Source organism: Chamaea fasciata, unplaced genomic scaffold (assembly GCF_029207755.1).
Source record: "Chamaea fasciata isolate MVZ Bird 193981 ecotype frontalis unplaced genomic scaffold, bChaFas1.0.hap1 SCAF_1, whole genome shotgun sequence".
Lineage (NCBI taxonomy): Eukaryota > Metazoa > Chordata > Aves > Passeriformes > Sylviidae > Chamaea > Chamaea fasciata.
Window position 1 is genome coordinate 100,795,009 of NW_027094086.1, and position 144,179 is coordinate 100,939,187.

The following is a 144,179-nucleotide window of genomic DNA, read 5'->3' on the forward strand; positions in this document are numbered from 1 at the left end:
AAATCCTGTAATACATTATGAAAGCCATAGTCCCTGCAGGTTGAGGAAGCACACTTGGCTTCTCCTGGAGTGTGCCAAAAGAAAACTACTTGGAATGCTTTTTTATTTTATTAAAATTTATGAGGTTGTCCTTTTTTTGATTTGGGGTTTTGTCTGTTTGGGGTCTTTAGTTGTTGCTGGTGTTAGTTTTTTACATCTCCCTTTCCATTCTTATAGAAAAGTAATTCTGGAACAAGCTTACCTCAGTTTGTTGTCCATTTTCAGGTAGTCTTTTAGCAACTAAGCAAATTTGCTATAGACAGAAGGTAACACATACATAATCTCAGCTTTTAAAAAGTGTCTTTTTATCAGACTAATCTGGTTTAATGTACAATTTTCTTCATGCACACAAACCAGTCTTCTAGATTACTTAGGTTTAACTGCTTGACAATTAGCATTGGCTATAGCGGTGTTTATGAATAACACAATTATCAATTAACACTGCACAAGCATTTTAGAAAAACGGAAGTTTATTCATCTTTCAATGGCTCAAATAGCAAATAAAAGGACAGGATAAGGCATCAGCCAAGACAAATTTTCTGTGTCCAGTGGCTTCATAACACCTCAGTTCTCAGTATATAGGTTCCAAAGCAAAGTCACAATGGTAGTGGTTACACTCCCTGGCTAAATAGACCCAAATGAGTACACAGTAAGATGAAGACTGGCTTATATTTGCCAGTTACATGAGTAACTTTTATTCTGCACTTGGCAGTCTACTAAATGCACATACAAAATTCCTACTGATAAATATTGAACATGACAAATGTAACTCTTAAGACTTGAGTCCCTAAAACATCTGTTAGCATGGAAGTTAAATATTTGTTACCTAGTTTGCTTGAGCACATTTTAAACTGTCAGTTATAGGCTTATACATGTATAAAAAGTATAACAGTTTGTGGAACTGATCTAGCCTGTCTCACCCCAGAAGAGTCCAAAACCCTCAAACATTCTGGTATATTTTCAGTTAAGAAGTTAAGATGTAGCACACTAACCATGTGCTAGTATTCTCGTTGTTCTGAAGCAACTGAGGCAGTATGTTTTGTTTGGGGATTTTGGATGTGCATGTTAAAGGTTTCTGTATTGCAAAGCACGTTTGATTGTTTGATATAAACATTAACTAGAAAAAGTAGCTACACTGTTCCCCGTTTGAAAATCAACATAGACTAAACAGTACAAAACCTGCAAAGAGCTTCAGCATAACACACCGTGTTCCAATAGCTAAGTATTAGGAACACAAAAGAAATGAACCAGAATTTCCCAGACAACATCTTAACTCAAAACACGTGCTACTAGATCAGCCTCACTCCACCCAATTCCAGGGAGTTGAAACCCAAGGAATATCTAGACAAAACTCTATGTGCAAAAGGGAAGTTCCAAGGTACTAGCACATTAAATTTTAGACAACCATTCCAGGCTTAGATGTGCCATAGCCTAATGACACCAGTCTTACGTGTATTCTGATCTTTTAGTTTTAAGATACCCTATTGTCTAACAAGCTACAGATGATGGAATATGCTCTGTATTATTCACATTACCAGAGTGTGGCACACATTTAAAGAACAGACACTACTAGCAGACAGTCAGTGAGTGAAATCATCCACGTAACTGCACTCCATAGAGAGGGCAGTCTCGCACTGATGCACAGGGACAGTCTCCATGCAACAGAGTTGAAAATACACCCTTGATTAAGCAACCTGCTATGTTTGGGTTTTAAAATTAAGGCATATTCAAATGTTTCAATGTAAAAGATTACATTGTTCTTCTAAGTTAATCAGGTAATGCAGAACCACATATAGTTTTCGTCAACATAGCTGTTCACATATACATTATTCTTTTCTAATTTGCATAACTCCATGGCAAAACAGCTGCATACTGCTTTGTTAGGTATCATGTTCACAATTGTAATTTTCAAGGCAACAAGACTAGATGAATTGACAAATACCAGTGATAAAAAAGTATGCTTTATAAGAACCCACAAAGTAATACTTTGCCCCTCTGTTCACTATTAAAGACTACCTATGAAACACTACATTCAGAAGAAATGTGAGAATTTCAATTATGAAATGGACTGAACTTTGTTTCTCTTGAAGCCACATAATTTGTTTACAGTGAATTTGACTTTCAGTGCAGCTCCAAATCATGCTTTTAGTGGTACATTACAGTTTCCAACATGTCAGGGTAATTTCAGTCACTTCAGCCTTCAATGGCATGCTTATAAATTATGTTTTTTATTAGTATGATCAGGGTAGGAAAGGAATCCAAGCTTTTGATTATAAAATGCAACATCTTTCTCTGATCCTCTTAGCTAGGCTTTTTCTTTTCTTCTTCCCATTCTTTTCTTTGCTGTCTTCCATTTTTCTGGCTCTAATTTCTCTCATTAAATCAAAAAACACCTGAAAAAGATATAAGAAAAAAAAGCAAAAACAAGTCACAGACATGAGTTAATTTAAGCTATCACTGACATCCACTTCAGTTGTTTCAAACAGAATCAATTACATGCAACCAGTTTAAGCAAACAAATATTAATCCAACAAATCCGTCACTGGTTTTGAAGGCCAAGTTGAAATGATGCAATCCTGCTTGTTTCACGGCTCCATAATGTTCCCCTGTCTTCTGATATTTGCTTATGAATCCTGTTAGGCAATTTTAAACAAGAATTGAAACAAGGGTCTCATCACCAGCCAAGTTTTTCAGATGTTGTATGTACATACTACTGAGGAAACTTAAGAAATCAGTTTATCTTTCAAGTATTTTAAGTGATGAGCTGCAAAGGTTAAAAAAGTGCAATATCCGATTTTAGAAACATATTAATGGAGCAGTAGCATAGACTGAAATGTATGTGAGGTATGTTCCATGATGCAAGTCTAAGCACAAAGTGACTAGGGAAAAAACAAACCCAGCATTTCCTTTAAAGCAAAGTTTTCAATCATACAACTACATAAACAATTTCTTACATCAGGTAATTTTGGCTGCAGCTGCCATATTACAATTTTAAAGTACACAAGAAGTTCACTTTCATCAAATGGTTTAGGACAAAGTTGGAGATACACCACTGACTTAGATAAAAAGAGATCCTACTGACAGACAGTTAAGGCTTTATGACTGGACTCCTTAAAGCTACTTTACTAATCTGAACAGCAGATTTTGACTTGACTTACAGAAGGTTACAGCAAATAATATGTATATACCTTTATAATTTTAATGTAGGAAATCAGCTGAGCAATCAGGAGAGAGCCTCTAGATACCCCATCACCCTGAGAATGCCGAATCTCATCTGATCTTGGAAGCTATGCAGGATCAGGCCTGGTTAGTACTTGAATAGGAGACTACCTGAGAATACCAGTGCTCTAGGCTTCTTTTTTCAGTCCTGAGATGAGCTTAGTTGGTCAGAGCATGATGCTAATAACATGAAGGTCATGGGTTTGATCCCTATATGGGCCATTCACCTAAGAGTCGGACTCAATGGACCCTGTGGGTCCCTTCCAACTCAGAATATTCTGTGATACTTTGAAATTTGAACTAAGCAATACATCTATGTCAAGGGACTTTATCCATTTCTGTGAAACATGGACAGTGCAGTGACTGAAAAGCTCCTCTACAGAGCTTTAGAAACAGCAGGGTTTTATGACACTAATTGCATATTGACTGCAGGAAAAGTATCAACCTTCATCACATGAAATCCAAAGAAAATCAATCAAACTAAACATTTCCATCAAGAAATGAGATTGCCTTTAGATTTTTAAATGAGCACTAAGTTGCTTTTATTTAAATCTGTGCTACTGGCAAGATGCAACTGTCAGCTTGCTTAAGTACTGATACTGTAAAACAGTATTTAGCTGTCTGGGATACATAACGTTCTGAGAAAATGTTTAGTGGGTCACCTTTGCCAAAATGAGTGGAAGCTGGCTGTGTTTTCTTAAGAGAGTAAAATCACTATTCTGGAATTCACAGAGGCCAGATTTCTTATACAATAGTAACCCAAGTTTGTGTAGCAAACACCAAAACTTCATATGCTTCAAACAACTAAGAACACCCAGTATTCACTTGTGCCAACAAGGCCTCATTTATGGCCTGTCAAACCTTCAATCTATATGACACATGCTAATCTGGATCCATTATGCCATCAGCTCCAAAAACAAACCTGGAGCTCTCTGGTAGCTTACCATGTACATGCAAAGGCTATTGATCCAAGAGGTATTGAAAAAATATATTACATGCACCTTTTTCCCCAGCTGCTAAACAACAATGAAGTGGATGTGAAGAGCTAGATTTTTACAACTATAATACGTGGCTTTTAACTGCAATTATACACCAAAGCTAAAAGATGTGTTAGTTTCTACAACAAAAACAAAACAAAACAAAGGAAATCAGAGCTCTATTCAACAATGAGGATGAATTCTGCTGTACTTGATTAAGAATTCTGCTGTTTTGTAGGGTACATCACTATAGTACTGAACAATCAGTTTCTTCAGTAAGATAACTGACAGAACTCAACCAACAGTTGAGTTTAAGTTATTGCAAAAGAGAATTTGCATTACAGCTCTCATGCTGTAATTGACAGCTCATAAATATGTATTTACATTAGAGAATTTTTATCCAAGTGCAAGGTGAAGCATCTGGATCAGGACAACCCCAGACATGAGTACAGACTGGGAGATGAACTTGTTGACAGCAGCCCTGTAGACAAGGACTTGGGGGCTTTCATGAATGAAAAGCTGGTCCTGATCTGGCAATGTGTACTCACAGCCCAGAAGGCCAATGGTATCCTGGGCTGCAGCAAAAGAGGATTGGCCAACAAGTCCAGGTAAGTGATTGTCCCCTTCTACTCTCTTATGACAGCCAACCTGCTGTGCTGTGCCCAGGTCTGGGGTCCTCAGCACAAGGAAAAACATGGACCTGTTGGAGTGGGTCCAGAAGAGGCCACAAAGATGCTTAGTGGGCTGGAGCAGCTCTGCTATGAAGGCAGGCTGAGAGAGTTGGGGTTGTTCATACTGAAGAAGAGAATGCTCCAGGGAGGCCTTACTGCAGCCTTTCAGTTCTTAAAGAAGGATTATAAATAGAAAGACCATCTTTTTACATGGGCAGCTTGTGATAAGACCCTTGTGGGAAAAATTTTGAACCAAAATGGGAGAGATTTAAATGATTAATTGTAAAAAAATTCTTGACTGTGAGGGTAGTGAGGCACTGGAAAGAGTTGCCCAGAGAAGTTGTGGATGCCCTTACTCTGGAAGTGTTCAAGGCCTGGCTGGATGGGGCTCTGAGCAACCTGATTGAGTGGTTGGTATCCCTGCCCATGGCAGGGCAGTTGGAACTAGATGATCTTTAAGGTTCCTTCCAACACAGACCTGTGATTCAATGTGGGATCAACTTTGTCAACAGCTCTGAAAGGTTGGCACATTGCACTAAACCTACTTTTTTCTTTTACCACACAACTGTGACTCTTACAGTCTACAAGGCTGACAGTTATTCTGAATTGCAAGACCTCACATTCCTGCTGAAGCACTAACAGCTAAGCAGCATTTTCTTTTCTTGGAGGCAAATATTTTCTTTATCTTATGAGCTTCTGAACCAGGTTTTATCTCTGAAAACTCAGGAGGCACTTCTGGGCTTTTCATAGCTTTTTGGGTTCATCCATTCTTTATCAAGACAACATACAAAGAGGCAGATGGTTAAATGAGGGTAGGGAAGGCTCAAATCCCTCCCTTATTTCCTTTTATAACGTGTTTCATTCTGACTGAGGGTCAGAAAGTATTCTTCACTGTTCAGAAGCAGACTCTCCTCTAGTTACAGAAAATGCAGTATGAAGTCTAGGCCAAAAGAGCCAATCCAAGAAAATTTAATAAGGTCTTGTATCATGTCTTGGATAATAATGATGCCTTGCAGTTAAGAATGGGATAAACGTGTTATGCCTAACATTTTCACTGTTCCACCAGGAGTCACCTAGTGATGCAATCCTGGAAAGCCAAGGAAGAAAAGTATTTGATTAAAATTCCACAAAATTATTGCTAAAATTAAGAACATAAGGAGTATGATGCATGAAAAAGACAGGTAAAGTGAAAACTGACAGACAGATTGTTTAAGAGGCTAGTTATTACCTTGTCAACATTAGCTCGTGTTTTTGCAGAAGTTTCCACATAATTAACATTCCACTGATCAGCTCTGGTTTTTGCTTCCTCTACAGAAACTTGCCTTTTATCTTCCAAATCTGATTTATTACCAACTAGCAAAAATGGAACATTCTCATCTTCTTTTACTCTTAAGATTTGCTCCCTGCAGAAAAAAAAAAAAAAAAAAAAAAGGAAAAGAAAATGAAGCTTTGCATAGAGTACCATTCTTAGAACACAAAAAGAAGAACTCAGACTAAATACTTTTACATCTTACAGTGAAAAGCCACTTATTCCTTTTATGTAGTTTATATAACAGGAAAGTCTTAAACCTCATTATGGCATTTTACAGAATGAAGACAGAGACAGACAACTAGTCCTCAAGGAAGGAAGGAGTTGAGTCAGTAAGAAATGAAAAAATAGAACAGGATTAGTTTAGGTGAGAATTTATATTAATAAGTCAATCCCTTTAACAATGTTATTTGAGAGCATCTACCATTGTCTTTACATTACTATGTTTGATGATCATTTTTAAGCTCTCCAAGCTTCAGTTTTACAGCTGATTCTTTCCTAACAAAATGTGCCAATTTAAAGCTGACAAAATGGTTCATAGCATATCAAGGGAAAATATCTTCCTTTCAGGAATCTTTCTCAAGACAATTATATTCAGTTTCTCCAAAGATCTTAATTACAAATCTGTGTACAGACACAAGCTGTATATGCATCAGATTTTTAAGGACAGACCGTTCTATTGTTTTAACTGCTAGGACAAAAGGTTTAAAACTATAAATAAAACTCAATACTACAAAGAGTTTGGTATGCAAGTCTTCAACATTTTAAAAAATAATGGAAGTTTTCTTCTAACTGAAAATGCATTAATACTACCAAGAAGAAGAGTTGTCTCTGAATAAGAATATTCTGTATTTTATGTATAAAAAAAGGAGTATAAAGTTAGTTGTGAAATGTAGCCCTTTATGATGAAGCAATTCTGAAAGACTGACAAAAAGCACAGAAAAATAAATTTTTTGGATGGCTGAGGTGAAACCAAAATTTAAAGGGAGAGAAGCTGAACACAGTTAAGTAACTTATAGTCTAAAGGGCCTTGATTTGGTATATGGCAGGATGCCCACGTTACAAAAACCTCTGAATAGTATGCAGTCTTGAGGAGGAAACCTTCTCACAGAGCTGAGAAACTGCAGATAGTCCATAGTTTTTTGTTTTTTTTTTTAACTGTGCATTTGAGGCAGACTGTGGCACCACATTTATGTATGGGGTATAATTAAAAAGTAACATTCCTCCTCTTCCATACAAATACTAGTGCAAATGTTTTAACAGAGTCTGCCGCTATCTAAAAGTAGTTTGAATAGCCAGGGGATCAGGAAGGTGGCCAGAAGAAAACTCAGTGCATCATGGCAGAACCCGTGTAAATAAGACTTCTGGTAAAAACTAGTAACTTTCAACACTAGTTATCCAGGCAATGCTATACTGGGTTGGCGTGACAAGGTTTTGTTAGTGGTGGGTCTATAGAGGTGGCTTCTGTGAGAACCTGCCAGAAGCTTTCCCAATGTCCATTATTGGCAGAGCCAATGTCAGCTGGCTCAGGGACAGACCCCTGCTGGCCAAGGCCAAGCCAATGGTAGTAGCACCTCTGTGATAACTTATTTAAAAGTAATACTGCACTGGTACAATTGCACTCAGAGAGGAAAGGAATGAGAATACATGAGAGGAACAACTATATAGATACTAAGGTCAGTGAAGAAGTGGGAGGAAGTGCTTCAGGCACCAGAGCTGGGATTCCCGTGCAGTCCACGGAGGTCACCCATGCTGGGGTATGCTCCTGGTAGGGATCTGTGGGCCCCTGGAAAGAGAGATCAATGCTAAAGTAGGTTTACTGGCAGGAATTGTGACCCTGTGGGGGACCTACACTGGAGCAGTCTGTTCTTAAAGGACTGCAGCCCATGGAAAGGGACCCATGCTGGAGCAGTTAGTGAACTGCAGCTTGTGGGAAGGACTCACACTGGAAAAATTCACAGAGAACTGTCTCCCATGGGAGGGACTTCCTGCTGGAGCAGGGGAAGGACTCCTCTCCCTGAGGAAGATGCAACAGCAGGAACAATGTGTGATGAACTGACCATAACCCCCAATTCCTGTCTCCCTGAGCCACCTGCCTCCCTGGGAGGGAGAACGTAGAGCCCAGGAAAGAGGGAGGGGTGGAGTGGAAGGCATTTTTAAGGCTAGTTTTGCTTCTTATTATTCTGCTCTGATTTTCATTGGCAGTAAATTCAATTCCTTTCCCCAAGTGGTGTCTGTTTTGCCTGTGATGGTAATCAGTAAGTGATCTCTTCCAGTCCAAAACTCTTCCATGTTCAGCTGAGTGATCTCCTCCCTGTCTAGTTGAGGATGGAAGAGATAGAGGGGCTTTGGTGGGTACCCGGGATAAATGCCAGGTCAAGCTACCACAGATGCCAAACAATTTCACCATGTAAAATCTCAACCTAACAGCAATTCAGATTATCATATTCATATTCTCCTTTGAGCCCCTTCTGAAGACTAAACAAGAAACATCTAATTAATGATGTGCCAGCTCGAAATCTAGAACTTAAAAAAAACTCCCACACTATGAGAGCCAGACCAATTCTACTCAAAGCAAGGCCAAATTTTAACAAACAACCTTTCAAGTATTTAAAAGTATAGTCATTGCAGGTCTGTATTCCATTGACAAAATTACTTGGAGCAATGGCATTTCAGAGCATACCAAGAACCCCACTGAATTCCAGTAAAAAGCTCTCTTGTTGAAGGTCTGCCATTCCAGCTGAACAAAATTCCATGAAAACAAACATCCAAGTTCTTTTTGTCACTTTGTTTAATATTTGGCTCTTAAGTAGTTGTCTTAGGTTACAATGTAAGATGTAACCCGAAGTATGCATTCGACCACCATTTTCATAAGCTGTTAAAACCAGGGGGGTAGTGTTCTCATCCATGACTCATTCCTGGTAACTCTCTCCAGGGGCTATCTTCTGCTAATGGGCCATCAAGTCTCACTGCATAACTCGTAAAATTGCATCATCGCTTGGTGAGATGCCCCACCCAGGGGGAGCATTGCTACCTGGATATAATCTGAGGTTTGGAACACCATTAGCAGCCCTACCTACTGAATTCCCAAAGGACAAGAGCTCCATAACCACCACTGGACCTTTAGAGGAAGATTTCGACAGGATCACCACTTCAACAGAACCATATGTATCACTCCAACAGGACTGCAGCCACCATTTAGTTGGACTGTTACTATCACCCTGACCAACAGGGCCTCAGGTTGTATCCTGACTCTGTCAGTTTAAGCCACTGTTTTCTGCCTTTATTTTAATCTTTCCATTAAATTTTAGTTCTGACTTGGAATCTCTCACTGGTTTGCTTTCAAACTAGTAGAGTAGTATGCCCTCAGACTACTCAACAGTGCCAAAGGTACTTTAACTGTACCTTCAAGAAATACAGATTACTTTTACACAGAGCAAAAAAATATATTTTTCTGAGTTACATTTTAGCATTTACTCCCCTATGGTTCACTTGCATATTTGGACTGGGGAGAATTTCAATATCTTTACTTGAAGGGACTTTTTTCTTTAATTTTTCCTGTATCAACATGTATACTGTTAACTCTCACCTTTACTGGAGAGTAGGACTTTTTCTAAGGTCAAAGATAATGTACTTTGAAGCACTGGCATGATTTTAAACAGATTTGAATAGCCCATCTTGCACTCTAGGGGAGCTGAACTATACTAAACTGTCCTCCATGATTGACAGTACCCAGCAAAAGCCTGCAAACAAAGAAGGCCTGCTCCTCCCTTCCTCAAAATATTTAAACACTGACATATGGAAACACAAATTTTTAAAAAACCCCAGAAAATGAAAAATTTGCTTTCTCCCCTCTCCATACCTGCTTAGAGATATTAAACATATGTTGCTACTTAATGCTAATTAAGTTGAACTGTGACAGCATCGCCAAGAAGACTAATTTCAGTGGGATGCAGATAACTCCTTTTTATATTTGTTTCCTTAATTTTCATTCAAATATTATGGCCCTTCCTATTTCACTACACTTTGAACTGGTAAAACTGTTTCCTGATACCTTTTGTCTTTTTTTTAAATAAAGTAATGAGTTGTTTAAATGTTTTGTCTCTCAATTGAAATTAAACATCTATAATATACTCCTACCTGTATAATATTCTATCACTATCATAAGAGTTTTACTATGATGCAGTCTGTGGTTGAGACTGTGGTGAGGCAGCTGTCTTCTGAATGTTGCTGTGTATCTGCTCTGTGGCAATAGCCTTTCAGGTATTCAGAAACACAGCAGCTAAGACATCTGAAGTGGTAGAGATAGCAAAGGCCTGGCTAGGAATCTGTTCAAAATACTATGTGACAACAGTAAGAGCTGCCATCCCGTCTGGACCATCAAATGGATAGCACAAAACACACACACAAAAAAACCCACTTTCAATCCTCTCAGTATAATTAGAAATATTATATTGCCTTGTAAATTACCTGAAGTCTGCAGTCGCTGCAAAGGATTCCAGCTCTGTAATAGAGAAGACACAAAGAAAACCTTCTCCACTTCGGAAGTAGTTGTCTCTAATTGCAGCATAGTCCTCCTGCCCTGCTGTATCCAATATATCAATTTGGACTTCTTCCCCATCCAGAACCACCTTTTTCCTGTAGCTATCTGCTTTGGTGGGCTCATAGTCTTCAACAAACTAGAAAAAAAACCCCTTCATTATGTAAAATCAAGCCTGTACAAGGCAATTGCTTCTGTTTGCACATAAGGACAAAACAAACATATTAAATGGGTACTGTAACCAATAACTAAGCATTGTGCATTTAGGCCCTGTGAAGTACTCAAACAACTCCTAGTTAAAGGAGACTCTTCATCAGCCTAAACAGTTTTTAGGTTTTTTGCTTTCCTCAGCCATTTAAAAGGGTTATATAAGCCACATTATAAGGAAATGTAGAGGTAATTTCAAAACATCAATGTCTGTGCACTATTCAAACCTCTTCTGGTTCAAGCACAACATCTGTCTTTGTTCCATTATGGAATCAGGTAGTCCTGAGTTTGGATATATTTAGTATCAACTTTTAAAGTCCACTGAATGCTTAACTTCTGACTTTTTTAATAAAGGGATGACTTCAACTGGAAAAAAAAAGGAAAAGAAAAACTGATTTTCTTTCCTCTCTTCAACAGCAGCACAAAAAACATGGAATAAATTAGTTGTTTCAGGTTATCATGCAACTCAACTAAATGAAGAAGCTTTGAGCTATAATAACCAAGCTCTAATGGGTCTAGTGAACAATGCAAAAATATTCCAGTAATACGACAGAGTATCTACAGCCGAGTAGTCTGAAAAAGGCCAAACTTTATCTTCTCAGGTACCTCTAAAGAGCAAATCAGTAATGTCAAAACATGTTTTTGTTCTACTTAACTGCCAAATTTCATATCACATCACATACATTTAGACCCTTTCAGAAAATAATTATACAAATGTAACTTAAACAACACTATGTAGCATGCACCTCCTGAGATCATTTCTACTATAGACTCTTACCTCATCATACATAAACTGTAGTGTTAAAGCAGATTTTCCTACACCACCACTTCCCACCATGATGACCTTGTGTAAAGCCAATGAATTCTGTCCTTTAGGTTTATTTGCTGCCATCTTTGGATTGCAGAAAATTCACAGGTATCAAATGAGAAAATCTAGAAGAAAAATATTTCTTCATTAGTTTTCTTTTCCTCCTCCCACATGAAATGATAAAATAACAATCTAGTTTATACAGAGTAAAAAGATTCAATTTGCCTACAAATGTAATTATTTGGTATATTTGGAGTAGTTGTCTCAGTTCCGTGACTGCTTGTTCAAACACAAATCTCTGCATCTCACCAACACCAAAGGGCTCTATGACAGCTAATTCACATAGTTTAATGTACATGTGCCCAAGCACAGAAAGTAGCAATTCTATTAACTTTAAAAAAAAAAAAAAATCACTCATGCTATATTTTTAGTGCATCTTTATTTCCCCACACTTTTGTTTCATTCTCTACCTATCCCAGTAGTAATAAAACTGTATTTGTGAATGCTTGCACCGTTCTTAAAACACAGGAAAGTCCCTGTACAGTGACAGAATGTGCTCTCCTCCAGGGACTTAAGGACAAAACAAGGTCTGAACTCCAAAAGAGAAAATGACATCTACATTACATATATAAATACAAGAACGATTTATGGTAGCAATTAAAAACCAAATCTAACTTATATTTTTTTAATTAAAAAACTCAAAAGGAGCACATTCACATGGCAGCACAGCTCAGTTATATAACTACCAGATAAAGAAACAGCATACTAACTTGGCATGATTACCTTGTTACCTTTAGCCGCCATGATTATTTGACAATGTCAAACTAAAATTACATCCTATTGCATAATAAATTACCCTTCTGTGCAGTTTAAACAATCAGACTGTGAAGCACAACTTTCTTAAAACTTGCATCTAAAGCCCTAGTTGAGGCTATGCACTAAGGCTTTGTTAGCAGTGATGCACAGGTAGTATACATGCATAATGACTAAAGCTTCATTGGAGATTAAACCAATCCTTCCTGGAAGTAAAATAAATACATGTCATCAAGGTTCTCACACTGCCAAGCCAGTAAGCAGGCTGGGGATGAGCAAGCAGCTAGGAGAGATACAGCTGGACCAGCTGACCAAAGGGATATCACCATGCCGTAGTTTAGCAATAAAAGTTGGCAGAGAGGTTTGAACTTTGTCAGCACTGCCATTGCTCAGGAACTGCTGGGCACTGGTCAGCTAGCAGTGAGCAAATTTTCTTTTAATAACTTTTCTTTGGTTTGTTTTCCTTTTTAAAAAATACTTACAAAGTTATCTTTATCTCAACCCACAAGTTTTCTTACTTTTACCCTTCCAATTCTCTCCCCCATCCCACTGGTGGCAGGGGGAGCAAGCAAGCAGTGGGACTTTTCTGCCTATCAAGCTAAACCCACAACCTATGTAAAAAACTCTTGAGATCACATCAGCACCACTACCCATTCCTTCATCAAAGAATTCTGAAAATGCAACTGAAAATTCAGTTCAAATTATTTTCCCTGGAAAGATTATCTAAGCAAAACTAGCATAAATAAGATACTATACTCATTACAGAGATATAGCAGAGAAATGCAACTAATATCATGGTACAAGTTCCTTTAAAAAGGAGATGGAAAAGAGCAAACACCCACTTCTGTTATGGCTTAAAAAGCCATTGCTTCCATTTTACTCAAGAGGGAGTACAAGAACATGAAAATAGTTCCAAGCCATGTGCATGCTTTCAACCTACTACATTGTCTTTGAGCACTTTTCTTTTAAAAGGAAAAACATATCCTGAAAGTCATGCTTCTTAGTATGTATGTTAGACAAGCAAGAAAGAAAATTCATCTGAATTCTTCTATCAACTGATAACAGTTCAGTTTGCAAAGCTTAGATTACAATATCTACCTGCATATGGCCTACTCTAAGCTTACTGAGCAAGACGACAGACTATTCTTCTGTAAGTACTCCAATACTGGAACAAGCCCAAATGAACTCAGCAGGACCTCACTCAGGTGAGTTTGGGCTAACAATACTACAGTCTGAAAAAGATTCAAATGCACAGTGGCAATATTTCACTCTAATATTTGTTGTAAATGAATCTCTAGTCTTCAAGTAGATTAAGCAATGTGAAAATTGGTATTTTACTTCAACTTAAAATTCAACAAGTAGTGTCTCAGTGTGACAAAGAAGTTGCTGGTTTTTGTACTCTCTGCAGCAGCTGACCCATAAAAAACCCAACACATTTCCACTTCCAATTTGATCCAGACAAATAATTGTCAGTAAACAACATTCCATTAAGATACTGAAAATAGCAAAACTTCACACTACCACAGACTTCAAATCTTCAAGATAAGCTCGTCATAAACACTAAGCCACATTTTGTAGTAGGAGGGTGGCTCAGGGATGTCAGTTTGCTCCCAAGTTCTCCACAATAAAGATATAATGCTGGCAAAACTCGGGTCTGCTGAGTAGTAGACAATGAGGAAAGAGAGAGAAATAAGTTACAAACAATGCAAGGACAATATAATATGATACACTGCAAACAACACTTAATCCAAAAAGACTCCTTCAGAGCAAATACTGTGCCAGAGAGAAGAAAGACCTTGAAAGTGATAAGTTCTAAGCTATTGGCATGATTCTACCTGTTTCAGTGTGCTTTGAAAAACAAAGAGGAACCTAGATTCCAATTTTTGCAGTAAAGCAACTTAGATAAAGTTTCATACAAAGACCTTCTGCCTGTAATTTATGTAGCCTGACTTATTTTCATAAGAAGTATTAATTTGGGTCATATCTAGTTACTGAACTGTCCTACTTTATAATTAAGATAAAACAGACAGATTATGGCAAGAACTCTGTTGTATGAAACTCAAAAAAGCATACTTGCTTTTTACGCATACCATGGAGTTTATTATTATTTTAATCTTCACAGTGCAAAATTATTTGCAGGTTGGAACATAAACACAGGATTATCCTACAGTCAAATCCTACATCACCTATAGCAGACAGATGTTCAAAAGAGCCAAGTATGGTGTTGTCATTAGGCTATATCATCCATTTATACAGGTCAGCTTTCTACCACAACCACTGGAAATCCCATCACATCAATTCAGATGGTAACATATACAAAGGTTTATTCTTGAACAGTTCTTCACGTAGTTCAGCAACTTGGAAGGGAAGCAAAAGCTTAACTGGCTCAGCAATGTACTGCAATGTTTTCACTCAGAAGGGCAAGAACATTGTTTAACCACTGTGCTATAGAGCAGTCCTCCACTGCAGGTAAACTCCTAGGAATCAGCCCTTTTCCAACATATTTGAGCAGATAAAGACACAAACAAATTAATCTCTGACCACTCAGACAGAATAAGCAGTTCTCAAAGCTCCTACAGCTGTTTTATTGCCTGCTTGCAGATAAACACACCCATGATTCTGTGCTCCATTTAATGGCGGGCTTCCAGTTGGAACTAGGATATTTTTTTTTTTTTTTTGTTCTCCCAGCCAGGCTAAGGAGCAATTAGATTAACTAAGAACGGCAGGGGTAGAAATCATAATTCATGTTAGCATCAGTGATAGTATTTTGTCCAACAGAGTAGAAATCTGATAAAACAGTAGGTACAAAATAACTTTTAAATTATTTTTACACTATTAAGATCATCAAGGAACTTCTGTCTGGAGTTGTAAAGCTGTTGCTTGTCTTGAGTGACTGGCTTCTATCTGCATCAATAGTTCTCCTAAATTTTATAAATTACAGCCTGCACAGGTCCTCTGCACAAAAATACAATGTTACCTTTAGCCCCCCACGGATTTACAGCAACATGCAGCTCCACCCACTAGAGGAATGAGCTGGATAGTGTAACCCAACTTGGACACAGTAAGTATCATGTTAACTTCCGCATAAGTCTTGAAACACAGAATGGTTACCTCCAGATCCAGGAGAGTAGGAGAGATAATCAGGTGCCAGCGCAAAAAGTAGTTTTAATCTTCAGGGACATTTTCAGGAAGAAATTTTTGCAAACACAAGTTAGGAAGAGAAAAAAAAAAAAACAAAAAAACAACAAAAATCAGGAATCCTTGATCTCTTTTTATTAATCTTTATTTTGTCCTCCTATTTACTATTTCAGCCAAATAAACCAAGATAAAAATATGCTTATGGGTGAAAAAACCTTATGGGTTTTATCCTTCACTCATCTTGCTCATCTGATTAAACTGAGCTGACTCTTCTAAAGCTGTCCTGTTCCTCAGTTAGCTTTTTCTTACAGAATAACTTGCTCCTAAGTAATCAAAGCATGTTTCCTTACATATCCATTCTATTTGTCTTTGCATCCCTCCCCAATGCAATAATCCCAAGGTTCATACACTAAGGGAGAGCAAAAAAGTGGCCAACAGAACAGCTGTGTACTATCCAAAGACAGCAATAGACAGCCAATTAAGATTGCTTCCTTTCCTTCACAGGGAACACTGTGGATCACAGGGTACAGAATTCCCCGTATTTAGCCAGCACCAAATATTGAAGAAATGTATAGAAACAACCATATCCAAGACACCTACATCTGTGTCAAAATGTACCCACAACTGGCCAAGAGGTCAACAACTAACAAAGAACAGAGCATATGATCAGTCTCATTTTCTTAGAGGTGACCAAAAGAAGCCAAGAAGCTATTCTGCCCACTTTAATTCCTTGGAGTCTCATAAATACAATGTAAATGAGAACAGACCAGGAAAAGAAAAGCATTACACCAAAGTCACATCATTACAGGCACAAATTCAGCTGGCATCTTCTGTGCTACTATACATAAAGCAGAATGCAGGCCTTGTGAATATGCAGTTGTCCTTAACAGGAGGACTTTGATTTGCTGCAAGTTTGTTTGAAGGGGACTAGTTAAACCTAGCTTTGTATTTACAGATGGCTGGTACAGTTAGCATAGTTGGTTCTAGTTAATAAGTAGAGATAGTGGTGCCTTTCTTCAATTGCAAAATAATTTTTTATTGTCAGTTTTATAGCCTACATAAAACTAATACATCAGAACTGAATCCTAGTTAGTTTCTTATTCTTTAAGATTACATAAAGATTTCAAAGTCTGTCATATTAACCTCATTACCCACTCACTTTTATGATGAGTAACTTTCATCCCTGAAGACTGTTTTATATAATAAGCATCAATTACAACTGCTAGCTGATACATTATAGCAGCTGCCTTTACTCTGTTCAACAGAGCTAGAACTTTATACATTCGAAGGAATAGGAATATTGAACTGCAGTATGTGAGCTGCCTGCATAATATTAAGAAGTTAGTTAATATGCTTTGACCAAAATACTTCCAGAGAGCCAAAATTATCAATTGCTTACTGAAAAATTAAAGAAATTTTAGCAATGGAAACTCATATTGCTTTAAACAAATGACTTTTTTTAACTTGAAGAAATTAATGCCTGCACTACTCTGCACTTTACACTCAGCATAATCTATCACCTCTAGAAACACAATCCACAACTTATTTCATGCTGAAGTGAAAATTTATGGTAATTATTTGACAGTATTTTCTAAAGTGAGTTTAAAAACTCTCCAAAGTTTTGTAATTCCCTGAAGTGAATCAAAACTCTGTTGCCTCACATAACCTACAAATTACAAGTTCAATTTTGTAAGAAAAAGCACAGGAACAAGAATTTTGAAAAGTGGCAACACATTTCACATCCAAGGACCTCGAAGCAATATAATCTTATCTGTTATGAAAATATCACAAATTCAACCAGTTACTTCATTGTTTACTGAGTCACATAGTTTCAGTTTGGTTAACACGAACAAAAGTATACTTGAGAATGTATTGTTTGAAAATAGCACTAGCATACTAAGTGCCAAATATCTGGAAGACACCTAACAAAGGATTCAGATATTTCTGCAACAAAAGCATTCCTGGAAAAGGAGGGAAGCAACTCCAGGCAAGCAGCATCTAACCCTCCCAACATCTGGTTCCAATTCAAACCAGATCAGCAGAAACACCCCATGACCCAGAAACTGATAGGATCCATGAGGACACATGATACTAGCTGTTTAAGAACTAGAGAATAAGGAAGTCTTAAAAGTTAGATCAGCATTATTGTTGTGTCATCGAGTTTGACTGGTGTTTTATTACAGTTTAAATACACAACATCCATCAAACTCTGCATGAAGTATTGACAGTATTTTATTAAGGCAGAACAAGTATTTTAAATGTTAAATAATCACTACAAATTTTAAGTAGCAGACTAGAGAAAGAGAAGACTGAACCCAAATGTTCAAAGCTATCTTAGAAATTACTAATCTCATCAGGTAATAAAACAGGCCTCCTGAAACTCAGCTTCATAACAAGTCATAAACTTTCACATCAAGTATTTCCCTATGTCCTGAAAATAATCCTTTGATATAAACACATTTAACTAGGAATTAGGATTTGAATCTTCCCATGAGTTTAAGAAGCAGTTAAATCCCATTCAAGGTTTCATAAGAATCCTTCTTTCCAAAGCTTTCTAGGTGCTTAGAAGGTGCTTGTGCCTCCCATACCCACAGAACACATTTACTATGGTGACTGATTACACGCATGCTAACAAAAGGGTAGAAGATTGACTTCAGTTCTATCCCTCAGCAGAAGCAAATCTCCTCAGGCAAAAGGCCTAAATTTCCTATTTCTTTGAAACAACTACTTCAAATCATAACCACGTCCAGGCACTTAAACTGGAAAAGTCAAGCAGTGAACTCTTCACCCAGTAACAGAGGCCCATCCATCGCATAAAATACACGTGCTGTTATAAAGAACAGTGGTTCCCCAAGTCCACAGCTTTATACTCTTAAGACACCATCAGAAGAATTGAGGTATCTCCAATAAGAAGTCACTAAAATACGAGAAAAGTTCGCAGACTTCCAGCAGTCTCCCAGAGGCTCCACAGAGCCTTAGTGCCAACTTCTGGGCATGGCCATGAACTAGAACAAAACTCACTTCTGAAGTGAGAACAAATATGTATTTCATATGCTGTAAGTCATCATTTCAGCATTTTCTTACCAAAAGGCCTCTTTGGCTTCCTGCAAGACGACTTCTGGGGAAATACTTCCATAAGGAAATTTCTTGAAACCCACATGGAACGACACATGAAAACCCTGACAAACTGAACAACAGGAACAATCTAGAAACAAAATCAAGGCCGTAAGATTTCAAACCCTGTGGTGTACTGAAAAGAAAACAAAGCAGCTACATCACTGTCCACATATGCAGCTGGCAAAACATACAGCCCTTGAGCCCAACTATGTGTGTCTGCAAGGCTGATATAAACTGAACCTGCAACAATCTGCCTGATATTCCCACATCCTTTCTCTCAATAGCACTGGTGCAACTATCAGGTGGCAAAGCATTTAAGAAATTGCTCTAGATAAGAAATAACCTATACTGTTTTTGAACAGATACGTGACCTAAACAAGTCTGCTGATACCAAAGACAGCCCAGAACAACACATAGCTGAGCACAGGGAAAGCAAAATTACAGCACTTCCAGCTTATAAACACTGTGGCAAAACAGTGCAAGCATTACCAAGGTCTCTGTCTCTTCACAAAGACAGGCAAGTGTTCTCTCTCCCCACAGGCAGACTGCATCAATACACCAGCCAAATGGAACCTAATGAAATACGAACATGTTGGATTTTGCATTTCAAAAATTTCCTTTTATTCCTTTAAAGAGTCATGCAGCTGCAGCAAATTTTTTTAGTGAAATCTGACTTGGCAAAGTAAGTTACTTCATTCATTTTATGACTTTGCCATCTGTTTTACACCTAATTAGAAATGCACAAGTATTTTTTTTGTAGTATTATTGCAAGAGCAATACTTTTGTAGCCATATTTTGTTCAGGTAATGTCTCCTGTTTATATTCTACGCAGTGCAAATTTCTTCTCCTAAGATCATAATTTTTCTGTTTTGTTCAGAAAAAAAATATTTATGCACAACTCATTGAATGAGACTGGTTTGCAAACACACAAAAACTTTTTGAATAGGTGACTCAAGAACACAAGTAGTTATAGACCTGTTGTTGCACAGTAATACAGCACTCAAAACTGAAACACTCTTAGGTGGATCCCTCCCCATTTTTAGATGCCATTTATCCTAAAACTGTTAGATATGATTTGAAAAATTGATAGAATTAATCTAATAGACCTAAAAAGAGCCAATCAGGCAATGATTTGTCTTTTAGTTCAATATATGCTTGCCAATCATATGATACATGACAGACTTCCATGGCTATTTCACATATTATGGGCATTAAATTTGCAATGGCTAGAAATAGAGGGCATTCCATTCATTAAATTAATATGAAATTATAAATATTCATGTCAATTCAACAATTTTCCCATCAAGTGCCAGTGCAAGGTTTCCATTATTTCCTGCTTAAAATACTGATCACACTATTCTTGCAATACCACAGAAGGTATTTTCAAATCAGATGTTCCCAAACTTAAAAATTGCTTTTTGCTCCTGTTTCAATTCTTACAGCTTTTAAAATGCACAAAGTAACTCGGAACTGTTAAATTACTTTACAAGAATATAAGTGTGTAAACTCCAAGTTTTAAGAGAACAGGCTATCTAAAAAAAATTCTTTACAAAGCAATGTATGTTAAAATCATAGATCAATTTCAGAACACAGGAGCAAGCATAACATTCATTTCTGACTATCTGGGGAACCAAGTGAAGCAGCTATCAAAAACTTCTGATACACAACCTAAAAATTAGTTTTTAAATCACACTCCAAAGGCAAAGACTCTTGGAAAAGGCACTGTTAAGGATGGTGTACTATTGCACATCACTAGATGGGTCTGAAGTGTGTCTCCCTTCCTACGACCTGACACAAAATGCAAAAGCTAAAGGCATTCCAGCAGTGGTCACAGACTAAAGCCCCTTCATTTTAAAGGCCAGTCTCCCCAAGGAAAAACTACTATAGAAGTCTGTCTACAGTGAAATCCAATACATTTATCAACATTTAACTAATTTAATTCTACACATGTTGCAATACTAAACAGTACCAAGTGTGAGCTGCTTTCCTCTCTATACACACAACCTTTTAAATTCCTGTGAGAAGTATGTGACCTAATACCTTTTCAGTGTTGCATGGTTTTCTCCAGCCTAAGAAACCTTCACAGCCTCTGACTTATAAAAACATTTTCTTTTCAGCCGGTCACTTGTAAGCTTTCAGTTCAGTGGCAGTACTTCTATTAGCATGTTTAACACAGTAAGAAGTGAACTTTACTGCTTTTGTCCTTGAGGGGTTTATTTCTTTTACCTTATTGCACATGCAGTCAGAGTCCTGCATAAAGTCTGAAAAAGTGTTATTAAAACCCACTCCTGTTGTTCATAGATGACAGCATGACCAGTCTTAGTTAGTTGTCAAACAGGAATTACATTCCTGAAGATATCTCCTGCAAATCCCATACCATCTAACTATGCCATTCTGACTGCATTAGGTTTCAGTATTTTATCACATTGTACTTCATTGTTCATATTATCTTAAAAGAAATCCTAGTACTTGGCTACAAGATTGTTTCTGTTTCAGTTTTCCCTCAGAGAAACATATTTTCCCCCACATTTGTAAAAAGTTTTCTCTCCTAAAATGGTCGTAAAACTTATTAGAAGGATTACAATATAAAACTTCACTCCTCAAACAGACAGAAAATTTCCTCAAATTTTCCAAACTACTCTTAAGATCACTAGATCTTCAGACTGTTTTTACAATGCTCTTCAAAATACTCCAGTCTGAAGAAAATCACAAGCTCTGCATGTTACAAACATGGTCACAGTTCTAAACTCATGCATTTTGCAGAGAATATTTTTGTTAGTTTACTTCATTCATCTACCTGCTTTGACTGAAAGAGATATAAAATTCAAGTTTTGCAAGACAGCAAATACAACACACACAGCTTAACTTTCACTTAATTTTTAGAAAAAGATGCTCTTCTACTAAAGTTCAACATGTACCAAACAAAGTTACCTAAAAAGAAACAACTATCTGGCTGAGATCCACTGAGAAACAGTAAAGAGGCAGGACAGTGAAGAACTTTCTCACAAATCAGGACCTCCGAAGGTTTCAGAATTATTCCAAATCGAAACATTTCATATCTCACTCTGGTTCTTGGGCAAAGAAGAGCTGAGAAATTCCAGCATTTTTGTGAGTGGCTGCACTATGCAATTTTTAAGTGTAACTGTAACTCTAAGCCCATCAGTAAACTAATAACTACATGCCCAAAATTAGTGACCAACAGGGAGACAGTTGCACGGGTGTACGCATACAGGCTTTCCTAAAATATTTTGTGGATCAGCTACTGGCCTCTTCAACACCATCAATGTATAAATTATAACCTCCCACGCTCTCAACACAAGAAAAACCAGTTGGCAATGCCTGCAACCGAATTTCTTAACAAAGCACAGAGGCATTTAAGATGTGGAATATATATAGGTCAAAAGTGAGTATTTTCCCCTAAAAGCATAAAAAGTTGAAATCATGACTTAAGATCCAAGTTATTATCAAAACAATATGTGAGAAATAGGACGGAGACATATCTTGAATTAAATAGGACGGAGACATATCTTGAATTAAGATTTAGAATTTAACTCCTCTAAGTCCAAATGGCAGCAACAGCTCCTGCTTAATTGTTATCATAAAACCACGCCTGAAACAAGTTCTTTGCAGAAGGAATGCTGCACCTGGAAGAACAATTGGTTACCTCTCTTAAATATTTCCAAAACAAATGCATCTATATTTCTTTAGTTATTTTTTCTAAAGCAGTCCTTTATGTTTCATTATACATTAAAACAAAATGAGTACTGATGCAAACAAAATGAATAATTCGGATGAGCAGCCTTCTTATTCTTTATCAGTACCTTAAGTTTTCATTATTTTTCTTATCACGGTCTTCATTAAACAGGGAAAAACAATCAAGTTTTCCCCTGAAATGTGTGCATTTCACACATCTCAAATCAGTGGGTCTCTTCCTACAGGGTACTCTGAGATGTTGCAGAATACCTGGAATTAATTATGAATGTTACCTGTAGCTATATTTTCTTCCTTACAATACTAACCATTTAATAACATTTTAGCTGGCAAACTTGCTGAACTGAAAGCAGTTTCTGATATTTAGTCTAATGCGTCTGCTCCTTAAATTCTGGGTGACAACACTGGACTGTATAGAGAAGGAGTCCAGAATGCAGTGTCTTCTTTCTAGGTTTAACTTTTCCTAGTTTATTATATACTTTACTTCCACTGAATATAAAGCCTCATAGACATCAGGTCTAATCAGCAGCAGACAAAAAATCTGGACTAGTAAAGAAAGATGCTTTAATAAATCACACTCATACAGACCTATGCTGTATCATTGACTTTAATATGTAAACTACTTCAATGTAAAATAAATTTCATATTAATTTTTAAATCCGTGACAACTTTAAAAATGTAAACTTATTAAAAATCAGAGAATTCAAATTGTAATAAAGTGTATTGAGCTACCAGTCATGACTCTACTGGACCAGTCACTGAAGCATTGCAATGAACTCTTAATTTGGACAATATAAATTTTGACCTTACAAAAATTAGTTCTTACAAGTGTGCAGTGTTATTTCTTAAAAAACAAGCATTCAAAGGATTGGAATGAAACTTATTCGCATGTTATACTACATAGGTGAAATTTACTCAGGTGTTTAAGTGTGCAAGAACTTTATGATTTAGTGGTGTCATCCCAAAACAGCTCTTCCACACAACAGTCACTTGGATTCAGTGACTGGATTCACTGATTTTGCTTACTTTGATCTCCAAGGGTAACAGTGACAGATGGTTAATGATGAGCTGCTACCAGCCTTGCTTTGAGCAGGGCCTTTGGGTCCATCTACTCAAACATCTCCCATTGCTGTGACCTCACCCATCAAGTGTGGGTTTTGTGACTGACACAGCATTCCTCCAGACATCTGTCACATTAACACTGTTTTCCTGTCTGTATAATTTCTTTTATTTTGAGGTCTGAAATAAATCCCACTGGGCAAAGTGTTGCTGGTAATAACTACTTCTGTGTTAAATGCCTTGTCAGGAGACAACACAGCTACACCAACAGGACTACACTGCTACATCTTGAAATGACAGAGTTCCTTTACACCATCTGACAGGCTTAAATGGGAGTACTAGTGAAGAGAAGGACTTTACCACACATAGTTGGCTTTTTATTTTCTTCACAGATGTTTCATTTTTGCAAGACTTCCATGTTTACTGCAATCTCTTTCATGTTGACAGAAACATTTCTGCCTGTCTGTATGTGGGTGCTATAGGTAGAGCCTTCTCAGACTCTCAGAAACAAGGATCAGAGTTAAAGATCAAGTCTTACAGTAGTACAGAAGGCTATTAAATTAGTATTTCAGAGAGTAAAATGAAACGGGTACCAAGGCCTGAATGCATGGCTAATCCCTGCTGCCCAGCTACTAAGCACAGGTGTAAAGTGCCTTCCTAAATAGCATTTTCCATAATTTGCAGAAATACTTGCTTGGTCATACAGTATATTTACATGCCAATTTTTAATGAAACCTTGTGGGCCACTGCACCAGACATTCCCACACTCTTGCATCAAATGATGTAGTAAACATACTTTTACAGAGAAAAATACAATGCATTAGACATATATACAATGCATGAACTTTACTGGTAGGAATTCAATGTACATTATAATTACTTCAACTAATGACCTAATATCACAAAATAAGCATCATCAATTCCACTAAAGTAACAACTGCAGAGTTACTATGCAACCAACCCTACATCTCTTGTTTGTACCACCTTTTCTTTGCATTCTTGGCTCCTCTCAGTTATAAACTGATTACAGCGCAGCTTACTTTGAATTCTCTATAGTAACTGTCTATGTCATCTAACATCTTCAACACCCCTTTCTCCATTATTCCCCCTCTGTGCAAAGCCTGGACACTTCAGTGTTGGCAATCTATTGTCCCAAAGGTATTGGGAATTTTTAAAATTCAAACAAAAAATGACCAGTAAAGACTAAGCCCCCCTGTGGGCAAAGGCAATGAATTCTCTCATTGGTTCATTCTAAGGCAGCATTACTTAGTCTATAAAACATTTCTTTCCAACTTGTTCCTACTTCTCAATCCAAAACTGTTTTTTTTTCCTGTGGTAATTTCAGAACTTTTTTCCTGCTGTAAAGAGTCCCTAAGGCTCCAGACTATATGCCTAACCTGATGGTTATCGGTTGCACAACTACCAAAGAGATTCAACAAGCATCTGTAACCATAAAAAAGAAATCCTTGGGCTTTAGGTGCTGACTCTGATTCGCAGTATTTAAGAAAACAGGATAAATAGCAAAACAGGATTTAATAATCCCCTGGTCTGCAAGGTACATTTGCTATAAAGTGACTCTAAGTTATTTATATCCACAAGGACTATAACCAATTTCAGATTCTGCAAACAGTAAGCCTTAAAAATAACTTTTTATAACTACCCTGAGAGCTGATTTGAAGTACTGCAATGGACTGATAAAATATAACAATTTCTTCCCTACTTAGCAATTTATAAAATGTAAAATATTTTGCAGAACACTTAGTGACATACATAATATTAATTGCTCTATTTACTTGGTTCCTCACATAAATTCTTTTAAGGGTAGAAAGGCAGCTTAACACAATTGTCCTGTAATTGTGTGTTTGAGGCAGGCAGGCTACAGTATGTTCAAAAGAATGCTGTCACTAGCCTACCAAACTACCTTCTTCACATAAAAAAGATTTCAATTTAGATGCAAAGTAATTTCAATAGCTTGGAGCCGTTAGAAGTTTACTGGGAGCTGGCTACAAGCACTTTCAAGCATGTCTAAAAGACATGTTATCAGCCACTGATTCCCAGGACCACTTTATTCTACAGCACTCACTAGCGTGGCAAAGCAAACAAATCTAATCACAAAGTTAAAAGATTTTTCTCATGCAACTATTTCTTCTTCAGTTGTAGAACTGCAGCAAAAATAATGCTGTTGTCAGTTGGCTGAAATGCAGTGCCTAAACAACTTTTTACATAAGACATTGTATCTACAGCATCCTTTGATATCGGAGACTGCCATATATCAGTTTCTAAGACAGCAGCATCTTTTGCCTCAGCAATTATCTTCTTCCAAGTCAGATGCATTTGAAATTTAACAGGAGCAAAAACACTTCTTAGATGGAACACCTCTGTTTCACGGTAATCCCTCAGAAAAAGGAGATACAGGGATGTCAGTGTGTGACTTGGTAACTGAGGTTAAGAACACAACTGCTCTTACGGAAACTGGAAGTCAATCTGAATACATGGATCACTTCAAGTCTCCAACTACACTTATTTAACAGTCTTGTGCTCCTCCTTGGTTGCCTTTATCCAGCACTGCCTTATCCTCACAGCCACATCTCTCCCTGCCCCACTTCCCCATACCTATCCCTTCCCCTCAAGAGCCTCCTGTTTCTATGGGTTATTTATCTAAAGAGTATGTGACCACAGGTGACAGAGATTCTAAAGAATGCACAGTTAGGACACATTCCAGTTTTCACTTTCATGGCTAAAGATTCTCCCCTTAAGGTAAAAAAAAAAAAAAAAAAAAAAAGTAAAAAAAAAAAATAAAAAGAAGACAACATTATTACAACACACTACAGAAAATTCTTCACCTTAATTCAAAAGAGCACTAAAAAGCAAAGACTGATACCAAGGAATTTGCAATAGTGAAGGAGTACATTCACTGTCTAGCATCACAGCTTATTTAACCTCACAGCTGAACTCTCGTGCAGTGGACTGGATGTTTTTTTTGATCTTTTTGTGCAACACTACGTCATAGTCTCCTATTTCTACAGAAAAGACTAGGACTATCTATCCCTAAAATTTCTCCCATTTGGAGGCTCCCACAAAAATTGTTTGACAAACTGTCACACAAGCACAGACTGAAGGATTAAAATCTACATCAGAGACTGACCTATCAAACAGTTGGTCTTCATTCTATTAAGAATGCTCACAGTTTCCCAGGACTTAAATGTTGAGGTACATGCTATTAGTTTAATAAGTCAGCTGAAAATAAGGGGATTTTTAATTAAGAATCCAGTTATAATCACTATTAACTATCCTGAAAACTAACAGAAGAGCAGTATCTTCTTCCAGTCCACACCTCTCAGGAGCTCCTCTCTTTACAGTTTAACTTTCAGTGGAAAAGACAAAGGACAGCTGATAGGCTATGGACACATCTGAACATAAAACTATCTCCAGACACTGAAATGCCAGCAGAGGCACATATCGCTTCCACCTGTGGAAGTGCAATGCTTTGCAGTGCAGAATGCAAGTCGCTTTCCAATAAGAACTGAAAATATAAGAGTGAAACAAAACATTAAGGTCATTTTTAATCTGAGAAAAAAAAAAAAAAAAAGGCAATCTTTCTGCCAGGATGGTTTACAGATGCTACAAAACAAACACGCAGATCGCTCTCCAGGTGACTCTTGGGATAGGTATGGCCCACTTAACATTTTCATTTTCAAGACTCAATTAAGGGGAAGGAGCTGAAGCTATTAATTTCCATTTAAAAGAAACCCAAAAGCAAACATCAAATCGCTTACCTAACCAAATAGGTGAGCATCGAAGGTTCTTTTATTTGGGGAACTTAATAGCATACCTCATATTTCTTCTTTGTGTTAAAAGCAAACACAAGCTCTAGTTACCAGCAACTACAGAAAAGCCCAGCACATGAAAGCGGGCAGCAATTAAATGTTACAGAAACCCTGCTCTTACTCAGCCTAGAACCGCAGCGCCCACGTACACGCACAGGGTCTCCGGCACCCGGCGGGGCAGGAATCGCCGTCGCTTGGTCCCCCCGGGCCGGTGGGTGAGCGCCCCGAACACCTTCCACGCCGGCCCCGGGGCGCGGCCCCTTTGTTCGGGGTGCAGCCGCGGCCGCGCCCTCCGCAGGTACGGGAGGTGCCTGCCACCGCCCCGCGGCCCTGGGACCCGCACCCGACCCTGGCCGCAACAGGCGGCCAGACCCCGCCGCGGCCCCACGGCCCCTCCCCGCTGCTCCCCGCGCCCGGGAGGGCTGCGGCCGGAGGTCGCCAAGGTCGACACTCGTAACCTTCAGGGAGCGGCCACCGAGTCCCCGCAGGAGGTTCGGGGCGCCTCCCGCCCGTCCCCCACACCCCGGGGTGGGGCCGGCGGGCGCACATCGCCGGCCGGCGGTGGCGGGGCGGCAGCCGCACCACGACACCGATCCCCGGGCGGCGCAGACGAGGGGGCGCGGAGCCGCCGTAAGCCCCCGCCCGCACGGCAGCCTTCCCCCACGCTGGAGAGCTCCTCCGGCGCGAGCGGAGCCGGTTCCCTGCGTTCCCTCCGGCCACAGCCCCGGCGGCCGCGGTGGCAGCGACTTCCCCCCGGCCCGGCCCGACCCGGCCCGGCCCGGCCCGCGCGCCCCCGGCTCACCTGCGGCGGTGGTGCCGGCGGCGCGCGCTCCGCTGCCCGCCCGAGGAGCGCGCGAGGAGGGGCGGGGCGCGCGAGGTGAGGCCCTGGCACCGCCCCAGCGCGCACGGCCGGCAGCGCGCGCGGCCCGGGGCGAAGGGCGGGCCCGGCCGGGGCGGGGCCGGGCCGGGGCGGGGCGCGCTGCCGCAGGGGCCGCAGCGTCGTCACCGGGCGCGGCCCCGCCACCCCCGCTCCGCGGGCGGGGCGCGGTGCGGTGTCAGGCGCCGAGGCGCGCAGGCGCAGTGCCGGCCAAGGCTGAGCGGAGCGGGGCGGCGCGGCCGGGCCCGGGTCGCTGGTGCGCGCGGGCGGGCCCAGTCCCGGAAGGGGACGGCTGCTTCCGTCTGAGGCGCGTACGGGGCCGGGCCGGGCGGGGCGCGGCGGGGGCGGGTAACGGGCGAGGCGGGGCCGGCGCCTACCCCGGGCGGCTCATTCCGTTGTGGGGCCGTGTCCCGCTTGTCCCACGGCAGCGTAACTCCGAGCCTCAAATGGCACCTGCTTGCGTTTCCTGCATTTCCTCCTTTGTTGTAGCCGAAACTCCTAAGGGAGATAGTGAGAAAACATTTTAGCTTGATGTCTGTCCCTCCTTCCCCGCAGCTAATCCCCCATCTGGAGAATAGAGGAGGCGTGTCCTGCCATGGTAAGGAGATGAATTCTCGACATCTGTCACTAGGTTTATAAACAATTATTTTTAGTGGAGCTTTCGTCAGAGCACAAGTGTAAGCTGAAAATCATGTAATGCTGAGTTTAAGGAAAATGATCACTTGCAGAAGAGAACGGGAAGCAGTGAGCCTCTTAAGAGTTTTGGGATTTTGGTTTTTCTTTATAATAATGGACTACTCCATGCATGGAGGATTTTATAGATGCCAAACAGAACAGGGAGATAGGAGAGTAGGACAGTTTCCATGTGAATTACAATCATTCAAATACTAATAACAAGAGTACCTTAATAACGGTATCTTTTACTGTTAAATTGTGAACATAAAGGGAAGCTTTGTGCAAACACAACATGATTTAAACTCATTATGTAAGTGATGTAATGTAACCTATATATCAAAACTGACTGCTCAGTGTGCGTCTTTGTTTTTCACACTGCAACCATTCACAGACAATACAAATTGTTTTGAAGCATCCCCTCCTCCACATAATTGTTTGGCTGAAAGTAGTTTCCAAGTCTAGAAATTCTAGATTTTATCACCTCAAATGGAAAACTTTGACCTCGGTGTTCACCTCATGGAGCCATTGCACTTTGCTTGCAAAGCAGGTGCACTATAAAACTTTCATTGTTGTTCTCTCTGCTCTGTTTTCTGAAATTTTTGACATATTGACATTGTTTAACCAGTGTTTAGTACTTCTATTCCTCTAGAGTTTGGTTTTGTTTGCCTCACATTTCAGTATTAGCTAATTTTTGCAAATTCTGTAGAGCTTGAGAAACTGATAGCCATCCAGATGCAATTCATTCTGATTAAAACAACAAAATATGTCCATTTACACAAAGAAATGTTGGATTCTGTTAAATGGAGAGGGCGGGGGAAAAAAGGTGAGAGGAAAGGAAAACTAATTAACACTGAGTCAACCAAATGTCCAAAATAAAACACAAAGCATTTTTGATATTTCAAACAGGGAAAAGTTTTCATGATATCTATGATTAGACTTTCCATGAGACCATGAAAAGGTTGGAAGAGAGTTTGTGTGATTCTGTACAAATAATGATTCAGGAGTCCTCAAGAAATCCTGGTGCAGCTTCTGCAGCCCTTTGAGTATCTCTGTGCTGTGTTACTTTTTAATACTTATTCCAGAGCCCTTCTGTGGCCAAAGTGGGTGAGTCGTAGTTAAGGTCTCATTAATACTGATGTCTGCAGCCATTTAGGGTCATGGCTGTAGCTGGTCTGTAGCTGCAAAGATAAATTTGGCCATAACAGATCCCCAGACTTGGCCAGCCTAGAAGTAAACAAATCCCCATGTGAGGCAAGAATAGGTAGGATTCAAACTCAAACAGGAGACCCCAGCCAATCCCATTCAATCCTGAATGTAGATGTATCATTGGTCAGGGAGCTGGGCAGTGTTGAAACCTTGACCAATCAGTTGTTCAAGCCCAGGAACCCCTATAAAAGAGGGGGTCAATAAATCTTTGCTGTTTGTGGCATGATCTGGGTGAGTCCTGTCATGTGCCTGTTTCCAACCTACGACCATAACATAATAATTTAGTACTTCCTTATTCCTTCAGTACTAGAGCTAGTCCAAAATAATTTTTGCCCTGTAAGACATACAGTGTACTTACCCCGATGCTGGTAGCAGCTGTTTTACTCTCTGGATGTGCCTCTTTGCATTGAATGGTTTGAGTTGGAAGAGACCCTAAAGACCATCTAGTTCCAAACCCCCTGTCAAAGGCAAGGATGACACCCACTGGACCACGTTGCTCAGAGCCCCATTCATCCTGACCTTTAACATTTCCAGGGATAGGGCGTCCACGAGATCTCTGGGCAGCCTGTTGCAGTGCCTCACCACCCTCAAAATAAAGAATTTCTTCCTAAAATCTAATCTAAATCTAATTTCTTAGTTTATAACCATTTCCCCCTTGTCCTATCACTAATATGCCCACGTAAGAAATTGCTCTTTCTACCCGTTAGGTACTGGAAGGCCTCAGTGAGCTCTTGCCAGAACCTTCTCTTCTCCGGGCTGAACAACCTCAAACAGTTCTCAGCCTGTCTTTGTAGGAGAGATGCTTCAGTCTCTGACCATTTTCATGGCCTCTTCTGGACTCTCTCTAACAGGTCTACATCTTTCTTATGTTAAGGACTCCATACCTGGACCCAGCACTCCAGTTGGGGTCCCATGAGGGCAGAGTAGAAAGGGACAATCACCTACCTTGATTTGCTGGCCACCCCTCTTTTGATACAGCCAAGGATACCATTTGCCTTCTGGGCTGCAAGTGGACTCTCTAAGTCCTTCTCAGCACGGTTGCTCTCAACAAGTTCTTCTTCCAGTCTGGACTCATGTCTGGCATTGCCTTGACCCAGGTGCAGTGCTTTGCACCTAAATTTGTTGAGCTTGAGGTTCCTATGGGCCCACTTCTCAAGTCTGCCCACCTGGATAGGATCTCTTCCTTCTGTTGTGCCAACTGCACCACTCAGCTTCATGGGTCTTCAGGCTTGTTGGGGTGCACTCAATCCCACTGACAGTGTCATTGATAAAGGTATTAAAGAGCCCTGGTACCAAGACGGGCCCCTGAGAGACACAACTCATCAGCAGTGTCCTGGAGATAACAGCACTGACCACAACTCTGGCTCCATCCGTCTAGCCAATTCCTTATCCACCGAATATTCCACCCATCAAATTCACGTCTTCAATTTGGAGATAAGGATGTCATGTGCGACCACCTAACGAGAGGACTTACAGAAGTCTAGGTAGCTGACATCTGTCAGCCTTCCCTTGTCAACTGTTGCTGTCACTCCATCGTGGAAGGCCACCAGATTGGTCAGGCATGATTTACCCTTAGTGAAGCCATGCTGGCTGTCTTGTATCATCTCCTTGTCTAGTATGTGCTTAACACATACACTTACACACTTCATGAATATCTGCTCCACAGTCTTCCCATGAAAGGGAAGGTCTCTGGTATGTAGTTCCCTGGATCTCCAGTATGTACTTCCCTTGGGTCTTCCTTTCTCCCCTTTTTTAAAAATAGGAACGATGTTTCTCTTTTTCCAGTCACTGAGGATTTTACCTGGCTGCCATGATTTTCCAAATGTGGTATAGAGTAGCTTGGCAGCAACATCAGACAGTTCCCTCAGGATGCTGGGATGCATCTCATCAGGCCCCTCAGACTTGGGGCTATTCAGTTTCATCAGGTGGTCTTTACAGTGGGAAGGACTTCATCCCCATTTTGCTCCATGCTGCTTGTTAATGAATGTGGTCTTTGTCCTTTTAATCTCTCTTAACAGCTATCTTAAGACAAAAATAATTATTTTGAAATTTTGTTTTGTGGCCCAAACTGCATTCTGTAATGCGATAAGAACCAGTTTATAGTATACCCTTCAGTTTTTGCCTGACTGTGTCCCCTGGCACCTTACCTAAACTAAGTGGAAAAAACCAAGATCTTTAACCCAAAACTAAAAGAAGTATTTCCATGAAAGTGCACTACATTAATAATTCCTATTCAATTGCTAACAAGTGACCACAGCAAAAGCATCTCTGGAGCACCTGGAATATTTTACAGCATGACTCTGGCTCCTCAGTGTAGGAGAGCAACTGGTCAGAGGAGGTATTGCAACTACTTCACTCCATTGACTGTATAAGAACTTAGGGTTCGCAGCCCAAGGCAGCAAGAGGTTTGATTTGCTCTCTTGTGTTTAAATGCTACAGCAGGTACCTAAAACCATACAGGCAGTGTAGCAGACATTTGCAATGTGGCTATAAAGGGTGTAGGTAATGAATGTCCTTTGTTAAGTATTAGCATATGTGCCAGTACAGCTCTGCACATAAAATTCTAGAAAGGAAAAATTATGAAGAATAGTTAGGTAGAGATGTAATTAATTGTGTGCTAGTAGTACTTGCATAATGTACCATAATACAGCTAAGAAATCAACTGCCAAAGATTTAATTTGTTTTAAAAAGCTAAAGATACAGTGGACATGTCAGACAAAACACGTCCAAATCTTTGGGAAACACATTGGTGTTTAACTTTCATTCTCACAGAGCAAAAAAAAAAAAAGTTCCCTTTACTTTAGCGCACATTTAGTACCACAGAATTTATATTTAAAGTATGCATAATTTAACACTGTAATTTTATCTTAGATTTCTCTTGACATGAATAAATGAACCACATTTTTTGGAAAACCATCTTATCATGCGTAAAACATCCATTCTTCCTTCAAGTGCTCAATAAATCTTCCAGGATGAGAGAGACTTAATTTTTCAAAGGGAAAAAAGACAAAACGAACAAAACCACTTACTGGTTCTTGAGGGCACCCTCCTATTTCCGCCCAGAACTGATTATGCTGGCATCTGGGTCTGTGGGTGTGTGGGCCTTTGCGTTGTCAAGTATTGCTGAACCGAAATCAATACATGGAGGTAGGGTTTCTTGGCATTATGGTTAATTTCTTCTCTTTTAGGCTTGTGGCACAACTGTATTAAAATTTATTAGACAACATTTTATTACCAATGTGAAAGTATGCATAAAATGTATTTGTGAATTAATAGAGTTTCTAAGTAGCAGGCCAGTTGAAAAGAAATCACCCAGCCCAAATCCACATGTATTCTGAGGAGAATCACCCTCCCAATAAAAGGAAAGTGTTTTTATCCACCTTCAGTTTGTACTGCTTGTGAGAAAACATAAGTAACAATGAGTGAAGAATATGCTAAACAATATATGCCTAACAATTATTGGTTAATTATTAGCATACTCATACTTCCCAAGTTTGTAACTTTGTGTGCTTTTATGTGCTTTCATGTAAGGGATAGTCAGGTTTTAAGGACATACCATGCTTGAGGTATATAACTGGCATGCCCAAGGGCAGATTTGGGATGTAGCTCCTGCTTCACACAAGAAGAGAGAGTGATGGCTGCCTTGAGGCAGTGAGGCATCTACTGGGGGGGGGGGGGGGGTGTCATCAGATCTCCCTCTGAGTGTGCTTGTTTCTCTCCAAAAACTAGCAGGAAAATCTCATGTGACAAAGCTTATTTTGGTGCCTGCTCTTAGGCAGTACAACTACAGGTCTTAAGTGACAGACTACTGGATTGGAATTCATATAATCTTAGTTCTACTCTGTGCTGGTTTTGGCTGGAGTAGAGTTGATTTTCTTTGCAGTAGATAGTGCGGGGCTATGCTTGGGATTTATGCTGGAAACACTGTAGATAACACAGGGATGTTTTAGTTACTGCTTAGCAGTGCTTGTACAGCCTCAAGGCCTTTTTTCTTCTCACACTGTCTCACCAGGGGGGAGACTGCGGGTGCACGAGAAGCTGGGAGGGGACACAGCTGGGAGGGCTGGCCACAACTGACTGAAGTGATGAGCTATATGACCCATACCGTATGGTGTCGTGCTCAGCGATAAAAAGTGGGAGAAGAAGAAGGAAGAGTGGGGACATTTGGAGTGATGGCGTTTCTCTTCCCAAGTAACACATGGTGGAGCTCTGCTGTTCTGGAGGTGGCTGAACATGTGCCTGCCCATGGGAAGTGGTGAATTAATTCCTTGTTTTCCTTTGCTTGCAGTGTGTGGCTCTTGCTTTCCCTATTAAACTGTCTTTATCTCAACCCTTCAGCCTTCTCACCTCCTGGTTTCCCCCACTGTCCCCCCACCCTGCTTCAGGGGAGTGAGCGAGGGGCTGCAAGGTACTTAGTTGCCAACTGGGGTTAACCTACAGCATATCCTCACACTAATGCACTAATTTGCTCTAATCTTGGCCAGTCCCTCCATTTCCCATCCCAGCTTTTATCTGCCGTTTACAATTAGAGGTTAAGCTCTGTAGGCACAGTCTTTATGCTTTTTTCAGCACATACAACCTGGGGAATGTTCTTGTGATGTGCACAGACAAATAAATATGCAATACAGAACAGATTCTGAGTGCTACAAATCAACACACACACAGAGGTTGTGTGGACAGTTCCTCCTATTCTTGCTCAGTGCAAGGACATCTTGATCTGTCAGCTTCCCAGAAGCTTCACATCATCTGTGGCTGCCTGCAAACCTGTCACATGTATATCCCTACACTTGCAAACAAAACAAAAACATACAGTCCAAAAACCCATACTGAGATGACTGTAATGAGATTTTGAGTAATGAGGTACTTGCATTTCATTAGCTTTATTAGCTGTCCAAATGATGATATTCTCCATCTGAGCTAGTCATGGTTCTTAACTTACAGCTTTCTTACCAGTTTGAAAAGGTTTATCCCCAAATGCATCATCCCTATAGAGAAAGTGAGGTTAAGTGACTTGAATAACAAGGAATTTATGAGTAATGATGAGTTTGCAGTAATTCATCTTGTCATTCAACAGAGCTAGGACAAATGATATCATTCTAGTAGATGACTAGGAATCTGGAAATCTGAGAGCTGAGGGTTACAGCAAAGTTGGTTCATAACATATAAGAATGGACAAAAACATTTTTAAAGACATAATTAAGGGATTACCAAGTGCCTAAAAATATAAAAGCATTAAAATGTACAATTGAATGTGTATTGCATGTATTTATAAGAAGTCTTCATAGTTTTATTAGCTTCAGTTTTAAAACATAAGATATGAAAAGCTGTGTCAAATTGTTTAACCAACATAGAGTGATGTAAAATGTGTACTTTATATGGAGTTCCTGTCTGCATGCCACCACTGTAAAATCTTCAATTGGTATTTGTTGGGATTGAGCTCCTTTATCGTATTGCCTTTCCTGAAAAATGTAGCCTTCCCACATGCTATTTTATTGAAGTCAGTATTTGCCACTGAGTGCTGTTTCTTTTTTTTAGTCTTCATGTTATATAATCTATATCCTTATATATATTCAGTCAAAACCCTTAAGCTGAACAATTGTCTCCAAGCCAATATTGGTTTAAAATAGCTCCAAGTAGACTTAAACTCATCTCACTTCTCTGTTATTAAAATAACACAAAATTCTGTATAATTTTCAAATTTTATTGCTGTCTATATAGTTATTTAATCTTTTCCTTTTTATGTATTTTCTGTTTTTCATATCTTTTCTATTAATTCTGTTTTTCATACTTTATTTGGTTTCATACTTATATCACATTTTTTTCCATGTCGTTTTCTTGTGATTTTCTAGTCCCCTTCTGCACCTCTTTCTTTCATTGCTGGTTTCATTCTTTATTCTACTGGGGATGTGCTAGAGTTGAGTCAGGTAAATTGCAGTCTGATTTCTAGTTCTGTGGCCAGCGTTTCAGGAGTCACTTCCTCTTCCCATCTCTCTGCATCCCAGTCTGGATAAACAAGGTAATAAGCTGGCTCCTGTGTGGTTAGCTTTGAGACATACTGGTGGAAAGCTCCTTTAAGCACAATTATTATCTTTCTATATTACACCTCTTTTCTACCTCAGTGATCTCCTCAGTGCTCATCATTATTTTCAGGTCCTCTACTAATTCTTAGCTCCTGCTTCTCCTTCCCACCTCCTCCACCCTCATTTTCTACCAGTAACATTTTCAATGTAGACTTTCAGTATAGTATGAGTATTACTAATTTTGCCATTGTGCAGATTATGTGGCAGCTACATTCAATTTATGTGTCTCTTCAAGGAGAGATGTGGCAGCTCTCAAGTGATGGGTTCCATTGATTTCATGCTGACTGATGTCAGTAAAGAACATGAATGATCATGCAACACTGATTTTAGTTATAAAAATGATTAAAAGACTCTTAGGAAGATAAGAGATGTAGAAAAAGCAACAAGTGTTCAGTTATGAACAGCAGTCATGGTGTCCTATGAAACCCTGCAAAGAGCAAATGCACACACATGAAGGCAGCCCTCACATGTTTGTTCATGAGGTTATTTAAGTCGTGGTCACATGGATCTAGGGCCTTTGAGAAAAGATTTAGACAAGAACTACTTGGAGATTATAATGCTAATGTCAGGCAGAAATCAAATGTTAGCCGTATCTTGACTATGCAGAAAAGATATGCCCTGTCTGTGTCAATGTGTTTCTACATCTATGATCATTTGCTATGAACCTATTTTTCTGGTGTTTGTCTACTACAGCTTTTGGCTTTGAAGAATCATAATCACTTTCAGTGAAGGATCAGGAAACAGTCAAGGCCTGCCAGTGTTAAATGTCTCAGACTAAGTGCCAGAAGTGCTGTTTAGTAAGTCATGGAGTAAAACTGGCTCAGTCTATATGGCTGTCTGAAATAAAATGCAGCCACCAACATTCTGATGTTACTCTCAGGAGCTAAATATTCACAGTCCGTAACTGTGGAGGTGATGGAGAGACTGAAGGAGAGATGACAAAGCATACTGTAGTTTTTATGGGTTGTAAAGCCATAAACTATAGACTGTATCAGACTAAGCTATAGATCATAAAAGTTAAGCAGCACTTGCATCCTGCCTTAGATGGAAGAGTATGTAGGATAGATAAAGGAATTGGTTGAATGCTCATCCTGTTTTTGTAAACACTGATTCATGTTCCAATTACATGCCCATTTTATAGCTCTGTTACTGCTGATCACTCTAAAATCCCATGGCACTTTGTGAAAGAACAGTTTTAGCTCTGACTTCATAATTACAGCAACATCCCTTACACATCCTGCAGTTTTATCTGGAACCATTGGTTTTCACAGACTGCCCCAGGCCCTAGTTCTGTATTAAGACGTACTGTGGGCTGTTACGCAGCTGCCGTTTTCTCTGGTCAGCAGTTCAGGTGAGGGCTTCTGGAAAGATGCAATTCCAATAAAGTGCTGGATGCAGGCCAGTGAAGATATATTGCTGGCGATTTATTTTGATTTTATTCTTTAGATGAAAAATAATTTAGACTAGATACAGGATTAATAGAAAAAAAGCAACCCCAGTGTGCCAAAAGAAACGAGAAACAAACCCACCAATATTGCACTGATTATGGAATACTTGGAATATTTTCTGAAATGATGTTACTAAAATGTATCAACAGTAAGCCAAGGTTTCTTATGTTCTATAATAAATCTAGAGTATCTTCACTGGAAAAAAAAATTGAATTAAAGCAAGAATATGAATGAGAAATATGTTGATTCTTTCTCAGAAAAACAAATGACCATTCAATGAAATGGAAAAATCGTCAGAAATGTTTGAACTATGAAATTACAAAATGCTATTTTCATATGAAACACTATGTGCCCAGGTCATGCATTGTGAAGCATATTACAGAGTCAGGAATTTAGCAAGATGCAGACAACCATGACAAAAATCAACCAAGTAGTAATAATAATTAATTTCTTAAAAGATGCCTGAAGAAACATACCTATTTTACTCTTTAAAAAGTAAGAAAATAACCTGCAATTATTTGAGAGCAAAAGAGGATGTAATCTGGGGACAATTTATTAAGTAGCTGTACACATGAAAGATTCTTTCAGCAGCAGTTTTTGATTAACAGTGAAAGAGAAAGTAATCCAGAGCAGGTGGGCATGCAGGATTCATGCAGCAATTCCAATTACCTTCTGTGCTCATGATAATGCATGTCCAGTTGGTTTTTTTATTCCACGAACTGACCCAGTTAAATGTTTGTGTATTTAATATGCCTGAGAAGCTATAATTAGAACATTTTTAATTATTCATCACTCTTAACTCTTCTCTCGAGTGCAGTAATTCAGTATGACAGTTCTGAATACTGGAACCACACTTTGTTCTGAGGAACTTTCTGACAATGCTTAAGTTTCTGTTTCTCATGGGATTTTTTCCAATCCCACAATTTTATGTGAAGGCTAATAATTGTCTTGGAATATATGTGTTGTTATGAAAATCTGGCGCTATTTCTATCCTGGAAAAATGCAAATTCATTTACCTAAAGACATACATTTGAACGCAATGGAAAAGGGTTTTTTTGTTTTAAAGTGTATTTTAGGCTTATCAGTCATACTGTACTGTGAGTGATTAAACTTGAAGTCCTCTGTTTATTTGCAGAACAGCTATTATGCAGACCAGGTAAGCTGTGGCATATTTTCTTCCATTCATTTGGAAGTGTTTTCTTCAAGATAGTCAGCAAATAATTTACTTTTCTGCTTATTCAGGACGTGATGAAGCCACTGGAGTTATTATCAAGATCACGGAGACTCTAAAGATCTCTGGACAAACATATATAAAAAATGCCACAAAAATATTGAGCACTAGCAAGCTGTGGTGTGTCGTATTTGCACATACCCATTCCTATGATTTGGGCCAAGGCAACCGACATTAAATGGGCCATAGTACATGTTCTTGCTCAGCAGAAAACGTTTCAATATATTGTTCAAAGAAACCTAAGATACAATGACTCCCTAGAAATGCTGAAAACATGTTTTTAAATTCATGGACCAATTAACAGGTAAAGCTCATGATTATAGCTATGACTATACTATGGTCACTGCTAATGTCAGGTTAAAAAGTAAATTAATATTGAATACCATACACCAAATGAATAAGTTTACAGAAATGTGATTTACCACAAGTTTGGAATTACATCATCAATTTACTTGATCACATTTCACCTCCTTTGTAAAAGCTGAAGTGCAAATATATTTAACTCACTCAACTGCATTGATTTTCTCTAACTAGCATGCTTGACACCTGTCTGGAGACAAATACCACTTTTTGACATATACTTCTCCTGGGATTCCTAGGCCCATGCTTAGGTTTTGTTTTTTTTTTTTTTTCTGTAATCTTAGTGAAGGCAATGAACTATTTAGTTTCTACTCAGCTTTCTACATACAAGTCAATAATACTCTATTTTATGTGGTGTGAGATGATTTCAGGCACTGCAGCATGACAGTTAACAGCTGAAAGCAGGTGGTTGGCTGTAAGGTACCCTGAAACAGTGTCACCCAGGGTTTATGATGGAGATATGCTCTTCTTACTGTAGACCTTGACATTCCCCAGCAACCACATTTTGAGCCTGTACAAAGTTCCAGGATTAACCCTTGAACCTCACACTGCCACTGTACACTGATTCCTATGTACAAGCAGACTGCAACCTGAGGTGGCCACAAAATATACAAAGTTTTGTATAAATACAATGCAAACACTATTGATACCTTTTTTTAACTCCCTCCACTAAAAAGCAAGATTAAAACCCCCCTTTTGGAGTGCTTTCGTGTTTTGCTGAGTGATTGTTACTATCATATACTAACAAATCACTGTTACTAAATCCCTTGCCTTTGTCCCCCAGTTAAATTCAGTCTCTGAGAATATTACACCTTCTGAAAAGATGGGGATAGACACAATGCCTTAGATGTGGAAGAACATGACTAACAGGGTACCTCTTGTAAAAAGTAGCAGAGGTCATGTTGCTGTGCTTATCAAGCCTCAAGTTCAAACACTGACCCCTGGGGAACAGCTTTTTGAACGAGCAAGAATTTTGCCTTGCACAGCACCTATGGATGCTGCATTGCAGCTGCTATGAATAGGAGTCTTGGTTTCTTGCAGTGTGAATGGAGATACAGGGTGGGTTGCAGAACTTCTATCAGCATGAAGGCCTGGGTGAGTTGGAGGCATGTTCCCAGTGAGTATGCTTGCAAGAGCTGGTTGGGGTCCACTGCTTCCCCTTCCTCCAACTGGCTGAAGTGGCCTGATTTATAGAGGGACTCTGGTTGCTGCTCTGTTATCCTCCCTGCAGGAGGAATAAGCTGCCAGACCCTTCTCACTTCTCACTATCCCTCCTTGGTGCAAAAGGTATAGACATCCCTCTCCTAGTCCGCCTCTCTTTCCCCATGCTCAAAGGGGCCAGATCTCAGCAGCCGTTGTGCCCACTAAGTCAAAGAAGCCCTTTGTAATATTTCTTCTGGTTCTGGGGCAAAGCAAAGTGGGTGCCACATTGCAGGACTCAGTTTCTTCTTATTAATAACTTTGGAGTCTTCCTACCTGTCTCAGACTGATGTATTAGGAAATTCACTCCTGTTTTTCTACTGATGGAAGTAATGGTCATGGAAGTATCACATTTCAGCCAAAAACTTTCTTTGTACATCCAGATCTGGATTCTGTGTAAGGCCAGAAAGAATATTTATAAGGAGACAGATGATGGACTGAATATATTCCTTCTCCCAGCCCCATTCTCATTCCTTGCCATGTCAAAAAAAAAAAAAAAAAAAAAAATTGCACCCCTTAAAGACAATCTATTCCAACCCTCCTGCAATAAGCAGGGACATCTTCAACTTAAACAGGTTGTTCAGAGCCCTGTCCCACCTGACCTGGAATGTTTGCGGGGGGCGGGGTCATGTACCACTTCTTTGAGCAACTTGTTCCAATGTCTTAACACCCTCATCATAAAATATGCTCTCTAATTTTTTATCTCTAATTAAAGTGAGCTTTAATGAGCTCAAGGTGGGTGTATTTGGATATCTCAAGTCCATGGCAAAGCCTTGGTATTTATTAAGAATACATATATGAAATTGTGCATGGGTGAAGAAAGCCTAACTGTTTAACAAACTCAAGATTGGGCTGCATATCTGTATTTAATATTGAGAATACTTGCCTATACAAATCTGCCCCTACTCTTTTTCTGTCAAAGTCTTACAAAAATTAGATATTTGTATGTGCAAAATTCCAGTAAAATATTTCTTTATTACTTCCTTCTTTGAAGCATAGCATCTATGACCTTAGCAAGGTTTTACATTTGTCCTCCTCCAGCATTTTTGGTTGCAAATGTAAATACATGCCATTATCTTTAGAACATTTTGACATGTTTTTCAGGTGTTGTGACAGCTATTCCTACAAATGCTTTAATGGAACAGCTGCGTTTAAAATACCAACAAAGGCCATGGACTGAAACTCTGAAACTCATTTTTTTTTGCATGGTAAGAATCACAGGTTAGGTGAGAGAAGGGTATGTGGTATAAGAGTATGATCCCAAGGTAGTTAAAAAATTGCTTGACTTTCAAAAACGACAAGCAAAACCAACCAACCAAAAAACCACATGCAATCCAAAACCAACCAAAAGATAATCCCCAGAAAAACCTGGTGCCTAGTATAGCTTGGCTCCCCATTTTTCTTAGGACAATGGATTATAAAGTTTCCTGCCTAATTTTAACACTTTAGGGGTTGTTTCTTGCATTGTTTTAACTATTCAGGAGTTGGTACTGATTGGTTACCAGTTGGGGTTGCTTTCCATTCATTATTATTATCATATTCATGGTATATAAAGACAATTTATTGTCTATAGGACTAGGAGAAAATATCGTATTTTAGAAACTGGTCTGAAATCTGCTATCTAGACTTTCTGCTGCTGTGATATACTTTAACCATTCCATGCTTCCTGCCCTTCCAGTAGCTAATTTAGGAATCATCTCTGTAAAGAGCAGATTAACACAACTGCTGTGAACTCAGTATAAAAATTCCCGTTTGTTTCCATGCTTCTTTTTATTAATGCTTAACTCAGTCCTTACTCTGGAAACAATGTCCTGAATTTGAACAAAGTGAAAACTCTTCAGCAGTGAGTGTGCTTTGTTAATTGATGTGCTAAGTATGAAAAGTTTTCAGACAAGCTTGAAGAGAAACTGGAACAGTTTGCTTGCTACTGAAGTTAATAGCGTCAGCTGAAATTTATATCCTAATCTAATCAAGTACTCCTGTGGCACTTGCTGATCTTTTCTATTCACTCAGGCAGATTTTTTCAAAAATAAAAACACAAGTATTTTCTTAGTTTAGCTTTGCAGTGAAATTAGCTGACACATCTAGTGATCAGCTGAAAAGACAGGGGAATGGAAAGCCACTCCTTGCTCCAAAGGCATCTGGTATGTATTTCCTGCACAATAATGTCTTCATAAATCCATTCAGTGCTGCCATTTCAGAGATAACTCCAGTTGCAGGTAACCTCTGTGTTTGACAAAAACAAATAACCAGAGGTTTGTTGTATGGGGCATCTGTGTGCTGTGTCTCTTAGCTAGTAATTTAAGGAATCTGTCTCTTGTTTTCATAAATGTGCTAGGATAACCTCTGTCGAAAGCCTGGCAGTAATGCTCCAGATGGTCTATTGCTTTCTTTCATGGAGAAGATAGAGAGGACATTAAATGGTAAGGAGCTATTGGATAACTCAAAGTATATTTTTTTTAATATTGTGTGGAATCTACCAATCCTTCTGTATTGATGTTCTTCACAAAGAGTTGAAATGTACAAACACAGAGGTCAATAAGAGACAAGAGATTTGCCACTTGTCTTTGGGCTAAGCCTTCAGGCTATAGCTATTCTTAAAGCCTGAGAATATTTTCAACCCAGCACAGCACTTATTAATCATAATAGTTGTCATTAATAAATAATTCAAGAGATACTAATTTCTCATTACCTAAATCATATTCTTTAAAGCAGAAAATACTGGTTCTACTTCTTGATCATTATAGTTTGATTAAATTGCATTTCTGGCTTTTGCAGCTAAATCCATGTTTTCTGTGATGAACACGTTGGAACTTTTATCCAGACAAAAAGGGTAAGTTTGTTTTGAATAAAGGCAAATAAGCAAGCATGGGCTCAAGTCCAGGGAGGAATACCATCTGGGTGGCTTGTCAACAATGTTATTTCTTAGCTCAGTGTTCTAACGGAGTGTATTTGCCTATTTTGATTAGTCCTTTGTGGAGGAGGTTATTGGGTAAAGAGAGGGCATAAATGCCTACATCCCAAAGCTGCAGACTGAGATTAATAGAGAAGACCAACATGATAATGCAAATAGCAGAGCACAAATACATGCCTGGTTGGATAGTTTTCAGAAGCTGAGCCAAGGAAGTGTTATTTTTGAAGCATCCCTGGTGTCTCTTCCCACGACCAAGTGAACTATACTCATTTCCTTTTTTAAGTTACAGAATTTTTATATATACAAACTTTTTTTTCCTTTTCTTTTCTCATCCTTCTCAGACTTACTGCTCATGTTAGCCCCAGTGGGACTGCCTGCTACATAACATCAATGATGTTTTATGTAGAAATTCAGCTGGAGAAGGATGGAGATGTGATGGATGTAAAGTTGGCTCACTTTGAAGAAGCTCCTGTGGTAAAATTAATATTCTCTGTCTCTTACAATCCTGTAGTTTCCCACTTGGCTTCCCGCTGTCATGTCAGACAGGTGTTGACTTCCTTTTGGTCTTGTCACACTTGCAAGCTTGTGCATGACACTAGTTATCTCTTCAGGCATCTGAACCTCTCACCTAAACTTAAAACTCAGTTACAGATACTAAATACTCTAGTGCTAAGTATTAAAATAAAAGTTAGCTGACAGGCCCATCTTCCAGGAATTCTGTGCTATCACACATAATATTTTTATTTTCATGCTTCAATGTTACCAGCATACAGTAAATAATAGGGGCTTAAAATGTTTTCCACCAAAGTACAGTGCAATATATATTCTCAATGGATGTCTTGGAGCTATTCTGGTTTTTATTCTGCCTTCTTTAGCATAATATATATTTCTGCTAGTGGGGATGTTTTTCTTGCAAAATTTCTATTAAATTATTCACAGAATGTCACCCTGAAGTTCACATATGTTCTGCAGTAGTTACAGAATTACAGACAATACTTGAGATCAAAGATATACCCACAAGCTGTTGTGGGGGGTTAGGGAACATAAACTCTGGTTTTTGTCAATAAGTATCCAAATTATTACATTGCCTTGGAGTTAATTTTGTCCATTATTTTTTGTTGAAGTCAGCCCTGGAATTTCAAATTGTTCATTTAACCAGCGCAGGCCTGTTGGTCAGTGAGTGCTGGACAACATCATTAGAATGAAAATGCATATTCAGAGAATTCTAGCACAATCTATAAAAGAAAAACTGGCCAAGATGCAATTTTTTTTCTGAAAGAGTTTATCAAAAAACTATTTCTGTTAATTTTATCCTCTTTCACAGAGCCTTTGTTCTTCCAATTATTATAGTAATTTTTAACTATTGCATTGTTAGTCTTGCTTTTGAGTGTTAGGAGTTCTTTTTATGCTAGCCATGCAGCTACTTAAAAGTAATAGGGATCAAGCTTATCATTACTAATGAAATGCTTGTAAGAGATGTGTCACAAATGGCAAGAAAGATGAAACTCCTGTCTCTTATTCCTGTAGGTTTGTGATGACTTGGTCCAGCTTCTAAGGTAAAAAATCATGGATAGGGTTTCATGTTGAATGGAATGGAGTTCCTGATGGTAGAACCATTCCAGTATAAAAACTGAAGAGGGAAAAAAAAAAAAAAGGAAAGAGAATCAGGGGACAATATTATGAATCCAGAAAACAACAGAAGAACTGACACCATTTTGGATTCCATTTTTTGTGGGGAGTTGGTTCCAATCCCCCATATTGGAAATTGGTTGTCATTGTAACTATTATTACCTGCTTCAAATTTGTAAATTCAAGGCTAAAACTGCAGCAGATATAATTTTGAAAAGATACTCCAGGCAATATTTGTTTCTCAAGTCATTCCACCAAATGCATCTGCTTCAATGGAGCAATGGTAAACAGTAATCCCCAACACATCGGCTCTAGTTGTCTGTCAAACACAGCCTTGGAATACCAGCCCTTGTCTTGCTTGCAAGAATTATAGAACTACTTGGAAGCATAGTTTTGGTAATGGTCTGATGATGACAATTCAGAACAGGCAGATTTACAAACTAGGTATTACTTTTCCTCTCCTCCTTCCATCAAATACTAGTCTTCATATTGTCCTTGTGCAAATACTTTTAACTGAATGTCCTTCAGGCTTCTCTTACAGCAATGAAGGCAAGGTGGTATCACATGGCCTGAGTTTCTTTGCAAATACATAGGAGGAGATGTGACCCTAATTTTCTCATGTAGCAGTAGGGCACTATATATATTTATTATTACTAAGTTTTGTTTTGTCTGAATAGGTGCTGTTCCAGGTCAGGCCACCACTTAAAAAGTCTATTTGTAAGTTCTTTAGTGAATATGATCAAGGTTCCAGATTTTAATAATAATGAGTATATTTAGGAAATTGGATTCTTATTTAAATTCTGTGGCCAAGTAGTAGAAAGGGAAGATAAAAAGAGAAAGAATAATCACTGACCTTGAGTGTTTCATCTCTCTTTTATATTATTCATCATCAGTTTTTCCAGCACTCTTTTCCCTCAGAAATGAAGTTATATTAGCTATATGGGTGTTAACAGCTATGACTTAAAGCTTGAACTTGCATTTTCATGTATTTTTGACTTCCAGTAATGTTAATACCAGCAGTTTGGCTCTGAGCACTGACATATAGATGCCATTGGTACTGTGGGTGCTACTTCTCTGCCTTCCTCATTTTGTTAAGATTTGTCACAATGCACAGGTATCCCTTCTCACCTCGTGGTGTAGGTTGTAAGGCAGTTTGTTATATGTGTAATGTTTCCCATGAGTCTCAAACTGACTATAAAATTAAGATTAACTAGCTAGCTAATGATAGGCTGGTGCTGTGTCTGTTCCTGTACTACGCCTGCCTCCTTCCCTCCTTTTCCCCTGCTTCCCCACTAGTCTATCTGGAAAGAGACAGAGGAGAGCTGAGTTACTTGTTTAGGTTCCAGGTTTGAAAGATTTTGTCCCAATATCAGAGTTAAGGCAGGCTTATTTTTTCTCTGCTGACCCACATTGCAGCCACATCTGTATGGGAAGAGAAGGAAAGTCTTGAGCTGTCTGTGTGACTGCAGCACCAGAGTCTAGTAAGACTTGTAAAACTCATGTAAAATCTACTTAAGCAAGTGAGTAAATACCTGGTGGGTTAGTCTGAACACAGCTCCAGGTTGTCACACCAAGTCAAAATCTGCAGGAATTCTGGGGTTTGAGCAATCTGAACCATTCCTTTACAAACCAAGCCACTTGTCCCTTTTTTGTTTTTAAGTGTTTTTGTTAGTTGGTTTTTTTTTTTTGGGGGGGGGGGGTGTTTTGGTTTTGGTTTTATTTGTTTGGTTTTTTGTGTGGTTTTTTTTTTTGTTTTTTTGGGGTTTTTTGGGGGGGGTTGTGTTTTTTTAGATTGATGTATTTATCAGTCATATTTAAGGTCTGTATCGTGGTGCTGTGAAGTGCAGCATTAATACAATTCTGATATTTTAATGAAAAGAGCAATGTACACATGCATGGTCTTAGGGAAGTTATACTACATGACTAGCTTTATTGCAAGATCAGGGAAAGTGTTTTGCAGTTCAAATATGAACTCTCATATTTGTATTTCATGTACATTTATTGCTTTTAGTACTGCCTACTTCAGTGCCAGTTTCAGCTATAATTACAGTGCTTCTTGCAACAAAACCAAAGGTACATACTTTCCGGTATCTTCAAGAAAATTTAAAATCAGTACTGCTACTGGATCTGATAAGGAGGGGGCTACTGTCACTCTGAAATGGTGCCTTTTCTAGCAAGTTATGTGTAAAATGAGTTATTTTCCATCTCACTTACTAGTGTGATAGTCATTATTTCTTTTTGTTAGGATGAAGAACTATGATGCCTTTGGCAAGATTCTAGAAGACCTGTCAAATATGTATGGAATTCCAGGGAAAAGGTTGCAGTTATTTTTTACTCAAAAACTTTTGAAATCCACAGCCTAACTTTCATTTACTTTACGTTTATTACCAAAATAATAAATTGTCTTTTTTCTCTCCCAGTGAAATGAAAGCTAAGGGATATCTTGCCTTGCAGGCCCTTGAAAAAGACCTTTATTCAATGTCTCTTCTAAACAGGTAACTTACAGTCTATGTCTTTGTCCCTTTACCTCTACTCACGCCCCTTCATTTCACTAAAAAACAAGTTAACTGGTCTAATTAGAGAGCAGGATGTCGAAGGCTAATGAGTTTTCTCCCATGGGGAAGCTTGAAGCCATTGTCAACCCCAGACAAGCCAAACAAGACTATCTACTGAACTCCTGTGCTTTATCTAAGGAGCTTCCTGAGAAACTGGTTACAGAGCTTGTGAGTGTGTGCACAAATGTCAGCAGTCATGTTTAGATCTCCCTGTGGCAGAAGTAAAATAGACCTTTTGGGGTTCTGCTGTTTGGGTATCTCATTTTGTCCTCACGTTTTAGATCAGGAGTAGTGGATGCCAGTTTTTCTCATTCCTTCTCTAATTTCTCCTTTCAAAGAGTAGGATTACAGATAAATGGGGAACAGTTTCCTAAACCATCTGGTACAAGGATTTTCATTATTTTCAGAAAATCAGAATTGAGGGCAGTGCTTTTCTTCTGGATTTTTGAAATATCTTCTCTGATATCTTGCCTATTAAGTTACATACACACATACCTTGGCAGGTATGGCCTCCTGTAACTTGAAATACCCTTTTGGATTATTTTTGCAGTTTTCCCTTACGAAGCATAATAAGACTATGAACTAATGTGCTGTATCCTTGCTGGTTACGGATATCTCAGTAAATATTATTTATAAGTTAAACAGATTATTTGTCCCATCTATGCTGTAAGTTAATGCACTGCAGAGTTAGTACACAGCTATGTAAATGTATGGCTGTACGTATTCAGCATGTACGTATTCATTCATATGAACACACTTGAAGTCAGAGACTGGTTCTGTTCAAGTTTAGTTTATCCAGGTTATTTCTTCATTCTTTGCTCAACCTGTTGCCATTGTAATGTTTTTAACCCCCTAATTTCTGGTAAATAGCACACCAAACTGCAACATGAAACAGCTCAGATAGAAGGAAAGTGGAAGCCCAAGTTCCAGGAGTATTGCATGTGTGGTGGTATGGTGTTTTGAAAGCTGGACATACAATCTACTTCCAAGAAAGCATTGTCTTCTTTTGATAAATGGTACAAATTAGAAATTACATTAGCCTAGCTAGCACTGCAATGCAAGAAACACTAATTAAGATGTGTTTTGAAATAGAACACGGGATCTAAACAGAGTTACCGAAGTACTTAATGGAAAAGTAGGACACCTGGTGCCAAGACTTGGAGGTGATTCTTTTTCTTTTTCTCCCTATTTTTTTTTCCCTTTTCTGCACTCAAAGAATTGTAATCAAAAAACACTACTGAGTTGATCTTTGAGTACAGGAAAGATCCTCTACTATAAATAAAACCTGCTGTAGGGACTTACCGTACCTGTATTCTCAGATAACGTATAGACATACAGAACATATATTGAACATATATTGTAAGTAGAGATGTTCTCTCACAAGGAATCCCCTCTGCCCATCTACAGTGTTGGATTTTTCACCTTTGTGTCAAGGTACCCAACATATTTCCTGTATTGACCTGTGTAGTAACCATTATTTTTTTGTTCCTCAGGGACCCCAATGAACATTGAATTTTACATTTCTCCCTATCAAGTCTTGGAAGCAGAACTAAGTCATGGTAAAGATATATCAGCTATTCTGCTGTTTCAGCAGAAATAGCTAACAGGAAAAGCTTTTCAGTACTACTCGTTTCATTAAACAAAGTTAAATAATGAAAGCTCAGAAATAAAATTTAAAATTCTAATTTAGTAGAACAGTTTAGGTGATGCACTTTAACACAGTTTTAATGTCCATCAGGAAACTACTTTCCATTTCTTGGTTGTTGATTCAGCTATTGCTGCTATCCTCTTTGGGCAACTTTGGCCTTTTGGGTGTGGTCAGTGCAGGCTTCTCTGCCCACACTACTGTGGCTGTCAGTTGGACCTGACCTTCCGAGTCCTTACCATTGCACATTTTGCATGCGTAAGATTAATATACACTAAAATAAGGAAAATAATGCCATTCTCTTTCTCCCTCAGGTTCCCAGGTATGTGGAACAAAAACAGTTGTAACTGTTGAAGGCACAGATACACTCCACAAACTGCCTCTTTGTCCATTAATTGTAGATCCTCAAGCTGGAGAGGACAGGTGAGGCTCTGGACACTTGCAAATACAAAAATGGATTTAGAGACACTGACACTGACTTCAGCATAACTTACATTTAGCCTCTGCTGAAATAGGAAGTTCTGTTTTATTTATGGCTTTATGCTCCATAGCAACACCCTCTGTAATCTGTGGCTTTTACCGTTTTCCCAAATGGACTTCAAAAGTATTGTGTTCATATTTAACTATGTCAGTTGCATTGAACTATGAATTTATTCATGGATTTGAAGCCAGAAAGAGCCACTGGAACAATATTACTGAATTTCAACAAGCAAGTCCTTCACAGATTCACAGTAAAGAAGGCATATACTGAAGATATTACACCTAAAATACACAAATTAGTTTGTCATCCCACTATGGGTACTGATACCTCATCTCTCTCTACCTCAGTGCTGACTGGAGGGAAAGTCTGAAGTAACTTTCTGAATTAAAATACTTAAAAATTATTTGTAAAAAATATCACTCAGTTCTGTCTCACTTCTCGTTTTTGTCAGTTTTCACATTAACCATGTTTTAAACTATTAAAGTTGCATTTATAAAGCAAAACATTTCTCAAGTCAGAAAATGTATGGAACATAGTAAACTGCTAGGGACCTGACAGTGGCCTTGCACTAAGAGTCCTTGTTATGGCAATTTCTGTAAAAAATCTTCCATTCTGACAATTTTTTTTCCTAGCAACCCTGTTTTTTCGCAACTGACTGATGAACTCAGCATGGATTTGCCAGCTCTCTTTGTTCTGAAATTTCATCAGCCTGTTCCAATGTCTTCATCAAGTATTGAAGAGATACAGCAGCTCACAGGCATGTAATAATTGTTTTTTAAGAGTAAGTGCTTCTGTGACTATGCATTGCTTATTTGCTTTTTAGTTCCCCATGGTAATGTTGCAAGAAAAAGTTGCTTCTGGGGCAGAACATACTCTGTTCTATCAGTCCAAGTGTAACATTTAACAACCAGTGCAAAACACAGAAGTTCTAAGAAAGATATGACAATTACACACAAATTTAAACACTCTACCTCAAATTCCCAATAGCAAAAAAGGGGAATAAGAAAGAAAATCAGTATTTTTGTCTTTTCAAAACATTGGGTTTCATAGTAGCTTTCATATCCTACTGTCATAGCCTAATTACTAATAAAAATAATGATCTGGTTTCAGGAATTCAGATTTCTGTCTTGAAACTAGCTCCACTATATGAGCTAATTGTTCAGTCTACTCTTAAAGAAAAATGCAGTGAAGACTTGTCTGCAAATAAATCTTGTTTCTTTGTGGTAAGTATAGTGTGTATTTGACACACACTGTGCTGTTGTGCAAGATATATATACTGAATTACCATTTCCCTATAAGCAAGCAATGTAGGTTTCCCAGAATCCCAACAGAAGTGCTGTTTAGGAAATAGTTCAGTTCACAAAGTAGTATTAGATACTTTCATGTAACTGAGCTTCTCATCCTCAATAATGAAACACTGCATGCTTGCTTGTTGAAGTCATACTAATTTGTCTGTGTGTAACCCAAATATTTACTCTTCTAAAAATTGCTCAGAGCTTTATCATTAATGCCTTAAAAAGAAGGAAACTTATTGACTGGTGAGAGGAACAAGTCCCAAGAAGGTACTTACCTAGATTTTTGAAGATCTTTATCATGCTGCATGTCACACTGTTTTAACAAAAGGGATTTCTTAATTAGATAACACTGAGACTATTCATTCCTTTTAAAGGGACTGGCAGGAAGAAAAATATAAAGTGTTACAACAGTGATGCCAACTACTATCTAGAGACAAGGCTGTTTAACTGAAGAAGGCTTTCCTTTTAATAACTGCATTATTGAAATACAGTTGCTTAGGCTGCATTAAATGTAAAGTTTTAGTGCAGAAAGTTGTGGCTAAGATGCTTTCCCCCAGACTTATGTACAGGGTAACTACAAGACAGGCTTCAAAGATCTACCTTTTTTTTTTTGCTAGGAAACATTAATTTTGCAATTCATGGCAGCAAAAGAAGAGGGTATTTTTTTCTGTTCTACTAGCAGTGTTCATAGAGCCCATTGCCATTAGTTCTTGGAACTTGAGGTGGTGGTACAGAAGGTAGTAGTAAATTCATACCATGCTAAAATGATGTTTGGCAAAGCTCATCTTTTGTAAGATGGAATTAATCTTTCAGTGCTATTGGATGAACATGAAAGGCTCTGAAACTTTTCAAAAATTCCTTAAGGTATTTGTACTTGGTGAGAGAAGGTTTTACTTCTGAGTTTAAAGATTTTATTTCTGGAATTACTACATTGCATTCTAACCTTGAAATCAGTATATGGGAAATCATTTCGATCCATGAATACACAAGGAAAAGCTCTTCAGCTTTTGTTAACATAGACCCTCCTAATTAACTGCCCTGCCCTGTTCTAAGGGGATAGTTCCCATTTGGCATCCTGAAGTAGATAAGACAATAGTGCACTTCTAATTTTGTCAAAGAATCACTGTTAACATGGGCAGGTGGTAAGTTTTTCTTACTATTTCCTCCTTATCTTCAAGTGAATCACCAGGAGATATTCCAGCCAAACATACATCTCCAAAGAAAAAGTAGTAGTGATGGAGGTTGGAACATCTGCTGTCCAGAAGAGATTTCCGGGAAAATTGCTATCGTGTTTGTGCAACTATCAAGCAGCATTACTATGATATTATTATCTTGGTCACTAACATTTTTATAGCCTATAGGGCTCTGAAAAGTATTTGGAAAAATTGGTGACACTTGAACTCCTGACCACTTGGCTCTGGGTATATTTGCCTAATTTGGATGTATTTGGGAGGGAGAGTGGATCTCATTTAGTTTCCTCTAAGGATTCTCCTAGAAATGCAGAGGGGTATGATGGACATGCTAGAAATGTATCTTTCAAAAATATTTTTGTTGCAGATTGTACAGTTGCCTGGTAACATCAAGCTTTACTTTCCTGTTTACAGTCCTTGAAATATCACCATATTTGTTGCTTAGTCTCTTCCAGATTGCCCAAAGCACTGTTACTTCATAAACAAGGGCTCAGAAAAATCAGATTTAGCAGGAGCCTTGGTCAGTAAAATCCCATTTAGCCATCCAAAGTGTGTGCCTGGCGTAATAGAGATTCTTCGACATCAGGTGGCACATAACACTCTTATTAGCAGCTGTGTCTCTGAGAAGCACATAAATGAAGGTAAATTGTGTGGCTGGAACTGATGGCACAGTATTAGAGACAAACTAGTTTCTAAGTTGGATGTCAACAGATTTTACTGCTCCCTTGCCAAAACTGTCATTACTTCTGGAGTACTGTAAATGATAAAAAGTTCTTAACACTGTATTGGATTTTTAATTCTATGCTCATTCTATGCATATAAACAAAGTTGTCAAAGTGTAGAATAATTAGACTATTGTATCAGTATTTTTTAAATTCTGGCATGTAGTTCAGCCAAAAATAGTCCAACTTCAATGGTGGATATCACTAAACAGTAATTTTATTTCTAGATGATTCAGAACTGCTTTACTTTGAAGTGGTACCACACAAGAACACCAGCTTTTGTGTCTTTTTCCTTCATCCCATGAAAGAGAATTTAGCCTGCGGTATGTGTGGAATAATTGCTACTGTCCTCTTTACTGAACTGACAAAGGACTTGGTTCTATCTAGGCTCTTGCATTATGCTTTTCAGTTAGAAACATTCTAAAGGCCACTCAACAGTGTGCAGCCCATGAAAAACACAAAGTGTATACACTTGTGTATAAACTGCTTACTAGAAGGTGTTCTGTACTCAGAATAATACATGAAGTAAATGCAAATATTCAAGTCCTGTTTTGTCTTGGTCTGCATTTAATTAATAAATTGTAACTTCCACTATTTCTGAATTAAGTATATTAAGGAAAAGCAAGTCATGCAAATATATTGCTGCAAACCTCTTTCCACTGACTTCAGTCTTGTATCTCTTCAAGCAGCAAAATGAAAGGATGGTTTTCAATGTTTGTTTCAAAACCAACATTTTTCTGTTCTGTTCCTTCTTAGTGGTAATTGATCTTATAAGTTCTAGAGAAGTCCAATGTCACCTTCATTTAAATCCTCAAGATCCAACTCTCAATTCTAGTGATGACTTCATAGCAAGAGCTGTGAAACGGTAAGTACTTTTATACCGGTTGGAATGAACTTCAGATGTCCATTTAATGGAAATATCATGTGCATTCATAATGCCATAAACACAGCAACTGGAAAACTTCACTCTACTAAAATGCTGTAATACAACAGTGGGAATAAGCTACTTCAGTGTCCAAAGTATCTCTTTCAAAAATTTTAAACATTAACAGTGATGAAGTGTTGCTAGTAGAAAGCTTGTGGAAGCAGGGAGAGACTGAGTGAAGAGTTTTACCTTTTATAAAGATGCTGTTTTGAAGACTCTAGCTGATGAGTCTCATGTGCAGCATAGCTCAGAATAGCATGGAAAGGTCTTTTTACACATCTACCTAATAGCAATCAGTGCTTCTCTTCAGAAATTGAGTTATATATGACATGTCTACAACACTGTCTCTGGCTTGTTTTCTGAACAAATTCCAAGAGAGCAAGTTGTTATACACTAACATAGGCTAGACAAACTGATTCAGAACATAGTCTGAGAGCACTAATTGATTTGGCATAAGCTAGTATACAATTATTATGTTTGATGACAACAAAATCAATGCAAGTTGGATTTTGAAGCTGACTTTAAACTAGGTACTGTTTTTGGAACCAGGTTAAGAGTGGGAAAAAAACCTCCTCCAATGTAGATAGTGTTTTAGAAAAGATACGTTCTGTACCTGTGTTATACAAAACATGAAGGTTGCAATTATAAAACTCAACAAGAATGAATATATTTCAATATTCTTAGTTTTCACTAGACGCACCCTTACGACTTTTTTTTTTTTTTTTTTTTTTTTTTACCAGACCCTCCCACTCTTTCAGTCAAAGCTTCTTTGCACACTTAACTTCAAAGATTCAGCACTAGATTTCAGTGTCAACATATATTTCTGGTACAGCACATTTAGTTTATATTATGGTTACAGTGTAACACCAGGTTGTACAAGACAAACACAGAAAGTATGTAATGCTGGTTTTCATTCTGGTGTCAGCCACAGTGTAACAAACAGAAGTACTTTAAAGAATGGATGAAATATGTAGTAGTGACAAATGTGTCATTTTCTTCTTCAGCTGCATGTCAGTCCCAGTTGTCATGAGAGCTGTTTTCAGGAATGCTGCCAAGGTGAAAGCTGACAACGAAACACAAGACATGGACACAGAACAACAACCTCAACCACAATCGGAGCAAACTACAGATTCTAACAGTCTCAAAGAAAGCCTTTCTGGGGCTCGTTAGCAAGACTGGGTAGTGACTGATAAGCCAAATAATACAAACAGCACAGAAGAAAATCTCTCTACAGCCAAACTGGAAACTCATGGTGATAACATGGAAAAGAAGTAACCCCTCACCATGCACTAAAACTTTGTGGATGAAAGTAATTCTATAGCTAGTATAGAAGCTGATGTGATAGACAAAAAACTTGATGGTTTTATAAGCAAAAATAAAGTCTACTTTGTGTAATTTGTGAATGGTATCTCCTCTTTGCAAACTTTGAAATACAGGAAACTAATTCCCTTGAATCTGCATTTTTAAACATCCAAATCTTTAAAGTCTAACACTGTTCTATTAACCTTTATTTTGTCTTGTTACTCAAAACCTCAGAAATTGTCATGGTAAGTAAGATTCCCTCTTAACACTGTCTTTTTTTATTGTTAGAAGGTAAAGCATTACTTTATTCTTGGTCAAGAGATGTGTGTGGCTGACAAAGTTGCATCCTCAATGATCACCTCGACAAAAAATTTCTTCACTTATTTATGCATTTTTAGCCAACAAAGATATTAATGTTCATTGGTTTAATTTACATAATTCTCTTCATTAATTAGTATTCTGTCCCCAATTAGTTATTGCTTTCTCTTCATGCTAATCTGGTCCACATCCTTTATTCTTTCTTTTATCTTTTTTCTCAGACAGAGAATCTCCAACTTTCCAGGCCTTAATCTCCTCTCTGTCTTCTGGTTACTCTAATGTCCTTGAATGGCCATAAATTTAAGATCCCAGATGCCCAATCTTCTAATTCCTTTGGCTTTGTTTATTGAAGATTGTCAGGCTTAGTTTTAACAAACTTAAGGTTTCAGTGACTGAATGATCAAAGCAGGTCTGTGAAGAAACTCAACTGGTGTTGACTAAAAGTGGGCACTGCTTACAGCTAGTTAAAACAACTAATTAAAAGTTAGGAAAGTCATCTAACTTTCAACACTATCTGCACCATACTCTACCAGAATATGGAAGAAATCCATGTCTAACATACATGATATAGTCTATAACACAACACAGGCATTTGAAGAAAAGTAATGTTTATCCATGTCAACATTATGCTAAATAAATTGAGCAAAAGTTACTTGAACAATTTTTGTTCATACACAATTAATGCAGACACATCTTTGTCCACTATTTCATAAATTCATTCAATGTGAGACTCTGAACTGCAGTTCTGCTTACTTAAAGCAGAAGTGGTACTGAAAGGAAACCAAACACTCTGTCAACTCTGACAGGATAACAGAGTCTTTAGTAAGAATGTTGTAAATTCAGGCTCTGAAAAACAAGGAAGTTTTGCCTCAAAGTAGGAAATGGTTTTGTAATTTTTTTTTTTAAATTATAGTTTACTGTTCAAAATCTTACTTTGCTTATGTCTAGACTTCCTTTGTCTCCAATATGAAGGAGTTACAAGAAACTTCCAACAAATAAACTGATAACTTACTAATAAATCAGTTTAATTAATGTAAAACAGAAGCATTCACAAAGAAAAAACTTCCTGAACAGAGCCATTTACAGCTACAGTTACGGGAAGCAATGGGAAAGCAAGTCAAATATAGAATAGTTACAGAAATACAAAATAATCAGAAATAGGCATGTGTAGCTGATGTGTTTCTAAGAGGTAGTGAATAAGCTTGGCTTCCTTGGAAAGTTTGAGAAAAACACTCTTGGAATGTGGGAAAGAGTTCAGGCTAGAGGGACTGACAAAATAAATACAAAAATGTCACAAGGATGTTCATTAGACTGGAAGCATGTTTAGTGTGGTCTGACATGGTAAGAATAGATGTCTAAGGGTAAAACAATTGAATTGTCAGCAATTCTGCATTTGAGGAGAATGGTGTGTTTTCAGCAAAAGTGACAAATATAACTATATAAGGAGGGGAAAATAGTTTTTAACAGTGAAAGTGCATTGCATCCTGGGTATAAAAGATAACACAAAGAATTTGACAAAAGGTGACTCGAGAGTCACAGCACTCTAGGAATCAGCAGCATATCATGTTCTATTTTGTACACAGCAAATCATCAACAGCAGCTTATTCTGCAAAAACACTGACCATTTCCACAGCACTGAGCATTTATTCTTTTGATATTGGAGGGGACCAATTTAGAGATGTTTAATGGACCCACTTCATTTCCAAACTGCTGCCAAGAAAAAAAATGAGGGTGAAATGGGAGCTCCTGACACAAAACAGAAACATGTTTAGTAACTCCTTGTAAAGTTTTAAAGCCACTTTCTGTGAATGTTATCTTTAAGATTGAAAGTAAAGGGTTTTGCCAGGAGCCAAAATCATGGTGAAGATTTACAAAAATTACTTCTACTGTAAAGCATCAAAATCCAATTTTCCTAAAACAAAAGGCCCTGTACATGGCTCACAAACTAAGAATCAAAACAAACTGTGCTAGTTTAAGCACCATGAGACAGAAGAACTAATGTTCCAGTTGCTGGACATGATGGAGTACATCTAGTGATAAGCCCAGTTGCTCTACTAACCTAACAGTCTGCTTTTTAACCCAGGCAAGGGTTGACTTTTCAGGATCTGTGCAGAGGTTTGCCGTGCTGCATTCAGACTGGAAGGAACCAACCTCACCGTTATTCCTACAAATGTTTTCACCGGAGCTGCTACAGTCTTCTCCATCTTTAACTTCCTTGTACTCTGTCCCAGCTGTGTGATTAAGGTCCATGTCCTGAACCGAGTCCAAAATGTGTCTAAGATGTGGCTGTTCTTCAGTAGAATTCAGATATTTAAGCACCTCATCTTCGTGCTTTCCAATTACATCAAGAAGATTATTTATCGTACATAAAGCAGAATCACGTCCATTAAAATGACACCAGGATAAGAGAGCACTGAAAAGTGAACAGAAGTGATTATATTCATCTATGTACATTTCCACTTGGTAGAGGGTAGATAGCAATGTGATACCGTATCTATGAATCATAAATACATTTATGTATAATTCACGTTTTATGGAAAATTCAGCCACTAGAACTAAATATTAAGACTGAATATATAGATTCAGACAATTTTGGAAGAGGAACTGAAAGAGATTTTTTAGAAATGATACATCTACACCCAGGTAGGCATTCCCTGTTTTCAAGATCTGGGAATTCTCAGGTTGCTCACTTTGGACAGTTTTAAAATGTGGTGGTTTGGGGTTTTTTTGGTTTTTTTTGTTTGTTTGGTTTTTTTGTTTGTTTTTTTCCTCTGTGTGTGTGGGTTTTTTTGAATTTTTTTTTTGTCTGGTTGGTTTGGTTTTTTAATTAAAACAAAAAAAACTTGTATGCATGTTCCCCTGTTACACACCCTCCACATACACCTGACCTTAAGGAGTTTGTAACCTACTTCAGGGTTCCTTTGAACTGGCCACATGTAATCATCAGCTTGGCACCATGTCTGTAACCTTGATTAAAGCCTGTCTGGAGAGCAAGTTCTTTCCCGGCCTCAATTCCATCCCTATAGCCTTCCTGTAAAAAGAGCAGTGAAACAGGTTGTTCCCAACATGACTAAGTGGACCTCTGACAAATACGTAACAATAATAATAAAAAAGTTTAAACAAGTATCACAAGTATTCAGTCTCTTAAGTTACAGCTTCTATATCTGAACATCCTTCACAGCTACACTCCCACTGCTAAACCAAAACATGCTTGATGCAGTGTATTATGATTTACTGACCTGTAAGATGCAGTTTTTCACTTTTCCCAAAAGGATTCCCAGAAAATCAGAAAAAAGGAAAGCTCTTTTAGAAAGATCAAAAAAACAAGAAGCATGTTTGCTTTTAATGATTATCAACTCCTTTGTGAGAAATGGACTTAGAAATACTACACAGACTTCTTTTTTCTATCTAAAAAGATATGCAGGCTGCCAAGTTTCCCCTTTAGGAGAGGTACTGTCTTATCTAATCCATCTACATGGAATCAATTCACTTTCACAAAACTAACTCCTGAGCATTGCTCCTTTATTTGCTGGACCTCACTCCATTTAAGAGTTATACCAGAAAAAGAGACAGTGATTGACCAAGTCACATATAAATACACTTAACACTGACACTGCTTTCTTTAAGTAAACAGCTAATGATTGTAATGCAAATTACTTTCTTTATATTATATCCACATTACGAGATTACATAGAATAATTCTTAACTTTTTTCACACCAAAGTTGCAAGCTGTGAAAGTGAAAAGTCCTATTTGTTCACGGTGGCCTTGCTAGAAAAGTAGTCTGGAACACAAAAATTTATTCTGCCCAACATACAATTCTAACTTCAATAACACTTCATGATTTTGCAGTATCTACTCAAAAATATCGGAGGAATTTCTGTAAGAACACTAGTAAGTTCCTAAAGAAAACGAGTTTTCTCATGGAACTCAGATGAAGGAAACTCCCTAGGTCTGCTATACCATTCCTCATCAACTGCCTACACAACAGTGTCCATCCGTGTTCTTCAGCTAAACGCTGCTCAGCTGCTCAACCGTCAGCAGAGGAGCCCTACTGGCCCCACTCTGAATGACACAGTATCTGTCAAACTAATCTCTCTATGAACTTGTTTTGTTCCCTGCAGAACTGCAGAGAGGCAAGGGCTGTGGAAATTGGCTTTCATAAAGTATATATTTCTCTAGGAAAATAAATTAACTAAAGACCTACAAAGGCCACAACGCCCATGTGTGGTTGCACATGGAGTCACACATCTTACAATTTGACTGATGAGTAACTCTACTCAAAACCCCACACACCTGACATTTCTTTATTAGCACTGTTCAGGTCTGTTGCCCTACATTTACTAGAGGTATATCTACAAGTACAAAGCAAGTAGCTTGCATCACAATTCAGCACTGCCTTTTATAAATGCACAAGGTTGTGCAGAGGGAGCCAATGTCTTTTGGTAAAACAGTACTTTTTTTTTGGTAAAACAGCTCTAGTGACTACGAAGAAGTGTTTATGTAAATTTCTGCCATATTTTCCCGATACTCAGAAGAAAGTATGCCAGAATAACTTTTAAGTAGCTACTTTTACTTTTCCCTTTAAATAATTCACATGTATATCAGGTTAAGAGTCAGTAAATTTAAAATGGCTAAAAAGAATATTAAATCATTTTTACAGAAATACCTTCAACCTCTTTTTCATAGTGCTGTTCCATTCCTTCTGCAGTAGATACATCTCATCTGCATCTTCATCAAATATATCCTCACTGGATTGGCTGAGTGCAACTTGTACCCAGGACATAGCAATGCCCTTTGACTCCTGTTTATGTGGTAAAAACCCACTGAGAAACTCTCAGAAGTGCCTCTGGTGATGTGTCAGATTAGAAGTATTGGCAAAAACTGTGAGTTCCGAAGAGAAGCCAGGTATGGAGCTGATTATTCAAGCTGTACACGGGAACTTGGTGCTGTGAGCCATTGGGGTGCATCTGTCAAGAAAAGGGAGTCAGATCATCACTCATAAAGTAACTTCTGAGATATATTAAGGAAACTTATGATAGTTCCTTCCCATCTTATTGCACTGACACACACATAGATGCCAATGCAGCATTTCTGAATACTGCCAGTACAAGGACAGCTGGCAGAAACAATTGTGACTTGACTTCAGTAGCAGACAAATACTCCCATACAGCCTCCACGTGGTGCCCTAAGTTATACACACAGGTTGTACGTGCACACACAAATTTGTATATTTGTATTGTGTTATATTGTGTACAAAATTTACTACACATAGGTTATGTTAACACCTGCCGAGTTAACAACTGGAAAGTACCTTCACTTTTCATTTACAGTGTTCTGGTTATGCCAAACACTTTACTACCGTATAAAACAGAAACAGTCCTTTCTATTTTGAGTAAAGAATTAGCAAGTGCTGCTGCAGTGGAAAGGAGAAATTTTCAGATTATTTAATCTTTTCATATGACGGAAACTTTGAGAAGCGTCTCACAACCAATTCACTTGCAAGCTGTTAGAACGCACAGACACTGTTTCCTGCGGATTGACCGGCGGCTCTCAGAGAACCCAGGCGCTGGGAGACAACCGGCTGGTGTCCTGCAGCCTGCGGTGGGCGAGCGGGGCATACCCCGGCCCTACAGCCGGCACGGGCCGCAGGCAGCGCCCAGGCCCTGGCCACATTTCCCGGCCCCGCACCTGCCGAGGTCCCCAGCAGCGGTCGCGATGCGGAGCCTTCCTTCTCCCCCGCCCGGCCACAGACGCTACCTCCCTTCGCTTCGCCTTTCCGCGTTGCTCGCACAGCCGCCGCCGCCAGCCCGGCCTCGCGCACGGACCCTCACCACAGCCACAGGCACAGGCACACCACGCCCTCTCCACGCTGCGCTCGGCCATCTGCACTGACGGCAAAGGGACACAGCTGCCGGCGGAAGTAATTGGGCAGCGACGGCCATGTTGGACAAGGGCAAGTTCCACGACGGCCGCAGGTGAAGAGCCGCCATCTTGACCAGCAGCGCTCTGCCGTCAGAGCCCGCCGGAGACGCTGGAGTCGCCATCTTGAGTGAGGGCGTAGCCCCTGCGGGGCGGGGCGGCGCGGCCCTGGCGGCACTGGGCGCCGACGGGGTAGGAGCTGCCGTCGCAGGCGGTGTTCCCTCATCCCATCATCGCATCCCCCTTTCTCGGCAGGGAGCGGCTGCCTCAGCCTCCCGCTGTGATTTCAGGACAACCCTTGGGTAAACGCGTTCTTCGGGGCACGAGGGTTTCATCCTCTTTTCAGTCATAAACGGTGGAATTAAAAAAAAAAATCTGCCTTTTGACTTCGGAATCTTCAAGCACTTTATGTGCAGCAGGCCTTTAAGCTATCCTCTACAAGACCCAGGTATTACAATGATAAATCCTTTTTAATCTGAAAGATGCCAGCGGGAGTCAAGTGTTTCATTGCTGACTTTGACTAGAGAAAACAGGAATATCCTGTTGACATAAAAGAACCCGTAAATAAAACAATGTTGGTGCATGCTGCATTTAGCTTATGAGCATAAGTTTAAAGCTGATTAATCTTCATGATCACGCAATACATCAAGCTTGAATCCAAGCTGCCTGTTTCTCCGATTTGCCAGAGGCTGTACAGTAAAGGCCGCCGTGTGCTGCGTGCCCTGCGGGCGCTTGGCAGCCGGAACATCCGAGAGGCCGATCTCCCCTGGCCACACTCCCCCAGCCACTGCTGGGTGTGCCGTCTCTTGTCCCAGGGGTGCCTGGTGACATTCTTCACAGCGGGGCTTGGGACACTGCACGGACAGAGCAGGGCCTGTGTGTGCTCTGCAGGTACCAGGAGATGAACAAGTGTGTTGCTGCAAACTCTGCAGCCACTGCGTTCCCTTTCCCTCCTCCCTTCTGTTCTGCAGACAGACTGTCCTCCTGCTTCTGGCCCATCTTGGATGCTCACTGATGGTTGAATGCCGAGGTACGAGTAACTCAAATCTGTCTAGAAATTAGTATGTCAGGTGTCAAAATGACACTGGTGCCTCTGGATGGCCACAACTGCCTATCTGTCCCTCAGCAGTTACTACACGTCCATGACTGCTGATTTCCTAGCCCACTTCTGTCACTTCCAACTCCAGTTTGGCAGAAGCTAGCTCTGCCATTTTAAAAAAACTGATAGCAGTACTGACTTATTGCCTGTACGCACACAGTCACGAAAAACCCTTCTGATATCCGAAAGATTAACTGGTCATAATGACACTTAGCAAAAATTCACCAGGTGGAAACAATTCTTCATCTGGCAACAACACTATTAAACTTGGCTTAACTCTTTGGTTACCATCTTCTGCTGTCTCCTCAGCCTCCTGCTTTTCTGGAAAAGATATACAGGATATGGCGCAGGGAAGCTGTGAGTTTCCCAGATTCACACTGTCAGTTTAAATGTCTTAACTTTAACAAAGTTGATCATCCCACACAGATGTTTAAGAATGAGTCCTTGGAATTGTGAGAAAAAATGAAGAAATCTTGTGCTTCCACCCCTTTCTGTTATTGATGTGGGTGTTTAATTAGGTGTATCATTGTATGCATAGAGCAACATTGTTGGGATATGAAGTACTGTTGCATCTTGAAGACAATTTGATTCTATGTTGAGGGCCTGGGCAGGAGTGCTGGGATTGAGGGTGAGGTGTGGTGCTTCAGGGTGTGGATGTTTTCCACACTTATGTGTGTTCTAAATGGGGCAGTGTCTGTGTATTATGGTGACACTCTATCAAGGTACACACCAGAAGATCAAAACAGGAGAGCAATATTTCACTGGCTAAAAAACAGTTCTGATATTTTTGCACAATAAAGTTAACTGAAAATGTGAAAAACAAAGTAGTTGACTTGTGACCCATTGTAAAGTTTGCCAGTGCCATATCTAAGTTTAAAACCAGGTTAATTTTAGGTTTAGGGTAATCTCATATACCAAAGGTATTTCTGGAACATAAACATGCCTATCTCAGCAGCTACTCCCTGCTTTCCTGATGTACTGGGGAGAGCTTCTAGAGGGGTCAGTACACAGTCAGAGCTTAGTACTACCAAAAGATTTCAGAAGATCATTACACATGAATTCTCTCAGCTTCATCTTAGCAGTAAGGTTTGCCATTAAGCAATCAGCCATGGGTGATCTCCTAAAGTGAAATATATGAGCATAGTGTCATAGGGTGTTCCTTTGCAATGTTTTTACTGCATACAATGCTTCAGATAAAGCATTACTCCTATTTAGATCATTATTATACAACTTTGTCTCTCAAGCAGAAATGGATGGGAGCATCTAATGGATTTTCTTACAATGCAGACCCCTCAAGATTTCAAGCTTTTTAGAAAGGTGGTTGATTACCTTGTCCAGGACTTGTATATAGGCCACTCTATGGGGCAGGCTCCTTTCATTCTCACTACAGCAATTTCTGTGTGCTGTTGTCTGTGGCAGAATTGAGTAAAGCCTTGTGAAAGACCCAGGGCAGAGGACTATTTACACTGTAAATTGTTCTCTAGTCATGCAGTGCTCATGGACTGACAGAGCTGTGTTTCATTGACTCCAACTTTGGGAGTAATATAATCCTTTTAAGAAATCACAGCTCTTAAATGGTATTTGGATAAATTTCAACAACATTTAAATAATTTAAACATTTAAATGTTTACTTGTCTTCTGTAGTAAACAAGAAAAACACATAATGAAAAAGGGCAAGCTATCGAAATGTGAGGAGAATGGAAACCATCAGTATTTAATAAAGATGTTACATGCATTGTCACCAAACGTTGCACAGTGCTTCCAAAGAGCCTTAAACTATAGGTCTCTCCCAAAGTGTGTACATATTCTATGGTCAGCTCTGTAGTCTTTTCTAGGTATGTGGCTCTACTGCCTGATCAGATTCTAGGCTGTTTTGTGTGAATATCATGGTAACAGGGCATTGGTAGGGCTGCCTACAACAGCATCAAGAAAGACATACTCACACACAGTCGATGTCTCTGTCCTGGTCTTGGATCTGAGCATCTTTTCTTCATGCATGGGGGAGTGGGGTTGTGTACTGCTGGCTGAATTTCAATAATAATACAGTGACCTCCAGCACATAAATCCTTTGCTACCACAGAGAAGGAAACAGTGAGCAAGCAGGTTAAGTCTAAGGTCACAGGCTTAAAGAGGTTTTAAATATTGCAGCTCATAGCATCGGAGACTATAATGCCCCTAAATTGAACAGGAGGGTTAAAATAAACTTCTTGGATCAATGATTATTACCAGGGCATGGTAATAAACATACACTTCTGTATTTTCCTATAATATCTCTCATACAGGATATTAAGACAATTTACTAGTGAAGCCCTGTCATCCTCTTCTGATGAAGGTAACTAATACATATGAATTACTTCTCTGCTTTTGTGAAATCACTTCTCTCTTCTTTAATAGCATACAATAATATTACAACAACAACTCTTTGGGTTAAACTGTCGCATTTAATTTGAGAAGAAAATGGAAGAATATGGAAAAGAATATATCAAAGGTAAATGTCTAACATCCATTTCCAAGCACCACAGGTGTCTTAATAGCTCTTTTGCCATTACATCTTACACAAGTGTTTTCAAGGGAGAGGATACTTTTTCTGCCTCTTCCCTCACCTGTATAACGAAAGCACAGAACTTTGATATTTAATTATTACAACAGGACAGTTTTCTTATTTGCAGAATCATTACCACTTCAGATCTTGGCAAAAAACACGTTTCTGTCTATATCATGAACTGCCAGCAGTTGGGCTTAAACTGAATTGTAAGTGGAAGTGGCTAAGCAAAGGAATTTTTTTCCTCCCTGCTTTCCCCAGGCTTTCTTTGAATGTCCTCAGGGCTTGCAGTCTGGAAAACTGTACTCTGCACTGCTGCATACTAAGCAAAGCAAAAGGTACACTTTATTAACACCAAAACAATTCTCTTCTGTAATTTTCCCTAGTTTGCTCCTCAAGTAAGAAAAATTTGTTGTCCCTAGAAGTAACCCATATTTTCATTCTGGAGCTTTGATAACAATTCTAACACTACAAAAAAGATACTATGGCTGAGATCAAAAAGAGCTGCGTATGCATCCCAGCTCAAAATTAATGTTGACAGAACAGAGTGTAGTATAAGACTACACTATTATTTTTAGAATATACAACAGAAAAACAAGGAAGGAATATTCTCAATTGTCTTCAATCTATTGATAATGAGCTTTATACAGTGTGAAATTCCACATAAACATGTAGTGGTTTGAAAGCAAAACAAATGAGAGGCTCCAAGTCAGAGATACAATTTAATAGGAAGAAAGGAAAGAAAGTAAAATAAAATAGATGCAATAATACAAAAGACCACTGACAGAGTCAGAATACAACCTGAGCAGGGTGATGGAAGCAGTCCACATGAGGTGTTCTTCCTGAAGCAGTGATCCTGTAGAAAGATCTGGTAGCTCTGTTCCTCTGGGATTCCAGTGGGTAAGGGCCGGCCCCCTGTACTGTCCCAAACCCCAGATTATATCCAGGTGAGAATGCTTGGTTCCTCCCCCTGGGCGGAGCATCTCACAATGGGATGATGAGTCATGCAGGGGGTCCTTGATGGCCCATTAAACAGAGATAACTCCCGCAGGGAGTTATCTGTGAGTCATGGGCAAGGCATTTGATGGGCCATTAACAGAAGATAATGGCCCAGAGGGAGACGGTCTGGGAAAACACTGCCCCATCTGGATTCAACAGTTCATGAAGATGGTGATAGAATACTTTTGCACATACTATGCTACAACCCAGGACAGAACAGAAAAAGGTTATTTCAATAAGGGCAAGAAAATGAAATAAGTTCTATATTTTAGTTGTGTAACTGAATCATGTGTCTACTGAAATTGTAATATTAGAGATGAGTCTCACTGGGTTTGTATCATTAATAAATCAGGACTCCAAAGCTTTCTGACTCAGTTATCCTTAGACAAGATTTTTTGATGCAGAGCTGCCTTTTTTGTTTGTATAATACTTGTTCATAATGTTTACTGTAAATGAAATTGATCTAAGGAGAATGCTGTATTCTGCTTATGGATTTCCCCAGGAATATGCATCTCTATTCAGATTACATGGAATTTTTGTCACACTTCATTTCTTTCACAGGAGAGAAATGCCAGTTTTTTCTCTCGGCAAAGAGATGAATTGCTCTCTCTGTGTTATCCTTTGTATAACTCAGGCAAATGCTGACAAACTGCAGGAATAGCAGCTGTACAATGTTGATCCAATTGTCTGGAGTGAATAGAACTGCTAGAAGTCATAAAATTTGTGGAGTGCACTGATTTTCTTGGCACCTGAAACCAGGAGAAAATAATTGTTCCAGTGGTAATGCACTGTTTCAGAAGGGTTGAGGTTATGACAAGGGTGGTTAAATGGTGGCTTTTGAGTTACATGGGGATTGTGAACAACTCAGTACAGCATGAATGCCATATCTGCAGTGTATAATTAGTTGGCTGACTGTGCTTGCACAAGGACTGCTGGGCAAATCATATCTCAGCTGAGGAAGAAAGTGAGCTGGCATTGCTGGGCCTCTTGGGACTCTGTTCTGCGGGAGGTACAGCCTCCTGCAGAGCCATTGTCACCAGTAAATGCCTACCTAAGGTCCCAGAGGATGGCCATGCTAGCTGAGACAAAACAATTGTCCAGGGCAATATAATGCTGGGCATGGAAAAATGTTTATGCCACTTTTGCCCATTTTTACCTTTAAACTGCTGCTGCAGCCAAGTGATGTGTTTGACATTACTGCACCATCCCTGGCAGGGCAATTGGGTGGGCAGTGACTTTCCCTTCTCTTAGCTCCTTTTCTTCTCCCATTCTTAGTCCTATCCTCTTAACCAATGCTGGAAGAGCAAGTTTGCTTATGGGTCTGAGTTATGCTGAGCTACCTGAAGGTGATAGCATTCAAATAGTAGCTAAATAGGGATTTCTCATGCCTTCTCTTGAATGGGATTTTATCACTTCCATGGGTTATTTTCTCAGACCTGCAAGTACAGATATGCTCTTCTTTTACAATTATCATTGGCGTCAGTGGAAGGTGCTATCTTGAAGAGTAAGTGCAGGTGCCATGCAGCCAAATGGACAGGGACTTTGTCATTTAAACAAGGTGAAATCATCCATGGGCATGTCTTGAGCGTTACTCACTAATCTGAAAGAGACTGAGCAAGGTTTCTCACAGCTACTCTAAGTTTATTTTAAAGGACTTAGCTATATAAATATTCATGTAGTTACCTGCCCAAACTTTGCCACAGTATCTTGCTCAGGAACAAACAAGTGCAGTTAATTTGACCTAATAATCAACTGCTGTCCTGGGTTGAAGTATATTCTATCACCATCTTCATGAACTGTTGAAACCAGGTGAGGCAGTGCTCCCTGCCTCCTCCACTCTGGCTTATCTTCTGTTAATGGGCCCATCAGCACCTTTGCCACACAGCTCACAGATAACCCCCTCCTGGACTATCTCCTGTTAAAGGGCCCATCAGGCCTTATCACATGACTCACAATCCCATTGTGAGATGCTCCGCCCAGAGGGAGGAACCAAGCATTCCAACCTGGATATAAGCTGAGACTCTGAACACCAGAGGGGCGCTTACCCACTGGATTCCCAGAGGACCCGAGCTACCAGACTTTTCTACAGGATCACTGCTTCAGGAAGACCACCTCATCTGGACTGCTTCCATCACTCCGCTCAGGTTGTATTCTGACTCTGTCAGTGGTCTTTTGTATTATTGCATCTATTTTATTTTACTTTCTTTCTTTTTTTTTTCCTATTAAATTGTATCTCTGACTTGGAGCCTCTCATTTGTTTTGCTTTCAAACCACTACAACTGCCATGTAAACAAGTAACATTAGGTACTTTCTTTCATTGAATTGTTGTAGTCAGTATCTGTCACCCTGACTTACACTGAGAAGAATTATTGAGACTAGTGAGGTAGTTACTGACTTCTGTGGATTTGTGCTCAGGATAACACAGTTCTCAATGTGCAGAATCACAGAGAAGGAGAACTTCCTCATCAAATCTTCTGCAGTGGAAGACTTGCTAGCTCTTTAAGAAAACTGAAATGTCAGTGCTCATGTTGCAAGCTCGGGGTCAGCTTTGGAGTAAACGTGATACATTCAAAGCCTGAAGCTGCCTTTTTTTGCTCATCCAATAGCAGCAATGAGTGGTTCAGTGAGGTACACCATGTAGGCTTGACTTGTATTTTAAATAGCAATAAAGAGCTTCAAAGCAAAGTACTAGAAAAAAGAGTTATGAACTCTACTTGTTTTTTTTGAAACAAATGAGGTCACATCTGCAAAACTATGGATTGTATTTTACTACTGACTCAATGTATCAGCTGACTTATTGCAGCTAAACAATTTTACAAGTAATGCAGCAATTACATAAGCAAAACCAGAATGAATTCAGCACCATGTGAAGGCAAGGAATCAAATTCCATAGTAACATGTCAGGAACTCCAAGTTACAGGAGATGAAATTTAAGTGAAACTGATTTGAGGCAATCTGTGCTCAGAGATGGGAAAAAACTCTCTACAGAAATGGGTTGCTTAATTTTATCTCTTCCTCCACTCAAGATTCCAGTCATTTCTCTTTCTAACTCACATACACGCATCAGTTTCTCTGAGGAACTTTGTTCAAGTCCTTGACATCAACTCAGGTGAAATATACATCTCAAAATGGGAACTGTGCTATAATTTTAATTACATAGGTATTGCAAACTGATCACATTGTATATTGTATGGTTTTAAAGTATTACCTGTCTGGGGAATATTAATATCAAGGTCCATTCCTGTTATTTATAAACATCATATAAACTTAAATTAACTGTCAGTTCTGTTCCCAGGACTCAATAAAATTTCACGTTTAGAATATTTTTCTGAATAAAGTAACTAATTAAAACTTTGTGTGTGTATGTGTATTAACAGATTCCACTGAGGAGCACCCTTTATCACAGTGTTTGTCAAAGTAATTTCCAGTTTATTAAAGAGATTGTTATTTATTAATTTAGCCAAGGAAAATCTGCAGGTCTTCTGGCAATCATCTTAGCACAGGTGGTACAGTTCCCTTTTTTCTTTCTAGCTAGAAAGGGTATGTAGTGCTTAGAGTTATGTTGTCTCTTCATGCAATATTAGCTTCTCAAGAAGGTTCTCAGAACATATTAAGACTTAAGATGGTGTAGTCTGTGATTACTTGAGAGCATAAAATCTTGTCTGATTTGTCATTCTTACTGCCATATTCCTGTGCAATGCTTCTAGCCTCCTTTCAGAAGCTAAAGCAACAGAGACAAAGCTTGCTTCCTGATTGGCTGATGGGGTAGTGAAAATTATTAGTAGCCCTTACAAACACCGTTGATTTTTAAAAAAATATCAAATATTGACACCTTAGCTTTGTATTTGAAATGAGCATTTGTCTGTTTGTTGTGTTAAATGTAGGTAGGCATGTACACACTGATACTTTTGAGTGTTGTCTGCAGACTCTGAGGAGCTCACGAGTGTATTTCAAATTCACTTCAACAAGGGCACCAGGCAGTGTTAAGGATTTTGTAAAAATTCAGTCTTTAGAATCTTGTAAGTAATCTCTTGGATATCCTACAGGCTTGCCTTCATAAAGCTTCCAACACTGAGTTCAGTGTGCTCTGTGTGTGTGAAGCTGCCCTGATTGAAACACCAATAATTCTCTTTCTCTGGGCTCTGAAATTTACTATTGCAATAAAATGGAAGCATTCCCTTGCATACTAAACTGAAGTGGCTATGAAGAACAGCTGCTGAAGTCCCTCATTTATTTCATGGTTTCGGTCTAATTGACATCAGCATTCAATCCTTTCTACTGCCCTATTCATTGTCTCCCTCTCCTGAAGATTCAGTCTGGATTCAAATTCATTACTGATCTGCAGCACCTTCCTTCTCTGAAAGAAAGGGGAAAGAAGAAATCACCCTGTAATTACAAGAAAAGCATATTTTCTTTGTTTTTTAGCTCTTAGGTATTTCCCATAATACCTACAGAAAGCAACCAAAACCACCTCCCACCTCTCCCAGTCTAAGACTATATTAAGAGGATATCTATCTATCTTTCTGACTCCAAAGAATTAGTGCCAGAGACACACTAATACAAATATTTCTTAATAATTCATGGAATGATTGATGGGCAAAAAATATTGCAAAGTACGTACTTTTGGCATATTATTTAATCAGCAGCAATAAAAATGCTCTTTTTATAAAGAACATGAATAATTAATTTTAATCCTAAAAGATGAGAATTCCTGTAATGCATCATTTGCAAGAACGATGCAAAGAGCTCTAACCAGAGACAAAAATGATGAAGGGCCACTGGTACCCACTGGTCCTTCCGTAAGAATGTGGACCAAAAGTGTTTGAAATTAGTACAGAAGAACTGGTGTGGCATAAAATAAAGAGAAAAAGAGGGCAGGTTGCTTCACTCGGGGAAATAAAAGCAAATGCTACCTGTAGAGAATACAAAGATTTTCTGTACTTTGGCATGCTCCTGAAATTATATCCATTCCCCTGGTGGTTGGTTGTGTTTTTTGGTTTTGTTTTTTTTTTTTTTTTTTTTGGTTGTTGGTTTTTTTTGTTGTTGTGGTTTTTGTTTTGTTTTGTTTTAATTTATTTTTTTAAATTATTTTTTTTTAGTAGACCTGTAAGGGGAGTTTTGTGGGGTTTCTTTGGTTTAAACTCTTGATTTAAAAATTTTTCTTTGTGTTGATTAACTTTAAGAGAAAATGGAAGATTGGTGGATGGACCATAATTTGACATGAATATCACGAATGGAAACCAGAAAGATTCTTTAAAGTGAGAATAAACCCTTTCTTTGCGAGATTAGCTGCAGGTTTCTAAATCTTATTTCTGAGAGAAGAGTACACATGAGGTGACATGACATCCTCCCTTCACCTAGCTGTTAGCAGACTTGTAAAAACTCCAGTCATCCCTTTGCTAACTCTCCTGCCCACTTTTTGAGCTGCAAGGTGTAATAGTGAGACATGGGCCTTGGATGCAACTTTGCTGACATTGATTGAGCAATTGACTCAGTAGTCAGGATTTCAACCCGTGTACCCCAGCCAAATGCTGGACACGGGGTAATCCTTGATGTTAAGGTGGGGGTTGTTCAGTAGCATTTTATATCTGCAATAAAAAGAACTGTCAAATTTTTATGGGCAATTGATGTGTTCCTCCTTCCTTGCTGGATCAGAAGTAGTGGCTTGACCTTAAATATGTTACTTTCTTATTGCTGCATGCATTTTCCCACACTGTAACAGAAAGCAAGGAACTTTCAGATTCTGAAGCTAAAATAATGAGAATTTGTTTAGGCTTATGAAACATATTTCCCACTATCGTGTCATTAATAAAAATCACAACAAATGCACTTTACAGTAAATGAATGAATGAAATTTAAGACTGATACTGCAAAATAAATTTGGACTGGTGGGGTTGGTTTTTTTTTTGGTGGGGAAATTCATTAGACTGTGGAAATTAATCACACTCTGCATAATACCCCACTGCTACACATTATTTGTTGGGAAAGGTGAGCAATTACTCACTGAAAAATAATTCTGTTGTTTTGAGACTTTGGGTGTATACTGGATTGATTCAATGTTTATTGAGATTTTTGGTTTGCATCTTATTTATGTTTATGCCTACCAGATGGTCTTTATTTGTCATAGTATTTCATAGGAATTTTTTTTCTATCTCAGATTTGAGTGTCTATGATGTCTCTATGATGATGTGAAAGAAGAATCTGAGCAATATTAAACATCACAGACAAGTGATTGCTAAGTGTAAAGAAAGCACATCATGACTGCAAATAATAATGTAAGAGAAAAGCCCGAACTGATCTGTATTTTCACTCTAGAGATAAGATTCTCAAGCAAAACGTGTATCTTAGTGTGTTCTTAGTGTTGAATTTAGGGATTTAAAGTTAGGAAAGAAGCTAAAGTAGATCCTTTTCTAAGAATTTTTTTTATTATCAGGACTTATTTTCTACTTCGCAAGCCTTTACAATCTCATTGCCTGAGACATTTACACAGAAAAGGCCTAAGTGCCTAATTTCAATTATAAGCATAATACAGGAGCTGTACAAGAGGCAGCATCTGCCTAATTCTTTCAGTCTCTCCACCTCAGAAGAGTAGACTGATTTGTATTAGATCCATTGAGACAAGGCTCAGCCCTCACTGTGGAGGTGAGGACTGGTTGAAGCAAGGTGGCTTCTTGTAGGGGAAAAAAATTTCACCCCTTCATTTACAGGAGGGGAACACTGTCATTTGTAGTATTGTTTCCCTCGGCAATATTGATCTTTCACTTTACCCCCTCCCCCTTTCTTTCCCAATCCCTTCCTGGAATAGGAAAGACACACACAAGTTTTGGAATCCATGAGAAATTTTCAATCATTTCAGATAATGGAATAGTCTTTTCCAGTCTTTAATGGCTGAAGCTTTATGAACAGAAGCTGGGTCATATGTCCTCAAAAAGATTTTTCCCACAGAGGATACTGGAAGAGCTTTTGACAAATTCCCAGCAAAAGGACACCTTGCTAGAAATTATAATCCTTCTATGTACAGACATAGAAACTGACATGAAAAACTCCTGGATCTGTTAAGCTTGCAAAATTCAGCTAATAATCAGAGATATGCTTTTCATGCAAAGTCAACCCAAAATACAATTAACACAGCTACATAAATATATATAGTGAAAATAAAAGCAAATGATAGCTTTAGTAAACCCAGGAGACAAAAATACTAGCTCCAAAAGTCCTTTGTTTCTGTCTTAAAGCTAACTGAATTATTTTCCTTCAGCTGTGAATCAGTATGTCTCAAGACAAGATCCTGAAGGAAAGCTAAAATAACTTGAGTTTGAGGCCATAGACCATTGTCTCAAAAAGACAGGAATGCAAACAGGAATTAGTTATATCTACATATATAGGAATTTGTTGGAGTTTAACAGTGAATAAAGGGAAGCTGTGGTACCAATCACTTGGTGTAGACTAGAAGAGGAAAATTGTTCTCTGGTAAACCAAATTAAATCCAGAGTAACCAGAGAAGATGGTAGATGAAGTTGGTGTTGAAAGATATCCAGTCATTAAATTTATCTTGGTTAGAAGTCTTTCACTATAATAAATAGAGTTTTGACTGTAGTTTCCACTTCTTTCACAGAGTAGATTGAAATGAACTTCCTATTTTCTCACCCAGAATATGGTTTTTACCATTGGGAAGTATTTGGGGGTACCTAAGAAAAATCAGAAATTGTTCTATGAAAGGAAGAAGGGGAGGACAGAGCAAAGACCAGAAGATTTGGAAACCCTGGAAACAAACACCAGATAATTGCCATGCACATCAAAAAGAGAAAAATGTTGGGCAGCAGATCTGATTCCTGATTAAGGCTGTTGTGTGTCTGTACTGTACATTATAAAGAGCTGATAACCATATATTAGTGACTGGTGTTAATTCAAGTTGATCTTTTGCATGTATAGTCTTATCCAAGTAGTTTCCCCAATAATGTGACATATTTACGGAGATCACAGGAAGAAGAAAAGACTAGTGATCTTTCTGTCCTTCAGCAGATAAAAATTTTACCATGCCTTTTCTATTTTCCTTTTTCTGTATTGACACCTTGCCTCCCTCCCCATGTGGTCAAGTTCTTCTGAACAAATTTTCATTTTACAAAGTCACTACCAAAGCTGTAATCACAGCTGGGCTGAACACCATGCCTTACCAGCCCAAGGCAACTTAAATTCATTGTTTTCATGGGACCCAGTGGCAAACATAAATTACAGCATCCCTGACCCTGTTGCAAACACTTCTTTTTTCCTGACCTCTTTCAATTTGAAAATGAAAACTGTCACAGTTCCCTTCAGGCAGTAACTTTTCAATAGCCATTAGTGAAAAGCACTGTATTTAATGTTCTGTGCTTTCTTGTATGGAAAAATGTAGAGTTTTCAGGAATTACACAATCCTTTTGTAAAGTTCTTTCTCACTGATCTACAGCTATGTTGTAAAAGATATTCTTAGAGAGATTTAGGAAAGCGGTTGTTTGCTCCACTTCAAATTAAAAGAAAGAAAGCATGTGAATTCCGCACTGTTATTAGCTCAATAACAGGAGTGGTGTATACTTCATCATAAATACTTTTTCTTGTGTTGGAGTGGGCGACAATTTTTTTTCTCCTAAAAATAACTTTCACTCTTTTGCACAGCTCTTCTCTGGCCTGTAGGTGTCATAGTCAGAGTGTGAATAAAATAGAAAAATATTAGTCTACTTACTTGAAATAACTTTCTGAAACACAATGTTCTTGTTAGGTAAGTACAGTTATTTATTAAAGCTTTGGAAGTGGAGAAACAACTCTAGTACACAAGACAAGCATACAATATAATGGATTTCACTGCACATTCTCTACCTACAAAGATGAAGTTTCTCATATTTCTCACGTGAAAAAACATTTTTCTCAGGATACTTAACCTGATGCCTCCATCTCTGAACTTGCCTGTCTTGATCCTGTTCTTTGTCCATTTTTCCTTTCACCTTTGCTTCTTAATATCTAAGTCAGATAAGACCCAATGAAGTGACTGAAAATATTAAAGAGCAGCATGTTACTATTCTAGGCATAGAGTGTTGGACGGTGCGTGTAGTAAAGCTACAGAATGAAGCACCAGGGAATTCTAGGGAAAGTTGCCTGACCAGTACAGTGGTCAGGACCAATCCTATGATGGAGTGATGGCAACAGTCAGCAACAGAAAACCAACGGATGTCATCTATCAAGATTTCTGTAAGGCCTTTGACATGTTGCACAAGACATCCTAATCTCCAAACTGGAGAGACATGGATTTGATGAATGGACTTTTCAGTGGATAAGGAATTGCCTGGATGGATGTAGCCAGAGATTTGTGGTTAATGGCTCCTTGTCCAGGTAGACGTCAGTGATGAGTGGTGTCCCTCAGGGCTCTGTCTTGGGATGATGCTCTTTCATGTTTTATCAATGAAATAGTGAGATTGAGTGCACCGTCACCAAGTTTAAGATCCATGAAGCTGACCAGTGCAGTTGTCACAATAGAAGGATGAGATGCCATCCAGGACATGGACAAACTTGAGAAGTGTGCCCATAGGAATCTCATTAAGTTTAACAAATGCAGGTACAAAGTGCTGCACCTGGGTCAGGGCAATCCCAGACATGAGTCCAGACTGGATGAAGAACTTGCTGAGAGCAACCGTGCTGAGAAGGACTTGGGGGTTCTGGTGGATGAAAAGCTGGACAGAAGCCAAAAGAGTTCACTTGGAGCCTAGAAGGCAAATGGTATCCTGGGCATTATCCAAAGAGGAGTGGCCAGCAAATTGAGGGTGGTGATTGTCCCCCTCTACTCTGCCCTCATGGGACCCCACCTGTAGTGCTACATCCAGGTCTGGAGTCCTCAGCATGGGGAAGATGTTACATCTATTCCAGCAAGTCCAGAGGAGGCCACAGAGATGCTCAGAGGAATGGAGGATCTCTTCTACAAGGGCAGGCTGAGAGAGTTGGTGTCATTCATCCTGGAGAAGGCTCCATGGAAGCATCACTGCAGCCTTTAAGTTACCTTAAGAGGTGTTTATTAAAGGAGGGAGGGCAACTTCTTTTAAAGGCAGATAGTGACAGGGCAAGGGGCAATGGTTGTAAACTAAAAGAGGTTTCAATTTGTTCTTAGAAAGAAATTCTTTACTCTGAAGGTAGTGATGCACTGGCACAGGTTGCCCAAAGAAGTTGTGGATGTCCCATCCCTGGAAGTGTTCAAGGCCAGGTTGGACGGGGCCCTGAGCAACCTGATTTAGTGAATGATATCACTCCCATGGTGGGGAAGATGGAAACCCGATGGTCTTTAAGGTCACTTCCCCTTAATCTCCCCAAGCCATTCTAAGACTCTGTAAAACATCTAAGGAACCTAAGTTGTATCAAATTCTTATAGTACAACCCATTTTGATGCTCTGTTGCCTACTAAGTAGTTAAAGACAGCAAAGATCAGATTTAACTGGTCTAGGTTCAAGCCCTTCACTGGAGACCTAGATTAAAAACTTTGTCACACTGTATAATTGATGTAATATTCAAGCATCAGCAGGAAAACGTTTGTCTACCCAAGAAGTCAAGTTCTCTCCAGGTGCAGGGAAAGCTAGCAGTGAACTTCTAACATGACACCCAAAGTCACATGAAGTAGCAATAAGGTGTAGTAGGATCTGATAACACATTAAGAGGCTGCTTACATAAATGTTATTTAATCTACCTTTGCTATGCAAACAACTTTGGAAATGGAGTGCAACAGCTATTCTGATTGGCCAGTGCTCAGCTCCTACAATTTGGAGAAAGGACATAATTTCCTCCAGTGGAAGGTTCTGTGGGAATTATAGTTCATCAAGGACAGAGGTGTTGGAACCTTGGATATTTGTAAAACACAAAGAAGTTAATGCTTAGGAACAGTTTTGGTAATGTTATTTTAAAGCTTTCCCTTTAATAACTTCCTAAAAATGGGGCTAGAAAAAGAAAGCTCAATATCCTTTGAATAAATGTGCAGTGCAAGAAGGATTATAATTTAAAGATTTAGGCATGTGATGAGTTAGAATTGGTAACTTGCTATTTTGAGCCTTGTTTTCTCCTCAAAGGCAAGGAGAAATGGTAAAAAATTCTTTGATGCCATTTGGAAAGTACCAGATGTATGTTGTAGGACCCAAGGTGATAAAAATGGAAACCTTGGTAAGAACCATGAAGCCCTCTTTACTAGATAACTCAGTCTAAGATTTTCATGCTTATTACTGTAAACGTTTTCATTTATAGAAAGATCTAATTTAAGGATTTCCAATTATTGCAGCATAAAACCAGGCCTTAGTAATTTTGAGTAAGAAATGCCCATCAAACATACACTGAGAGCCCTAGACATTTCTGTGACATGTGGATCTGTATATCACCTTATTATTGTATTAATTTATTTGTGTATTCTGAGATAATCATACAATCTTGTGCAGGTATGATGAATGTGTTAATGCTATTAATTACTCCAACTACATGGAATAAAGGATTTAGCATTTCCATATCTATAAAGAGCTAAAAGCTGCATATGGAGGGAATAATGGATGTTTTCAGATTTTCAAATCCAGTTTCAATAGTTGGATATTTCCACCCTGATTCAAATATTTAAAAACCTTCTTAAAGTAGACTAACTGAAGCTTGCAGCTCATGCTCTATAATAATTTCATTGCTGATCATATTGCCCCATGAAACACTTCACCAAGCACTTTGCCCTTGATTATTACCTGTTAGTCAGCTGTAAGACAAAGAGCACCATGTGCTGGGAGATTATGAGAGTTTTGCCCATTTTCTAAGACACCTCCATCCCAGACATTAGATATGTCTGCCAGACACTATATGCTATCAGGAGGAGACTGGAAGGGGGGTTGCCTTGTGGTCTCTTATTTCATTCTGTTGGTGGCAGTCTGGTAAGAAAGTGGTGCTGAAACTTACCGTATACCTTGCCAGTGTCACCATGCTTGAATTGCTCTTGCAGAAAAAGGTGCTTAAAGACAGCTCTTTAACTGTAAAAGGGTGAGACATAAGGTTGCTACCCATAATTTTCAATGAAAAAAATATTAGTTAAGTTTTGGAAATCTGGGGTCAGTTCTGGATGCACCCACAAAGCAGGCAAATCATAACAATATACAGAAGTCTGAGATTTGTAGAGAGTTTTATTTTTCTTATTGCTCAAACTAATATTGACTGTATGAAGAGGTCCTTCCTGCCTGTCCATCTGCTGTAGAAGTGTGTTTGACTTTGTTATGCAAAGTTTCACTCTGGCTAAACCAGAAGTGTGAGTGGCATTTGGAATCATATTGGGCTCTGCCTATGTTTGAGGGCTACATCTAAGGCATGTTTCTTATCCTGCCCCATGGAAGACCTCTATGTTTTTCATGGTGACAGGGATACAATATGGCTCACAACATACAACTTTATGTTTCTTCCGTATAGATATTTGCACATCTGAAGAAGTCATACTTTGCTCCCCTTATAGATATTGGGTATAAATAAGACAATTTAAAGGCATGATTTTTTATACAGATATATGTCTCAAAATTGTGTCTATTTTTTCTCCATGACTCTAAAGGTGCCCAAGACTATTAACTCAGAGGTAAAACTGTATCTGCTCACATAAACCAAACAAAAAAGTCTAGGCACAAGTAATGAAATAACTAGGAACATTTACTTAAGGGAACTCTGAATGCATAAAAAAATAAAGTTGGATGATGGCAATCTTACTGTGTGTTTGTGAACTTAAAAATATAACTGACTTCTGCAAGAATTACAACAGCCTGGTTAGAGTAGGCTAGGCAATGAATTAAATTGCAGGAAGAGCAACCAAGATTTCTTAAAAAATGTAACAAAACTAATCAGTTATATTAGGATGAAAAACATCCCCATCATCTAATTAGATCCTATTAAGTTGGTTTTAGGGAAACTCTTCTTTAGAATTGAGATGTAACTGGTGAAAAGGGAAAGCCTTCTTTATAAGGTGCTGGGAGAACAAGTAGAATGAAAAGAGCTTGGAAAAAGCTTGTAGCAATAAAGCTTGATTTTTTTTTTCTTTAGAAACCTGGAAGATTTTTATTTCTTTCTGAATCTAGGTATTTCTTGTGCCCTCGTGACTGTTTTAGTTTACCTTTTTTATAGCTAGTCAGCATACAAGTCACTTTTTCTTTTGCAGACACAGTAACTTAACTGTTGCTAATTAAGTGAAATGTACCAAAGACTTTCTGCCAGAGACAAGGTTTCCCACTCCCCAGGATAGTTCCTTAAAGCAATAGCATCAATGTTTAGACAAATTCACAACTTTTTTCTTCCTTTTATGGAAGACAAGGAAAACTATAAACAAAAAAATAAACAAGAAAAAACTTTCCCAAACCCCATATGAGGCCCACATTAGAAGACTTCCATCAAATCTTCATTTGAAAAGAATGCAACTGAATAGTGAGTTCAATAGACTTACTCAGTAACTTTACATGTATGGGCAAAAATATTAATGCATGCAAATTACCTTGGTGACAGGAATATTCTCATGAGTGTAACTGCACTTATTCTTGGTGTTTCCTTTTACAAATAAGTAACCCCATCAATATATCTCGATATTACTGTAATGCCTGTGGTTTAGAGGCACATGTCACTTGGGAGACTTGCCTAGCCCCATTGCTTTTAACCCTAATAAGTAATTAGAATCTAATTTATGAATGCTTCATATCAGGAAAGGGATCTGAATTTGTTCAAAAGAGCCCTTTTCAGGAAGTCTTCCTTAAGCAAAACTTTACAAAGTGTCTTTTCAACTAGTATTTCTTAGTTCTGTGAAGAGGAAGAAAAAAACTGTGTAGCTCTTTCAAGATCCAGGTCATTTTAGAATTTTTGTTGTTGTTGTTTCTGTGTTGGGGTTTTTTCGGGGTAGTTTTTATAGGTTTTGTTTATTTTAATGGTCCTTTGAGGAAGAATTATTAGGTGCAGCGCATCTCAATCATCCTTTGACTTGGTATCTTTTTGTATAACAATCTGGCAACCAATGAGAACTCTAGATTGGCGTGGGTTTTTTGGCTTGTTTCTTTGAGGTTTTTTTCTTGCTTGCTTTTATTGTGGGGTTTTTGGCATGTGTGTATAAAATTATTATTTATTTAAGGGTTTCTCTGAGTTAGTGATGATATTCCCATTCTTCTGGGGAACCTTTGACTGAAATGAACTTCAGAATCTGTTGTTCCAAGGTGCTACAGTCTATTAGAACCTATGCTCTCAAGTACATAATATTGAAATGTTAACTAAATAAAAATAATAGGAGCTGTTTTAAAGGAAATGTTGCAGGCTGGCTATTGTGTCTGCTCCTTAGTATAAATACAGGCATAAAGATGTTTGGATCCTGACTGAGCTGCAGCAATAAGAATGGACATGAATTATATTTGTTAAATTATTTACAACTTCACAGTGTCTGTGGCTTTAAATTATTGATGCTTGTGACAGCAACTGTCAATGAGACAAAGCTTCCACTGAAACAGCAGCAGCATACTGTGGTATTCAGTGCCTCCAGTCCTTCTTATTAAGGAAAAATGTCACTTCTTTCATTGTAGGAGAGGAGAAAAAAGGAAGCAAGATCATTATTAAAGGAAAAGTTTCCTGCAAGACTCTTTGATTACAGTGTGTCTCTCAGAACTCTTGGCATAACAAAAATGTTCTAACTGAGCATGAAAGAGACTGGTCTTATCAGTAGGAGACTGCATAATGTTTGCTGCAACACATTTTTTTACATGTAGGGTTATAGCAACAAAAAGGTCCCTGCTGGACCACAAAGGATGAGGCAGCCCTGTGTGTTAGAGAGAGACTTTAGGGGGAACATTTGTCCCCACCTACTCCTCACAGTGCATTGTCTAGGGTGGTGTGACTCATCATTCAGGCAGTACCTTCAGTACAATGGTATCTGCTGTCCAGATGTGGTACAAACAGTTGCACCTCTGTTGATATAGCAGCGGCTATCAGGAGTACCACAGGTCATCTGTCTTCTTTATTACTGCTGCTCCCTCCTCTGACCTATGAAGCTGTAATCTCCTGAATCTGTCTGTCTATATCTGTCAGGTTCCTAATAAAGTTTTGTTGCTTTAGGTGCAAAAGGACATGTCTGTTTAAAGTATGCTGGTGTGTGGCTCTGTTTTCCCTGTTTATTCAAGTTTGAAGCAGCAACACACTTGGTGAAATTCATGAGGACAAAAGGAGATCCTTGTGTTATTTGCATCTAGGAGCTTGCTTGAACCCATTACTGCTGAAAAAAGAGAAGATTCCTGATGTGAAAAGCCACATGTGTGTGCTGCACATGTAGTTGCAGAGTGGAAGGAATATGAAATTGCGTCCTGTACTGCTGGGGATCAGGTGCTAGATTGTAGAAAGACAAGTGCTTTATTAAGAGTGGGGAATGACTGAAGAGAGATTGTCTGTAGATAATGATTTTCAGCAGAGGAAGAGATTCATGGCTATTTTGTGTTCTTTTATGTGCACAGGTGGAAGGAGAGAATCAAAGTCTTCTGCTGTCATTTAGGAAACAGAGATTATTTTAATGACTTAGAAAATAGTAATAGGTACATGGTCACAATGCCAGGGAGCCTGTGAAGCTGCAAGAAATGAAGTGTGTTTTCATGGTTCAGGTTAAATCCCACTAAAATGGACTTGGACTGATATTAAGACAGTGGCTGACCTCTGGTTGCAGGTCACTAAATGGCAAGAATTCTATCCCCTGAGAGGATCTAAATGGGACTGGTCTGTGTAGCCCAGGGGGACCTGCAGCTCTGTGGCTTTACATTGCCCAGAGCCCTGGCCTCAGGAGCCTATCCCTGGCCTGTCTTGCAGAGGAGAGTGGCCTGAATCAACATTGCTCAAGGGGTCCCTTTTCCCAGCAGAACAGCCACAATAGGTAGTGTTTGTCATGAGCCCCAATATATTTGCTTTAACATTACTAAAAAGACTTTTTTTTTCTTTTTCCCCACTCCTTCAATATACCTGAAGTAGTGATTGCCATGTGTTTTAACAATGTAATCCAAGTGCACTAAGGATAATCAAGAAACAAGGACATGGGACAATGACAGAGTGCTAAGCTCTTTGATAATTCAAGTGTACCATGCAGAACTTAGAGACCCAAGAAAAGATATACATAACTGTATTTGTATGGTAGTAAATGCAATATTAAGGTGAAAATTTAAGGGGTCAACAACAACAACAAAAACCCCAAAAGCTCAGTAGCAGGATCTCATAAGCTGGTCTTAGAAAAAAACAATGTGAAGAAGCTTTTCAAATGAATCCTCTTTGACTGAACTAGCCATGGCTAGATAATAGTTTTGTTTGATACCTTCAGTGTTCATGAAAACAGAATACTGCTTCAGAAATAAAGATCACCAAGATAACCAAGATGCTTGAATCTATCATTGATTTTTTTTTTTTTTTTTTTTTTTTTTTTTTTTTTTTTACTAATGCCCCACAGAGGCCAAATGTTTAGTAGCTTATGTTGTCTTGGTCCCATCCCCTCGAATCAGTAATGCAGTATTTGTTCTGCCACCATTTACCAGACATCCAGCACCATCATAAAATGAAAGTATGCAGTATTAGAGACAAGATCCTTCCATCATCTCTTACTGTAGTTAATAGCAGGACTGCTGACATCATAGGGAAATGGATGACATCATAACTTTTATTCTGTACAACTGTTCATGGGCATTGACTGTGGAGCACTGGCATCAGGTAGCACCTACAGACTAAAAACATTAAGGTCTTTTGATACTAACTTGCAGAATCCAGCAAGAATATTTAATTTTGTAGTTTAAACACTAGTTAGTGGCATAACAGCAGCAATAAATGCAAACACTCTTCTTTTCATTTTAAAACTACCAGGGGGTACTAATGGGAAGATCTCATTGTCGATATGCCATGAAGAAATGAAACCTAGTGAAATACAACAATTCATACAACATAGTGCAAAGAATGCCTTTGAAAGCAGAAAAGTAGCATTTCTTATTTGTCTAAAACTATCCTATATGTCTCTTAAAAAGAGAAAATTCACTCAAGTACACCCGTTAATTCATTACATTATAAGAACCATTGCATTTAACATTTTTTCACAGAATAGTTATAGCAACATAGACAGTGTTCATCAGGTCAGATCTTTCTCAACCATCTTATGGGTTCATTGTCCTTGACTGCCACTGAATGTAATGTAGTCTGAGGCTTTTCATGTATCCTGGGTGTAGGGAGGGATTTCTGCAGTGACAAAGCTGAAATGTATCCAACTGTATAGATTCTTCTGTCAAACGCAGGTGGATTTCTTCAGCACCTGGCTACCTAAACATATCAGTCTTTTTGTCATCTCATATCTTCCAGAGACTTAGCAAAGGGCCAATGCATAGCTGAATTATTCTTAGCAAACTAGAAGCTGTTGGTCATGTCTTACAGGTGGGGAAACTGGGGAACTAGACATTGCCCAAAATTAAGCAGCTGTTAAATGACGGAGCTAGGAACTGTTTATCTTCCAAGTCCAAGCACTGCCTACTTTACATTTTACAGAGGAGAGAATTAACACAAAAAGAAACCAAGATTGTTATCTAGATCATGAGAACAGTCAGCCATAGTAAGTAGAATCCACCTCAAGACTTTGATACTTAGACTAGTGCTTGTCCCACTGAATATTTCTTTATGGACAGAAAGATCCCAGAGTGATCGTCTCTCACAATAACATGATGGAGAAGGCAGAGAGCACACCAGGTACTACAGTTCCTTCAGCTCAGGGATGAAGAGCTTTTGTTTACACAGTGCATTAGCTTTACCCAAGCCATGGCTGGAATCTGGCCTAAGGTACAAAATCCTGGACTATCCAAAGTGTTGAACTTTCTGCATTCCAGCCTCTCAATAATGCAGGCTTCTGTTCATACAGGCCTTAAGTATGGGCTTTTTTCCCCTACTAAACTTAAGAGATTTTTTTTTTGATATATATATTTTGAACAGCAGGTGATGCTATAAGACTTGGGATTAAGCTTTCTCCTGACTCCAGTTCTCTACAACTGCTGCTAAAGAGTGAGGAAAACACTTTGAGCTTTTCCTCTTATCTGTATAAGAAAGGTCTATAATTTCAGATTAGAGAGACTAAAATGGTTGCACTCAGAAACTGGAAGAAATTCTAAACTGTTTTTATACTAGTAATTTATGTGTCTATTTAATACCCCAGAAAAATGTGTTAACAGGGTCAGACCAATTCAGAGAAGGCCTCTCTGTTCCCCGATTTTCATCTTGTGTTAAAACTTCTTCTGGGAGATATTGTGAGGCTAATTGTAATCTCAAGGTCAAGGTGAATTTTTACCTGCAAAAAAACAAAACAAAACCCAAAACCTACAAAAAACCCAAAAGAAACAAGCAAACAAACAAACAAAAAATCACTGAACTCTACTTAGGAAATAGAAACTTAAAGAAGTGGACAAGGATTAGAAATTTCTTGCCTTAAAATCTGGTGAAAAATAAATGGGAATTTTGATCTCCATGTCTCCTGCACTAACTCCTATGTTCTTCTGTCTGTATCCATGGTGCATAGGAGAATAAAAAAATCAATCATAAAAAGTACTGCTGTTTCACCACTATTAGCACAGTGCTTATTTGCTGTCTCTTCAGGCACCTGATTTCTAGTGTAATACAAAGTATAACTTTGCACTTTACTCAGTTTCATAAAACAATGTAGTACTTTGATTTTTAATTTGTGTGACCACATTAAAAAATAGGTTTTAATTTGCACTTCAGAGGACCTTATGTCGAGATCCTCACCGAATTCCCATGGATTGAAGCCCTCAGCCTTTACATGAGGTGGAATATGCTGTGTTACATTTTTAGAGGCAGAGATTATTTCTGTGGACTACAGTGTAGAAAAACCTCAGTAACATAAAATGATGCTTTTAGTAATTGCTAAAGATGTAATGCCATGTAGACATACGTAAGGATAGCTTCATATACTAAAATTGCTGTATTTATGGCCAAAACATTAAGATGAGAGTCTTTATACAGAAAAGTAGTGGAGGGGACAAAACCACCCAGGCAGCCACTGTTATTTCATAGTAACTTAAAATAAATAAGTCAATTAAAAGTCAATAGTTTTCCTCTTTTGCAAGTAGCACCCAATAGATCGTTGACATAGGCAGTGACAAGGAAAGCCATGAAATGTGTTTAACTTGAGCAATTCAGAAATCCATTCAGTTAGTGCAGCAGTTACTCTGCTTTATCTTCCATTTATTTGCCTATAGAAACAGAATTGTAAAACACAGACTGATCTATTAACAGTGTTAATAGATTACAGTTATTCAACATCTGTAGATTCCAACAAAAGTAATCCATAGGTTCTTTTAGTAGTGATTGGGGTATTTTTTTTCTATTTTTATTTGTACTGAAAAATTAAATCAAAACAGAGGTACAGCAACATTTTCATTGCTTTTGCCCTAAGTCAGAACTGTTTATAATTCTGTTCTTGAACAAAATGACTCACAGAAATTCCAATGCCTATTTTAGAAACTCAGAATTAAAAATTTCTTTCAGATGAGTATTAACTTAGAGACAAAACAGAAAAGTTTGCATTTCACAAACTTCTCAACTAGAGAACAAGCATACAGGGAAATTTCACAAACAAAAACTACAAATATCATTCCTTGATCAAGTTTTGCTGTTTATGATAACAGGCTGAATCAACGAATGATTTGGAGAAATAATAAAAGGTTTTATCACCAGATGAAAACTATTGTTGATGCAACAATATTGTAGGTAATCAGTCAAATACATTCCTACATTAGAAACAAACTGGAAAATATATATTTTGGTATTCATTGAAGTTTTTCACATGGCTTTGAAGTAAACCTCATGCAAAATTTCTTAATTGGAAGAGCAGTCTATCTGGCTGACTGCTTTTAATTACATGTCAGAGGAAACTTCCTTGTAGACCCCTATTAGCAGAAAATTGTGTGCTTAAATGCAGAATTCCACTGCTACTATGGGTGCTGTTATTTCTGGTAGCTCTGTAACTAAATGTTCAGATGTGATATTTGAAATGAGAAGTATAATTTTCTTCCTTTCTTGCACAGGACTTTAACTGCTTGTGACTTCTCCTTGCTGGGCAAACACAACACCCATCCCAGCAGGAACTTTATGCAGGACACCATTATAGGTGAAGTCTGTCTAACGCAACATCATTCCCCACTACAGTTAGAAGAAACTGTTACATATTATGTGTCTTTCCTTTCAGTGGTTCTCAACTGTTAGCATGGCTTCTGCAGATGCTGTTACATTAGGGACAGCAGCTTGCTTTCTTCCCTTTCTATGCTTGTGGAGTGAGATTTGACAGTCTTCTCTAGGGACTTCAGAATACAGTTTTGGATTTACGAAAGCTGTCACAGAACTCCTGCCTTCCTGATTTCCTTGAATAAGCCCTCAGCTAATTTGGTTTTTTATTATCTCTCAGCTCAATACATGTCATATGGGAAGTGTTTGAGCTGAACATGTTTAGAACATATTCCCCTCCAATAAAATGGTGGGAAAGTACAGACCAGCCAGTCTGGCTCTGGGTCACTTAATGTGGCAAGTTTAAATCATTTTATTGAAAAAGCACAGATGAAAATTTGCATTGTATGGCACCTGCATAGATCCAGGATAAATAAAGATATGTAATAAGACATAAAACTCCTTGCACTGACTTAACCTGTACAATTTATGCCTGTTTCATCAGGAGCCTTCATGTTGTAAGGTTGCTGTTCTCTGCAAGGGAGAGACGAGATTGTAGCTGTTGGGGAACAGCATGAACAGGGCTACATCATGACAGGAGCCAGGCCAGGAGCAATGGCTGACCCCAGAGCAGGGCAGCATGTCACTGACAGTATACCATCCCACGGGGCTCAAACTAAAGGAGCAAAGCTGGAGGTTTGAAACGGGGTCTGTCCACAGCCTCTGGCATAGTGAGGAAATCAGCCATGTCCAGGATGTGACTGGAGAAGGACTGTAGACAAGGCTGCACTGAGAGTCCCAGGTCCATCCAGAACACAGGGCTAGATGGCAGCTACCCACAACACACATCCTAGCTTCATCCAGGAAACAAGGCCAGACTCAAGAGTTGAGACAGATGCACCTGTGACTCAGCCTAAGCAAGAAGTGGGTGTGCTGAGCTGAATTGGACTAAGGCTTCCTGGTCAAAGGGTGTGGGGAGTGGCTGATCAGGGCTATTAGAGTCCACAGGACCCTGCTGGTAGGAGCTGAATGTCTGGCTCTTTTTGGATTGACGAGAGCATGAACTGCAAATCTTGTGTCTTTCAGGTAAGAAATGATTTGATGTACATGAAACAAGAGGCACCAACATCTCCGTGCCTTAATGATTTGAGGGCATATGTCAGAGCCAGGGCTGAGCACCTGCCCTCTTCCTCACCCACTGAGAGCTGCCATTCCTTGCTTGCTTCCCTTCTGAGTTCACAGTAACTTTTGTCATCTCTTCCTTCAAGCCAGTAGTTGTGTTCTTTCCTGGCATATGGTAAGAGTCCTTGCTTCTTTGCTCCCTCTGACTGCACAAACCAGCTGACAAGAACAATCAAATAAAGCAGAGCTCTAGTGGGAATGGTAGGCTCTGAATGATTGCTGATCACCTCCTGGTCTTGGTAAAATGGAACAAGAAAAGAGCTGAAGTGAAAGAACTTTTTCAGTTAAAGTAACTAAAGGCTTCATTGGAGCCAAAACTCTCTGGAGACTTGGAAAACTCACAGGAAGTTTTAAATAGCCTGTCATGCTGTGCTTGCAAGCATCTGTATTAGGATGCCAGCAACAGAGGAAATAATTTAGGAGGTTGCCCTATTTATAGAATAATTGTCTTTGAAGTGCTCTATGTACCTAATAATTTCAATGTAATTTAGACAAAAGGAAAGAAATGCTACAGCTGTTACAAGGAAATTTGAAGAGTATGGTACCACATAGCTGCAAACAATGAGAAATACAAACTGAAGATGAAACCAGAGAATAGCCTGTGACAGAACTGAGACCTAAGAGCAATTTTTAAGGACTAGATATGTTCCCAGCAGGAGGTGAGTCTGTGAGCAGAATAAAAAATTCTGGTAGCTACTACAGAAAAAAGTCAGAATTAAATCCTCATGAAACATTTTGAGTTCACCAGGCAAAGAAAACCAGCCAGTTCACAACAGTACTATGGAGGATGGTCAGTGCTCTGAACTTAAAGACATAAGAAAATCCAAATCACTAAGAGCCACCTGAGGCAGAAAGTTGTGCAGAGCTCAAAGTTTCAGTCCAGCAGAAACTGGAACTGGTGTGTATTCAGATCCCAGGGTATTTCCTGGGAAAATTCATCAATATTTTGATAGGATGGAAGGCATGAAGGTTTAATGGAATGACATTTTGATCTGGGAAAACACTAGCTGAACATAGCTGGAGGCACAGGGAGAATCAGAACGTAACTAAAGAAAACTTAAAACCTGCATGGTGGAAGAAATGTACATGTAGATCACAATAAAGGTATCACTGAAGGTATCACATCTCTCTGAGAGATTAATAAGAAGGTGCAAAGATTCCTTGAAATGCTGAATTATGGAGGGATGCGTCTCATCTGCAACATACACAGAGCCCTAAGTAAGGGCTGGAAAAATGAAGTTAGCAGCAGCTCATAAATAGATCCTGCAAGATGAGATTGTGACTTTTCAGCACAGAGCAGCCACATGAGTGCATTCACAATCCATCTTGCTAATCAGAGAAGAGCTCTCAGTTGTCATCATGTCAATGGCAAACTAAAGCATATTTAATATGTGTAATGCTACCACATAACTTCATAAACAGAAACAGAGGAGAAAGGTAGGGAAATGTCCAGGGAACAGTTCCAGGATGGTTTTTATCAACCTCTGTATAGCTATAAACATCCACTTACCATCCAAAGCTGCCAAAAGTCTCTCGAATGGTGGCTTGTCTGCTGTTTATCACATAATAATTTCTTTGATCTTCTAGGAGAAGACTGACCTGAAGAAAACCTTGGTATTATTTTTGCTTCTGATTTTCTTTGGGTCCAAATCTCTGCTGACAACAGTATTGCTTAAGGAACTACAATGTGAAATTGTGGGAAGGCAGGAAATCTTTTAGAATTCAATAATAATAAATATTTTTTGAAAAGTCTTTAAAAAGGAGTGATTTCAAATCATCTTTCATCTGACAGCCCTATAGAAAGATTCAAGAATTTGGAAAGCCATGGTACCTCTATATGTTTTGTTCCTATCTCAACACAGAAATCATTCATTATTTTTCAGTAGCTCTTGATAGGCTACTGGGGAAGAAGAAAATGCCAGGGTATAGACAGTGTTCTGATATGTCCTTGACATGGTAGAAATTATAAAGCCATTGAGTTGGAAAGTCTTACATGTACAGAGAAATTATGAGGTTGGCAAGTTGGATCAGTTGGCTTTTGTTTTCTTTGTCAGTTTTTTTGATAGAAAACTGCCTCAGAAGAACTGGAATCTGTCAAGGCCTTTCATAGCTACCAAATGAGCAATCAGAAATCCAGCTTTGCCCTACTCAGGATAAGACCTTGTTATGAAAATTTGCATGGCACTGTTGTATATCTAGTTAGACATGACAAGAATTTGCTTATCCTGTACATTTGTTTCAATATCAAATTTAAAAGGAAAATAAAGTATTGTATTGTCTGTTCTGAATTCTATCTCATTGTTCTACCTGCACTGCTTTATTGGTACATTTTCCAAACAACTTTGCTCTATATATGACAAATTTAAACTTCTGCATTCTGCCCCTAAAAAAGCTTTTCTTGCCCTCCAACTTTGATTTTTAGACTTCACTATACTTACATTAGACATTTATCATTTTTTATATGTATTGATCAGCATTAGGTCGTGATCTGTCCATTAATATGCACTCAAGAACTCAAGAATAAAGCTGAAGTATAGAATAAGCCAAGAGTATAAATGGGTCAATTTTACCTCACATTAGCACGTGATAGTGTTTCAGTTCAAAAGAATATCTGCAGTATAGTTTTAATTTTTGATTTTTCACAAAACTTTCACCAGATCTTGTGAGAAGTGTACTGAGAACATTTCTATTAATATCTGTATTCATGTCAGGTGCATTAGTCTGTTCATCTTCTATTCCAATGAGGTCTTTTTTTTTCTTGAGAGGTGAAAAGGGGAATTTTTAGTTGTAGCCTAATGAGATAGCCTAGTTTACATTTGTGAGAAGAGGTTGAAACATCCATTTATATGCAGCACGAGTAATCCAACTTTAACAATGGATAACATGACATGAAGAGTAACAAGTGCAGACACTTGTGCCCCTACATTTTATATCTTTAAAAATGCTCCTTGCAACTTTCCCAATCAACAGGTTCTGCAAAGAACAAGTATTGATTGAACAGCTGCCCCCTTCCAATATTCCATAGCATGGGCATAACAAACCCTACCTTATGTCATCCAGTGTGTTTCTTATTACTGCTTAATATGCCCAGATACACAGTGTGATACTTCAAATGAAGTCATATTGATATTCTTGTCATACTGGATATCAGTGGATGACAAAAGTGACAGTGAGACCCTCTAATTGGGATGGTACCAGTCATTTTCCTTTCTTTCATGAGCCAACAGTGCATTATTCTACACAGAGAACTGAAGAATGCTGTGGGTGGTGGGTGATTTTGAAAAAATTACCTAAGTCCATTGAGCTCTTTCTGTGAACTAGAACAGCTAGGGCATCACATAATCCTGAGTTGTTTAAATTCCCCTCCAGTAATCGCAGTCCCCTCCTGTTATAATGCAGGTGTACTGCTGTGACTCTATTAGTTGTTCTCCCTGGAATTTCACTACAAATGATTACTGTACCAACGAGCATCAGTGGGTGGGGGGCAAAGATTTATATTGCAACAAGATGCTGTACTCTGTATGGCTTCTGATGCTACCAGTATCTGCTTGGAAATTAGGTGGGCTGTTTCTCCTTTTTGTGGTCAAACAAATCCTCCTGTGGTATTTATGCAAGCCTATTCGCAAAATATATGATACAGTGTATGTTCTACATAAGTTCTAAATAATCTTAAGAAGATTTTGTTCCCTTGTCATTTAACATCTGCTTTAACTAGTGGTTTCTATTCAATTCCTGTCCTGCACGCTCTTCTTTCTTTGAGCCATAGAAGCTAGTGCTGGAAAATAAGACAGCTGGCTCAGCAACTCTGGTACAGAAACTATCTCCCTGATGAATGTTTTCACCTTCCTAAAATAATACAATATTTTTGCAAGCCTTGTTCAGACAACCCTTCCTCTTTAATTAGTCACTTGAATTCTTTATATGTTTCCCATTTTTCATCTCGCTGTTGTCTTTTTAATTGTGAGTCCAGCACTCAGTAGGAGCTAGTTCTTCCTAACGGTCACTCTGGTCTTCCTCATGGCCAAATCCCAGAACTTGTCTGTTTTTTCCTCTAGAATATTCTGGCTGCTTTTGGTAGGGAATATTGGGGTTTTCTTCTGGTCTGTCCTAATTTTTCTGTAGCTATTTCCATCATACTTGTAAGGTCTCTCTCACTGTCTGCTACATCTCTTGTATCTGTTATGTGTCCCTGAATACTTTGCTACTGGTTTTATCTTTTCCTGGATTTATTATCAAGAACTTCTGAGACCTTCCAGCCCTCTGTTCTGAAATAACTTCCCTGCAATTAACAAGCTACATGCTATATTCCTAAAAAGTTGGTGATTTAATTTTTTATATCTTATTTATTTTCATTTTTTTGGAGTGAGAGAATATGCCAAACAAGGAGTGACAATATGGTCAATATAATTGGACCTACAGCCCATGCACTGTAACAGCTGAAACCACCACTAGCTCAGTTATCTACAAAACCTTAGGACAGAGAAAGTCAGAGAAAAACAAAAACACTAAATAAAAACTATATGCTATAATAATAAAAGTATAATGTTACAATTACCATAATGAGAAGAGCCTTAGATTTTCCTTTTCTGCCTTCTTAAAACTTATTATTAGTTTTTTTGGTACTACTAAAATCAGAAGGATGGAGACAAAAAGAGAACTAGATTGTGCAGTAATAAATTACAGATAAAAATTATTCCCCAACATGGATGCACTTCTAAAAATGCCACAGAATGGTGTATTCTTTGCTTCTTAAAGTTAGAAGATGACATTGCTTTGGGGATGTGCTGAGTGCTTGAACCAGATTACCTCCTTTCAAAGTTATGCTATTGTTCTAAAGAGTCAAAAGAAACCTACTTTTTTAGAAAAGTAGCACTGGCACTTTAGTTGAAAGTCTTTTAAAAGTGTTTTACTAGTTTTCTAAATAATTTATTTGACAGAAATTTTTCACTTAGCACGTGTTTTACCTTCTTATTCAACCCAGTGTTCTAAGCAAGGCCTCCTGACAGATATACTGCTTCCCAGACTGACAATGATCTGACATTTCTGATTTTCACCAGTTATAAGACAGATGAAATTTACACCTCAACTGGACCCGTCCTGTGAAAACCAGTCTAAAGCAGACATTAAAAATGACTATGATTTGATCTGCTTAGTTTAACTTTCCTTAGCAATTTTCATGCATATACATAAAAGACAAACATATGCTAGCCATATAAGTTGTTTTTTTTTACTTTCCTACAAGAAACACATCTAAGGGAATGGTTGTAGTTATTTCCCTTTTCAAACTTATTTGGTTCTCAGTTGTTACAGTGAATAAGATAAACATATATTTATCTGAGAGAGGTGGATTAGTCACAGACACCTGTATAATATAGCTTGTACTTTTTGCAGTGAGCAAGGCCAAATATTTTATTTATTATATGATGTTTTCTTTAATAACACAGCCATACTGAAATCATTAATTCTCAGCTTTTGTCCAGCTTTTTTTTTTTTTCTAAAATTGGATGCCTAACATATGTAGATGGGCAAAGTTGTTTTGTCAATGTATATAATTTTTCTCATGGATTCAGCTTTACCTGTTCAAATCAGGCCATTGCTGAGATTCCTGGAAACATATTTTGCCTGTTAAGAGAAAGATCATTTCCTATCTTTAGAAAAGAGAAATCTGTAAGTGTAAAAGGTAATACCTCTTCTCCAAGAGGACCTCATAAACCCCTGCAAATTTACTACTTTAAAACTCTCATTTTCTGTATTTTCCCCCTCTGCCCCCAGCATCCATATTGGTAAAGCAAGCAAACAAAAGCAAACATTCTCCCCAAACTCAATCCCATATCATAATTAATTCCCTATTATAGCCACAGAATTTTTTTACAGTGGGGAGGGGTTTTGAAACATTACGTTACAATATGCCTTATTAATAAGGTAAAGCCTTTTCTTAAAAAAAACATTTAAAGCAGAAGAATTAAAATTTCTTCTGACTCTACTTAAATTTCTGAATCTTAATAATAGTTCTGACTTCTTCCTGAGATGTTTTATGATAATGAGTTGCTATTAGCGCACTATTAAAACTAAACTCTGTTGTGACAAACATCAGCACTTAAATTAGCCTATTGGAAAAACACAAACCTAAGAAGTACTGCCTCTGTCTTATCGCTCTTAAGCTGTAGAGTCACTATAAATTTTAATGCCCCAGCCTATAAGGCTGAGACCACAATGTCTTACTGAAACATGGACACTCAGTTATTCCAAGATACCAGCCAGAGGTGGAATAGAAGAAAGCCTTGGAAAGACAATCAGAGATGCCCTGCCAGTTTTTGCTGACTCCAGTAATCTGCTGCAAATTCTCGATTGTTGTCTTAAAGGAATGCTTCTATATTTTTGCAGTGGGCAATTACAGGTATCACAGATCACAGGAAAAACAGATGTGCTGCTGACCAGTTAACTTAGTTTTGCAGAAAGATGTCTAAAGCCAAACTGTAGCAGATGGCAACTTACTCTGGTTCCACTTCATTACCTCAGTAAGGTGTGAATGGCAAGGCTGGTACTTTGTACCACTTAGATACTAATGTTTTAAGCCTAGGGAATTGCTTTCTTTTTTAAAATAGATAGTTACATCTAACACATCTTCACTTCTATGACAGTTGGTCAGAACAGCTAAAGCCATGAACAGAAGAAATACAAATATCTGAGCTTTCAACACTAGAGGTTCACAGGTTACCTGGGTTTCATACAGTATGTAGGGCAAGACTCTCAGCTCTGTGACATGAGTAGAAAAGTAATTTCATTACTGTGTGTACTGGTTTGGACTGGGGTAGAGTTAATTTACTTGACAGTGGCTATAGTGTGACACTGTGTTTTGGATTTGTGCTGAACACAAAGTTGATAATACAGAGATGTTTGTGTTATTGCTGGGCAGGGCTTACACAGAGCCAAACCCTTTTCTGCTTCTTTTACTGACACACTGGCAAGGAAGCTGGGGGTGCATGGGAGGCTGGGAGGAGACACAGCCAGGACAGGTGACCACAAACGACCAGGGGGATATTCCAGACTGTTATAAATGATTAAGAGCCAATCCAAAATCAAATAATTTATTTAGCAATTTCCAAAATCAATTTGAGAAAACCACAATAAAATTGGACAACATTGATAGAATGTTGGGTGGACAGTGGAACAGCAACAAGGGTGACTTCCAACCTTGCCCACAAATGCTGGGTCTCAGTGTATGGTTTTTATACAGTTTTTCTGCCCGAAGGCAATGTCCATTGAAAAGTCCGAATATTCATTCATTCCTTTATTTCCAAGTGGAGTTTGGAAGGATTTCTTGGTGCAATGAAAAGACGTCCCAAAAATCCTCCCAAATCTTCTCTCTGGGGCACTGACTCAATCATCATCTTCTGGATCCTCCACCAAGACTGATATCAGGTCTTGAGTAGCCGTGAAGTGTGGTCCACCCTTGATGAATGGGCCATCTTCCAGACCAGCCTTATCGTTTCTGTTGCAAATTTTGTGGTTTTCACAGCTGAACAATGGACCTTAGAATTTTGGAGACGCCCTCAAGTTGCTTCAGAGAATCCAAATTTTAGTGACAATGTATAACTTTACCATGTACAGTAATTTATACACGAATTTATACACTGCATCTATTACAAGACCATAAGACATCATTCTCAGTATATAAACTGGGAGCAAGAAAGAAGAAGGAGGAGTGTTTGGAGTGATTGCATTTTTGGAGTGTGATGCGGTCCTGCTCTCCTGAAGGTGACTGAACACCTGGCTGCAGTGAATTAATTCCTTGTTTTGGTTTGTTTGTGTGCACAGCCTTTGCTTTCCCTATTAAACTATCTTTATCTCAACCCATGAGTTTTCCAGCTTTTACCCTTCCAATTCTCTCCCTTATCCTAATGGTGGGAAGTGAGTGAGTGGCAGTGTGGATCTTGGTTGCTGGCTGGGGTTATACCACAACACTGTGATATTAAATCAATTGCATTAGATTGGAAAAAAAAAATCTGGCGAAATTGAGAGCAGGAAGGAACTGAGCTCTTGCTCTATTCTTTCCCACTTTGAGTAAGTACTAATTCTTTGAATTTCCTATTAGTGTCTCTGCAGAGTAGATAACCACTTCTTTTCAGAGATTGCTTAGTAATAATCACTAGGAAAAATAATTAGTGCACCCAGTCAAGATCCTCAAAGGCACTTGAGTGCCAAATTTTATGAAGGAAGTTGCCTCAAATATTTTTCAGTGTTTGAACTTGAAGCCAGAGACTGGAAGGCATTAGCTATGACATTAATTTCTTATCTATTGACCAGTTCCTAATAAAACAGGTTCATTGACCAGGAAAAAAAGAATTCTACTCGTACTAAACAAAATTAAACAGAAGATATGAAATTATGACAATGAAAATGAATATTTTCCAAGTTAATAGTTCAATTATAGAATCACAGAACCATTTAGGTTTGGCAAAACCTTTAAGGTCATGGAGTCTAGCCATTAACCCAGCACTGCCAAATCCACCACTTAGCTACATCTCTGAGCACTACACACACATCTTTTAGATACCTCCAGGGAAGGTGAATCAACTGCATCCCTGCACATAGCTTTCCTGCTGCGCTTCCAGCTCCTGGATTTTGCCCATGCTCCATGCATTGTTGTAGACACAGTCTAGTTGGGCTATTGAGCTCAGGGCCTTTTTTCTTTTTTTGTGGGAGAAACTAATTCCTGTGTGACAATTCAGATGTGCTTCTGTGGTTTTCAGTACATCAATGACCATTGTGACTTTGCTACTACATGAATCACCACACCCTACTCTCCACAGATAGAGCAGACTGAAGGACCTTGCTAGCATACCATCCCTCAAACTTTGGTGTGCTGCCCACAGGCTTATCTTTAGTGAGCCTGGATTTACCCCTTTCCGCATTCAGATCCAGTTAAAAGCTCTTTCAATGAGCTCTGCTAACTCCTCCACAAAGATCTTTTTTCTCATTGAGATCCATCTGTCATCAGCAGGCCCTGGTGTTGTGTACACTGACCCATGATCTAAAACCCCAGAATTCTGTCAGTGACACCACGCTCAGAGCCAAATCTGCTGGATCATCCTATTCGTTCCTTCATCATACCCTGAAACTGAGAATGTTACCTGTGGTCCTGATCCCTTAACCAGATGTCCCAAGGCCCTGAAACCTCTCTTGATTTCTCTTGGGTTTCTTGTTACAACTTCATTGCTGCCTACCTGAAAAGTCAATAATGAATAATGAATAATAAACTGAGTGCCAAAGTAGAGAAATTTCTCTTTGCATCTTTAACCCTGGGTCCCAGGGGAGGCAACAGACTCCCCTAAGAAGCCTGTTCTGCATGTTGAGCATTCTCTTCCCTTCCAGAAGGGCATCTACTATGACTATGACCCAGATATTTTTCTTTACTGCAGCAAGCTTGATGCAGGACATAGCCCAGTTTAACCTCACCAACACCTCTATGCCAGGTGAATCATCGTCCTTGTTATTATTTGGTTGCATCTTGCCTGTTATGCCAGGGCACCTGGGATGGTGGGGCAGTCAGAGGAGATGTGCCTGCTGTGCTGGGCAGGAACTTTTTGCCATAGCCCCTATCCCTTCCATTGCTGTGTTCGGCCAGGTGGTAAGAGGGCAGAGAGTCCTCTGTGTCACGCATCCTTTCTGCTATCAAGCCTGTCTCAGGGAAGGTAGGGTGTGATTCCAGTGGTCTGTCTCTCTATCATTCCCAGATATTCCTCAACCTACTGACCTCCTCTCAGAGCTCTTGCACTAAGCGAACGAGTCCCGCTACCTGTCCCACAGAGGTGCTCACTGCTGCTGGCCTGTTCTGCTGTCAGAGCAGCTGACACCTGGGTGGCAGCATGTTCTCATTGTGGTCTGTCTGGGAAGCTGGGTCAGCTGTGGTGGATGCTGGTCTTAGACCATGGCTTTCTGCTGGGTGGAGAGCCGAGCTCCCCGGTTGAGCTGTGTGGAGGCTTGTCTGCCATTGCTCCTGGCCCCACTCAGGTTTTCTGTTGCTGTCATGCAATCTGTGGGCTCCTGGTGGCTTGCTCATCTTCTCCTGAGTTTTCCCCAGTTTGGGAACCTGCTCTTTGCACCACATGAGAGTGTTTCATTGCAGATTGTGCCAGCACCAAAGCTACTCTTCTTGGCAGTCCTTGGAGTCCATATAATAAATACTTCAGCAGCATCTCTTTCCCTGGAGGAAGGAATATAGACTTACTGGGAATCATCAGCTCAGTTACACAGACTTTGGTTGAAGTGTTCATGGTCTCTACTCCAGTTCTCTTCCTAAAGTTTTTTTGCAAAAAGAAGTACGGGAAATATATCAAACATTTGTCCAACATAACTGATGAGCCTTCTACTTCTGAGAAAATCTGCCTAACTCATTTACACAAGTCTTTTCACTGAAACACCCACCATTGGTGCAATTAGACAACGGTATACAATTTCCCCTTCCTGTTTGCTAAGAATGAACAGTCACCCAAAATGAAAGGAGGTGGTAATCCTTCAGTATTGTCGGTGGGACCCAGCTGAATTCATCTAAATGTTGTGTTTTTCCTTCCTGAAAGAAGAATCCCACATGAACCACTCTCACTTAATTATCAGCTATTGCTTCATAATGGAATTCCTTCTTTGGTTTCTGAAGAATGTGGAATTTATATTTCCATGTTACAGGTGTTTTTAATGCATATTGATACCAGTATTTGAGCTTCTTTGTCTGAAGAAGGCAGCTCTATGAAACAATGCAATGCTTTTCTTATAAAGATTTTTAAAAGTATCATTTGCTGCAATATTTAAAACTGTGTTTTCCAAGCTGCTTGGAAAACTGTACTTGTAGTTATTTTAAACTGCTATAATTTCTCCTTCAAATTCTAATTTTTGCAATATCGTCATAGAAATAGGCGTGTAAACTTAATACATTATGATATGAAACCTGAAAGTGCATACTCTTACCTCTGTGAGTTCTACCCCCATTTCATTAATGCTCTGCATGACTCCCTCTCTATTTTTGTGAGAGAAAGTTGTTAGTTATTAAAAATGAGAAGGTTGAACTATCAAGCAATGCTGTTTCCTACACTGGTAAGAATTGACATGAAAATAATTTAAAAATACAATTACTAATGCAAGGAAAAGTTTTAAAAACTGTCAGCTAATAGTATGTTCTTCAAAGCATCCCTAGAATTAAGTATTTTTGTCAATTATTTAGTAAGTGCCTAATTTGCTGCTACCAGGGAAGAAAATTACATGGTTGCTTCTAAATTATTAAACAATATTTTGATGGCATTGACAGAGCAAATAGTAAGATATTGACCACAGTCGTCATGCTATAGACAAATTCTCACAGCTTTCCTTTTTATCTTTTTATGTGAAATTGAAGAGAAGAAAAATGTCATTAAGTGTTATGAACTATATGTGCAAACTATGATTGGAAGCCATACTAAGAGTTCACCTTTCTCTAGACTTTCTCATAAAGTCACTAATATATAGGGATTTTTCTGAGAAAACATTTAGAACTTCACAAAGAAACTTGATTGCAGCATGCAGTCAATCTTCTGGCTTTACAGGATTTTTGCTCTTCTGCTGATCATTGGCATCAAGGTCTATTTTCAGTCTTTTGGAAGAAATGTCTGCATCTTTAACAGTATTTTAATAAGGTGATACCTAGACAGGCTCAAACTTTACCTCCCTTTTTAGCCATATTCATTAGAAAAGTTTAATTTCTTTCCCCCTAAATTTCCTGTGATTGAAAGATCATTGTGTCACATATTCACCTGTATTTGTCCAGAGAAGTCAAGACTTCATGACCAGGCACAAGGCAGAGACATGGGCGGAGGAAGATGGAAGGGATACTTACAGTGCTCGGTGGGGACGAGTTTGTATTTTGGACTGAATGCAGGTGGTTACCACATCTCTAATATGGACAGAGATTGTCCTAAGGGAAGGTTATTCCTGTGTTGTAGAAAATATGCCAGATCCAGATGAGAACAAGAAGCAAAAGTGTTCACAGAGGAAGAACAGGAGCGTTTCTTTGAATTTGTACATATCTTTGTTCTGGCCAGAATAGCATTAATTTTTGCCAGGATGGCCTGGCTAGGACACAGAGGTTATTTTATACCACCTCACCATTGCCAGGGTGGGAGGAAGGGAGTCTTCCAGGGAGAAGGGGTTCCTTCTGGATGGAGTACCTTGTTAGAGGGAGTGGTGGGGTGGTGCTATTTCCAGTAAACCGTTCTTATCTCAGTCCATCATTTTTCACCTTTTGTGCCTCCAGTTCTCCTCTCCAGCCCTCAGCAAGGCATGGAGGGGAAGTGAGTGAGAGGCACATGGTTTGAAGAGTCTGATTGGGAGAACCATTCCTAAAGCATGACAGTACATCACAAAATTTGGGTTGATGACCACACTTATGAATATATAGCTGTGGCCATATGTAGGAATGATCAAAAGATGGACCACAAGCCATTACCAATATTTAGGGTGCATGGGAAAATGAGGTAGTTCAGAGTTCTTTAGAGAATGTACTTAAATGTTGTAAGTATAGGAGACCTACAGGACTTTATTACAGAATTTGCTGTATTAATTGAATAATGAATCAAGGCCAGTTTAGACTCATAATTTGAATGTATTTTTCCATGCTCTCAGGAGCAATTTTTATTCTTATTTGAAGGACAAGCTCCACCAACATCCTTAGAATAATTTGCCAATTTTTCTCAAGTTCTAGATCCATTAAGTCTGAAACTTGGCTAACAACAGTTCTAAATAGGAGGAGCTGTACTACTGATACATTAACACAGAAGATGAATACAGGCAGACACAGAAGTGCATGTTCAGGTCTTCTATTCCCTTTTTATTTCATGCATGACCTAGCCATGGTCCCCTTCTTGTAAGAAAAAATGAAAACCTTAGCTCATTGGGCTCAAATTATGTTTTATCCACTGAAGAATAGTTCAAAAGAACTTGAAATTGTTTGGGCAAAGCCCCTCATTCCTGCAACCTTTTATTCACATAATAGTTCATGAAGATTAGTTGATTATCAGCCTATATCCAATGTCCTTAGAGTGGAGACTAGAAGCCCAAAGTGTCCAAAATACAAAATCAGTAAAACATTCAGGCAATACAGATGAGAGAACTGAGACTAGGAAATGAGTGAGAAAACAAAAATGGCTTTAGAGAAAAGAAGAGCATAGTAATTAGGAGCCTGGAGTATAAGCAGATGTCTGGAAACATGCATCCACAATGTAGTAGCATCCCAAAAGTTACACTTCCTAACACCTGACAGCTTGTGCTACTGAAACTCAAAATCACCTTACACACCTTCTATGCCTGCAATGACATATCTTCTACAATGATAAATTTCTAGATGACATCCCCAATCCCCCAATGAACAAGAGAGAGTATCAAATCTGTGACAGAATTATAAAAATTCGGTTCTCATTTGGAAACAAAATCATACGCATTGAAATCATTCCTGATTGCTTAGGTAGGCTCTTATTCATGGATGTCCATGTGCCTTGCCCTGAAATTTGTTTTCCCATAACATCCAGTCTAATCTGTTTGCTGCAGATTTCCTCCAAGGCATTTTTAACCTACATCCACTGGGCTCAAAGCACTTCATGGATTGCTCTTGTTTCAACTGAAATCAGTTTTGAAACTGAGACTGTGACACTGTCTTTAATTAGGAAAACCTCTCAATGTCTTATCTAAGGGATGGTCATTTTTATATTTCTTCTGGAGGTGTGTGGATATGGGCTTGAAGAATGGGATTAATTTTATCTGATATTAGCTCTTTGGCATCTGGTCTAATCCTGAAACTGATAGGCAGAGGAAGGGAACTTTGAAGAACTGTTCACTGTTCCTGTCTTTGAATGGTATGACTGTTTCTGTGAGGTTGCTATCTCTCTGAGACAAGGAAACATGACACCTTGCTTTTAAATGAGCAAAAGGCAGAAGAAACAAATTTTATTATTTCTTCAAATGAAATGGCATCTGCATTGATTTTTGGATTAAAGATAAGACTCTGCTTGTGTGACTAGAGCACAGATTCTGGGGGAAACAATTGGTCTTATTCTATAATATTAACATAAGTCATCATTCTCTTTTGTTGTTTTGATGGCTTTAGATCTCCAGGGTTCCCATCAAATAGAAATAACTATTCTGTGTAACATGTCTGACAGGATCCTCTATGCTTACAGTTACAGTATTTATCTGGTGCACGTTTAAAATAGAAAAGTGAGGATTGTGGTAATCTGGGGAGAGAAATGTCTCCTGCTGATTTTAAACTCAGTTTGGGCATTCTAAATGGTTTTCTTTGAAGATGTTTAGGCTGTGAAATCATTAGAGAAATAAAGATTAGTTGGGCATTCCAGGTACCATCATCCCTAGCCACTCCTGTGGCATGGCTTGGAAAGAAGTATTTTCCCCTGTAGATATTAATGGCCATGTTGAAAAGCTTAGATTGGCCTCATGTAGAAGAATTACCTACTCAATAACTCCAAGCAATCACACATGGACCACCAATGACTTACTATTTACGCAACATGTTCTATTCAAGGTTTGAATGAAAGAAACACCAAAACTGGACAGAAAAATCACAGCTTTTTTGTAAATTCAACCCTTATTGTGAAATCTTGATGAAAAAGTCAAGAGATACCGATTCACAATTAAAATGGAAGATAGTAGGTGCAGAATTTCAAGTCCAAAATTCTCAAAAATTACTTTAGAGCCATTTTTGGTGGGGGATTACGGGCAAAGAGGGTCCATATTTTAGAGAAGGGGTTCTCTGGTATATCAGCAGTTGGAAGTTTGGTGGATTAAGTTGCTAATGGGTATTCTGTCAGTGAAAACATATCTTTTGGTGATTTTGTTTGTTGCTTCCATTCTACTCAGGCATGCATTTTCTCCTGGTTCTCCAGATTTTCAAGAAAAACTCCAGATCATTTGAATCCTAGTACAATGTACATGCTGGTAATGTTTTTTTGGAGTGGTTACAAAAAATAAAACTCTGGTGGTGACTTTTTTTCTGAAACAGCTGCATCTCCACGGCAATTTTGTATTCATTAATATGTTTGGAAGCAACATCTCCAATCTCAGTGCACTCCAGCCAGGTCACAAAGAGTGGTACAGTGCCTCCCCATGCTCCAAGTACATGGTCTAATGATGCTACACATAACTTTTCTCTCCACTGGAAACCCCCTGTCTATCAAGAGGTTAGATTCACCTTGGCAATTCCACGCAAGGTAAATAAATACAAATATGTCATGTCATGACCTTTCTGTTCCGCATATTCAGCATGTTTCTACAGTATAAGCAGACATAGTTCAGGCTCTGAATGTATAAATACAAAGATTGAAATGCCCTTTTGTCCTAGAGCTTGGCACCTCACGAGACAAGGAGGCACACTGGCTGCACAGCACCAGGAAGGCAGTGCAGGAGCCACTTCCATGGTGCCTGGCTGAACACTGTGATTGCCACTGGGACTGTTCAAGAGGCCTTAACACAGATCAGCCAGCGTGACTCAAGTTCTGAGTTTGCCTCATGAAAGTTTTTGTGGAAGAAACTGCTTAACAAAGGAAGGGGGGGTGGAATGTTACTTTCCATATGGCAAACAATTTACACCATCATTAATATTGCAAACCTTTTTTTCAGAAGAAAAAAATCCCTGCTTTATTTTAAGTTTTTTTGTTTGGTTTATTCTGAGATTTAGAAAACACAAGAGAGTCAGGCCTTCCAGACAAATGCATTTACCTTGACGGAATGCATTTGCAATAGCTTTACAACAATGGCCTAGAGAATACTTGCAATTCACATTGGACTATTTTTTTTTCTTTTTTTTTTTTTTTTTTTTTTTTTTACTGCTTGGAAAATGGACCTGGTTTGGGGGCCTAATTCACAGCTACCACACCTACTCTCTCTGCCCAGAGAGCGAGAATGAATAGGTCAATCATCTGACATATTTCCATCCAATTTCAAGAGTAGAATGTGTTCATTTTCTGACTAATGGCATGTCATTTTGCAGAAGCCTTTGGTCGTGAATTAATCCTGGAATCAAAACAGATTTTCCAGGGAGCAATCTTCCATCAAGTATTGATTTTTTTACACTCATGGAGTCTGTACTCCCTAATTTAACCTGACAATGATTCTGCACAATGGGCTGGGAGCACCTTGGCAACTCACAGAAGGAACTTTTAGTGTCTTTTCTTTCTGCAAAGTAGTGGAGTGTGGGGGGAGTGAGAAGTGGGGGAAAGAAAAGACCCAAACAGCACAGTTGGTCACTGGGGGAGTGCTTACTGTCTGATGTTTTATTTCTGATTATTTCAAATGGAGAAATAATGCTAACTTTAGAAGTAACGTAAGTGGAGATGTCTCTGAAAGATGCATGACTCTGTGAAATCCTGTTTATGGCAACAGACCCCTGCTGCTCCTGCACCTTTTTTTCACCCCCAGCACTCTTGGATGCTAATAACACAAAAACTATAATAGCATCTCTAGCTACACCTGATGTTTTTATGAGTTGACATTATACTCTACCAAAAAAGAAAAACAAACCCCAAAAAAACCAAAACAAAAAACCCACAAAAAACCAAAAAAACCCAAACAAACAAACAAAAAAAAAACCACAAAAAAAAAAGCTTCCACGCATAGAAGCAAAAAAATGCATCCTTTACCAAAACGGTGTTTTTTGACTCTGGCCTCACAAATCCAGCTGCCACCAGCTAAGCTTTGCTGTTTAGTTCTCCAAAAAGACAAACTTCTTTGTAACTGCCTCTCTACATGCTCTGTACTAAACTCTGTTCTAGCTGTTTGTTCTATTTATTTGACTACTTACACCAACGAGAAAAAAGTAAAAGATCTATCGTTATGAAGCAATAATACACAACCCAGTGAAAAGGGAGAAATCATTTAGAGACAGGAGTACTGATGGGACAAGCAGTGAAGAAGCCATAAGATACTGTCTTTTAATAGAAAATGAAGATGGGCCATTTTTGTTTTTGAAGGTACTACTGCAGAAGTGAAATAATGCAGTGTAATCATCGTTCCCAGGCTAAAACTTCTTTCTCAGAGACGAGAAGCAATACATATATTTAAGAGATAATGAGTAAGATGCCCATCCTTTTGCCTTATTCTGAAACTGAAATGGAAGAGATTTTAAGCATCTTGCACAAGGATGTTTACAGAAAAATAACATCTCTGCTGATGATTTCTCCCTTAGAAATGTTTTATTACTGAAAACATAGCTATATGACCTGAAGAATAATATTTTTTTTCTTTGCCATTTCAGAGACAATCACAATTTGAGAGGTATTTGGTTGGAAATAATTTTTCTCCTTTATAAAATAGCCTTTCAGTTTTCCTTTGAATAAAAGAAATATAAAGACCTTTCTTGGCTTAACTAGAAAAGGTTTGGAAAAAACTACACTAGTTCTTCCTTCAGTTTGGCTAACAAAACCATAATATAATAATTGCATTTTTAGACATTTCGTTCCAGATAGTAATCTGTTGCAGATCTGACTGTGCAAATTTCTGATTAGTGGATCTCTGTAATTGTCAGTTCTAGATTCAAAAGAGGACAAAAAGTGGAGAAAAGGAAAACATCTTTAGAAGAGACTGTGCCTGGCTGAATCAGGACCTAAATTCCTCAAAATTGCAATTCCAGAGCATAATGCAGAAAATATTTGTGGAAAATAAATAAACTGAAGTACACAGAAATAAGAAGTCCATATACAATTTCAATAATGATATTAAATTATAAATCAGTAATAGTCGTTCCTGAACACCAACAATAGCATATTATTTCTCCATTGTACTATTTCAGGAATACCTTGGAAACCACAAGATAAGTGTTTTCTGGCCTCATCAAAAAGGTTAGGGTGAAGAACCCTTGTGTGAAAAGTTTTGAGTGATAGAATATGTTTAAATTGTTACAAATGTTTATAAAAGTGCTTCTAGGCATAAAGATGATGACTGAAATCATACACAGGAACAGTTGAAGATAGCTCTCTTATTGTTAAAGAACTCTTTTCTTGCAAGTTTTTTTTCTACTTTCATCTCATTTTCCAGAGACATTTTGATAGAGGACTGCTTCTTTTCTTCCTTGTTTTATGGAAGTGCCTTTGTACATTAGTAAAGTGCTTTAATAACATGCACTTTGTAAAAGTCAAAAGTGCTCTATTATCCATAAGTATAGAAGTAAATAGCACTTGTTTTAATTGAAAACATCAAACTTTTGTAACTCTAAACACATCAAAGACACATCCATTTGTGCATGTCTTCCAAAAGGTGAATTCTAGTGCTTTTAGACAGACTGAAAAAGAATCAAGCTTATTAAAGCCATGAGAAATTTTCAAATTGAAATGCCTTTCAACCTTCAAGTGGTTAAAATATGGAAATGGTTAATGCACTTAGCATGTGAAGCCACTTTGAAAGAGTGAGGGGTTTAACCAATTATCCCTATCAGCTGAGAAGTGACAACTGACCACAGTCAGTCTAAGGTCAGTCTGACTTCAAGGTAACACACAGTAGTTTACATTTTAATCTGCAGGTTAACTAGCAATGGGAGATTTAAGTTGTTGTATTTTACTTTACAGGAGCATGCACTCAGCCTGTTGCTGTGGCTTGATTGAAGGACAATACAATTTTGAACCACTATAACTTGACCGTTCCTCAAGTGTACTTAAACTTATATATATACAGAAAAGTGTAGTGATTTGCCCAGTGTCAGTGTAGCAAAACTATTTCTAAACTAATTTATCTTTCATCCTTCAAGACAAAACTTAAATGGCATAAGGAGTGCCATTTAGTCGGTCAGTTATTAACTTAACCTGAAAGAAGATGATGTCTCACCGTGGGGGTAAAAAAGTGTCCAGAGTGATTTCTGAGACAAATTGAGTTACATTAATAAAGCTTTTGAGACCAGATGAGGGCTACTGGCTCTGGTACAGACTGGGGCAAATGATGAACACAATCACACAACAATACCTTAACAAGTTACCATCTGTCAGCTGAGCTCTAGTAACTGACTGTGATTAGATTTCATTTTGATAAAAAAGCTAATGGAAAAAAGACAAATTAAATCAAAAATCAATCATATCCCCAACCATCAAAATACCAATAGAATTTTTAATATCTGTCCAGGACTTGACCTCCTGTTTTCTTCAGGTTTTTTGTCCCTTAAAGGGTGAGTCTTCTTTTTCAGAAGCCTCCTGACCACTATTATTTATTTGTTTTTTCATTTGCTTAGAGGCCTGTGTCAGGACTTCAGCCATGTAGCAGCAGCATATTCTAGTTATGGTCTTGCTTTGGTGTACAAGGGTAGCAATAATGCTTGAAGCCTTCACAGGGTAACATGTTATACATGAGCCCCTGATGTAATTTCCACAGTAGGCATGAACTGTGGCCTTAATGGTATATGAATGCTTCCATGTGGACAAAATCTCCTCCACATAAACTTGGAAGCAACAGTATGAGGGTCTATGTTGCTGCCAGAGAAGGGATGCTGCAGGTGCAGGCAGAGATAATATCAAAATTGAAGTCTCACTATTCTCAAAATATGAATACTGATAATAATTCCTTGACCTCTACACCATCAATAGAAGGTGAGATCTTCTCTAACTCTAAAATTAACAGAACTTAACGGGAAAAACATGTTTCTTGTTCAACAGAATGACTATCTCTGTAAATTTCTTAGCCTCCTGCTGCTGCACTTTGAAGAATGAGCATGATTAGGTATTACGTGAAAAGTTCTTACTTATTTTCAGATTTGAATGTAGAAATGGATATGTGCAGAGTACAGACACTTTGGAAAAAATTCTGACCCCTCAGAGTCAGTAGTCTAATATTCTTTATTTCAAGCAGCCATTTGTTTATTCAGGGTACTGCACGCAGCACCTAGAAAGTTCGACTAGCATCAATCTTTATGATAAGGGGAGCAAGGTGTTGCTAAAAAGTCAAACACATTTAGGACTCTTGCTTTAATTTAAAAGCAGGTGGAGCCTCCAACAATTCCTTTTGAAATGATTAGTGAAGGACCAACAGTTTTCCACTTTCACATAGAAGCCACAGTAAGACATCTGCAATTAGACTTCAGAGTTTAATTTAAGGTGCTCTTCTTGATAAACTATATTATTAATTTATTATCAATCACCCCTACTTAAGGTCACAAAGAGCATAAGATAAACCATGTGGCATATCCCATACAGTAGGCAATTAAGAAAAAGAAAAGATAAAAAAAATAGAGTACACTTTTTTGTATGCATACTTTCAATTTTGTTTTCTTGCTTTCTTGCTTGTCACATCAAAAGTGAGTCATTTATTTAGAAGAATATCTATTTAATGAGTTTAGGTCAGCTTGCAGCTAAAAGGCAGTCTGAACATCCAAGGAAAGGTACTGGAGCCAGTAGAGGTGGGAGAAGAAGTGAGCCCTTTTTAGAAGCTGTAAGCTCTCAGAGGTGCTCAGCTTGTATGGCATTACCATGCCCTTAAACCCACAGTCATGGGCTGTGTGACTGCTGAAACACTTTTTCCTTTCCTCTGGTGGTGATGTGGTGGGTGCAACCCAAAGGAGAAAGCAAACAAAATGATGGTGTGAATGAGCTCTTGGGAAATCAAGATCTTAAGCTGCTGCAATTCGTTCTGCTGGGGGTCTCCAGACCTCCACAACAGAGGGCTGCGCTAATGATCTTGGTTTTGTATTTGCTGTAGACTGGGAATATGCACTCCAAAGCTACCATTCTGTCAGCATGTGGTGAGTTATTAAGCCTTCTTGCTCAGCCCTGTTTCTGGGTATAGCAATACAGGTATTTCTGAGTATTTAGCCATGACAAGCCTGTGAAAACTAAGGTTTCTTGTTCTGACTATAAAATGAGCACCTCAGAGCATTGAGGTGGTTTCAGTCTTCAAGATCCAGGTTAAACACTGGCAGACTGCTTCTCTCCAAGGGAGAGAAAAAAACCAAAGCTCCCAAAGCAAAGCTAACATTGCATAGCACCTGCCATAGGGAAGCCATAGCAGGTTCTTAAGAGACTGGAATGAGACTGGAATTGCTAGCCAGGAGCTGGTCCCATCACCCCTGAGAGGTGTGAGCAGGTTGGGCTCAGGGAGGCTGGGAAGCTGGGTTCATACCAGGTTGTCTGGTAGGTTCATGATGATAAGAGATATGAGGCCATGCCAGGAAATTGGCCAGCTCAGTGCCAGGGCAGGACTGTGGGGAGCTGGATGTCAGCACTCCTGAGACAGGGACTGATGGCCCTGGCTGGGCTGAAACGGGCTTGTAAGGCAGGGGCAGAGACAGTAGGGTCTGTTGGTACCATTGGGGCGTTAACTGTACTGGTTTTTGCACAAGTCCACATCCTTGAGAAAATAACCCCCAAATCAAACCTGAAAATGCTGCCAGAATTTTTCCCCCTTGAGGGAAGAAAGCCCAGTAATGCTTAAAGCCCACCTGCTGCCTTGCCAACCCTGTAGGTTTTCTCCAGGGTGGTCCATCCTTGCTCCACCTACACCTCCTGAGACAGCTACTAGTTTTCAAAACTCTTTGTTGCTCAGAAATTGCAGCAAAGAGACTTCAAAATTGGTTCTTCAGTTTTCTGTGTGCACACATGCATGTTACTGAGCAAGGCAAATGCTAACTGCAAGATATAGGAGTAATTGTCAGCAGCATGGAACCTAATTTTCTACTATGTAGACATCTATGTTGGTTGCATATATTAGAGTTGTCATGCTTTAAATGTCAGCACCATTTTAACATCTATAGAAGTCTGTAGAATTAATGATGAGAGAGATTCTTACTGTAAACGTATTGGAAATGGCAGCATTCAGTTACCTGTAAATGTTAAAACAATGTCTACTGAGAGCTGACAAAGACAATCAGCAGATGCATGCTTTGGTTTGTCAGACGTTCAGCCCCTGAAGACCTGTTTCAGCTCACTTTGTGTTCATCTGAATGTTATTCATGGTGCCAAGAGGAGCCATCTGGCCCAAGATTATAGTGATTTCTGCCCTTGGGAAGAGAGGGGGGAAACTGTAAATAGCTCAAGATGATCTGAGGAGGCTGCAGTCACTGGTGCTCTTGGTGGAGATTGGTGTGTGAATGCTGCAGAGGTGTGCCCTGGACTGGCCTGTTCAGACAGGTGGCAAGGAAGCTGTTGTAAAGGCTTTAGAGGAAAGAAACAGGGCAATTTGTCCTTCTGGGAAGCAAAGGTGAAGCAGGTACATGAGCTTTTCTCCAAGACTGCCCTGCCAAAATGCAAACAAAAAGAGTTTTAATGCTTCTGTACAACATTCCAAGTGGCTGTTTGGATGAAAAATGTCAATGTTCCTACAGCTAAGTAATTTATGTACTTTCATGTAAGTAGCTCTATTGTTTTAGATTGTATTTGGGTAGTGGAGAATAGCCATCAGTCTGTATCATTCAGAACCAGTGCAGAATTTTTTGAGTAATTTCCAGTGGTTGCACACTGTCTTGACAGGATAATTTATGTTTGAATTTCATATCATAACTTGCAGTTCACTACTGAACTGGACTCTTCCGCTATATCTGAAAGGAACCCAGATCCCTCCTGAATTCAAAGTCTGAATATGCATCCGGCTTCTTTTGCATCTCAGAAAGAATCTTCCACTAATTATCTTATTTGTGCTTTATGTAACATCTCTCAAAGTAGCTAGTGAAGATAGTGCATCTGCCACTGAAGAATTAGTGTGAGTGACTGAGTTTTAGACTTGGATGGCACTGCAGCAAAAATCCCCAAATATCTTTAGAAAGTAAACACAGAAAGGTCACTAAACAAAATTCACTGATGAGTTCCAAAACATAAGCAAATAAATATTTTTTCCTAGTTTTCATTCAAGTCCCACTCATTGTTTCCTTACATTGAAACCACTTATAGTCTATTCTCACAGAACATAAGAAATTTTGTTAATTTAAAATTCTTCTGAATCCAGGCAGGTGTACCGATATCCTATCCCCTCTCCTCTTTCAACATCCCACACACCCCTGACAACAAATCTCTGTGATTTTTCTTCCAGGAGGATGAGTTAGAAAACACTTTGAAAAAAGTTGTTAGACACTTTTTATGGTTATTTTGTGTGTGCATTTCACTTTGCTGCAGGCAATGGAAGAAGAAAAAAAAATCAATCCATATTTGTGTGGAATGAAAAGATGAAAATAAAAAAAAACTCTTCCAAAATAATTAGCTGTGTGGTATAAGGAATGGAACCATCAAAAATGCTTGACTTGTTCTCCTGCTGCTGCTGAGCCCTTAAAATACCCAGACACATTAAGAAAAATAGTTAGTAAGGTTTATTTTGGGGTACAGGCTGCTCTTGTTTTGAAGGCAAGTAAATGCTAGCCTTTTCATGAAGCCTGAAACCTCCCCAGCTCTAATTTTGGAGTGAGTGCTTTAAAATGCAACTGAAACCAAAAATAACATAGCAAGGCATTTCTTTAGACAAAGATTAAATGGGTCGACCATTCATTCAGCAATGGTTTCAAATGTGTCTACAATAGCTACAGATGAAAAGTTTTATTCATCTGTCTCCATATCTATGGCATGTTTGTCTGTGCATATATAAATACAGAAATGCATGTATTCACATAAACATTAGCATTTGTGTGACTGTGTATTCACATGAAAATACATGGTAAATGTGGTTAATCTTGCATCTCTTCCAAAAGGCTCTAAAAGATGCAGAAAGGAAATGTACTTGCATTTGGCTTGGTCAGAATATACTTGAAAAATAGTTTATTAAAAATGTGAGGACTTTTGAATGACTTAAACATACAACCTTACTATGACAATGCATTAACAGTGGGTAACTCCAGCAGGAAAGATTAATATTGCTTATAAAAAGCCTGGTGTAGAATGTTTGTTGTGCTGCCAACAACACTGTATAGGAGGTGATTTTTTGGTGCCTGGCAATGATTTTTTGTACAATGTACTGTGTAATCATTGTCTACAATGCACTTTTTTCTACCATAAAACCTGTAGAAGGAATAATATGGCCCTCATTTTTTCTCTAGCTTCTAAAGAGAACTCTAAAATATATATCTCATGGCAGTAGTCCATAAACTCCAGTTGTGCTAAGGCACTTTGCAGTCTGAGGCTACCAAGATCAATAAAATCATTGAACCCACAAATATTTCTACAGCTATAGTTCTGTGAAAAGTTAGAGAAGCATATATATCTATATGCAGGAAAAATAGACAAAGAGGCTGTTGTTGGTTGGAGGAGCAAAATCTGCTGGATTTAGACTGCAAGAGAGTGAACTGCAGAAATGTGATGCTCATGGTTTTGTACCAGAGCAGTATAAATTGAAGAGATGCAATACATTCAGGAAAAGGATTTAACCGGGATGGATGACCGGCTCTGGCAAGTGCTAATAAGACATAGAATGTTTCCTGCCAAGGTCACTGATTTTACTCCATTTCATTATCAATTATTAAATATCTCTTCCTCTTATTATTAGTTTACAAGTTGTTTTCACAGGAAGGATGCCATTTGGTGTCCTATGTGAGGTGAATTGTTGATGATAAATCAGGCTCAAAGCAGAGTAGTATCTGTCACAGGAAAATTGTTGTTACATCAGTAGTAGCTTGCACTCTGTTCTGACTGTCAGGAGTCTCAAGAGGAAAGACAAGGTCTATGTAGGGGTATAGAGCTTGAATTTTTTTTCTCTCTTTGTGTGTGAAATACTGCATCAAAGAGAAAGATGGGTCTAGATTTTTCCACCAGTCTGATACTTCTCACATGCAATAAACCTTTTTCCAGCATGGTATCAGGGAGTGTACTAGGTGGTCAGTAGTCAGCTCTTTACTCAGGCATGCATATATGTAGGACCACCTTACCTTATGAAATAAGAATTATTAATTTTAATTTTTCTTCTTCATCACAGTGGCAGTTCTAATTGGAATTTAAGAGATTGAGAGACAAAGAAGGGATTTGATCATGTAAAAATATGTTAAAAATAATAAAGAAAAAGCCTAAACAACTTCAATACTGATATGAAAACAAACAAACAAACAAACCCAACAAAAAACCAAATACATATTTCATTTCCTTTTTTCCTCACAGAATTTGTTATCTAAGGGAAATTCTCTGAGGTTCATTAACAAAAATACAGACATTTCCAGCAAGTCAGTAATGAAACAAATAGTTTTCCTTCTGAACAGATTTGGTATATTCTTCATGTTGCTAAAGGAGTAAAAAAATTACTACTGAGATGCTTTGAGCAAGCAGAAAATTCAAAGCACAACCATAAGCTCCCACTCTAAAGAACCTGATGAAACTCTGAGGCAGTGAAAAGTTATCTGCTTTTTGTGGATGTGGTGGAGGTTTGGATACACCTGTGCTCATGCATGATATTTCAGTGCTCTGCCTTTTCCTTGTTCCACTTTTCTTGCACCTTTGCCTTTGGAGAAGCTTGTGCGATTGCCTTTCAACCAGTTGTGGTCATAGAGAAGCGAGTTGGCTTGAAAACTAAGTGTTTCTTGAGGTTGTCCCAACTAAAATGAGATAATGAATTATAAGAAGAGATTATCTGCTGGAAGATATGAAGAGACAGTTTTCAGCCCTTGGGGGTAAGGATGACAAAGGGGCACAGCAGATAAGCCTGCTATTTGCAGAGCCCATTTGCCTATACCAAGAGAAAATTATGGATGATTATCTTCTAAAATTTGCTGCCCAGTGGATCTGGATATGAGGATTTTGGGGAAGACTGTGAATTCCACCTGACAGCTATATTTATATTTTTTCACTCTGTTCAGATAGTGCTGTAAACATCAAAGGCAAAGAAAAACAATGGTTGAAACACTGGAAAGCCTGAAGGAAAGTTACTAGGACTGACCAAAGAAAGAGGAAAATAAATACATGTTGATTATCTGGGCTATACTTAATAATTGCTTTATGTAAGAAAAGGTCTTAAGGATTACATTTTTGCCCAATTAGCTGTATTACATGCTAAAGCCTCTATTTCATCAGCTTTTCTATTTTGGAGACTGGCAGGTCAACTGTGCTACACTTTCCAGCTCCTCAGTGTCTGTGGCTAAGCAATGATTTTGCTTCCTTGTTCACATGTCCCATGGTGGCATACTGAAGTGTCCTTAGGCCTCAGGAGCCAGGTGCCATGTTCTTTGGGTGCATACATTGCAGGGGGTCCTACCCACCCACAGGATTTATCACCAGAGAGTCCCTGAAGATGCAACCCTGTTGCAGCAGCCCTCTTGTTAGAGAATAGAAATGAGCTGAGGCACAGACTTCTTGTTTATCAGAGCATGAAAAGTGTCCTGGTTTATTCCTCTTTACAGCTTAGCCATCCTGACTCCAACTATTCACTGACACTGGCTTCAGCAAGCTCCTACTGTAGGTTTCTCTTGCAGCTTCTGACTGCTGGTTATTTCCTGCTAAACTATGATTACAGGTATTGGTTTGCAGACTCTGACTGCAGACTTTTACCTTGCTAGACTGTTAACTGCAGGTTCCAACAACAAGCTCTGACTGCAGACCCAGACTGACCTTACAGCAGTGATTCTCTCTCCCCAGGATCCTTCTTCTTCATGATCCTCTCACTCCCTCTTCCTCAAGGTTCCTCCTCCTTCATGATCCTCCCCTCACCAGCTAACCCACTCCCTTTCATCACACTTATCTTTATTGGCTATAACTCTGACTCATCAAGGGTGACATCACCTGTATTCCCTTCTCCTACACAACCCCAGAAATGGCTCTAGGTTTGGTGTGGTTTAGCCTTGCAGAACTTCTGGCTTGCGCAGATAAGCATTTGACAAAGAGGAAAGTTTTGAAAAAGAAGTCTAAATCCATTACACTTCTGGAATCAACACTCCAAGTAGGCAACGAAGATACTTAAGGTAAACCTATGCTCTTGTACATTTCCACATTTCCCCCCAGTTTAAATAGGCTGTTTGATGATAATAGCAAACACAATTAGCCTTAAACCTGCTACAGATTTTGTTAATGAGTGAAAACTTGTGTTTTTTTTTTTCTGTGTCCAAAAGTAGCCTGTTTGATTGTATTATACCCTGAACCACAAGAATAGAATTTCTGATGCATTACCTCATAACCAGTATATACAGGGATCCTATTTTCCTCTCCCCCTTCCTTTTAATCACCTTCCCAGTGCAAGAGGAACAGAGTGCTTTATTCAGGTAGAGATTTTCTTCATCCTAAATTATAATAATCTGCTGTATTGAAAATGGAAGTGACAGACTTCTTTCTTTTAAAGATAGCACGTCTCCACAGTAAGAAACAGTTTTACAGGAAATCAAGGCCTATATAGGTGTTGTGCTGGGAAAAGCTTTGTAGCCATTTAATATACTTTCAATGCACCCCTGCAAAGTTAACTTCTCTGAAAAATTTAGGAGAGGGTGTAGAAGATGTGTCGATGAAGGATGTTGGGACAACAGGCGGCTCTTCAAAATGCTGTTTATTGTATCAAAGATGTTAGAGCAGTCAGGGGTCCTGGGTTAGAGAGCCATGCCTAAAGCTGCCAGCTACAGCTTGTAGGCATGCCTGAGGCCACGTTAGTTCTGGTAACAATGCATTATATAGTTTTCTTCGGTGAGCATCTTAATACATAAAAACCAATCAGCATCATATGCAATACCTTTACCATTACTTATAGCCTATCATAACTATTATCATTACCATGTTATGGTTAGTACTACCTAATCACATCAAGTTAGTATGTTACAGTTTAAGCTTAAAGTTGGTTTTCTGCAGTGGAAAATTCTTAGACTACTTTCTACTTGTTAAAAACATGGGGTTTTTTGCCTATGGTATCTTTTGCTTTTCCTAAAGCCTATTTCTGCTTTCTTAAAAACATCTTTCTTTGTGGTCAACATACCCTTTGCTCTGGCCATAAAACCTCCTTCCAACTCAACCTTTGCTTTCTTAGTTGTCCAGTAAAAACTGGCTCAGCAATTCTAATTTTAGACATCCTTTATTCTTCTATACAAAAACTTGCTTTCATTTCTATTTCACTTACAGGTTTTACATTCAGAGAGCCTTCGGCTAAGCACTCATATCTGTAAAACTTTCCTGTTAAACTTTCATCTTCTCCAACAAGAGGGCTTTTTCAAAGGAAGGATGTGAGACCAACACTGGTCCTTTCTGGTATGCCTGTTCCGAGACATCAGTGGCTGGTTTAGTGAATCACATGAAAATAATGAAGAACTTCAAGCACCAAGAAAAATGCAATCTGGTTTCCCAGGATATGCATCTCCTGGTGGCTTGTGAGCTCAGTGCTATTTCTTCCTATAGCTGGGGTTTTTAGAAGGATTATTTTTCTCCTTGTCCAAGTTGATGCTCTCTGGTGTTCATTAAGGTTTACTTACTGAGGTTCATAATGTGCATAACGTTATTTGACCAGCTAGAGTTAGTGATGCTTTGATGCTACCTTCATAGATACATTTAGTGACATGTGCAAGTCTTCACAGGATAGGACCAACCCTCAGCAATTGTGAATTAATACTCTTATTTATCACTTTTTATGGCTCATTCATCAGTAAATCTTGACGTGCTCTTTATTATTTTTGAAACACAAGTTCAGAAGGGACTGTATTTCAACAGGAAAGACATGTGCATGTTTCTTCTAAAATTAATACATCTATCTCTGGCTTGGAAGTTAACTGCCAAAAACAGTGCTGAAGGTAATCTGGAGTGGGGCTTACTTACAAATTCTTACTGCAGCCGTTTTCTCACCTGGGAGTCTGATCTACCTCTTTTTCCTCTAGGCTATTTTCATTAAATGTGTAGTTATCTATCTCCCTTATGTCAGATTTGTTTGAAAATGGCCAATATTTTAAAGCATTGACATTAAAATTGTATGAAATCTAAGTAGATAAAGAAAGAAGCATGCAATGATTTGTTTCTTTATGATACCAAGTTAACATGGATATGTAAACATTTAAATACATCTGGGTTGCTGAGACATGATTGGACTAATCAGGAGATGCTGGCTTTGCATATAGGCACATTCATTTTTACATAGTAAATAATTACATATTAAATTAATATATAGTATAATTAAAATAGAAAAAAACAAATCTGCATTAAAAAAAATAACTACACTACGTGATTCTTTGAAAATGGACATTACCTTCCCGCCCTCTAAAAACCAGGAATGATTGCATATCAAAGAATATTTTAAATTAGCTTTAAGGAAATTATTCCTATTACTCCAGTAAAATAATCTTAGACTCAATATTTATCTTTTAAAAAATGTAACTTGTTTCGGACAGTCAGGTTTCAATTTAAGTGTGAAATTCAACCCATTTCCAGACATAAAAGTAACTTGTCAGATTTTCATCTTCAGCTGATATATGGGGCCACATGACTGCTTTTGACATCACACCTTTAGCCACAGCAGAAGAAAGTACATTGTAAATAATACAGACTTCTCAGAACCTTGATGTACAGTGAGTGTATGCTCAGCTGGTACCAGGCGATTGATAGGCTTTTACTGCAGTGTATGGCTGTTTCAACACATCTTAGGAAGCTACATGGTCTGTCAGTTCTGCCTTTTCTTCTTTCCTTTTTCTTTTTTTAAATACAAATGAATTTGTGGGTTTTTCCCTTTCGGATGTGGTCTTTATTACATATTGCCTATTGAATAACTTCTTTGAACGTATCATGACCTGTAAAGTGCTTATGCCAATGTGGACTTTGGGTTTTTTGTGTTCCTCACTCTGGATGCACAGACCACCTGGTGAGTTTTGATTCCCCAGATGAGCTGATAAGTCTTAGGGTCAGGTTGCTTGTGCACATGCCTGGGATTAGTTATACCACAGACACAAAATGGTGTTGCTGTAAGTTCTTATTACAGAAAATTGTTAGGGTACCTTCAGAAGGAAGGATCTTAAATGAAGTGAAACACTAGAGAGTATTTTAAAAATAACTAATGGCTAATGCTCTTGCATTTATTCCCCTCAATGTTCCCCTCAATGTTTCCCTCATGTTCCCCTCCAGATTACCTTCAGCACTGTTTTTGGCAGTCAACTGACGAGATAGAAAGAGCTGTATTAATTTTAGAAGAGACAAGCTCATACATTTCCTGTTGCGATATAGTCCCTTCTGAGTTGTTTGTGTTCTAAAAATAATAAAGGGCACATCAAGATTTACTGATGAATGAGCCAGAAAAAGTGATAAATTAGAGTATTGATTCACAATTGCTGAGGGTAGGTCCAATCCTGTGAAGACTTGCACGTGTTGCTAAATGTATCTATGAAGGTAGCATCAAAGCATCACTGTCGCCTTAATTTTGCTTGCTTTTTAGTGTTTGCATTTTGTTCTCACGCAGCTTCAAGAAAACAATGTATATTTTTAGAATTTATCTTTTTGTTTACATATTTCTTCTCTGGGAAGAAAAAGGTGACTGATGGTGGTTTTCACCAACGAGGTCAAAAAAGTGGCAACCTATGTAGCCAATCTTGTGCCTTCTAAAAGAATTGTATATAAGATAGAGTAAAAAAATTAAATATAGAACTTTCCTGCTGACCTTCCTGCTGCCTGCTTCATTCTTTCATGTCCCAAAGTGCGACAACTAACACTAGCTGAGCAAATAAAGTTCTGTACATTATGCACTTGCAAGATCAGTCTCTTTAGATTCCACGACTAGTAACTGAAAATAGCTGCTGTTTTTCAAGAGATAGCCACTTCTCTTCAGCTGCTTTCAGTCTGAATGAATTGAAGGGTAATTTTGGAGAAAGTTTCCTGTTCCTCTGTTTAAGAACATATAATTGAGCTTGAAAATGTCAAAAGGGCAGAGGCAAAATGGTAAAAAAATACCATAGTGCCTTCTTTGCAAAAAGAAATTAAAGAATCTTCAGAGTTTTGTGTTCTTTTTTCTCAGTTAATAGTTAAAAGACAAGTTAATATGTTTTAGAGAAAGTATCCACAGTTCACAAGGTGTTAAAAATTAATAGCATTACTTGGAATTGGCTGATGTAGTTCCCAAGCCATTCTCCATGATATTTGAAAAGTCATGGCAGTCAGTGAACTCCCAGGTAACTGGAAAAGGGGAAATATTGTACCCATCATTAAAAACGGTGGAAAGGAGGACCCTGGGAATAATCGACCTGACAGGCTAACCTCTGTGTCTAGGAAGATCATGGAACAGGTCCTCCTGGAAGCTGTGTTAAGGCACATGGAGGACAGGAAGGTGATTCAGGACAGCCAGCACAGCTTCACCAAGGACAAGTCCTGCCTGACCAACCTAGGTTCTAGATGGAGTGACTACATCAGTAGTTAAGGAAAGGGTTACAGATGTCATCAATTTGGACTTCTGTAAAGCCTTTGACACTGCCACAACATCCTTCTCCCTAAATTGGAGAGAGATGGGTTTGATGAGTGGACTATTATATGGATATGAAATTGCTTGGATGGTCAGATCCAGAGGTTAATGGGTCAATGGCTCAGAGTCCCAGTGGACATCAGTGACAAGTGGTGTCCTTCAGCGGGTATTGGGACTTGTGTTATTTGATATCTTCATTAATAACATGAAAAAAGGGATCAAGTGAACCCTTAACAAATTTGCCAAGGACAACAAGATGAGTGGTCCAGCTCCCATACCTGAGAGATAGGATGCCATCCAAAGGGACCTGGGCAAGCTCAACTGGACCCATGGAAATCTCATGAGGTTTAACAAGACCAAGGGCAAGGCGCTGCACCTGGGTTGGGGCTACCCCCAGTACCTACAAAGGCTGGGGGATGAACACATCGAGAGCAGCCTTGGGAAGAAGGACCTGGGGGTGCTGGGGGATGAGAGGCTGAACATGACCCAGCCATGTGCGCTCACTGTCCAGAGAGCCAGCCATAAAAGACAGCGTGGCCAGGAGGATAAAGGTGGTGGTTCTGCCTCTCTGCTCTGCTCTGGTGAGACGCCTCTTGGAGTGCTGCATCCAGCCCAGCACAGGAAGGACATCAACCTGTTGGAGCAAGTCCTGTGAGGGTAGTAAGGTACTGGAACAAAGAGCCCAGAGAAGCTGTGGATGCCACATCCCTGTAAGTGCACAAGACCCAGAGTGGATGAAGCTCTGAGCAATCTGGTCTAGCAAAAGGTGTTCTTTCTTATGGCAAGGAGTTGGAACTAGATGAACTTTAAGGTCTCTTCCAACCAAAACCATTCTATGATTCTAAAACTAAAAACTAACCAAAATGCTTGAATACAAGCATAAGTTCTTCAGTGAATTTTAAAAATAAATCATGCAGAGGTTACTGCCTCCAGGAAATCCATGCTTCTGGGACCATTCTGGTTCTGCCAGGATTGATTGCAAATTGCCACACAATTCAGATTTGTGCAGTGTCACCATCATGTCTTCTAGGACCTTCAGTATTCTGGGACCATTTGAGGAACTTTTCTGGGGCCATCAATGACAGAGAACATATAGGGTTGGATATCTTCCTGGTGGTGGTACCGATGGATAAACTGGATGGAGCACGGATTTTTCTTCATTGAAAGCCAGGATCTCATTAGCTAACACAAACATTATGTAATGCCTGAAAAGAAGGGAGTGACTCCATCCCTGACAAGCTGATTGATGCTGTGACGGTGGAGGCTGGATTTTAAACCACAGCACAAAACCAGAATCTTGTGGTCTTTAGGACTGGCCCACTCATGTAGTCCCTTGCCACAGTTTTATTACCACTAAAGCCATTTTTTGCTGACCTTTGATTTGTGTATGAGTTTGTGGTCTGACCCAAGACCCACCCACACTGAGTGCACCTGTGATCACACACACAGCTCTTGGTCTGAGAAATGTTTTGACATGAGGCCACTGATTATACAAGAAGTTCAGGGTCCAATAAAATGAAAGACTCGTCATTACTTGAGCTGCTACATGCCCTCCCAGCAGCTGCTGTGGTTCATTATATAAGATGTTGCAGGCATTTTAGAGAAACCAGGCTCTTGGGGTCTGGATTGAAAATCACAGTAATGGCTGATGGGCTACCGGTGACTTTTCTCAGTCCTGGCCACTTTTGTCTGTCCGTAGTGTGGCAAAATGCAACAGTAAAGGACTGTGAGTGACAGAAAAAACAAACATCCAGGTCTGTAGAGCAGATGGAGAGAGAAGGGGAAAAAAAAGTCTTTCAAGTCCTTAGTTATCACAGATTTTCAAGAACTTCATGATCTTATATGGAACTGATTAACATTAATCTGGATTCTCAGATTAAAAAAAAAAATCTCTCTTGGAACCTTCCCTTTTGATAAGTTTCTTTTGCTTCCTCAGTGCTTGTTTGACTGAAATTTAAGCCAGACGAAGAGAATCTTTGCTTATCAAAGCTCTGCTAAGAGGTTTTTTAACAGGTATAGATTTAGGCTGTGATCAGTCCTAAAGCAGCTACAGAGGGGAAGAGAGTTTATAAAAACATGTATTCTACAACTTCTGTGTAGTTCTCTGACCTTATTGCCAGTTTTCCTCCCATCATGTCTGTCTTAAGGAAGGACAGGACACAGACAAAGTCCCACGTTTATTAAGAGTATCACAAATATATTGGGAATTTTGTGTTTCAGGTTTGTTTGTTTTCTGGAAGTACAAAAGAGAAGCATGGAAAGCAATGTGCTTCAAAAACTCCTTGTCCTTTATGATGCACTTAAGGAGCTCTGAAGTCCTGCCATAGTCAATTTCTAGAAATTTGATTTTTAAGCAGTCAGTAAGGAGCGTGAAGTCTTATAGTCAGTATTCAGTAGCTTTAAGGTCAGATCTATTTTGAGATTTCAGTGATCAATTGGAATTTAATTGATTCAATTTGCAAAGTCACCATTTCTTGCAACTTGATAGATCCAGATTATTTGGATTGTAATGGCTAGGTAGGATCTATGAGGCAGCTAAAATACCTATAGTATGATGAAAAGAGGAAGTTCTGCATTTTTAAATAGACTTGGGGGGAAAAAACCTCTAATCAATGTTTTCTTGCTGCTTTATCACAATAGAATGAAAAAACACCTGTTCAGCTTTTAGTAACTGTTATGAAAGTACAAAGGGTCATTCTCCACACTGTTGTGTTGTATAAGTAGATGAATGACGTGTGCCTGAAGTGGCTGTTAGACCATGGTATGGAGACAGGATGCTTAGATGACCTGATGCGATCTTTGCCTTGTTTATGAAGCTTCTATCATTATGTCTACCAAAAAAGCTACCTTTTTAGTTCTCTTTCTTATGTACCTCATAAAACAGAGAAAAATTGCATGTAAAAGGGAAATTCTGATCTGCAAAAAATTCACAATAAATAAAAATTCCAAATGCTCTCTGGTTCTCTGTGCAAATAAATACTTTGTTTCAGTTTTGATTATTTAACACATGATACTGGAAAAGTGAAACAATATTAAACAAAAACAAAGAGAACAGTCTTTGTAAAAATTTTTTCCCAAGACTCAAACACAATATTCTAAGATTGTTGGACTTTTTATTTCATTGTCAGAGCTTTGGGTTTTTTTTTTATTTTTAAGGCTTTTTCTGATAAAACTTTATAATACAACTAATTAATTTCTCAAATATGCTGATATTTGAGAATCCTGTATTTTGACAGAACTCAATATGATGACTCAAGAGAAGTGGCCTGAATAACAGGCATTTCTGTGACTTAATATCATGATTAGTGAAAGAATTGAGTAATGAACCCCATGAGCTCTGCAAAAAGGCAGTAGAAATAATTTCAATGGCTGACGCAGCCTCTCTAACACAGGCCTATCACTTACCAGGGCTTTGTTATGGGACTGTGGATGGAAGCATGGGGGGATACACTTGCCTTCATGTCCATCTGTACTTTGCTCCATTTGGCCTGGGGGACAACACACACTCACCTGGAGGGTTCCAGAGTACTTCTGAGGGAGATCCTCTCCTTTGCAATACCTGCAGAGAAAATTAGACAGTGCATGCACCCACTCTGGGTACAGAAACAGTGCTTGGTTTTGCAGATAAAGTTACGCTCCACAGTGCAAATGGATTTTCTCTCTTCCTTTTTTCAAGCATTTAACTATTTTTGTATTGAACTGATGTGAAATTACATGAGCTTGGATAATGTGAATAATGCATGAGATTTAAGACAAACACATGAAAGGAGCTTATTTTTCATGTCAAACAATTCTTTATTTTTTATGGTACAAATTAAAAGTGACAGATCTGAAGCTGTTAAGAAATACACAAAGTGCAGCTTTACTGACCATACAGATATTGCTCTAGATTAAGTACAGTTTTTGTCAGGTTTTTTTTTTTTTTTTTTCATGTTAAGCAACCTGTGCAGATAAATCAGCTTTGGTTTCAAAGTCAGAGTAGTAAGGAGCTTTTAAATATCCAGTTTGTTTTCTTGGTCACAAGTCCACCATATCCACTCCTTTTTTATTTATTCATACTTTTTAACAACATAATACAGTCCATTTTGTACTGCCATCTTTCCCCCTGCATGCTCCATGCATGGAAAAACAGATCTCTTCGCAGTGCTTCATAAGTGACCCTGGTGACCATTCTGTAGATTATAGCACATAGGACAAAAAAATAATAATAGTAATAATAATAATAATAATAATAATAATAATAATAATAATAATAATAATAATATCACTTTTTAACAATAAATAAACAAATGTGCCCCACATAGTCTCAAGTTGGAAACAAGCAAACCACATGACAAAAAGCTCATTACAAAATGTTTTCCAAACAGATTTTACAGTCAAACATTGACATGGAAATCAATTTCCTCTCTTATCTTCTTATTTGAATGTTGGTCAATAACTGGGTACAAGTAGAGTGCTGAGGTAAAACACTGATGAACAGTTTTATTTTTGTATTTTTTCTTAAATAGTAACAGTTTAGTATTGCGAGATTGTCAGCAACATTTAGCCATATCTATACAATGTGCATATACCTACATACATTGAGCTTTGGTCCAGCATTGAGAAGACGAGCAAAGGCATTTTACATATTTCTTTTTGGTTATAGCTTGAGTTCTTTGATACGCCTCTACTTGTTCCTTCCTAGCTCCTTTTTGCTTCCTTGTTCTCTCTCTTTTTTCTTTTTTCCTCTTTTTTTTTCTTTTTTTTTTCTTTTTTGGCTTTTTTTTCTTTTTTTTTTTCAGTAATAATGTAAAGAAATTGGAACCATTTGAATGCATTTGATTCTTCAACTGTCCAAAATAGCTTTTTAGTGAAAAAAAACCATAAAAAGACAAAATCAGAAGAGTAAGTGAACCCTTGGTTCATTATTCAAATAATATATATATATATATATATATATATATATATATATATATATATATATATATATATAATTATCAACGAAGTGGAAAACCATTAAGCCTTCACATATGACTGAAGAGACTTTTGTTTCATTTGCTGGTAGCAATCTATCTTTTAGTCACATGCAAAATTAAAAGGTATTCAAATGTTATCAATACATGTAAATTGTTTACAAATGGGAACCAGAAATGTTGCCAGTAAACAAAAAACAAAACAAAATATTTATGGCCCTCCCAAAGATGTAAGACTCACACATAATTTATCTTCCTAAGAATCTGTTCAGGCACCATTTATGCCTCATAGCAAAAATTTGTGTATAAAAAAATTAATATGAGAAGCATTACAACACTTTTATAAATAATTTACAAAACATAATACAAAATTAGAAAACTGTAAAAAAAATCACTGCACATGAATGATTTTAAGACTGTGGGATGAACATTATTTTTTCTTCCATGCTGGCAATTTATATTTATTTTACATTTTCACTGTCCTAGTTATAGCCTTCTGATATGTGCTTTGGAACAGAAAAGAGCTTATATAACTGCTGCCAGCATACTTTTAAACATTTAGCATCTTTCATACAGTGTTTAGTTAACCTTTTTCTTGGCGGATTTTTCTTCACAGAATTTAGAGCAGTCCCTGGGAGAATTGGAAATTTAGTTTTGAGGCAAAGAATGTTTGATGGTTTTGTTCCCAGTCTGTTGATGGTGGGGATGGAATGGGGGAGGGTATGGCCTTAAGGATGACTGAACATGTACTCGTGTATGTGGTATTAATAACTGGGCAATTAGGAGTGTTCTGGAGACATGGGTAAGATTTCAGGAGTGACTGCTTCCAAATATGATTTTTCATCCTTGCTTTCCTGTTGGCTTCTGGATGGTGGTCTGACTGTTATGTAGATTGAACAAGGTGACAACTTTAGGGCCATTTGGTATAGACAACATAGATATTTCTGAGGATATAGGTATCTATGGAGAGAGAGGGTAAAAAAAAAACAAACCCAGTGGGGCAGATGTTGCTGTGAGACTCTCTAATTTACATGCTCAGCTTGGATAAAGCATCTATTTTGTCCCTTACAATTTGTCTGTGGTTACTGAGGTGTTTTTTCCCCCAGCAGTTATTTATATAACAACAGTTGAAAAAGAGCCAATAAAAATTGTCACTCTCCTCCTCATAAAAGCAAGACTGAAATCATCTTTAAACATACCCTGGTGAAGCTTAAGGTCTAAAATGCATTTGCTGGACATGAGCCCATTCTCGAGTACTGGATCCTCAGTGTGCTCCAACACTGACCTTTGAGAGTGCTCACACTTAGAAGCAGCTTCTGGCCCAGAGGAAGGTCTCTGAAATCTGAAAGCTCCATCAACCATGCAATAAATAACCCAATTTACAAGGCAAATCCCATTAATAAAATACTGAGGGCCAGATTCAAAGCCTAGTGAAATCAATCAATGTCTATTTCTTTCACTAAGTTTTGGATATAGCCTGGAGTTTTTGAAAACTCTTAGGAAGAGAGGTGTTATTTGAAGGCTCCAGCACTTCAGGAACTTCCTTCCATATCCTAGGTAGGCCACAAAAATCCAGCCCAACCATTCTGAGGTCAAGGAATGCAATCGGGAGTTATACCAGCAGAATTTTACCATCTCTACAGTGAGCTGAATCAATTATCTGATGTTATCTTTTGGGAAAACATGATCAAGATGCAGCTTCTACCCTAACAGTGGCCTGAATCCCAAAGGCTTGAGCATAACTGAGCAGAGGATGGAGATTGCAGATGACTTTCACAGGTCAGACAACACCATATCAAGAACCTGCAACGCTTTTCTCTGCCTCTGAGCCTTGGTATGCTTGTAGGTCCAATGACCACAGTATTTTAGCAGATGCTTGTCCAATCAGAAAGGAAGCTACAGAGATAAACTATTAAAGAAAAATCAGTTCACCTGAATCATATTGCAGGTGACCCACCTTATAGTATTAAGAGACATTCAGTAGTTTTCCCTATGTCCCAATTGCTTAGTCTAGCCAGTGGCCACAGCAAATATCTGCAGAAGAACATCCTCCTACTAAAGAAGTCAACAGGGCAAGCACCAATATAACATAAAAAAAGGCAGAAGGAACAAAGCACTACCATAGAAATTGTCTATAGTGATGTAATGATCAAAACATCCTCATCACTTTTCAGCCTGTCCATTTGTTTTCATCAGAACCTCAAGAAATTTCTTTGGCTAGCAGGCTTTGGAAAGAAATTGCTTCAAATGGAACCATAATATAGACACAGTACTGTACCAAGTGTGCAGTTTGTGTTTATACTACAAAATGAGTTTTGGTAACCTCTCCAGGTTCACGGCCAAAGGACAGAAATCTCAAACTACACATTTGACAAAAAGCACAATGTTCAGTGTGGGCTTGACAGTCCATCAGACATAGTCCTAATCCTTCTTTGTCCTCATTGTATTTCAGCATATAAAATTGTTCAGATCTCACTTTTCTTTTTAAAATTCTTCAAACAGTACTGGGTTTGGAGGGCTTGGGTAAGGGGTGGAGAATAAACTGGAAGGGAGGAGGCAGCAAATAGAATCAGGAAAAAAAAAACAGGAAAAGAAATGCAAACCAAGACATACACCCTTAGAAGAGAAATACCAAGCCCCATAAATCACAATAAAAAGTAATTCCTTTTGGCACCCAAACATTAGGAGATTGCAAGACGGTTGACTAAAAGAAAAGAAAATGAGGTGATTATTACGGAATGGCTTTGTACGCGCCAGGGAGTACAAACAAGGATGAGAGAAATTAATCCCGTATTCCTCTTTGGAAGATACAAATGTAAAAATTCATAACACAAGTTTACACTCATAAAAGAGTAGACTAACAATCTAGTTTGCAATGCCATGTTTCTGACTTTGGTTAATAGTTTTCATAGTGAATCAGCATTTGATACCTGAAAGGCTACCATCACTCCTCCAGGTGGCAGGCTTGTATTCTCTGTTAAACAGATAAAAGTTTTTCTTTCTTTCTCTTTCTTTCTTTCTTTCTTTCTTTCTTTCTTTCTTTCTTTCTTTCTTTCTTTCTTTCTTTCTTTCTTTCTTTCTTTCTTTCTTTCTTTCTTTCTTTCTTTCTTTCTTTCTTTCTTTCTTTCTTTCTTTCTTTCTTTCTTTCTTTCTTTCTTTCTTTCTTTCTTTCTTTCTTTCTTTCTTTCTTTCTTTCTTTCTTTCTTTCTTTCTTTCTTTCTTTCTTTCTTTCTTTCGTTGTTGGTTTTGTTTTTCCTTAAAATGTGTTCATATTTTCATAATATACAGAAAAAATTAATCAGTTATTTGGTTTACTTTAAGTCTATTTAAAAAAAACTGGCTTTTTCTTTTTTTTTGTGAACTAATTCTACCACGCACACTCTAAGTGTTGTGGGGTTTTTTGTTGGTTCTTTTTTTTGTTTGTTTTTTTTTTTGTTTTTTTTTTTTTTTTTTTTTAATAGTAAAACCAACGGACATTTATAAACTGTTCTGTCCTTCTTGTAGTTTTCTCAGTCTTTTACTTACAAGGGTGATGACTAGGTATTTTCACAGAGTTCAAATTGACATGTTTCAGTTGGTGTGGGTTTTTTTTCTGTGTCATTTGGCTTTGTTTTGTTTTGCTTTTAGGAGTTTTCATCCAGAGTGTCTGTTAAAGGCTCCATAGGAACTGCTGTCGCGGGCTCGTGTTGTTTCAAACGTTTAATTGTGTTCTTCAGTGCTTGCCTCTTATTGCAGAACCAAACTCTAACTACTTCCCGGTCATAGTTCAGTTTCTCTGCAATCTCTGTCATTTCTTGCCCAGAGGGATGTGTGTTCTTCTCAAAGTGGGCATTCAAGATTTCAAGGGCTTGTGGCGTGAATGAGGTACGCCTCTTGCGCTTTTTGGATGGTTCGCTCCCAATAAACTCGGTAAGGTTCTGCATCCCTGCTCGATGGCGGGCCTCAGCCTCAGCCATCCACCGCTCAAGCACCGGCTTTATCTTCTGGGCACTTTTAGGGGTGATGTCCAGCTTTTCAAACCTGGCAGGATACAAAAGGCCAGGGTTCAGTTTGGCTGTCAGACTGCTAGCTATAGTGTTCTCTTGGGCTTCCTGTGGTAGGAAAAAGTGGCTTCTCAGGATGGTGTGTCTGAGGGAAAATTGAGAAAGAAGAGTCTTACACTGATGCTCTGCCAGGGTGGGACTTCCTGCCTGCCTGACTAATTGACTGGCAGAGGTAATTTACAGTAGATTATGAAAACTGTCAGATAGGTATATCTGTATAGATATAGACAGATATAGATATAGATAGCTAGAGATTTAAGCTAACACAAAATGAGCACTACAACAAAATTCCAGGTACACTAAATAATACAGGTTAAGAATCACATATCTGATTATCTTCAGAACCCTTAAGACTAAGTCTAATTACAGGAAATTATATCAAAGGCATTGCTTTTATCATCTTGTCTTTGTGCTTAATCCTTTTGTTATCCCTCCCATCCCACGTTATCCAAACACCACAGCTTTAATAATAAAAACCGGTGGCAAATACTAGCCTCCAAAATACCAGGTCTTCTTTCCATTTTTCAGCAATTTTCACTGCTTGTAAGTTAATGTTATATCCTTTTTCTGGGTTGGAAAAAATATTCCCATAGCCACAGTGGTGTTCAGCTGAAACAGCTGGACACTTTGCAATTATCTTGCTGTCCCCACAAAGACAGACTCATGTTTTCCAGATGAAACCCAGCATAAGAGTCTACTAATATGCTGCGGCATCAAGCTGAGTTTATTGTGGGATTTCTGCAAACTGTACCAGAATGATATCATTTCCTGTAAATGAGGTCTTCTATATATCATTTTGCCATCAAAAGTCTTTTGCCAAACCAGATTTTACAAGTATTATAAAACATCTAGAAAAGCAGCCACACAAAACTTTAATCCTTTGAAAACAAGCAGAAGAACAGAGTTCATGTTTTAAGTCTTATAAGTATTTGTGTCTTTCATTTACTGAGTTTATTGTCTTTTGCTACACATTAAAAAAGTCTTAACCCAAGTCTTTTGGTGCCATCCATTTGTGTTTTCCCACTTTGCTCTGTCCACTCTGTATGTTGTGGTACTTAATGCAGCAGAAAGGCAACAACTACTGGATGTCGCTGCTGTGCTCTCCAGCCCAGGTGGTGCTGAAGCATCACCACCACCACCACTAATCAGAGTGCTCTGGAGGTGAGAGGAACTGAATCAAACCTTTTATGCAAAGAAACTTGGTGGCTGGAGCTGGCCATTTTTAGTGTCTCCATTCAGCATGTGGAGGCAGCAAAAAATATTCCAGCAAGAAACAAAGAACTTCTCACAAAAAATAAGACAAAGAATTATTTCAGATAATAATACTTCAAAGAATTTGTAACTGGTGCCTGACATCTTAATGTGATATTGACTGCAAGGTGTTATTCCTTGATGTCCAGTGATATTTCAGGCTGAAGGATGTATTTTAGAATGTATAGTCTCAAGTTAAAGAAAATGCTGCTCTTTGTATGCAGAACATATCAAGGTGGTATATTGCTCCTGCATAGGCCACCAGGAGATTCTACTTTTCGAGTTGGTTGTTCAAATTTCTTGCCTTACTGCCCCTTCCATCGACCTGGAGTTCATACTGAAACTCCTTTGTTGCATCTGGAAAAAAAGTTAAACCTACTGTTTCTGAGGAACACATGCTGACGCTGAAGCAGCTTAACAAAAAATGCACAGTCATAGCATGTAAATACACCCTAAAATGGTGTCCATCTGAGGTGGGCAAAGGAAATTAAAAAAACCTGTAACTTAGCAAGTATTTGGGACAAGCTCTTGCACCCAACCTCATGTTCTGAGCAACTTGCCCCTCCAAGGAGCCCTCTGTAAAAGGTCTCACCATGCCCAGAGCTTTCTCTAAGTATGAGGTAGATGGAAGTAATGAGAAGACAGTAAACTAGGCAAAAGTAAAGGAAACCATGTGTCCCTTTCAGCTATAGCATGCTAAACAGCAACTTAATGCTACAAAAAATAGTCAGTTGCTAAAAACTCTACTCATTTTAGGCATTCTTTACCAATTGACCACAAAGAAATTAAAAAAAACCAAACAAAATCTAAATTAATCCTTAGCAATAGGGAGAAATAGCATTCATATCATTGGCATTGTTTGTTAGTGTTGTTATTGCAGGACATGTTTGGTATAACAACATACAAGTCTTGAAACAAATTTCCCAGCAGTAGTATCCTTGTGTAGACTGAATAAAGGTTATTTTCTACAGGGAGGTATCTTATAAGAAAAAACAGTAGGGGAGACCATAGAAGTGAGAGGATCCTATGGAGCTTTTTGTATTTAACAACAATCAATGGGTTTTATGGAAAATCATTGAGCAAAATGTGAGCTGCAAGCACACTACCCCATACTGATGTTATTTATAACCTTAGTCTTTAACTGCAGGAAAAGTACACTTCCATTCTATGGGGAATACATTAAAAGTATAAAGAGCAGCTAAAAAGACAGAGCATTTCATGGATCACCAAGAACAAAATCCACTTAAATAAGCTTAGAGTTGGTTTCTTGGCTTTCACTGATGGAGAAGGACTATAAGGCATTGCCCAAGAGGAAAAAACTGTTACCTAAGTGTGTTTGTTACCTCATGCATAAACATGGGATTACTGTAACACACATACATGCATATAAGGTGTTTTCTTCTACTTTTACTCTGTCAAGACTGCTTTATTAATTCTTATGATTAGGACAGATTTCTGTATGCTTTGCATACATGGGTTTGTCTGGATTTTTTTCAGTAAATATTTGAGTGATAAAAGATGAATAGCTGCTGATTTGCAAGATAGCAGGAAGGCTATTTTTTCCCTTCTGTGCTGCCTAGGTAAATCATCATTAACATCCTCTATGTGAAGTGCTAACCACAGTAATACAGCTTTTAACTTAGCAGGGATGCAGCCATGAAATATTTGTTCAGTAACCCTATCTGTAGAAAATGGCACAGTATGAAGAGGGTCAGCTGGTGCTTATCCAGCATCAGCAGGATCTCCAACTCATCTACAGAATTAAGTCTCTATGCCAGGAATATTGTTTCTCACTTGTTTAGAAAATGAGGGGGAAAGGGAGACCAAAATCACTCTAAAGGTTCACAATAAGAACAATTTACATGTCAGATAACAACATCATTGGCTAATTTAAATATCAAGTTAAATAATACACTCTAAAGTTACGAGACTCAAACACAAGCATGCTCCTCACAATAAGCTGGATCAATATTAAGGACAAAGAGAGGAGTTTATGATGTAAATTGTTACCTGCAGATGGCAGACTGGCTATAGGCTGGGCCTTCGGTGGCACTTAGGGCTTGGCCCACTTGAGTCTGTGTCAGGCCAAGGGACAGGCGCCGGATTTTAAAAGCTTTGGCAAATTCTCGTATTTCTTCCAGATTTACCCCATCCACCTCTCCAGTGGCTGTCTGAGGATCTATTGAAATATTTTTTAATCATGTCAGTTCTTTGCATCACATATCAGTGGGACAGGCTTACAGCCATTTTCATTGTGAAGACTTTCGAGTTCAGTTTTTTTAAATACTGACCCCTTTCTCTTCTTCCCCAAACAGAAACAGACTTGCCTTGTTAGGTGTGTTTAGATTGCTAAGATGCTGACTGGGCTGCAGTTGTCTGCAGGTGGAAGATTTTCAAAGATATGCCTTTGCTGAACTTCTGACAAAGGCCAGCACACCTCAGAGGGAGGGTGTGCCTGGGCTCTTAGCTGCCATTTGTGCCTTGCAGTCTTCTCTGCACTGAGGAGTCATGTTCCCCGTTTTCCCTTTTAATCACTTGGTGCGATGGTTGGTATTAATATATTTATTTCCAGTCTGTGTGGAGGTCTATATACATGTGTATGAGCTGCTTGGGTTTTTAACCTGAAATCAAGTCTTTGTGCTTTATCTAATGTTAATTCCAAATAAGGAGATTCACAACTATTTCTTTTCCTTTTACACAGCACCCAACCTAAACTGCCACATGAATGTCCAAAATAACCCAGCAAATGAATAAGTCTAAAAAATTCTGCCTTTAAAACCTCCTTAATTTAAAATTTGTCTTTTAAAATACGCCCTTCTGAGAAGCAGCCTTTCAAGCTTTTTATTCTGCCTCCTATCAGGTTGATAATCAAGGAGCAGCAACACTGGTTTTGGATGGTAATGCTGCACAGTTTTTTTACATTAGCCCCTCAGAAGATAATGCTTACGATGCTGTGAGAATAAATCTGTCTTTCCTCTCTGTAGCAGTTTACTGACACAGAAGCTTTTGCCCCTGAAAGGGCACATAATAAAGCATGTCTACCACAGAAAAGCTCCTTTGGAGCTGGATAACTCGGTCAATTTAGGACTTATCAAGGGAAATGACACAACAGCTGGAGAATGGAACTTTCCTCCCACCCCCCCACCCACCCTGCCCCCCTCCCACCCTGCCCCCCTCCCAAGCTACTGATCCCTGACTAAATTAAAGTGTTTGCCAACTCAGAGACAGCATGAGACTGGGATGGTAGAAGATTTCAAAATGTTGTGCAATCCTGCATGTAGTGAAGCCATTCTCCCAGTGAGACATCTCTATTGTTCTTCACCTCATTCCTCAGACTCAGAGGTGAAATGTTTGCAGCACAATAACCCCTGAATTTCTGTAAATGCAAGTAGTTGTCCAAGGACAGTGCTAGACTACGTTACCATTCTGAACCCTATATGAGAATGGCTCGTGCTAGTTTGGCTCTAGTGAGGGCTTATCAGCGTTAGAGTAGCAAAGCTTTTATTTTCAGGGGTTTATAAGCCTGATGCAAAATTTCCTTGTGATGGAAACATCCCATGAAAAAATCTTTTTGTCCAATAATAGAGGGAAAAGGGTTTTCTGATATATAAATTTACTTTGTTGATTAAGTGTAAGAAGCACAAATGGCAATAATATTTTTAAAATTCTTGTATATGCAACCAGGGACCACATGAACTATGCAGACAAATAAACATGCACATAGGCTGAACCTTGTTTCAGTGATACTCCACACTTAGAATCATCTCTGCTGTTCTCACTGCTGTGCTTGTGGCCACCTGCACACCCATGCACTCATTCAGTTCAGAGCTAGGGTGCATATTGTTTGCTTTAGGAGTAAGTGCTGTGACAGTGGCCACTGAGGTTTATAGAGTAATTGCCTTTAGAAGCATGAAATTTTCCTGCTTATGCCATATAGTCTATCTAGCATACCAGTTCTGTATTTCAGAGACACAGAATGGAGCTGCAGACTTATCTGCCCTTTAGGTCTCTGTACTAAATATCATAAATGAAACTGGCCTCAAAAACTCCCGAGTAAAATACACTAAAATGGTGACTCCCTCACCTCTTTCCTCCTGTTACTTTAAGGCCTCTGAGTAAGGCTGTTAGGAATGGGACAAAGGACAATTCAGGTGTTCCCAGAGAACTTTCAAAGTAGCGAACTATGGCACCTGGCACCCATAATCCTCCCCAACTCCTGTTAGGAATAAAAAGGGAAGTGAGAAAACTAATTGTAGAGAAATTGTAAAGAAATTCTGCCAAGTTCTGCTGGATCTAGAATGCTCTGGCGCTGTTGGGAACAGTGAGCATCATCTAAAGACCATTCCTGCCTGCGGCACTTGGATGAAATATTAGGCTGAGGTCTCCTTGAGATGAGAAAAAACCTGTGATGCCCTTCAGTAAAATGGGAGTAGAATGTAGTATACAGTGGAGTATCTGTTGAGAAAAAGGCTTCATTCTTTCATAGAATCTTTGGCAATAGGAAAGTACTAACAGATGGACTGAAACACTTAAATGTTTTATCTTGAACTCCAGGGAGAATAGCATTTGTGTGAAATTGGAACCACTTCTACTTTGGGTGTGATTCAAAGCCCTTTGAAATCTTGTCTTCTGTCACTGCCCTAAAACACAAATAGTGCTATGAGGACAAGTCTATGGACATCATCATTGGTCTGTTTTACTCTATTGCATTAAAATGCCATCAATACAGTCTTAGACTGTGTGGTCTAAATATGCACAAACACAAACGTATTCAAAGAGATTATGGACTTTGTTTTAACAAGTTCTGAGCTTTCAGAACAGCTAAACATATAGTGCACTTCACATTTTTAGGAAGAGTAGCTTATTGAAAACTGTAAATAGGCTGGTTCTTTTTCAATTAAGTGGATATCCCAGGGAAGGCAGCCCAGTGCTAACAGGAAAATAGAGAATACCAAACCCATTGAGTGTTTGGGATCTACAGTAATGGATTTCAAGACTCCAGGTTTACATTATTGTATAAGAAAACAGTGGTTGCCTATGAAATTAGTGCGTGCTGGAGAAGGGTCAGAGGGTTGCCTGGGACCATTTCAGAAGATATGGGTACATATAACAAAAAGGAAGACCACCACCTGTCCTGGTGGATGGTGAAGATACATGAGCGGTGTGGAAGAAATTAAATCCACAGGCTCTCCTGCATTCTCCCACTTTTGAATTCTTCTGAAAATCCTGTGTGAGTTTTTTGTCGAGTGAAAATATGCTATGATTTTAATAGTTCGGGGAAAGAGCTGCTACAGAGAAATCAGTGCACCCTGAAGGAGAAACCAAATTTGTGTTGCACATGCACAAAGTTCTGCCATGGGAGGGATTACAGGGAGATGATTTCCCCAGTCAGACAGAAGGAGAAATAGCTGGCTGAAGAGGTCCAATGGAAAGTAAATTGGATAAGAAAGGCAGGACAAAACATTGATAATGGAAAATGGAATGGAGCTCAGGGGGAAAAAAAGAGGAATAATTTGTTTATGGGAGGTATTTTAATTTCATAGTAACAGATGACACTAAAATGAATTTGGGAGGAAGAAAGGAACTTCATGGAGACAAAAGTCTCAGAGCACGAGGGAAAACCAGTGATTTCCACAAAGAGAACATACAGTGGAAAAGTTAAAGATATGAGCAGAGGGATGCATTTCAGAGGAGGAAAATGAAATGGAAAAAAGGGAGGAATAAAGATGTAGAATTGAATGAAGAGTAAACAAAGAAGACAAAAGAGAATACAAATAGGATTAGACAGTACAAAGAAATCACACAGAAAGGACAGGAAGAGTAGAGATCAATGCTGCAGTCCTTGCTTAGACAGAACTTATTTTAAAACATTTTTTATTTGGAAATAACTGTTATATTTGTCTCCAAAATAATTAGCACTTGTTGCTGGTTACAAATGAAAGGGTGATGATGAGAGAAAAGATATAAAGAAGGCAACAACATAAAGAAAAAAGGACAGGAAATGAAAGAAAGTGAAATTAAAAACAAAAAGTAAGGAAACTTCTTTGAAATTAAGAAACATGTTAAAGAAAAAAGCAAAATCATACAGAAAATATTACTAGAATGAAAAGTAAAAGTAATAAACCCAAGGAACATGGAACACTACTGTTAATAGAATTCTTATGACTTTCTCGTTGTACTTTAATAATTTTTCTGATGTGAAGAAACGTCGTGTAAAAGAGTTACTCTCTTTGAAGTCAGTGTGCAGAATCTTCCCCCAAATAATTATTTGCAGAAGTTAGGATGCTGTATGCAATTTGATTATCTGAAGGAATGGCTAAATGTGACTAGTTTTACATGAACTTTGCTATATTTAGCAGCTATTTCTGGCATACAGCAAATCTCTGCCAAGGTATTCAGCTCCAGGACCTCTGCCAGAGGTCTGAACTACAATTTCATAAGGAATTAGGAAAAGGAAACAATATTTCTACCTCAGGAGGAATAAAGAAATCAAAGATAGATTCAGGAGGCCACAAGTTGTTTCTTGCTGCCCTCATGCCTAAGGACTTCTCCCAAAAACACTGACCCATTGCCTGTTTCATCCCACTAAAAGACTTTAAATGGACTTTCAGACACTGGATTTCAATTGTAGGCCTTTCATACAAAGCTCTGCAGCCAGTGTGGGAGCTGGGATGCTAAGAAGGCCACAGGCTTGACAAAGAGATGCTCCTGCCCTTCAGGGATCTGCATCTAGGAACTGAACAGATTCTGTAAAGAAATGAAATAAGGATGACTTTCTGTCTACATCCTCATGTGCAGCCACAGTTTTGTGCAAATGGATTTTCAGTCACATGAAACAATTTTCAAACTCACGAAGGTCATTTAATACTATTTGTCCAAACAGTATCACTGGTTTATCACTGCGAAGGAAAAGCTATAAAGGACACCATCTGGTTTTTCATGTTTCATTACACAGGTGGTTTGATCTTTCCTTCCTAAACTGGCTATATTTTCCTCTTTTTTGTAGGCTCTTTCAGCATTACTAGAAAACAGTAGGTAGCTCTCTTGTGCCATCCCTGATGTGGCAGCTCAAACAGGCTTAGGCATGCAGTGTTAGCTCCAGTTTGTGGTGGCTACATGCTCTCAGGAGTATGCTGGACAGCCTTCAGGGATATTTGAGATGACTGGTTTGCTTCTGTCTGTGTAAGGTTACTATGTAAATGGCAGAAGTGAGTTGATCTGCCCCTCATGCTATTCATTCTATTAGTCTTGAATAGCAGAGACTGAATGAAGCTTGGAAGCATAAACTCAAACCAGCTCCATAAGTTTTTTATTTATGTTTAGTGTGGATTTTTTTTTTTCAGGAGATCCCTATCAATAACTTTTTTTTTTAATCTCTTAATATCTGAATTCCAGTGAGTTAATTTCCAAGTGCAACTTCTTCATCAGTCTGACTGTATGAAAAGTTTCCTATGCCTTAGCTCTTTTTGATAGGGCTGCAGTAAAGACAGGAAGACTGACTTGATGCTCTTCTTTGTGATAACTTTTCACACTCTGATGGCTGCTGGGGAGGGTGGGAGTGGCATCAGCAGGATTTGGATGCAGAGAGGGCAAAAATTAACCTTGAGCCTAAAGAAAAAGATACAATAGAAGAAAAAAACCCCAACTTGAAGATTATTAAAGAGCAGGGAGTAGAGTTTGGAGTGGAGGGAGAGAGGGCCTGACTGTGAAGAGTAGTACCACCCACTGTGATAGAGGAAAGAAAAAAAGGAAAAAGAGGTGGCACTAGTGATAAAACAATATAAAGGAGGACAGAAACTACCTAATAAAAAGGCTGGTAAAAGGGTACAGATATGGTCTGGAGACAGTGACTGGGAATTGAAATGGGAAGAAAAGTTGGGTAATTATGAACTGTGAGGAAAGAACTGCAGGGAGATAACTAGAGGAACAAAAGCATGGAGGCAAAGGGAGAGCAGATTGCGTGGAGAGCAGTGTGAAGAATTAATGGGACTAGAACAAGACAAGTAGTGGATGTAGTCAAGCCTGAGAGGATCAAGCAAAAATTCTATGTTAATTAATGTATCTCCCAGTTGTGCCCACATTGATATTCCTGTGCCTCATACTCCTCTACTCTCAGCCAAATCCATAAGCACAGCATGCTTATTTTAGAGCAGAACCAACAAGATGATAACAGAACTATCAGCTTTTCCATCCATTCAACACATCTCCTATTTCCAACTACAAACATAAAGATTATCTCACCATATGACTGATTTATGTTACTACTCTACTTTTGAACAGCCTTGAAATTTATCTGTGTAAAAAATGAAGCCAAAGGAACATCCTTAGAGCTGCACAAATTAACACTCAGAAGCTACAAAATGCTGAATTTACAGCAGCCCACAACACAGTGTACCATATTCTTTGAGCCCTGGATTATCAGTTCTTTTTCATGTGCCTTGTTCAGTGCACAGGATGAACTGTCCTTCATTACAGATGAACTGATTGATGTATTGCCTTTTTACTTGTTCAGTGTGTGCCCCCAGACCTCTATTAAAGCTCTTCACTAAAGACATCTCTTGAGCTCTTCTGGTTTCTTTAAAATCTTAATTTATTTTCTTGTGTTTCTACAAGATGAGGGTCTTCCCCTTCTCATTCACAGAGAAATGGACAGATATTAAGGGAAGAAGCATTTTTGGGTACCCAGTCTAGGTCAAGTAGGAAATGAGTTTTTAGACTGTCTTTAAAAGGTTCTTGATACAGTTCCACAATGAAAGTGTACTTAAAATTGCAGCTGTGAGTACCGGGTTCTTCTGTAAATTAAACTCCAGAGTCTCAAGCTGGATATTGAGGGAGCACTTGTGAAAAATCTCTTTTAAGTGATTTGCCTGCTTTGCACTGGAATGAGATAGCAGACAGAAGACTTCAGCTCCTCAGTCCTCTATTGCCTTAGGCAAGACCATCTTTCACTCCTCTACAGCTTCCTACTGTATGTAGGAATGTTATGCAAACTGGGGAACAGATTAGTGAACCAGGTACACCCTAGGAAAACAGCCTAGCTGTTGTGTTACTAATTCTGATACATCTCTAGGACAATTCCACTTGGAATGCACTGAAAGACAGATGAGAAAAAAAAAATCATGATTGCATGATTTTAATCACGACAATATATTGTTCTAAGAGGAATTGCATACAGATGAACAAAAAGCTATTTTTCAAGCATCTCCTAACTTTTGATGGATTTATCCTGTAAACTTAAAAGGGCTTCTTCCATGTTGCATTTATTTTAAATAAGAATGTCCAAAAGAGGAGCTATTCTAGACTAACTATGAAAAATAACTCACTCTGTACCAGCTATTTACCTCAATTTGCCCACATGGACTAGAGGAAAATTTTATGTATTTGTAATGTAAAACCTCTTCTTTGTCTTCCTCCTACAAGCATGTCTACATAAGAAAATTTACTACCAACAGAGAAATAGCAGTATATTTATATCACTATAATTATGTCTGTATCTATATGCAGATATTTTCATTCCAGAACAAAAGTATTCCCACTGGGAGTAATACCAGCATAATTTTACCACTATAGCTCTACCAGTAATTTCCCCAAGTAAACGATCTCTGAAATAATCTAATCAAGATTTTTTCACATCTTTCCTTGCATGACAGTTTCTCTAAGCCCTTCATAAGCTCGTATCAGTCACATATTTTACGTTACCAACATGGCATGTTATAGTGTTTGCTTACTTAGAATATGTACATGGAGTATCATAGAACAAGATCATCCAAAGCTTTTGGATTTTTTCAGATGTGCAAAAACTGTTAGTGCCTCTTATGTATACTGTCAGCCTTTAGTTTTTGCTATGTAAAGACCAAGATAATCCTGATAAGGTAATAGCGAAGACTCTGAACTGTGCTATCTGGAAGAAAGGTCAGCTGTTCAGGTCAGCTGCTCTAATCCTAACACTGGAACTCAGTTACTTCACTGCAGTGTGCTTCTCCCCAACATGTTCCAGTTCATCCTTGTTTAAATGCTGTAAGCTTTTTCTGGCAAGAAAAGTCTCTCACTCTGGATTTGTGTAAAATTAGGGCTGGTAAAACTGTTTGCTATATCAACCAAGCAAACAAACAAGCAGATTAACCAAAAGTAGGAGTACCTGTTTGCCCACCTAATTCTGAGAAATGTAATTCATTATATTGACTGATTCAAAAACTTCTAACTTTGAAAAAACAAACTACATTTCAGTTATAACAATTGCACTCATGAGTCAATTAATAGCTGCTACCATTTTTATGGCCACTTCCAGCATTGATTAAATTTCTCAAGGCATGTTTACCTTAAGCCCCATCCATGATAGTAATTCTCACTGGTGAGAGTCAGCTATTTAGCAATATACAATCTACTATATTTAAAAAAAACAAAAGGAGAGAAAGCAGATTGGAAAACTCAGCAGCGAGGAGAACAAACAGAAGAGAGAATTAAGGAGAGCCAGGGAGCAATACTTACTGCTGACTAACTGGCCAACACTCAAAGCTGAAGAGGAGGAGGATGAGGAGGAAGAAGAGGAAGCCTGACGCACTGGGCTTTGAGACATAGATGCTTGACTGTGAGCCAAATGCAGGAGATTTGATTGTGAGGCTGCTTGTCCCACTTGCGTCTGGGAGGGCTGATGGAGCTATATGTTAAAATGTAAAAATAGGTATTTAGAAAGTGAAGCAGTAATAGGAAACTTGCAATGCACCATCCCACTCATCTCCTTCTGGGGAACAAATCACATAGGAGCATTAAACACCATGGGCTTTGTTCAGGTGACAGTGTTAGAGAAGGAGCAATCTGAGCTGTTTCAAATATTGTTTTTCTATTCAGTTTTACTCAGTTTAACTGGATACTTAATCTAATTAGAAGGTAAGTACCTTTTAAAATGGGTGATAAGAGACCTATGAAAATTACATCACGATTCTGATTTATTAAATACAAATCCTTACCTGTTTTCTGACTCATGAAACCAGATTTTTATTCATTACATGGATTCTCATAGATATCAGGATTGTTTCACAGAGGTCCTTTCATACTGCAGGACCAGGGCCAAGTAGAGTGGGGATGGGGAAGAGAACAGAAACCAAGCCAAAATCCCTTTCCTACAGGAATCAGTGATTTGTTTTATGACATCAAACCTGGCAAACAAACAAAAATCATGGAAACGGATAAGCTGTCTTAGACTAAAACACACAAGGAAACTTCCGAGTCCCATTCACTCAGATTCTACCCAGTAAGACACACCTAAAAAGTCTAAGGAGTATGGTAGATGCAAATGATACACTGTGATACATGAATTGACTTTCTAATTTTTTTAAAACAAATATTACAAGAGTGTAGTCTTTCTTTGTTTACTAGGGAAATGGAAAGAAACATCAATCCATTCAGCCTATAATATGCTTTCTTGTGGGGTTGAAATCTAAGAACATTCTCTGGTACTGATTTTCATATAAAACTCTCAGAAAATGTGAAGGACAGTTTCTCTACAGAAAGAAGGCACACACTGGACTTTACAGTTTTGAAATGGATCCCAGTAGTCCAGTACAGTCTTTTCAGAGCATGAGAATACAGTATTATAGGTCTGATACACTCTGGTGACTGCTGCTCATTATACCTTTATTTTATGTTGATTCTTGATATTGATCAAAAAAGATCATAAAAATATTCTAAAAAGGCTTCACTTCACTGCAGCCGTTATCTGCGTTTTCTACAAGGGAAGAGATAAAGGCCTATTTGGCCTTGCTTGATGTCAGAAATTAAAATCTATTTCGTGAATGCTAAGGAGTATGAGGTTTTCTCTTTTGATATCTAACTGAAAAAATGACTGTAGAAAAGGAGCTACATTCATTAGTAACACAAATTATATGTATTATCCTCCCAGCACACATAGAAATGTCTGATGTTAAGTAGACAACAAATTATATAAAACTGTAGATAAAGGTATCTGTTCTCATTCAAGATATCACTTTCTGTGGAATATATGTGAACTGTTTTAATTACAATATTCCTGTTAGAGTCTGTTAAGAATGAAAAAAATTTCAGCTTCTTTTTCTACCTTCTATATGGAATAATATAACAGAAAATGAAGGAAGAAGCTTTGATTTAACCTTTAATAATAATGACAATTATTTATCTGGCCAGTTTTTGTGTATTCTGACTTCCTTGTGAATTAATAAAAAAAGGATTTTTTATATCTAGGAATTTTTTTTTATCGAGTTCATTTTAAAAAATATAACTGGCACTTTATCAAGGGGATAACAGTTGAGAAGCTGATTAAAAGGCTTCCAGTTTTCAGACTTGTGGAAGGAGTGAGCACCTTTTAAAAAATTCTCCAGCAGCTGGATTTTATCTACAGAGAATTCCCAACCCAGAATGCCTACTTTTATAATATCTTCTCTTAGGGAAACATCCCGCTATAAGGGTTGGCCTCTTCTGAACACTGCAGAAGAGCCCATGCATGCCTGCCCATGCATTCTATCCACATCACATCCAGACTGCAGCTTTATGAAACAGACAGGTGTCTGGGGTCTGGGTCTGTTGTCTGAGGGAATTTCTGGCAACACTTAAGATTTCAGCCCAGGCAACGGAAGATAAATACCGTATTTAGATGAGCTAGGTGCTTTCACACTATGTGGAACAGTCTAAGAGATGTTAGTGCTTATCTTTGAGGATGGAGGAACAAATACAGCAGCTATCTTTAAAGAGAAAGATCTGCAAAATTATAGTCCAGTCAACTGAACTTCAGCCATGGGAAAGTACTGAAGAAAATAATCAAACAATTTGTAAGCACCTGCAAGAAAACAAGGCAGCGACAGACAACGTGGATTGTTAGAAACAAACTGTGTCAAACCAATCTGATCTCCCTGTAAGACAGGGTAATTGGCCTTGTGGACAGGGAAAAAGCAGTAGGTGGTTTGCCTTTACAAGTGTCTCAACACTCCCTCATGTGACATTCTTTATAGCCTAAGGAAACATAGTTTAGATAAAATTGCTGCAGAATGCCAATTTGGAAAGCAAAACTGCAGATGAGATATCTGTGGAAACAGAAGTGTGCATGCATGGTACTTCACAGAAGTCTGTCCTCACTCTGCACTACTCAATATTTTCTTAATGACCTGGATGATGGAGCAGAGAATATCTTTACTAAATTTACATGTTGATGGAGGAAATTCCAACAGGCTGGATTACAGGACTAGGAATCACAATGTTTCTGTGCTATGAACATGCTGGCTGCAAACCTGTGGTGTTGCAAAAGTGAAGTAAAGGCAGTACCTATACCAAGTCATGTGAGTGGGAGTGATGTCTGCAGTGCATGTGAAGTGCATCTTCTTTTCTACTGAGCTCTGGAAAGACCTCTGCAGAGGGGAATTCCATGTCCACAGCTAGGTGCCAGACTTCATTAAAATCTGGACCAACTAGAGTTAAATAATTAGAAGGCGTGGGAGTTAACTGAGGCTTATGAAGACACCTGTAATGAACTGGCTATGTTTCATCTAAAGGAGGGAAGACCAAGCAGGATATGATGCCTGCTTTGAATACAGGCGTAGCTAATGAAAAGAGGAGATACTTATTCCGTCTTACATTTTATAATGGAGAGAATGAGGCCTAGTTATCTGTAAGGTTCAAATTAGATGTTGGGAAAAGCTATCTAATGTGGCATGAAACACTGGCATAGATTACTGGTGGAATCTGGGTTTCTGTGACAGTAGTTAGGACCAAATTAGCTAAAAACTGGAATAGCTACTCCCCCTGAAAATAAAAGGTTGGACTGGATGATCTCTTGAACCTTGACCTTCCACCCATATTTTTTTATGATTCTACACCATTTTCAATCAGTATTTCTCAGGGAGATAGCAAATCCAACATTTTCCAGCTATGTTACAACATACAGTCACTGAACAGTTCAACTACTGAGCATATGCACAATAAAACTGAAGTGTCCAGGAAGCTCTAGAATGAGAGGGCACTCTGCATTTTTCAGCTCTGCATGCAAGGCATGCACACAGTCAGAGTCACTATGTAGCACATGCATAATATGATGGTTGAGTCTAGAAATTGTTTGAGTCTCTGCACCTGTTTTGTACTATGCATATATTTTTAAAGTAACTGGAATACTCAGAAGCTTGGCAACTTTTTTGTTGAAGGTCCAGAAATATTTAAACAAATAAAAGAAATTCTCAAAATTTAGCTGGGCGTAAAGGAATATGGCTACTGAAGTTTGGATTCACAGGAACCTTAGGTGTAACAGCAATATATAAGGGATATTTACAGGTTGGTTTCTAACCCAGTGCTTGTGAGGGAGAAGTGAGCAATGGGTTGAAGAGGCTGAAGAGTCACCTTAAGACCTGACCAAAGACTGAGGGAGGATTCCATCTTTCACTCCCTACATAATTTCCAGCACATCCTCTGCTTCACAGACATGACGGTTAAGCTGTAAATGTCCTGCTTAAAAAACAATGATAGTTATCTATGGCATGAAATTGCATTAAAATACTCTCTTTTCATCCACTATAATTTCCACTCCAGAAATAGCCTTAAGGAGAGGCAATAATTAGATTAGGAATTAGATTCTAGATGACAGAATCAATGTGAAGTTGCAATAGCTGACTTTTCCCAATTTTGGACATGTATATATGATATGAATTATATTTATGACTGTTATGCATTTTCCATCCAAAGACAGAAGGAGGCACAGAAATTACAGCAACTGTTGCTGTAAGTGCCATTCTGTGTAGGTAGATATAGTAGACAAGCCAGAGTGATGACTGTATGCAACAGTGATCAGTATCTGGAAGGAGTATGTGTATGCACACTACAGCTAGAGGGATGAAGTGGATGCAAGAAGCGAAAAATGCATCATAACACTTTATAAGAATAAACTGAAAACTGCAAAGGGCCTTATTTGTATTTCTTTTGTATGAGCTTTACATGTTGCTGGAAACACTGAAGGTAGTAATGACTGATAAATGCAGAGGTAAAAAATTAATTAGGTCTGTAAGACTGAATTTTGTTCTTAAATTATGCATGTAAGGTATTCCTATGCCTGGAATGGTTGACTGGAGTTCTGTGCTAAAGGCCTTTTGAGATCAGGGATGTTGTTCTCTGCATCCAGAAAGCTGCATATAAGTGAAAGGGTAACAAGGTATTTAGCATAAAATAAGGAAA

General features: G+C 38.6%; 4 protein-coding genes across 9 annotated transcripts in view; 1 reads left to right on the plus strand and 3 right to left on the minus strand.

Moving 5' to 3' along the window:
* Positions 1-491: 491 nt before the first annotated feature.
* RALA (RAS like proto-oncogene A) lies at positions 492-28,378 on the minus strand. Its single transcript, XM_066191057.1, has 5 exons — positions 28,238-28,378; positions 11,741-11,895; positions 10,686-10,894; positions 6,135-6,309; positions 492-2,432 (listed from the first exon to the last, which is right to left on the minus strand). The coding sequence occupies exons 2-5, from the start codon at positions 11,852-11,854 to the stop codon at positions 2,310-2,312; spliced, it is 621 nt and encodes a 206-aa protein (XP_066047154.1). The 5' UTR covers positions 11,855-11,895; positions 28,238-28,378; the 3' UTR covers positions 492-2,309.
* Positions 28,379-28,717: 339 nt separating this feature from the next.
* On the plus strand, positions 28,718-55,249 carry LOC136293910 (mediator of RNA polymerase II transcription subunit 1-like). Of its 2 annotated transcripts, XM_066191071.1 has the most exons (17): positions 28,718-28,910; positions 41,617-41,720; positions 42,851-42,935; positions 43,291-43,345; positions 43,768-43,900; positions 44,954-44,982; positions 47,301-47,372; positions 47,476-47,550; positions 48,703-48,773; positions 49,104-49,169; positions 49,570-49,678; positions 50,369-50,493; positions 50,847-50,959; positions 52,667-52,862; positions 53,171-53,266; positions 53,700-53,808; positions 54,873-55,249. In XM_066191071.1, exons 1-17 carry the CDS (start codon positions 28,844-28,846, stop codon positions 55,036-55,038), a joined length of 1,671 nt encoding a protein of 556 aa, XP_066047168.1. In that variant the 5' UTR covers positions 28,718-28,843; the 3' UTR covers positions 55,039-55,249. The 2 variants fall into 2 exon arrangements, with proteins under 2 accessions (XP_066047168.1, XP_066047177.1); XM_066191080.1 differs by lacking the exon at positions 41,617-41,720 and having other exon boundaries at positions 28,833-28,910.
* Positions 55,250-56,492: 1,243 nt separating this feature from the next.
* Positions 56,493-61,441, minus strand: YAE1 (YAE1 maturation factor of ABCE1). Of its 3 annotated transcripts, none has more exons than XM_066191110.1 (4): positions 61,322-61,441; positions 60,157-60,457; positions 58,398-58,519; positions 56,493-57,901 (listed from the first exon to the last, which is right to left on the minus strand). In XM_066191110.1, the coding sequence occupies exons 2-4, from the start codon at positions 60,271-60,273 to the stop codon at positions 57,484-57,486; spliced, it is 657 nt and encodes a 218-aa protein (XP_066047207.1). In that variant the 5' UTR covers positions 60,274-60,457; positions 61,322-61,441; the 3' UTR covers positions 56,493-57,483. The 3 variants fall into 3 exon arrangements, with proteins under 3 accessions (XP_066047207.1, XP_066047198.1, XP_066047190.1); XM_066191101.1 differs by having other exon boundaries at positions 61,248-61,441; XM_066191093.1 differs by having other exon boundaries at positions 61,179-61,441.
* A 65,255-nt stretch (positions 61,442-126,696) lies between these two features.
* Positions 126,697-144,179, minus strand: part of POU6F2 (POU class 6 homeobox 2) — a 261,225-nt gene continuing 243,742 nt past the window's right edge. For 2 of the 3 annotated variants that reach the window (XM_066191142.1, XM_066191125.1), the window contains 3 exons: positions 139,485-139,653; positions 131,007-131,175; positions 126,697-127,830 (listed from right to left, as the gene is read on the minus strand). In XM_066191142.1, the coding sequence (XP_066047239.1) occupies positions 127,326-127,830; positions 131,007-131,175; positions 139,485-139,653 (843 nt within the window). In that variant the 3' untranslated portion in view covers positions 126,697-127,325. The remainder of the gene's footprint in view (positions 127,831-131,006; positions 131,176-139,484; positions 139,654-144,179) is intronic. The other variant, XM_066191133.1, reaches the window with a different exon arrangement.

Excerpts from the sequence above, each read along its gene's own strand:
- RALA (XM_066191057.1), bottom strand. The coding sequence starts at position 11,854 with ATGGCAGCAAATAAACCTAAAGGACAGAATTCATTGGCTTTACACAAG. Across the intron at positions 10,895-11,740 it reads TACAGTTTATGTATGATGAG|TTTGTTGAAGACTATGAGCC; the intron begins GTAAGAGTCTAT and ends TTTTTTTTCTAG. Across the intron at positions 6,310-10,685 it reads GCAGCGACTGCAGACTTCAG|GGAGCAAATCTTAAGAGTAA; the intron begins GTAATTTACAAG and ends TTTTTTCTGCAG.
- LOC136293910 (XM_066191071.1), top strand. The coding sequence starts at position 28,844 with ATGTCTGTCCCTCCTTCCCCGCAGCTAATCCCCCATCTGGAGAATAGA. Across the intron at positions 47,551-48,702 it reads TCAATGTCTCTTCTAAACAG|AACACGGGATCTAAACAGAG; the intron begins GTAACTTACAGT and ends GTTTTGAAATAG. Across the intron at positions 53,267-53,699 it reads GAAAGAGAATTTAGCCTGCG|TGGTAATTGATCTTATAAGT; the intron begins GTATGTGTGGAA and ends GTTCCTTCTTAG.
- YAE1 (XM_066191110.1), bottom strand. The coding sequence starts at position 60,273 with ATGTCCTGGGTACAAGTTGCACTCAGCCAATCCAGTGAGGATATATTT. Across the intron at positions 58,520-60,156 it reads CTATGAAAAAGAGGTTGAAG|GAAGGCTATAGGGATGGAAT; the intron begins GTATTTCTGTAA and ends CTCTTTTTACAG. Across the intron at positions 57,902-58,397 it reads CAGTTCAAAGGAACCCTGAA|TGCTCTCTTATCCTGGTGTC; the intron begins GTAGGTTACAAA and ends TTCACTTTTCAG.